General features: G+C 43.0%; 2 protein-coding genes and 1 pseudogene across 2 annotated transcripts in view; 2 read left to right on the forward strand and 1 right to left on the reverse strand.

The window, feature by feature from the left end:
• Positions 1–573: 573 nt before the first annotated feature.
• On the reverse strand, positions 574–84,042 carry LOC139375341 (tyrosine-protein kinase receptor-like). Its single transcript, XM_071117036.1, has 29 exons — positions 83,881–84,042; positions 63,345–63,434; positions 61,011–61,160; positions 58,824–59,052; positions 55,563–55,702; positions 55,308–55,442; positions 44,118–44,267; positions 40,645–40,745; positions 40,118–40,278; positions 39,791–39,885; positions 33,228–33,326; positions 32,813–32,987; positions 20,902–21,052; positions 20,268–20,387; positions 17,187–17,343; positions 16,536–16,718; positions 15,791–15,889; positions 15,024–15,176; positions 14,677–14,790; positions 12,303–12,489; positions 12,061–12,151; positions 5,536–5,600; positions 4,650–4,779; positions 4,458–4,555; positions 4,272–4,364; positions 3,924–4,025; positions 2,268–2,402; positions 2,035–2,125; positions 574–1,941 (listed from the first exon to the last, which is right to left on the reverse strand). The coding sequence occupies exons 1-29, from the start codon at positions 83,933–83,935 to the stop codon at positions 868–870; spliced, it is 4,623 nt and encodes a 1,540-aa protein (XP_070973137.1). The 5' UTR covers positions 83,936–84,042; the 3' UTR covers positions 574–867.
• Positions 84,043–132,433: 48,391 nt separating this feature from the next.
• On the forward strand, positions 132,434–136,563 carry LOC139374313 (transmembrane protein 151B-like; annotated as a pseudogene).
• Positions 136,564–139,222: 2,659 nt separating this feature from the next.
• The window catches only part of LOC139374314 (HEAT repeat containing 4), a 6,819-nt gene continuing 1,862 nt past the window's right edge, over positions 139,223–144,179 (forward strand). Inside the window, exons 1-10 of the mRNA XM_071115345.1 lie at positions 139,223–139,986; positions 140,183–140,370; positions 140,462–140,620; positions 140,693–140,896; positions 141,082–141,225; positions 142,959–143,135; positions 143,381–143,550; positions 143,703–143,807; positions 143,933–144,051; positions 144,138–144,179. The exon at positions 144,138–144,179 is cut by the window's right edge and continues 139 nt beyond it. Coding sequence (XP_070971446.1) covers positions 139,223–139,986; positions 140,183–140,370; positions 140,462–140,620; positions 140,693–140,896; positions 141,082–141,225; positions 142,959–143,135; positions 143,381–143,550; positions 143,703–143,807; positions 143,933–144,051; positions 144,138–144,179 — 2,072 coding nt within the window. The remainder of the gene's footprint in view (positions 139,987–140,182; positions 140,371–140,461; positions 140,621–140,692; positions 140,897–141,081; positions 141,226–142,958; positions 143,136–143,380; positions 143,551–143,702; positions 143,808–143,932; positions 144,052–144,137) is intronic.

Consider the following 144,179-nt stretch of genomic DNA (forward strand, 5'->3'; position numbering starts at 1 on the left):
CAGAGGGGCTTCTACTATCACATTCTCTGCTCTTGGTGTCTCTAAAACCCTCTTCAGTAAAGAGTGAGAACAGTCACTATAAGAAGAAATGCATTTAGAGAGGGTAAAGTATTAGTAGACAATGTGTATAATACGGTAGAACAGACTAAAGTATTAAGAAAATAAGTGTGGAATGACTAAATAAAATGTAAATGCTATCTACAAAATAACTATGACAATTCTAAACAAGAGATTCACTTTTGCTTATGAGCCAGATAGAGAACAGTAGATAGCACAAGTAATTATAATTGTGATCACAAGTTCATACACTCTCTCTGGTCTACTCAGTACCCATCACAGCACTTTCACACATACTTAACATCTCCTTTCTGCTTTGTCCATCACCTGCATAGGCAACCATAGCTTCCTATATGTTTTCACAGTATTGATTTAGCAGTCAATTCCAGTCATTCATTCCAGTGTATACCTAACAAGGTAATGTTATAAACAAAGAAAGGAATGGATTAACGAAAAATCCCCGAACCAGAGGAGACACTGCACATTTGAATGGATGCCAGACATTGCAGATAGAAATCCTCTGAGGCTTGGATGTGCTTTTGTGCCAGTGACGGCCTTCTTGGGCTGTGTCACATTCCACCTCAGGAATAGAACATGCTACCTGTCTCCTGGCAAAGCAGCATCTCTTTCTGTCTTTAACCTGTTGTGTTTTCTTGCTACTGTGGACTTTCATATAAATCTCTCACCGTCTACACTAACTACAAAGCATCATCAGTAATACCAAAACTACACAATAGTGTGTTCCTGTGCATGGCCAGTGAGGTGTGGGGTCTGTTCCAGTGTTCTGCTCCGCTCCCCCAGGGTCCAGGGTTAGACAGGGGTGACACTGAGGTCCTCAGACAGAGAGAAGCCTGAGTCTCTGTCCCGGGTGGGTTTCTCAGGCTTGGTGTGTCTCCTCACATCCTCGTGTCCGTAGCTGGCGTGGCGCTTCAGTAGCAGTTTGGGCATATAGGAAGAGGCCGCACCCAGGCCTGCCCCTGAGCAGGAGGAGAAGCAGGAGGAGAAAGAGGTGCTGGGAGCACAGCTGGTGCTGGCACTGGTGCTGGGGAATGGCTCTGGGCCTTTGGGCACCACCAGGGGCAGGCTCTCTGCCTCATAGCTCTGCTCATCGTAGGCATAGTTGACATTGCCACAGGGGAAGCTCTGCAGCTTAGCCAAGTCCATGCCCAGGGCCTGGCCCCCACTGGCTCCCCCTGCTTGGCCCTTCCGGGAGGACACCAGGCTGAGGCTGGGCGCACCCTGGGTCTGGGGAGCAGAGAGGGCCTGGCAGGCTGGGAAGGGGGACGAGGAGCACAGACTGCTGGGGACAGGGAGGCCGCTACTGCCATCGCACCCAGAGTCGGTGCAGTCAGAGGTACCTGCCTGGGGGGCGGAGTAGCTGCTGGACAGGGGCATGGACTTGGTATGAGATAGGGCTGCCTTCCCCCGTCCAAAGCTCTCCAGCACCCAGGAGCCATAGGTTGGGTTCCACAGGTTCTTTGTCTTGTTTTTTAGCCTCTGGCTGCCTGAGAAGGAGCTGTCCCTGGAGCAGGGCCAGTTGAGGGGCTCGGGGTGGAGCCAGGCTCCAGGGCAGACACCTGGACCCGGAGCAGGAACAGGCTCGGCCCAGCAGGGCTCCAGGGCCTCGCGGTAGGAGGCCACCTCCTGAGGCAGCTGCTGGGGCCGCAGCAGACAGGGATTGTGGGGCTGGGGCAGCGACGTGGGACCCATGCCCAGGCCCAGACCCAGACTGCTCATTTGAGGAGAGAACTCCTGGGAGGCAGTGTGACCCAGCAGCAGAGTGGTCAGACTGCCTGGGGTGTCAGGGCGGATCACAGTGCTCAACTCCTCCTCCACTGTAGGACCGTACTCCACAGGCAGGGGCGTGTTGATCACATCAGGGTCCTGGGCAAAAGAAAATAGAGAGAATAGAAAACAGTGAATATGTATGGTGAGTGTTGTGAAGAAATGCATTCCTGGCTGCCAGTGGGTCAGTACCTGAGTGCAGTAGTTGATCCTCTCCAGAATGGTCGAGAAATTGGGTCTGTGTTCAGGGCAGTGCTGCCAGCACTGAGTCATGATCCTGTACCTACAGAAGAGAGTTGGAGAAAAGCCAACTGAATCACGGATTTAAGTCTAAAACTGCATATTGGCCTTGCAACGGACCTAAATCCATTATAAACTCCCGTCAAGAGAATTAACTCTCCATTAGCTCAATCTGATCTACTCACACAGGCCCGGGACAGCTCTTAGGGGGGTTCATCCTCCCCCCACTTGTCACAAACTCCAGAACCTCCTGGTTGGTTTTGCAGGGATAAGGCATGTAGCCTAGAGAGAAAATCTCCCAGAGCAGTACACCAAACGACCTGCAGAGAGAGAGCAGAGGTCAGAAAAAATAGTTGATATGAGAAATCAGCTGCTTCAGAAACTATTGATACCCCTTGACTTATTCCACATATTGTTATGTTACAGCCTGAATAAAAGATGGATTACCCATAATGACAAAGTGAAAACATGTTTTTAGACATTTTTCCAAATCTATTGAAAATTAAATACAGAAATATCTCATTTACATAAGTATTCACATCCCGAGTCAATACTTTCTAGAAGCATCTTTGGCGGCAATTACAGCTTTGAGTCGTCTTGGGTATGTCTGCATTGGCTTTGCACATCTGGATTTGGGGATTTTTTTGAAGGGAGAGGGGAGTCTTTCAAAGATTTTCAATGGCACTGAAGTCTGGCCTTTGGCTGGGCCACTCAAGGTCTTTCACATTCTTGGTCTGAAGCCATTCCAGTGTTGCTTAGGATGTATGCTTGTGGTTATTATCCAGATGGAACCTAAATCATTGTTTTCACTCTGTATTTGCCCATATTTGTCTCCATGCATTGTTCCCTCTATCCTTACCAGTCTCCCGGTCCCTGCCTCTGAAAAGCATCCCCATAGCATGATGCTGCCACCACCATGCTTCACGGTAGGGATGGTGTTAGACCGGAAATAAGCTGTGCCTTGTTTTCGCCAGACAAAGCGCTTTGCATTCAGGCCAAAGAGTTAAATTTTTGTCTCATCAGAACACAGAATCTTTTGCCTTATGATCTCAGAGTCTTTCATGTGCCTTTTTGCAAACTCCAGGCGTGCTGTCATGTGCTTCCGTCTGGCCAGTCTCCCATAAAGCCCAGATTGGCGAAGTGCTGTAGAGACTGTTGTCCTTCTGGCAGGTTCTCTCATCTCAGCCAATGAACTCTGTAGTTCTGTCATAGTGGTCATTAGGTTCTTGGTTACCTCCCTGACCAAGGTCCTTCTTGCCCGGTTGCTCAGTTTGGTCAGACAGCCAGCTCTAGGCAGAGTCTGGGTACTTCTATATTTCTTCCATTTCCCAATGACGGAGACCACTCTTCTCTTGGAAACTTTCAACACTAGACATTGTTTTATACCCTTTCCCAGATATTACTCGTCACAATTATATCTCTGAGATCTGCAGACAGTTCTTGGACTTCATGGTATAGTTTCTGCTCTGACATGCACTGTCAACTGTGGGGCCTTATATAAACAGGTGTGTTTCTTTCTAAATCATGTTCAAACCATTTGAGTTGGCCACAGGAAACGGGATGCACCTGAGCACAATTTGGAGTGTCATTGCAAATGGTTGTTAATACTTATGTCAATGAGATATATCTGTATTTCATTTTCAATAAATGAGCAAAAATGTCTAAAAACCTGTTTTCACTGTCATTGTGTGTAGATGGCTAAATAAACAAATTCTGTCTGTAACACAACAAAATGTGGAATACTTCAAGGGGTATGAATACTTTCTGAAGGCACTGTATGTACTGCTACTGGTCATTCAACTACAGTTTGGATACATCATGTAATAGAGTGAACGGGTTACCAGGTGTCAGTCTTGCAGGTGAAGATGCCCTCCATGAAGGCCTCTGGAGGCATCCACTTGACGGGAAGCATGGCACGGCCACCCTTTCTGTAGTAGCTGGCCCTGTGGAGGAGAATGAGTCATGGTTAGTGTCTGAAACCCCTCTATAACTAAATGGGAATAGTACGCTCAAGTCTTCACTGCGTGGAGACTAGACTGGTCCAACAGATATGTTGAGATATCAGCTGGGAAAAACACAGAATGGAGAAATGAAACATTACAAGGTGTTAAGATCCTTTTGGGGGGATGCTGAACTGAAGCAACAAGCAGCATGGTACTGGGACAGAGAGAACTGGTGGTTAAGTATACCTGTATATGTCACGCGCCATTCCAAAGTCTCCTATCTTAGCCACTCGGTCTGGTCCAGGGCAGGTCAGCAAACAATTCCTGGCAGCTATATCTCTGAAACACATAACAAACAGCATTGAATACCTCTTTATGTAGTATGAATACTGTATACAAAAGGCTAATGGTTTGGTAGGAGGACATGGTAACCTGTGGATGAAGTGGTTCTCTTCTAGGTAGCGGCAGCCGAAGGCGATGTCTCTGGCCACATGTAGCAGCTCCAGCATGGTGAGGGAGGAGCTCTGACTCTGAAAAGATACCACACACACAAAACCATTACTACTAACAGACCCATAGGGCTGTTGAACACTTCAGGCAGCTGAGAGACACTCTGCTACCGACCGTTTTGGGTCGGTTCTGTCTCAGGAAGCTCTTCATATCGCCTCCAGTCATCAGCTCCAGGAGGATACAGCGGGGCAGGATCTGCAGACTCACCCCGATGCAGCGCACTATGTTCTGGTGGCTGAACTTACTGTGGACACACAAGAACAGTGGTGGTGAATACACTTCTGTACCTCAGGCTAGGAGAGTTGGCCAGACACCAGCTATAATGGCTTTAGGGTACAGGACTGTTTTTTACAAGTTGTGTGTGATATGGTGTGGTGGCATCAACATATTAATGAATGTGTCTGTGTTTATGTCTAGGCTGTGTCTAGTATTATTAAATCACCAGGAAACACTCCAGGGCCCAATTTACCCCAGGGTACTCATTATGTACTCTGTTGTGCCTGTCTTAGACCGACAGTGTCTGCTCGACAGAGATGCTTTTTAATGCTTTCAGCAGAGCTCCATTTGGAGGTGAGACAGATTTCTTCCTGCAACCAGCTGCTTGTTACCTCAACGGCGATGAATTACCTGACTCTCTATGATAAACAACAGCTGGTAAGCTTTTTACCAAAATAAGCAGTGAATGAGTCACAAAACAAAACATGGCATCAGATTAGACTGCCAAGCGCTAAGTGATGGTATGACAGTGTCTGGGTGTCGTCTGCTTCCCTCATACGTTACACTATGTTACTGTGTGTGTGTGTGTGTGTGTGTGTGTGTGTGTGTGTGTGTGTGTGTGAGAGAGAGAGAGAGAGAGAGCGAGTGAGAGAGTGTGTGAGAGTGAGAGAGTGTGTGAGAGTGAAAGTGTGTGTGAGAGTGAGAGTGTGTGAGAGTGAGAGTGAGAGAGGGTGAGTGAGAGAGTGGAAGTGGATGAGGCCCTGTGTGTTCCAGCCTAGTCCACCTCATAATCAGAGCCTCCATCAGGAAATCCATTTCGTCCTGTTCGGAGCAGATCTCCGGAAGAGTCTATGGAGCAGAAAGGTAATAACAGTCAGTCTATTCAGAACAGAACACATGCCGAGAGAGAGACACCCCATGGCATGCACTCATCAGATGATTCACCCAAGGAAATTACAGTGGATTTTCATAACAGACTTTTCTAGAGAAATCTATGAATGAATTAATATATGCAGCAGAAAGACTAAAGAAATGAATTGTGTTCTGTACAATGTTAATGTCTACAGTATGTATGTGCAGTGATGTTACATTTTAAACCTACTATTATATTATAATGTAATCAGTCATTATTTGAGTTGCATCTTGCATTTTTCCAAGCAGAAGTGATACAAACTGACATGTCGTGTCAGAGTGAAACACAGAAGGATCAGTGTTGGAGTCTTTTTAAAGGGCACCAGCGTGATCTCCTTTGTTAGGTTATAGGTCTGTACGTCACTATTACTTACAACACAGAGCTAGAGCCTTTCTTAAGGCAGGTGTAAATACAGTGCCTTGCGAAAGTATTCGGCCCCCTTGAACTTTGCGACCTTTTGCCACATTTCAGGCTTCAAACATAAAGATATAAAACTGTATTTTTTTGTGAAGAATCAACAACAAGTGGGACACAATCATGAAGTGGAACGACATTTATTGGATATTTCAAACTTTTTTAACAAATCAAAAACTGAAAAATTGGGCGTGCAAAATTATTCAGCCCCCTTAAGTTAATACTTTGTAGCGCCACCTTTTGCTGCGATTACAGCTGTAAGTCGCTTGGGGTATGTCTCTATCAGTTTTGCACATCGAGAGACTGACATTTTTTCCCATTCCTCCTTGCAAAACAGCTCGAGCTCAGTGAGGTTGGATGGAGAGCATTTGTGAACAGCAGTTTTCAGTTCTTTCCACAGATTCTCGATTGGATTCAGGTCTGGACTTTGACTTGGCCATTCTAACACCTGGATATGTTTATTTTTGAACCATTCCATTGTAGATTTTGCTTTATGTTTTGGATCATTGTCTTGTTGGAAGACAAATCTCTGTCCCAGTCTCAGGTCTTTTGCAGACTCCATCAGGTTTTCTTCCAGAATGGTCCTGTATTTGGCTCCATCCATCTTCCCATCAATTTTAACCATCTTCCCTGTCCCTGCTGAAGAAAAGCAGGCCCAAACCATGATGCTGCCACCACAATGTTTGACAGTGGGGATGGTGTGTTCAGGGTGTTGTTCAGCTGTGTTGCTTTTACGCCAAACATAACGTTTTGCATTGTTGCCAAAAAGTTCAATTTTGGTTTCATCTGACCAGAGCACCTTCTTCCACATGTTTGGTGTGTCTCCCAGGTGGCTTGTGGCAAACTTTAAACAACACTTTTTATGGATATCTTTAAGAAATGGCTTTCTTCTTGCCACTCTTCCATAAAGGCCAGATTTGTGCAATATACGACTGATTGTTGTCCTATGGACAGAGTCTCCCACCTCAGCTGTAGATCTCTGCAGTTCATCCAGAGTGATCATGGGCCTCTTGGCTGCATCTCTGATCAGTCTTCTCCTTGTATGAGCTGAAAGTTTAGAGGGACGGCCAGGTCTTGGTAGATTTGCAGTGGTCTGATACTCCTTCTATTTCAATATTATCGCTTGCACAGTGCTCCTTGGGATGTTTAAAGCTTGGGAAATCTTTTTGTATCCAAATCCGGCTTTAAACTTCTTCACAACAGTATCTCGGACCTGCCTGGTGTGTTCCTTGTTCTTCATGATGCTCTCTGCGCTTTTAACGGACCTCTGAGACTATCACAGTGCAGGTGCATTTATACGGAGACTTGATTACACACAGGTGGATTGTATTTATCATCATTAGTCATTTAGGTCAACATTGGATCATTCAGAGATCCTCACTGAACTTCTGGAGAGAGTTTGCTGCACTGAAAGTAAAGGGGCTGAATAATTTTGCACGCCCAATTTTTCAGTTTTTGATTTGTTAAAAAAGTTAGAAATATCCAATAAATGTCGTTCCACTTCATGATTGTGTCCCACTTGTTGTTGATTCTTCACAAAAAAATACAGTTTTATATCTTTATGTTTGAAGCCTGAAATGTGGCAAAAGGTCGCAAAGTTCAAGGGGGCCGAATACTTTCGCAAGGCACTGTACACCTGACCAGCAGTACACATTATGAGTGCAGAGGGAAACTGCCATAGAGGAGGAACACTCTTAGTTACTCTTAGCATTTTAGTCAAAAGGTTATCAATATTAGTTTTTCCCAATTGTTTACACAATAAAACTGGCCCATGAGGCACAATGACCCAAACTTGTAACTCATTTACAGGTTTGGGTCATTGTGCCAGACACCACATCTGCAATACTAGTGGCACATGTTTTGCTTTACACCAAGACTGCAATTTTATAACAAACATTTGGCAAAACACAACACACAATGCTCTACCTTTGGCACAACCTTCACAACTAAAATATATTGTGTGCAAATGAAAAGCAACTCAGTTCAACAAGCTAAGCTCAATTACCAATTGATCACTTTCTCTCTTCACATGTGCAAACACTAATTGCATAAATGTTCCCTTTGCAATCAGACCTTTGATATGGATACAAAGCCCACAGGTGAGAACTCCTGTGTTTGGAGAACAATGGAAGCAAACTTGGCAGAGAGAGGTGGAGGAGAGGTTGAGGTGGGGGTAGAGGTGGAGGTAGAGGTAGAGGTAGAGGTGGGGGTAGAGGTGGAGGTAGAGGTAGAGGTAGAGGTGGGGGTAGAGGTGGAGGTAGAGGTAGAGGTGGAGGTAGAGGTAGAGGTGGAGGTGGAGGTGGGGGTAGAGGTGGAGGTAGAGGTAGAGATAGAGGTGGAGGTGGAGATAGAGGTAGAGGTAGAGGTGGAGGTGGAGGTGGGGGTAGAGGTGGAGGTAGAGGTAGAGATAGAGGTGGAGGTAGAGGTAGAGATAGAGGTGGAGGTGGAGATAGAGGTGGAGGTAGAGGTGGGGGTAGAGGTAGAGATAGAGGTGGAGGTGGAGATAGAGGTGGAGGTAGAGGTGGGGGTAGAGGTAGAGATAGAGGTGGAGGTGGAGATAGAGGTGGGGGTAGAGGTAGAGATAGAGGTGGAGATAGAGGTTGAGGTGGAGGTGGAGGTGGGGGTAGAGGTGGAGGTAGAGGTGGGGGTAGAGGTAGAGGTAGAGATAGAGGTGGAGATAGAGGTAGAGGTGGAGGTGGAGGTGGGGGTAGAGGTGGAGGTAGAGGTAGAGATAGAGGTGGAGATAGAGGTGGAGGTAGAGGAATATGTTATTTGTCTTATGCAGCTGTATGACCCAGTGGGTGAATAAACTTAGTTTGAGCTTTACTAAGCATCCGTGAGTTTTACTCTTATTTAGAACCTTACAAAGGCGAAACAAGAAAATGTTTCATGTATTACTGTATGAAATTGGGAGCTATATTGCTTTGCAACATGTTTATCTTGTATACTGTATTACTGTAGTGTTTACTGTACTGCATGCTATTTTGTTTTTGTAGAACTGAAAGACGAACACCACGTACGTGGTGGTAAAACGCATCTATTTACAGACGAACAGGAGGCTGCCATTGTGCAAATGGTAGTTGAAAATAATGCCATAAGACTGCGGGAAATCGAACAACAGATTATTGAAAACCCTGGCATCTTCAATATCAGAGTGAGTTTATCATGAAAATCAGCCAAGACCTCAGAAAATCAGAATTGTAGACCTCCACAAGTCTTGTTCATCCTTGGGAGCAATTTCCAAATGCCTGAAGGTACCATGTTCATAGGTAGAAACAATAGTGCACAAGTATAAACACCATGTGACCACGCAGCCGCCATACCACTCAGGAAGGAGACGCGTTCTGTCTCCTAGAGATGAACGTACTTTGGTGCGAAAACTGCAAATCAGTCCCAGAACAACAGCAAAGGACCTTGTGAAGATGCTGGAGGAAACATGTACAAAAGTATCTACATCCACAGTAAAACAAGTCCTATATCGACATAACCTGAAAGGCTGCTCAGCAAGGAAGAAGCCACTGCTCCAAAACCACCATAAAAAATCCAGACTACGGTTTGTGACTGCACATGGGGACAAAGATGGTACTTTTTGGAGAAATGCCCTCTGGTCTGATGAAACAAAAATAGAACTGTTTGGCCATAATGACCATCGTTATGTTTGGGGGAAAAAGGGGGAGGCTTGCAAGCCAAAGAACTCCATCCCAACCATGAAGCACGGGGGTGGCAGTATCATGTTGTTGGGGTACTTTGCTGCAGGAGGGACTGGTGCACTTCACAAAATAGATGGCATCATGAGGCGGAAAATTATGTGGATATATTGAAGTAACATTTCAAGACATCAGTCAGGAAGTTAAAACCTGTTTGGGAAAGGCGTGCCGCTAGCGGGACACCTCGACAACATCCGATGAAATTGCAGAGTGCCAAATTCTAATTAAATTACTATAAATATTTAGCATTCATGAAAATACAAGTGTAATACATGAAAATAAAGCTTATCTTGTTGTTAATCCTGCCAAGGTGTCAGATTTCAAAAAGGCTTTACGGCGAAAGCAAACCATGCGATTATCTGAGGACAGCGCCCCACATACCAACACATGAAAAACATATTTCAACCAAACAGGTGCGACACAAAGTCAGAAATAGCAATATAAAAAACGCGTTACCTTTGATGATCTTCTTCTGTTGGCACTCCAAAAGGTCCCAGTTACATCACAAATGGTCATTTTCTTTGATAATGTTCTTCTTTATATCCATAAAACTCAATTTAGCTAGCGCGCTTCAGTCAATAGTCCATCCAGTTTCCCTCCATCAAAATGCATACAAAATAAATCCCAAACATTACAAATAAACTTTTCCAAGCAAGTCAAAAACATTTAGAATCAAACCTTAGGTATCCTAATACGCAAATAAATGATAAAATTGAAGTTCATTACTGGAGATAAATAAGAAAGAACACACTTTCCTCCACACACTTGGAAACACTACAGCCAAAATGGGAGCCACCTAGAAAAACTACAATATTTGGGTCATTTTTCCAAAAACCAGCCTGAAACTCTTTCTAAAGTCTGTTGACATCTAGTGGAAACCCTAGGAACTGCAATTTGGGAGGACTTGGGCTTATAATTACAGTACTAGCCATGAAAACAGTGGTAAGCTGAAAAAAAATCATTGGGATGGTTTGTCATCGGGGTTTCGCCTGCCATATCAGTTCTGTTATACTGACAGACATAATTTTAACAGTTTTAGAAACTTCAGAGTGTTTTCTATCACTTATATGCATATCCTAGCTTCTGGGCCTGAGTGACAGGCAGTTTACTTTGGGCACGCTTTTCATCCGGACGTGAAAATACTGCCCCCTCTCCCAAATGATTAATGCTTGGTTGCAAATGGGTTTTCCAAATGGACAATGACCCCAAGCATACTTCCAAAGTTGTGGCAAAAAGGCATAAGGACAACAAAGTCAAGGTATTGGAGTGGCCATCACAAAGCCTTGACCTCAATCCAACAGAAAATGTGTGGGCAGAACTGAAAAAGCATGTGCAAGCAAGGAGATCTACACACCTGACTCAGTTACACGAGCTGTGTCAGGAGGAATGGGCCAAAGTTAACCCAACTTATTGTGGAAAGCTTGTGGAAGGCTACCCAAAACGTTTGACCCAAGATAAACAATTTAAAGGCAATGCTACCAAATACTAATTGAGTGTATGTTAACTTCTGACCCACTGGGAATGTGATGAAAGAAATAAAAGCTGAAATAAATCATTTTCTCTACTATTATTCTGACCTGTCACATTCTTAAAATAAAGTGGTGATCCTAACTGACCTAAAACAGGGATTTTTTTACTGCGATTAAATGTCAGGAATTGTGAAAAACTGAGTTTAAATGTATTTGGCTAAGGTGTACGTAAACTTCCCGACTTCAACTGTATGTGTGCTTGCAGTATGCTGTTTGACATGTATTGAGTCATGTTGAAATATAAAACAAAAAATGTTGCATTTGTGTTCCTTTCTTGTTTGAGTACACACAAACAATATACAGTAAAACAACAACATCTTAGTCTTTACACTGAAATAGGTTCTGATAGTAGTGTTTTGAATTTGTCACATTGGTGTGATCTCTGTTGTCACTAAGTTTGATTAATTTGATTTGTGTGTGTGTCTCATTTGTATGCCGAGTTTAATTTTGAGCAGGGAGTACATGATTTTGATTGCTGTGTTTCATTCTGCAAGATGTCTGTGGGGTTTCGGGAAATTGGCTAACTGTTTTGTGTTTTGTGCTTACAATTTTGAGTACATGAGATGTAGTTTCAGCAAACGTGTGTTAACAACTGGGAAAAACTGTAAACATCATCTTCTACACTTGTTTTTGGCTATTCATGCATTTCATGCAATGGCCAAGAGGAATTATATAATTTAAACTGTTCTGTGCTGATATATTCTTAGTCATGGAGGAGCTATGGAGCCGAAAGAAGAGGAACTGACCTTTATGGCCACTTGCATGGCTGTGTTCTCTCCATTCATCCCTAGAACCTGGCCTTCATACACCTCCCCAAATGCTCCATGGCCCAATGCCCTGCAAACACACACCAAGCCAGACAGGTGACAAAGAGCTTCACTCCAGAGCTTCACTCCAGTGCTTCACCCCAGAGCTTCACTCCATCATGTAATGCACATTGTAGCTTATAGTTCAGTGCTCAGTCAGCTGTACTGTGTGTGTGGACTACCTGAGGAGGGTGATGTTCTTGCGCGGTACTTCATTCAGCTCACTCAGCGAAGCAGCCTTGCCAGCAAAGCAGTAGTTTGGGTTGTAATCTGTCATGATGGTGGATGATCGGATCTTACTCAGCTTGTATTCTGGGCTCTGGAGACGCAGCCTGACCGCGTGCAGCTGGTTCTTCTTACGGTAGTATACTGTAGGAGAGAGAGACCAGGAAGACAGTGTTGGTTACTGTTATACAGTCCTCGGCTTCAAACTGTTGCTATACTGTACCTATCAGAGACATAACAACACACTATCCCTGCATCAGACACACTACCCTAATGTCTGTCTGTCCTCTAACCTCTGGCCTCTGACCTCTGGCCCTGGTCCAGTCAGTGACTAGCTGTGAGTCTGTGAGTTGAGGACCGAGGACTCACCCTCCGTGGAGGCGGCCCGCGGCCCAGATGCAGGTTGGTAGTCTGCATGGGGGGCTGGGTGGGGGCCCTGGGGGGCGATGCGTGGTGGTGAGAGGTGCCCTCTGCCGTGACGTCGAGCTGCAGGTGCAGACAGACGCGACGCTCGGGGGGAGGAGTGGGGGGGCCGTGGACAGACTACCAACCTACTTGAGGGAGAGCTCAGGTGAAGAGACAATGTTAACTGTCTGAGGTCTGTCTCCACCTGGATGGGCCCTCACCATGGGCCACAGTGGGGCTGCTTGACCATCTGGCTTTTGGGTTGAGTTGAGTGTGTGTGTTGTATTGTGTTGTGTGTGTGTGTGTTGTGTTAAGTTGAGTGTGTGTATGTTGTGTTGTGTGTGTTATGCATGTTGTGTGTTAGGATATAGAGAAACTATATATTGATACTGTACAGTATGCCTTTTGAATTGACAGTGCTAGAGACAGGAAGCAGCTCTGATATCACTTCCTCTGAGGCTTATGGGAAAGTTCTGTGGTCTTACGCAAAGGGACTTTCACTCCACAGTGAAGCTTTGTGTTAATGACAGGTTTTAATGATTTAGCATTGGAGAAAAAAAACAGTTCCACTTCAGTCAGAGCACAGTGTGTTACAGTTAGTGCACAAGTTAAACTCTAAATATGAGGATCTCATACCGACAGAGGGAATGTTGACATTTGGTGATATCAGTTTGTCTGACATCATCAAGAAAAAAATTATACCATCCCACTGGGCACACACTGGTTGAACCAATGTGGAATAGATGTTGAATTGACATTCTGTCATGGTAAGACACTCCATGATTAGACACTCCTTAATCAGCACTGTCAGGAAAGTAAGAGTCCTACACTGCCAGAACCCCCCCCCCCCCCCCTCATACTGCAGCACACGGTCGTCAAAAAGGAGCAGTCAAAGAGAAGCTGAAAATTATCCCTCACTGTTAAACATTTCTGTCCCAAAAATGAAAAAGACAATCAGTCAATTTTTGGAGCATGAGCACACATAAAGTACACATATAACACAGTAGCAGCATTCATTATGATATGAATCATTGATCGCTCATTGGCAAGACGAGGTTAGTATAATAGATTATTATTCTTTCTTTCACTCCTCAATGTTTCCAAAGCAGAATAATCATAGGTACAACTTAAAAGTTAATAGCAGTCATTTCCCTCATTCCCTAATCATTCCTTTTAACAGGCTTATTGTGCAATCATTAGCATTAAGCGATTATACCATGTTTTACCTTGAATTAAAATAAATCCATGTGATTATAAAACAAGTATAGAAGGTAAGAATTGTTACTGGTGTGGCGATTTGTCCAATGTGCACTTTTAAGCATGACTAGATAAACAGTATATGTATTTTTATTGCACATACTTGGGACCATCAATCCCAATGTGCCAGACCACTAAATGAATACTTAGCCAGCCCCTTCACTCTGATAGAAACATCTTAGATTTTGTGGAAGTAAAGTGCAAGAGTGAAAGGTGGCTAGACAGTAATCCCTTCAGCCCCTCCTAAAGTATGTGTATCACAGTTCAAATCAGTTCAGTCTCTACCAGGCTTGATATCTGGAAGAAATATAATGCCCAAGGGCTGACAAGACAAACCCATTTTTGTCAATGTGGATTTCCCAAAAGAGGATTATAAGCAACAATTCCTAAAAGGCCACCTTTGGTACTATTTTCTACAAGTATCTTCCTGACTGTTAAATGCAGTGTTGAATCATGGACTTCCACCATTCACTCACATCCAGCGTCACATTTCCCTCAAAGAGAATACATTAAACCACAGCTTGGTTTACAATGCCAAGCTCCTGCCTTTTCATGATGCTTTCATTGTCAGAAAGTTAAATACAGTATCATTGGCATGGAAAGAAACAACTCACAGACGGTGAAAGGTGGAGGGCACAGAATCAACACAGAATTGGAAGAGGCTCTTACTGAGGGTGAGGCTGGCGCAGGTCAGGACGATGACCGTCACCACGATGGTTGCCACCACAGCTAGGATGAGGGACAAGGACAGCTGGCCTTCTGGAGCGAGGCCCTGATGGGCTGCTGGGGGGTCAGAGGTCAGGGTTAACAGAGAAAGATGGAGAACCACTCAGATCATAACAATGCATCAAAGACAATGGGATTACTCGAGAGGTAGTTCCTTCCGTAACATTTCTCAATTTCTCTCCTTTTATGAGTGTACCATTTCAAGAGAAACACAGTGGTAGACTTTTAAATTTAGCATATATGTTCTCAAAACACATCTAGTAAAATTAGGATTTTTACTTGACTGTTACCTGTGCAGGTGACGTTGTCACTGGCCAACACCTCCTCGTTGTGACAGAGGCAGATGATGAGTTGAGTGTCCTCGTCCCATTTGCAGCTCTGGGTCTGGCAGTGACCGCAGTTGAGCTGCACCTTGATCTCACATTCTCCATGGCTCTCCATGGCTGAGTGGGGAGAATGACAGAGGAAGTTCACCACATGAATCTCACAAGAAGAATGCTGTAGCAGAAGCACTGGTCAACTTAGCCATATCTATGGCTAAAAAGAGAAGCTGTTTTGCAATCAGTGTTCTTTCTCTTCATCATAACGTTGTCAAACACTGGACTTCAATTCTTAACTATGGTCAACTAAAACAAATCATGGTTTCACTGTAAAGTCGGTACTGCATGGCCATGGGTCAGTTAACTGTTTTAGTTTGTGTCTTTTTCTTGTCTGTCACTACACAGATAACTGCTTTGTATTCTATCCTGCATTGGCGGCACATGCATTGGACTCAAATGACATTGTCGTGCCGTAAAGAATTGAGGGGCTGTCTGTTCCTCTACATCATTGAAAAAAGAGAAGGTTGCCTGGCGCCAGGATCAACAGGATCCGTGAGGTCCTGAATTAGTTAACTAGTGTCTGAGGGATGAGGAGCCCATCCCTTCTTCTCCCACTGAATCAGAATCAGGTGGTAGAGACACACAAACCTCTGTGTTACGGCCTTGGCTCGCTCTCTGCTCTCCCCTTCCTCTCTTCTGGCCCCCAGTGACACTGATGAAGGAGGAGAAAGCCTTACCTGCCAGCGGATGGAGAAATATTTCCCCCGTGGGATTAACAAAGGAGATGCCATCCTGACCGCCCGCTGTGATGTCATCAATCAGCGCAGCATCGCCACCTTGATATAGATGAAACACGATATCAAAGATAAGTGAATGTAGAGAGATTGTAAAAGTCTATGTTTGAGTTAATAATAACAATGGTTTATTATTGCTTGCATAACATATGCTCACATTATAAATGGCAATCTTTATTTTGATCAAAGATGGTCTGGGTAGAGGGAGTATGTGTGGTATTTTAACGATGTTGAAAGAAATCGCGTTTTTCTCAGTCTGTACACATCTCCTCTCAGTGTGTGCCATGTTTTTCAGAGGAGCCAAACGGACCTCCAATCTTATCAGTCAATTAAGTAGAACTTTCTTCCCCAGACAACACAAAAAGCAGGGTCTTTCATGATCTCAGTATGAGTTTAACCTGTATCATAATGTCACAACATTCAGAGAGGGATGTTTATTCTGTCACCAATCCATGACTAGTAAATCATACCAGATAAAGGCAGAAAAGCAGTGAATGTTATCAGCCTTCCCCTTTCCTTGGGGCCAATGAAAATTCTCCAGCATAAATGTATTTGTCAGATTCATCACAGCTAGAAAAGAGCTGGAGGCTACAGAGGGAGGATCTTAAATCCTATAATAACACCCCTAGCAGTACAGTATGGCACATAGGAAAGCAGTAAATATTATTATGAATGTGTGTTAGATTACCTCTGTATCCGCCTCCTCCTCCTCCAGCAGTGCAGGCTCCCCCTCCCCCTCCAAACCCCCCGAAGGTGGCCCAGGACAGTTTGGATAAGGCTTGGGGGCAGGAAGAACCCCCCTCTGCTCCCTCCAGAAGAGACTTCCCTGCCCACAGGTGGCTGGAGGAGTCCTTCCAGCCTCCACCTCCCCCTGAAGCACACACACACACACACCTCATTTAGCCATCACTCTCTCTAAACACTTCTTCTATTGATGTTTGCATAAGATGTGTCGATAAATTCTCCATAAGAACTTGCTGGTCAAGGAGGATTTACAGGGAATGTTCCATGAGTCTTTTCCAAGTACATTAATACAGTATTGCCATATACACTATGTATTTTCTTCCTTTTCAATGGTTGCATAAGTCAAAAGGCTGCAACCAAGATTATAAGCAGACCCATAGGATAACCAGGGGTCAGGGCCAGCTTCTTGATATAAACACATGCACTCCTGCCCTTTCTCTGACACCTTCTACTGAAGACGCTCAAGTAGGAGCTTTAGCAGTCAGAGAAATGAAAGCCATGTGTTTTCAAGGAGCAGATAGCTAGCTCTGTGAAGAGAATCTCAGAGGGAAGGGAAAAGTGGAGGGGGTGAAGTGAGGGGGGAAACCCAACCAACCTGCTGCTCCAGTCTTGCCATTGGAGCTGGAGGCCACTGTGTCGTTCTCATACTGCTCCAGAGGGATCTGGTCCAAGCTGCTCTCTGGGTCCTCCAGGTAGGCCTTCCCTCCACCACCAGCCGCTATCAGTAGAGGTACCAGCACCCCACCCTCCATCTGGCAGGGGTCACAGTCAAACACAATAGCAGCTTAAAAGGTCCAATGCAGCCATTTTTATCTCAATGTCAAGTTATTTCTGCGTAACAATTAAGTATCTTACTGTGATTACTGTCAATGGTCAAAAATAAACAAAAATACATTCTTAGCAAAGAGCAGTTTCTTAAGCAATAATTTTGCTAGGACTGTCTGAAAGTGGTCTGAGTGAGTTATTGGCAGAGAGGATTGGAACTGTAATTTATCGCCCGGTGATGTCATTAGGCAGACAAAAACTCCATCCCACCAAAACAGTCTGAAAAAAAAAGCTTACACTAGGGGGCTTTATTTAAACAAACCTAACACAATGGTAAATCTAAGCGCAGGCGGTAGAGCTATAGTTTCAGGAGGGTGTCAGAAATATTTTTGCTATTGTCACTATCACAATTATCAGCACATTTGCTGGCGTTGGCGTGAAAGGGCTGAGTTTTGATGAATAAACAAGTTGTGGGTGTGTCTAGGCTTTGCCCCTCACTGGCCAATCAGAACGTGCTCCATAGTGAAATATTGTATGTGGTTGCTTCAAGTTGTGTATTTATGGTCTTTTATGTTCTGTCTTTGTATCAGTTCCAATGTTAGTCCATTACTCTTGGAACTACCCATCCCGGATCCGGGAGAATTGTCATCAACTACACTAATTAGCATAGCGCAACGGTCAAAAAATATAACTCGAAAATATTCATATTCATGAAATCACAAGTGAAATATAGTGAAACACAGCTTAGCCTTTTGTTAATCACCCTGTCATCTCAGCCAAAGCAAGACAAGCGTTTGTGTAAGTTTATCGATAGCCTACCATAGTATTATGTCCAGCTAGCAGCAGGAAACTTGGTCACGAAAATCAGAAAAGCAATCAAATTAACCGTTTACCTTTGATGAGCTTCGGATGTTTTCACTCACGAGACTCCCAGTTAGACAGCAAATGTTCCTTTTGTTCCATAAAGATAATTTTTATACCCAAAATACCTCCGTTTGTTGGTCACGTTATGTTGAGAAATCCACCGGAAATAGCGATCACGACAACGCCCCAAAAAAATCCAAATTAGCTCTATAATATCGACAGAAACATGGCAAACGTTTTTTATAATCAATCCTCAAGGTGTTTTTCAAATATCTATTCCATAATATATCAACCGGGACAATTGGCGTTTCAGTAGGAGCGAGAGGAAAAATGACTACCTCTGTCTTTTATGCAAGAATCACTCTGAGAGCCCTCAGCTGGCCACTTACGCAATGTAGTCGTTTACGCTCATTCTTCAACATAAAGGCGTGAAACTACGTCAAAATGCGGTAGACACCTTAGGGAATACGTAGAAAAGGAATCTGGTTGATATCCCTTTCAATGGCCAATAGGGGTGCATAGGAACACAATGGTTTCAAAACATGAGTCACTTCCTGATTGGATTTTTCTTAGGCTTTCGCCTGCAATATCAGTTCTGTTATACTCACAGACAATATCTTTACAGTTTTTGGAAACTTTAGAGTGTTTTCTATCCTAAGCTGTCAATTATATGCATATTCTAGCATCTGGTCCTGAGAAATAGGCCGTTTACTTTGGGCACGTTATTTTTCCAAAAATGAAAATAGTGCCCCCTAGCTTCCAAACCAAATTAAAATGTAGACCTATTTTTGATAAATACATTCACTTCAACCCATTTGCAGTCCATATTGTTCTAAGTAATTGCACGGCTTCAATAGCATTCTAGCAGGGTCTAGTCCTACTGTAAATTGCATTATGGCTTAGCATTGACATGTCAAACATTGTCAATAAGCAAGATTACATTTATTATTGATAAGGCCTAAAAAGAGAATGAATAATTCGAATCAAATTCTAAACAAAACAACAACTTATTTTAATATTAAAACAAAGCAGACCATGGAGGGTTTTACGCACATCCAAATCTTTTCACAGTAGCTGGACAAAGATCCTGAATAAATAGAAAGGGAGAATGTCCACTCACCGTTGTACTGCTCCCAAATAGGCCTATGTTTTATGAACATAGTCGGAACCATCTTAGAGATCAGATCGCCTTCACACATCTCTACAAGTAGCATTATAACTGTCCCATGTACATTGTCACCATAAAACCAGGAAGGTCAATCATTCTAATAAGTTTGGTTGTAATACAATTTTATGAAAAACAAGCAATCAGTTTTTTTTTAACAACAACAATAATAAATAAATGTAAAATGTAATGACATCATAAAATCTCCAGGATTAAAGACACTGTTGAACCAGCCTTCGTTGTAGTAGGCCCGATGGAGGGCTTTCAGAAATTAGCACATTGGATTATGTTTTTAAGGACACACCTTAAATATTTACAGCCACCCATCCGAGTGCAAGCAAAATGATATTAGACAGGTAAATAGCTGAACCTGGCGTTAGGGCTGGAACATGCCAGTTTTTAAATGATGAAACTAACGTGCATTTGACACTAGCGCCGCCTTAACACCAGCCAAAAATGGCATTATCATAATTTTCACAATTTCACATTATTGTTCCAACAGTGTGGAAATATATATAAAACACAGGAAAATCCCATTTTTGACTGCACTCAGCTTTTACGAGGACCACTCTACCCTCTGTCATAGTCCATAGTGCAACTGAGGGTCCAGTCCTGCGTTTCAAAGAGATAAAACCTCTAGATTAAAGGGTTCTTGTCATACAAACCAGTTAACATAAACTCTGTCCTCTACTGCTTGTAACACTACATCTGTAGATAAATACCATGATAAATAATATTTTAGAATGGCTTCAGAAGACCTTCTAAGCTCATCCATCGGTTCATATCTAACAGCTACATGTGCTTCCGATGGACACCATCATGGCTTTCATTTTGTGGAGATGAGCTAAAGGCAGAGAACAGTTGACTCAAGTTAGGTCTTACCTTGTAGATATAGGTGGCTCCTCCGCCTCCCCCTCCTCCTCCTGCCCACTCTTCATCAGTGAACTCATCTTCTATCACCGAGGATTCCCCCAGGCAGATCTTCTGTGTCAGGGGATTTCTCTACAGAGAACATTTGAATGTGGTTAGATCAGAGAGAGAGATTTTCTTTTCATACCATCAGGAGATAAATACTTCAGGATGGCACCCGAGATAGCAGAAAGTTGAAAGGAAAGTAAACGCTCACTAAAATGAATCGGACATATTTGAACAGCAGGTTATCCGGTAACACTTTATTTGGATAGTCCATCTGTAGACGCTCTATAGACTATTTACAGACTCAGTAACATGTCGACTAACTATCTACTAACCCCTAGCTCTAACTCTAACCTTAAACCTTATTCTAACCCTAAACTTAACCCTTACCCTAACCCTAACCCTAACTTTAAACTTTATCTTAACCTAACCCTAACCCTAACCGTAGCAATCAGTTGCTTCTCAACAGATAGTCTGTTGATAGTATGGCCATCTGTAGAGCATCTACAGATGAAAAATCCGGACTATCCAAATAAAGTGTGACTGTTTATCCACCCATAATGTCCCCCGAGGTAACCTAACTCTCCCCTCAACGACTCACCCCTGGACAGGCATCCTCCCCCTGATGTCCCACCAGTATATACATGATGTCTCCCTTCTCAAGAGGGAAGATGGCTGAGATGAAGACCCCGTGGGAGCGCTTGTTGTGGTTCTTTGCTCCTTTGCCACCTGCGGCTCCATAGGCTGAGATCCTAAAGATTGCACAGTAAACCATAGAAATTAAATTAATAGAAAGTGTGTCTTCATTCAAGTCAATGATGGCATAATGGGTGGACTGGCAGCCATTTTGAGTGCATCCATGCCAGGAAGTAAAAGCAGGAAGTGTACCCTTCAATCTGTGTTGTGATTTGTTGACATTACAAAAAACACATTCCATTGTTTGATCCACATAAGTTAGCATCATTTGAATGAACATTCTACATGACCATGGCAATCCAGCATCAGCTGATAGACCATTCCAAAATACAATGGAAATTAATTGCATCACAATAACAGGCAGCAATTGCGAGTGTACCTACGAGTTACCAGATTGCCAGGGTTAGACCTTCCAAGCCCATTCTATTCATTCTATTTCTATGCAGTAAACTATGGTGGCAAAATGACAAACTTTGTTATGTACATGCGCTGTATGAGCCTTAAAACCTGTACATTTCCACTGGCTGTTTCTCTCATGTAAGAAGAAGCCCGTGTTTTTCCTCTATTTTCTGAGCAACTTGGTCACTCGGCCAAAGACAAAGAGCCTCTGAGAGTGACCACAGGTTTTGGTCCATCCTGTTCTTTTCATATCTTTCAAAGGCACAGCTGTGTGGAGACATGAAGAGAACAGAGACTAGCTTGAGCAGCAGTGACAATTCTATCAGCAGAAAGGAGTGACAAACTGGCGTTATCACTTGTTTGTGTGCAATGTTCCCACCATGCTCTCACACACCTGCTAAACTGCCACGTAGACAGAGGTTGTATTTTCATATTAAGGCTCTTAACTCTGCTCTGTTGTTGAGTGGATTGTTAACCAGCTCCAGATGTGCAAATCTTCTAATAAAAAGTTGTTGTTTTGAAAAATCTGCCGTCTCTCTTCCTTTTGATTAGAATTTCCACAACAATTCTTGTCGATGAGGATGGGATGGCTAACTCCGTTCGCTGATCGCTCCTGGGACTCCAAGGTTAACTACACGCTCCAAGGTTAACCACACTCCGCCTGAGTGGAGCAGAAGGGACCCGCCTCGGACCCTCCAGGCAGCGTCAGTGGACAGATACGCCATTCCGAACAATAAAATTAAGGTTGAGACTGACGTCTCTAAAGTGCATGTTAAAATATAGATATTGTTATAGTCACAGAAGACTACTGTGTGTAGAGGAAAATTCACCGTGTGTGAGTTTCACTCTGTGTGAGTTTCACTGTGTGTGAAAAAAACCTTGTCTTAGTGACAAGGAGGGCTCTACTGTGTGTGGAAGAGAATTCATTGTGTGCGAGTTTCACTGTGTGTGGGTTTCACTGTGTGTGAAGAAAACCTTGTCTTAGTGACAAGGAGGGCTCTACTGTGTGTGGAGAAAACCCTGCTTTATAACACATTATTTGGCAAAGTACTAAATGAATATGAATTGATATGCCATGGTTTGTAATGGTCAGATGTAAATCCATGAGTTATGTGATTCCAGGACAGGGTCCTGAGATAGAAGTAAGAAACTATTCCTGCAGGTTAGCACATTATTTTGGAAGGAGCAATTTGACCAATGGAGCCGTAGGTGAATTGGTTATACTTGGGATAAAACACATACAACATTTTGTATAGGGGGAAATACTGTATGGGTACAGAATTCTAAATTACATAAAGAAATTACAAAATATTTTGATGGCGAAGAAACAACCCCTTTTGAGTTAACCCATATTTCATTTGAAGAAAGAATGAGGTCCCTAACTAAATATAGCTTGTTTTGTGTGTTTGTTTTTGAGTGTGTGTGTATAGATGGAGTTTCCAAATGGGAGCCAAGAGCAGCAGGGGAGAACCCTGTCGGCCCAACCCGCAGACTGGACCAGGTGAAGGTAATGGTGGATAAGTGGGGCAGGAACATTCGGGAACAGGTACCGCTCTGGCACAAGGTAGCAGAATTTCCCTTGAAAGGCACATTAAGCGAAATTTTGTTAGCAGAATGTAGAAAGAAGTTACAGGACTTTGAGAGATTAACCAAGAAAGGCAAGGCGAGTAGAATAGACTGGGATGATTTTAAGAAGTGGGAAAAAGAAGCAGAGAAGGGCAGATAAGAACATTAAAGGAATAATGGTAAATTATTAGAAAAGAAGGAGAAACAATGACTTTCCACCTCCCTATTATACCCTTGTATCCACTGCACCAGCACCTGCCCTTGTTGTCCAACAACGGTCTGCTCAGCCCCCTCTCCCGCCGCAGCTCTACCCCCAACAAGACCTGATAGGACTGCAGGACCATCAGACCCCTCAGAGGCAGCCCCAGAGCAGTAGGAACCATTCTACACACCACCTACAATGACTCCCGTTTCACTGGAGGACTACAGGCATAGATTGGAGAACTGTTTCCGCAAACACAGTGGCATCAGACTAGCAACCGATGACTACAACAGCCTCAACACCAGCATTCCTTGCTGAAAATGGCCACAAAGTTTCTAAGAAAAAAAAGCTTGAGCTTGTGTCTAAAACTGTTAAGTATCTAGGACATGATATTACACCAAATGGAGTCTCAATCCGTTAAGTATCTAGGACATGATATTACACCAAATGGAGTCTCAATCCGTTAAGTATCTAGGACATGATATTACACCAAATGGTGTCTCAATCCGTTAAGTATCTAGGACATGATATTACACCAAATGGTGTCTCAATCCGTTAAGTATCTAGGACATGATATTACACCAAATGGTGTCTCAATCCGTTAAGTATCTAGGACATGATATTACACTGTAGCAGGAAATTGGCTCTAGAGCGTGTGGCTGTGATTCTATCTGTACCACAGCCAGTACCACAGCCAGTTACAAAACGACATATGTTGACACTTGCAAATCTTCTATTGTCGAGCCTGGCTGCCTGAATATGCTGAGGTTGTACAGCCACTCTCTGACCACAAGGGGGCGATGAATGACAAGATAAAGTGGAATCCAGGGGGACTCAAGGAGAACCATTAGTGGTTTATGCAATGACTACGGTTGCCACTACTCTAGAGAGTGCTAAATTACCACCACATCTGTCAGCCCAAGCTGCATAACTGTTTGCGCTCACTAGAGGATGGATTTTGGCTTTCAAATTGAATTTAAGGGAACAAAATGTAATTCAAAATATGTCTGGAATTAGTTAACTGATTGATCTAAGTGCTGTTAAGAAATGTAACTGTTAAAGAACTAAACAAATAAGGAGGGTTATCCCATGAATTAATGTGTGGACGCACACAATAACAGAATGATTGTGTAATGATGAACTGTTTGAACTGTTTAACACATTTTTCTTGAGGACAGGTCAAATACCCGTCAAGTACGGCGCTGGAATGATAAGTTTCTATGCTCTGTGTTGCACTTAACAATACCCTGAAGTCTATTTTCCCCAGAATTGAAGCAGCTTTGCCTGAACCAAATGGAGGACAGCTCCACAAACTTCAACCAGGCGATTGGGTGGTCATCAAGGACCTCCGCAGAAAGATTTGGCACCAACAGCGCTGGACTGGTCCATTCCAGGTGCCCCACAATGAATCGTCGTAAGCGACCCGAGTAGGCACGGGAAGACCAGGACCAGACTCCGTGCATAATATTTGTTGCTTTGGTGGTCAGTCTTCTCATTGCAGCTGTTGTCTGGGCCCTGGGAGAAGTGGCCACAATGCAACTGAAGAGTACCAGCACAGTCCCACAGTGGGACTTAACTAACAGCTGCTCCAGCTCGAGCCAACGGCAGACTCAGGACGGGAGTCCAGCAGAAAATAGCCAGCCCATTGTTTAAGAAGTCGGAATCAATGCATCAGCGTGATGATTGTCCTCTTTGCACAGATGTAGAGTGTACTTCTGTATGACTGTTTGACTGTTGAAATTATTCCCTTAAGAATGTTTTGCACCATGTGAAGGTAAAGATCTCAGTGGCACAACAGAGGCCATTTACAAAGTCAACTTCTTATGGCTGGAAGGCACTGTTTCCACATTCGGATGAAAAGTGTGCCCAGAGTAAACTGCCTGCTACTCAGGCCCAGAAGCTAAGATATGCATATTATTAGTAGAAAACACTCTAAAACTGTTTGAATGATGTCTGTGAGTAAAACAGAACTCATACGGCAGGCAAAAACCTGAGAAAAATCCAACCAGGAAGTGAGAAATCTGAGGTTTGTAGATTTTTAGGATGTTTTTAGTATAAATATTCAATAATGTTTCAACCGGAGAATTCCTTTGTCTTTAGAAATGCAATGGAAAGCAGCTACCTCTCACGGGAGAGCGCGTGATCAGCTCATGGCCTTCTGGCAGACCTCTTACTCAATCAGCTCTTATTCTCTCCTCCTTCACAGTGGAAGCCTGAAACAAGGTTCTAAAGACTGTTGACATCTAGTGGAAGCCGTAGGAAGTGCAATTGGACCAAATTTACACTGTATCTTGGATAAGCAAAGAGTTGAAAAACTACAAACCTCAGATTTCCCACTTCCTGGTTGGAATTTTTCTCAGGTTTCCGCCTGCCACATGAGTTCTGTTATACTCACAGACATCATTCAAACCGTTTTAGAAACATCAGAGTGTTTTCTATCCAAATCTACTAATAATATGCATATATTAGCATCTGGGACAGAGTAGGAGGCAGTTCACTCTGGGCACGCTATTCATCCAATAGTGAAAATGCCGCACCCTATCCCAAAAAGGTTTTAACTCTGCACTGTTGTTGAGTGGTTTGTTAACCAGCTCCAGATTTTCAAATCTTATAAAAAGTTGTTGTTTTGAAGAATCTTCAGTCTCTCTTCCTTTTCATTAGAATTTCCATGACAAAACACATGAGGAGACCACTGAAGGCCATGTTTGGTGTCACGCCCTGTTCTGTTTCACCTGTCCTTGAGATTGTCTCCACCCCCTCCAGGTGTCACTGATTTTCCCCAGTGTATTTATCCCTGTGTTTCATGTCTCTCTGTGCCAGTTCGTCTTGTACGTTTTCCAAGTCAACCAGCATTTTTCCCGTTCTCCTGCTTTTTGCTATTCTCCTTTTTCTAGTCCTCCAGGTTTTGACCCTTGCCTGTTTCTGGACTCTGTACCCACCTGCCTGACCCTTCTGCCTGCCTTGATCATTAGCTTGTTTGCCACTCTGTACCTCCTCGACTCTGATCTGGTTTTAAGCCTTGATATTGTATTGTTGATAAGCTAAAAGCCTTGATATTATATTGTTGATAAGCTAAAAGCCTTGATATTGTATTGTTGATAAGCTAAAAGCCTTGATATTGTATTGTTGATAAGCTAAAAGCCTTGATATTGTATTGTTGATAAGCTAAAAGCCTTGATATTCATCAGTGCATGGAAAGACAAATTATCTATAAATGGAGAAAGTTCAGCACTGAGTAGCCACCCTGCAAAGATGACTGCAAGAGCACAGCGCAGAATGCTCAATGAGGTTAAGAAGAATCCTAGAATGTCAGACTTACAGAAATCTCTGGAACATGCTAACATCTCTGTTGACGAGTCTACGATGCGTAAAACACCAAACAACAATGGTGTTCATGGCAGGACACCACGGAAGAAGCCACTAATGTCCAAAAAAAACATTGCTGCATGTCTGAAGTTTGCAAATGTGCACCTGGATGTTCCACAGCGCTCCTGGCAAAATATTCTGTGGACAGATTAAACTACAGTTGAGTTGTTTGGAAGGAACACACAACACTACGTGTGGAAAAAAAAAGGCACAGCACACCAACATCAAAACCTCATCCCAACTGTGAAGTATGGTGGAGGGAGCATCATGGTTTGGGGCTGCTTTGCTGTCTCAGGGCCAGGACAGCTTGCTATCATAAACGGAAAAATGAATTACCAAATTTATCAAGACATTTTGCAGGAGAATGTTAGGCTATCTGTCCGCCAATTGAAGCTCAACAGAAGTTGGGTGGTGCATCAGGACAACGACCCAAAACACAACAGAATGAATGGGTTCAACTGAAGAAAATAAGCCTTCTGGAGTGGTCCAGTCCTGAGTCCTGACTTCAACCTGATTGAGATGCTGTGGCATGACCTCAAGAGAGCAGTTCACACCAGGAATCCCAAGAATATTGCTGAACTGAAACAATTTTACAAAACAAAATTACTCCTGACCATTGTGTAGGTCTGATATGCAACTACAGAAAACGTTTGGTTGAGGTTATTGCTGCAAAAGGAGGGTCAACCAGTTATTAAATCCAAGGTTTATGTACTTTTCCCACCCTGTACTGTGAATGTTTACACGGTGTGTTCAATAAAGACATTACATTTTTTGTTTTGTTTTACATTATGTAATTTGACAGCTAATTTCCTGTAATTTTTTAGATGGTTTATGACGTGTTCATATTCTGTCTGGGGAGGGGAGGGGGCACCAGAGAGATCTTAAATTATTAGAGGGCCTATGTCATAAACCCTCAACGTTCCAGAAAGGGGTGAAAATGGCAGTCATATTGGTGTCTAACTGCAATTAATGGCAGCCATAACCAGACTAATTGGAATTAATAGCATTAGGGGCATAATCCTGATTTTACTTATGCAGATAAATAAAACAAAGTCATGTGAAATATCATAAATGTTGTAATATAATTATTACCAACCTTAAATATTGTAATATAATCATAAATACTGTTTATACAGGTTTTATACAAATGTTCTGTATAATTAGCCTGGATCCCGAGCGGCACAGGCACTGCATCTCAGTGCAAGAGGCGTCACTATAGTACCTGGTTTGAATCCAGGTATCACATCCTGCCGTGATTGGGAGTCCCATAGGGCGGCGCACAATTGGCCCAGCAATGTCGGGGTTTGGCCTAAGTAGGCTGTCATTGTAAATAAGAATTTGTTCTTAACTGGCTTGCTAGTTAAATAAAGGTTCAATAAAAAATCTAATAAATATATGTAAACAGAGCATGAATGTCTAAACATTTTTGGGGGTGGAAGCTTAGAGTGATTTGTACTGATTTCAGCCAGTATATGGCTGTGGATTAACTGCATTGCTTTAAAGGAATGTTGGCATATTGCCAGTTAATTTAAAACATTTATGTAACCATTCCCCTAAAACTGTCTCGCTACTAGCTAACAAACATACATACAGTGCAGATAAATTCTTCAAAATAATTATTTAACACAATATCTTATCTGGCAAACCATAGTTGACCAATTCCCTGACCCAAATGGCTGACCTTTATCCCATTTTAAGAAAGTTCATGTCCATTCTAGTATTCTAATTCCTAATTCTATGGGGGCGAACTCCTAGGGTCCCCCAAGAGCCCCTGGGCCCCCAGCCTTGTGGGGGATGCGGCGGTGTATGGTAAGCCAGTGCTTTTAGCATCTAGTGTTGTAATAAGGCCGCGTGACTAGGACAGCAAACCAAAAAAATTAGTTCAAAGCCTTGGTTTGGCAGGGGCCAGATTAGGGAGAGAGAGTGAGCACAGATAGACTAATCTAAGTCTCTATCCGGTGAGTCATGCTTCTCACTCTGCCCCAGTCTTTCTATCTCTCACACACATGCACACACGCACACACGCACACACACACACACACACACACACACACACACACACACACACACACACACACACACACACACACACACACACACACACACACACACACACACACACACACACACACACACACACACACACACACACACACACACACACACAGTGCAGGAAGGCAGGCAGGCAGGGGCTGAGCCCCCGTCATACTCTTCCTCCCCTAACTTGGATGATGTGAAAATCAATCCTGATACTATATTGATCGGTCTAGCAGATCCGTGACACTTAGTAGTATAGAAACTGTATTTAATCAGTTGACTGATTTTTCAGGTTGTGCTGCTTCCTGCCAGCTGTCAATACTGATGTACAGATGCAATCATTGGTCAAGGGGCTTGTTTCAAGCATCTTCTGCACCGCTCCCGAGTATACTACTCGCCAATGTCCAACCTCTTGACACCAAGGTAAACAAAATTAGAGCAAGGGTTGCCTTCCAGAGAGACATCAGAGATTGTAACATTCTCTGTTTCACGAAAACATGGCTCACTGGGGATTTTTTATCAGAGTCGGTACAGCCAATCGGTTTCTTCACGCATCGCAGCGACAGAAACAAACATCTCTCTGGTAAGAATAAGGGCAGGGGGTGTGCCTTATGCTTAACGAGTTGTGGTGTGATCATTACATACAGGAACTCAAGTCCTTTTGTTCACCTGACCTAGAATTCCTTAAAATCAAATGCCAACCGCATTATCTACCAAGAGAATGATCTCCCCCCCCAAGCAGACACCTCGACGGCCCTGAAAGACCTTCACTGGACTCTATGTAAACTGGAAAACATTTATCCTGAGGCTGCATTTATTGTAGCTGGGGAGTTTAACAAAGCTAATCTGAAAACAAGGCTCCCTAAACTTTATCAGCATATCGAATGCATGACCCGGGCTGGCAGCACTCTGGATCATTGCTACTCTAACTTCCGTGACGCATACAAAGCCCTCCCTCGCCCTCCTTTCAGCAAATCTGACCACGATTCCATTTTGTGGCTCCCAGCCTATAGACAGAAACTAAAACAGGAAACGTCCAGGCTCAGGTCTGTTCAACCCTGGTCCGACCAATCGGATTCCACGCTTCAAGATTGCTTTGATCATGTTGACTGGGATATGTTCCAGGTAGCCTCAGACAACAACATTGATGTATACGCTGATTTGGTGAGTGAGTTTATTAGCAAATGCATCAGTGAGGTTGTACCCACGGTGACTATTAATACCTTCCCCAAACAGAAACCGTGGATTGATGGCAGTATTCGCGCAAAACTGAAAGCGCGAACCACTGCTTTTAATCATGGCAAGGCGACCGGAAACATGACCGAATACAAACAGTGTAGCTATTCCCTCTGCAAGGCGATCAAACAAGCTAAGCGTCAGTATAGAGACAAACTGGAGTCGCAATTCAACGGCACAGACACAAGACGAATGTGGCAGGGTCAACAGTCAATCATGGATTACAAAAATAAAACAAGCCCACATCACAGACACCGACGTCTTGCCCCCAGAAAAATTATACAACTTCTTTGCTTGCTTCGAGGACAATACAGTGCCACTGACACAGCCCGCTACTAAAACCTGCGGGCTCTCCTTCACCGCGGCCAACATGAGTAAAACATTTAAACATTTTAACCCTCGCAAGGCTGCAGGCCCAGACGGCATCCCAAGCCGCGTCCTCAGAGCATGCACAGACCAGCTGGCTGGTGTGTTTTCGGACATATTCAATCAATCCCTATCCCAGTCTGCTGTTCCCACAAGCTTCAAGAGGTCCACCATTGTTCTTGTTGCCAAGAAAGCTAAGGTAACTGAGCTAAACAGTTATTGCCCTGTAGCACTCACTTCCATCATCATGAAGTGCTTTGAGAGACTAGTCAAGGATCATATCACCTCCACCCTACCTGACACCCTAGACCCACTCGAATTTGCTTAGCGCCCCAATAGGCCACAGATGACGCAATCACAATCACACTGCACACTGCCCTAACCCATCTGGACAAGAGGAATACCTATGTAAGAAAGCTGTTCATCGATTACAGCTCAGCATTTAACACCATAGTACCCTCCAAACTCGTCATTAAGCTTGAGATCCTGGGTCTCAACCCTGCCCTGTGCAACTGGGTCTTGGACTTTCTGACGGGCCGCCCCTAGGTGGTGAGGGTAGGAAACAACATATCCACCCCGCTGATCCTCAACACTGGGGTTCCACAAGGGTGCATTCTCAGCCCTCTCCTGTACTCCCTGTTCACCCATGACTGCGTGGCCATGCATGCCTCCAACTCAATCATCAAGTTTGCAGACAACAATACAGTGGTAGGCTTGATTACCAACAATGAAGAGACGGCCTACAGGGAGGAGGTGAGGGCCCTCGGAGTGTGGTGTCAGGAAAATAACCTCATACTCAACATCAACAAAACAAAGGAGATGATTGTGGACTTCAGGAAACAGCAGAGGGAGCACCCCCCTTCCAACACTCTACTCAGCAAACTGGATGCAGTTTATCACAGTGCCATCCGTTTTGTCACTAAAGCACCTTATACCACCCACCACTGCGACTTGTATGCTCTAGTCGGCTGGCCCTCGCTACATATTCGTCGCCAGACCCACTGGCTCCAGGTCATCTACAAGTCCATGCTAGGTAAAGCTCCGCCTTATCTCAGTTCACTGGTCACGATGGCAACACCCATCCGTAAAACGCGCTCCAGCAGGTGTATCTCACTGATCATCCCTAAAGCCAACACCTCATTTGGCCACCTTTCGTTCCAGTTCTCTGCTGCCTGTGACTGGAACGAATTGCAAAAATCGCTGAAGTTTGAGACTTTTATCTCCCTCACCAACTTCAAACATCTGCTATCTGAGCAGTTAACCGATCGCTGCAGCTGTACATAGTCTATCGGTAAATAGCCCACCCATTTTTACCTACCTCATCCCCATACTGTTTTTATTTGTTTACTTTTCTGCTCTTTTGCACACCAATATAACCTGTACATGACCATCTGATCATTTATCACTCCAGTGTTATTAATCTGCAAAATTGTAATTATTTGCCTACCTCCTCATGCCTTTTGCACACAATGTACATAGACTCATCCTTTTTTTTCTACTGTGTTATTGACTTGTTAATTGTTTACTTACTCCATGTGTAACTTTGTTGTCTGTTCACACTGCTATGCTTTATCTTGGCCAGGTCGCAGTTGCAAATGAGAACTTGTTCTCAACTAGCCTACCTGGTTAAATAAAGGTGAAATAAATAAAAAAATAAAAATAAACATTGATGGGACAGTAGTGGAGAAGGTGGAAAGTTTAAGTTCCGTGGCGTACACATCACGGACAAACTGAAATGGTCCACCCACATAGACAGCGTGGTGAAGAAGCCGCAACAGCGCCTCTTCAACCTCAGGAGGCTGAAGAAATTTGCCTTCTCACCGAAAACAAACTTTTACAGATGCACAATCGAGAGCATCCTGTCAGGCTGTATCACCGCATGGTTCGGCAACTGCTCTGCCCACAACCGTAAGGCTCTCCAGAGGGTAGTGAGGTCTGCACAACGCATCACCGGAGGCAAACTACCTGCCCTCCAGGACACCTACAGCACCCGATGTCACAGGACGGCCAAAAACAACCACTCGAGCCACTGCCTGTTCACCCCGCTATCATCCAGAAGGCGAGGTCAGTACAGGTGCATCAAAGCTGGAACCGAGAGACTGAAAAACAGCTTCTATCTCAAGGCCATCAGACTGTTAAACAGCCATCACTAACATTGAGTGGCTGCTGCCAACATACTGACTCAGTCTCTAGCCACTTTAATAATTAAAAATTGGATGTAATAAATGTATCATTAGTCACTTTAAACAATGCCATTTTATATAATCTTTACATACCCTACATTACTCATCTCATATGTATATACTGTACTCTATACCATCTACTATGCCGCACGGCCATCGCTCATCCATATATTTATATGTACATGTTCTTATTCATTCCTTTACAATTGTGTGTATAAGGCAGTTGTTGTGAAATTGTTAGATTACTTGTTAGATATTACTGTACAGTCGGAACTAGAAGCACAAGCATTTCGCTACACTCGTATTAATATCTGCTAACCATGTTTATGTGAACAATACAATTTGATTAGATTTGATATGGTTTAGTCTAGTGCAAAAGTGCTCCGATTGCAGAAACAGTTGCTGCCTGTAGCGTTCATGTTTCTACAACATTAGAAGAACATATCAAAACTTGTACCCACATGTATCTGTTGGTGGCTGGTACCCTCCAGGTCTGCACTCCTTTGAACGGGCCGTCTTTACCAACAGTGACATTGAAGTTGGTGTTGCGGTACGCGCTGTCACACTGGGCCTGGGTGGGGCCTCGGGGGCCACTGGCCCCACAGGATGTGAACCACCAGGTCATCAGGGACACCTCTGAAGAGAGGAGACAGACACGTCAGTCAACAAACAAACTCCCTGTGTTGCACAGAAAGAAGACAGACAAACAGACATATGGTAGAACAGCTGCTGAGGAAATCAAAGGAAATTATGTTAATGGGAGCACCTTGTTTATTATGAAAAATGGCCAGGAAAAACCACTGTGAAAATCGAACAGCAAAGGCCATTAGTGATAGAAATGCTAAATATATTCCATTGGAACAGCTGGTAGTGTACCTGAGGCAGAGGGCTCTGGAAGGGGGCTGAGGAAATCTAGCTCACTGATGGAGTCCATTTCATGGAAGAATCTGTGTCCGAGCAGCAGGGAGTTGAGATCTGAGAGGAGGGAGACAGACACATTCATTGCTACAAAACATTCTCTTTCATACATTTTCCATTAATCATGGTCAAATCAAAGACAGAGACAGAGATAGAATTTAGAATGTAGATTTGGTTTAGTGAGCAGCTTAAGGTCCAAAGCTTAGTAGATAAAAAGACATACACTAAGAAAAAAAGGTTATATCTAGAGGCTAAAAGGGCACTTTGGCTGTCCCCATAGGAGAACTGTCACGACTTCCGCCAAAGTTGGCTCTCCTGCCTGTTCGGGCGGTGCTCGGCGGTCGTCGTCACCGTCCTACTAGCCACTACCGATCCCTTTTTCGTTTGTCTGTTGGTTTTGTCTTATTAGTTTCACCTGTGTGTATTTTAGTTTAATTAACGTCCTTATATGTAGACTCAGAAATATTTACAAAAGTCAAAAAGAAAACAAAGATGTGTACTTTCAAGAAGAGAGAGACAGGTGTGTGTGTTAGGTCTGTTTGAGTGGTAGGACGCGCCTGATTCCACCCACCTTGATAAAACGTGACAGAATCCCGCACCACCATGGAATCAGCAGGAGCAGCCTCGTCTCCTCTCCCATCGATGGAAGAGAGGGTCCTCCATCACACCAGCGTGCTTCACCGGATTGGTTCTGCCATGGACCAAATGATGGAGAGGATGGATTGATGGGAGAGGAGTGGCCTTCCCACCTCATCTCTAGCACCCCCTTCTCCAGCACCTCCTGTTCCTGCGACCACATCTGGCTCCGGGGCTCTTCGGCTGACACTCCCACGGGAGTATGACGGAACGGCGGCTGGGTGCCAGGGTTTCCTCCTTCAACTGGAACTATACCTGGCTACCGTGCGTCCTGCTCCCTCCGGAGAGGAGAGCGTGAGCGCCCTCGTCTCCTGCTTGACTGGGCGAGCCCTTGAGTGGGCCAACGCAGTGTGGAATGGTCCGGACTCGGCGAGGGATAATTACCCAGAGTTCACCCGCCGATTCCGAGCTGTTTTTGACCATCCACCAGAGGGTTGGGCGGCGGGTGAACGGCTGTTCCACCTGCGTCAGGAGACGAGGAGCGTACAGGACTTTGCTCTGGAGTTCAGGACCTTGGCCGCAGGAGCAGGATGGAACGACAGGGCCTTGATTGATCATTTCAGATGCAGTCTCAGGGAGGACGTCCGCAGGGAGCTGGCATGTCGGGACACCACATGCACCCTGGATGAACTCATTGACTTGGCTATCCGTCTCGACAACCTGCTGGCTGCCCGCGGGCGTTCGGATCAGGCCCTGTCGTTTCCACTTCCCAGCCCTCCTGCCCCTATCCCAATGGAATTAGGAGGGGCGGCTTCGAGGGGGACCGGAGGAGGAGTGTCCTCCTGCACCAGTTGTGGTCGACGAGGGCACACGTCCGACCGGTGCTGGAGGAACTCGTCTGGGAGTCGGGAGGACAGGCGAAGCACTGCTCGATCACCCCAGGTGAGTAAGCACCAGACTCACCCAGAGCTTCCTGTCGGTCATGTGTATGTATTGACTTCTTTCCCTGGTTTTTTTCCCTCTCTACAGCATAAGGCGCTAGTCGATTCAGGCGCAGCTGGGAATTTCATGGATCGTGGGCTTGCGTTAAGGCTAGGGATTCCCCTGGTGTCGTTAGACCTACCTTTCCCCGTGCACTCCTTAGATAGCCGACCATTAGGGTCAGGAGTAATTAGGGAGGCTACGGTGCCACTGGACATGGTAACACAGGGGGATCATAAGGAGCAGATTAGTCTGTTCCTTATAGATTCACCTGCGTTTCCAGTGGTGTTGGGGGTTCCCTGGTTAGCTCAACACAACCCGGTGATTTCCTGGCGACAGGGGGCTCTTAAGGGGTGGTCAGAGGAGTGTTCTGGTAGGTGTATAGGAGTTGCCGTTGGTGCGACTACGGTGGAGAGTCCAGACCAAGTTTCCACCGTGCGCATTCCCTCTGAATATGCCGATTTGGCTATCGCCTTCAGTAAAAAGAAGGCGACCCAATTACCACCTCATCGTCAAGAGGACTGCGTGATAAACCTTCTGGAGAACGCTGCACTTCCTAGGAGTCACGTGTATCCATTGTCCCAGAAGGAGACGGTAGCGATGGAAACATATGTTGCTGAATCGCTGGGACAGGGGTACATTCGGCCCTCCGCATCACCCGTCTCCTCAAGCTTCTTTTTTGTGAAGAAGAAGGATGGAGGTCTGCGTCCGTGCATTGATTATAGAGGTCTAAATTCCATTACAGTGGGGTTTAGTTACCCACTTCCTCTCATCGCTACGGCGGTGGAATCATTTCACGGGGCGCGCTTCTTCACAAAACTGGACCTGAGGAGCGCGTATAATCTGGTGCGTATCCGGGGAGGAGATGAGTGGAAAACCGCATTTAGTACTACATCTGGTCATTATGAGTACCGCGTCATGCCATACGGGTTGAAGAATGCTCCAGCCGTCTTCCAATCCTTCGTAGATGAGATTCTCCGAGACCTGCTCGGGCAGGGAGTGGTAGTGTACATCGATGACATCTTGATCTATTCTGCCACACGCGCGGCGCATGTGTCTCTGGTGCGTAAGGTACTTAGGCGACTGCTGGAGCATGACCTGTATTGCAAGGCGGAGAAATGTGAGTTTTTCAAACAGTCCGTTTCCTTCCTGGGATATCGTATTTACACCTCCGGGGTGGTGATGGAGGATGACCGCGTTACAGCCGTGCGTAATTGGCCGACTCCGACCACGGTGAAAGAGGTGCAGCGGTTTTTAGGGTTTGCCAATTACTACCGGAGGTAGGGGGTTTTCCGGGGTTTTGGTCAGGTGGCTGCTCCCATCACCTCACTGCTGAAGGGAGGACCGGTGCGCTTGCGCTGGTCAGCAGAGGCGGGCAGAGCCTTCAGTCGTTTGAAGGAGCTGTTCACCAATGCGCCCGTGTTGGCGCATCCGGACCCCTCTTTAGCATTCATAGTGGAGGTGGATGCGTCCGAGGCTGGGGTCGGAGCCGTGCTGTCCCAACGCTCGGGCGTGCCACCCAAGCTTCGCCCGTGTGCTTTCTTTTCGAGCAAGCTCAGCCCAGCGGAGCGAAACTATGATGTGGGGGACCGGGAGTTATTAGCTGTAGTCAAGGCTCTGAAGATGTGGAGACATTGGCTTGAGGGGGCTAAACACCCTTTTCTCATCTGGACCATCGTAATCTCGAGTACATCCGGGCAGCGAAGAGACTAAATCCACGTCAGGCTAGATGGGCCATGTTTTTTACCAGGTTCCGGTTTACCCTCTCATACCGGCCAGGCTCCCAAAACACCAAAGCCGACGCGCTGTCCCACCTCTATGATACCGAGGAGCGGTCCGTTGAGCCAACTCCCATCATTTCACCGTCATGTCTCGTGGCACCGGTGGTATGGGAGGTGGACGCGGAGATAGAGGAGGCCTCACGGTCAGAGCCGGCCCCCCCTAACTGTCCAGTGGGGACTCAGTACGTGCCGAGGGGGGTCCGGGACAAGCTGATCCGGTGGGCTCATACTCTCCCCTCCTCGGGTCATCCTGGCATCGAGAGGACAGTGCGGAGTCTGAGAGGGAGATACTGGTGGCCCACGCTGGCTAAAGACGTGAGATTTTATGTCTCCTCCTGCTCAGTGTGTGCTCAGAGCAAGGCTCCTCGGCACCTGCCTAGAGGGAAATTACAACCCCTCCCCGTTCCACAACGGCCGTGGACACACTTATCGGTGGACTTTCTTATCGACCTTCCCCCCCGTCCCAGGGAAGTACTACGATCCTGGTCGTTGTGGATCGGTTTTCTAAGTCCTGTCGTCTCATCCCGTTGCCCGGTCTCCCTACGGCCCTGCAGACTGCGGAGGCCTTGTTTACCCATGCCTTCCGGCACTATGGGGTGCCTGAGGACATCGTTTCTGATCGGGGTCCCCAATTCACGTCCAGAGTGTGGAGGGCGTTTATGGAGAGACTGGGGGTCTCGGTCAGTTTAACCTCAGGTTTTCACCCCGAGAGTAATGGGCAGGTGGAGCGCGTAAACCAGGATGTGGGCAGGTTTCTGCGGTCCTATTGCCGGGACCGGTCTGGTGAGTGGGCAAGGTATGTTCCCTGGGCTGGACTAGCTCAGAACTCCCTACGCCACTCCTCAACTAACTTGTCCCCTTTTGAGTGTGTGTTAGGTTACCAGCCGGTCCTGGCTCCATGGCATCAGAGCCAGCCCGAGGCTCCTGCGGTGGAGGAATGGGTACAGCGCTCCAAGGACACCTGGAAAGCCGTTCAGGACTCACTACGGTTAGCGGGAGAATGGCAGAAGAGGAGCGCTGACCAGCACCGCAGTGAGGCCCCCGTGTTTGCACCGGGGGACAGGGTCTGGCTCTCGACCCGAAACCTGTCCCTCCGCCTGCCCTGTCGGAAGCTGGGGCCGCAGTGTGTGTGGCCGTTCAAAGTCCTGAGGAGAATAAACGAGGTGTGTTACAGGTTACAACTTCCTAGGTATACGGTAGTATTACCCCCTCGTTTCATGTGTCTCTCCTCAGGCCGGTGGTGGCTGGTCCTCTGCAAGAAGGTGAGGTGCCTGAGGTCCCTCCACCCCCTCTGGACATCGAGGGGTCCCCGGCGTACACAGTTCGGGGCATTCTGGATTCGAGACGCCGGGTGGGGGGCCTACAGTACCTCGTGGACTGGGAGGGGTACGGTCCGGAGGAGAGATGCTGGGTTCCGGTGGGGGACATTTTGGACCCTTCTCTCCTGAGAGATTTCCACCGCCTCCACCCGGATCGCCTAGCACCTCGTCCTCCGGGTCGTCCTCGAGGATGGTGGAGGGGGCGTCCTATTAGCCACTACCGATACCTTTTTCGTTTGTCTGTTGGTTTTGTCTTATTAGTTTCACCTGTGTGTATTTTAGTTTAATTAACGTCCTTATATGTAGTAGGTTGTCCCGCCCTTGTTTTGTGCGGGATTGTTTTGTATTCATGTCATTTGGTGTAGTACTTGTGTTTTATTCTCCGGTCTATTTTTGATCCTGTGTTGGATTATTCACCCTGTATGTTGGGTTGACTGTGTTTTTGTGCGCCGGAGAATCAACTGTTGAATCACTGAAACCTGCTCTCTGCGCCTGATTCCACCCACCTTGATAAAACGTGACAAGAACCCTTTGAAGAACCCTTTTTGGTGCCAGGTAGAACCATTTTGGTTCCAGGTAGAATCATTTTGGGTTCCATGTAGAACCCTTTCCAAAGGGCTCTGTCTGGTACCAAAAATGGATCTGCCTGGGACCAAAAATGGATCTGCCTGGGACCAAAAATGGTTCTACCTGGCACCAAAAAGGGTTCTTCAAAGGGTTCTCCTATGGGGACAGCCAAAGAGCCATTTTAGCCTCTAGATATAACCTTTTTTTCTTAGTGTATGGCCATTCTCCACTGGCCATTCTCCACTGAATGTACTGTGTCCTAACTAGAATCTATTCAGTTCCTCCTACACAAACGTCATGGCATCACTCAGATGAATGGCGTGATTCAGTGATATAGGCCATGTGAGCTAATAGCCATCATCTAGTGGTCCTTTAAGGAATCTATTTCAAATCAAATCAAATTGTATTTGTCTCATGTGCCGAATACAACAGGTGTGCAGTGAAATGCTTACTTACAAGCCCTTAACCAACAATACAGTTTTAATAAAAATACCTAAAGAAAATAAATAAAGTAACAAATAATTAAAGAGCAGCAGTAAAATAACAATAGCCGGGCTATATACAGGGTAAACCGGTACAGAGTCAACGTGCAGGGGGCACCGGTTAGTCGGTTAGTCGAGGTAATTGAGGTAATATATACATATGGTAGAGTTATTAAAGTGACTTAAGCATAGATAATAACAGGAAGGGCGGGGGGGAGGGGGGGCAATGCAAGTAGTCAAGGCAGCCATTTGATTAAATGTTCAGGAGTCTTATGGCTTGGTGGTAGAAGCTGTTTAGAAGCCTCTTGGACCTAGACTTGGTACTCTAGTACCGCTTGCCGTGCGGTAGCAGATAGAGCAGTCTATGACTGGGGTGGCTGGAGTATTTGACCATTTTTAGGGCCTTCGTCTGACATCGCCTGGTATAGAGGTCCTGGATGGTAGGAAAATTGGCCCCAGTGATGTACTGGGCCATATGCACTACCCTCTGCAGTGCCTTGCAGTCGAAGGCCGAGCAGCTGCCATACCAGGCAGTGATGCAACCAGTCCTGAACCCCAGGCTGTAGTGACGCCTCAGCACTGTGATGCAGTGCCTTAGACTGCTGTGCTACTCAGGAGGCCGAAAGCGGCCCCTCTCAATCAGTAAATGTAATCTTAAAATATTTAGGGAGTTTTACCTGAGAAATTATTCAATGATGTGTTTGGAGCCCTCCAAATAGTCGCTCACTGTACTCGAGCCATACAGTATGTTATAGTATCTACATTGAGACCTGACTGTTTGTGTTGTGTACAGATTGTGTTGCATGGGGGGCTACCTGTGTCAAAGCATGCTGCCCCCAGGGTGATGTCATCTAGGGCGATGTCAGCCTTGGAGCCTGGTCCACACAGAGCCTTCACCTTGAGGTGGAACCTGGGGGAACACAGATCACAATGAATGGAGAGAAACACAGTATGGCATTAAATCTAGATTTAACATTAGTTTTTGTTTTATTAAAATACCCTAAATTCTTTCACATTCTTTCACAGCAATCATTTATCAAACTACAATCACTCAAGAAACTCTAACTCTGAACTTTATGTAATGTTATGTTATGTGTTGACACCTCAGGTCAGTAATTAAGCAGTACATTAGGGCACCATACCCACTGAGGAGGGCAGGTAGCTGTAGAGTGATGTCCTGCCAGTTATCTTTCCACTGTCCAGACCTCTCCCACACCAACCGGGACATGGTAGTACTATTTTCCTCTAGTGACAACAGCACGGTGCCATTAAACTCCCCATAGAGATACAGGGAGAAATGCAACTGCAGACAGAGACATCCAGAAAGGATGTGAATTAGTGAATTTCATGACATACTTTTTGAAAACTTTAACATGACTTAAAACTATATGAAGTTTGATATTCTGTGTGTAGTACCAGATGACGGCTCTCTGTTATGATAGACCAGCTGTCTGGGGGGGAAATCGGACTAATTACAAAAAATGCTAATCAATAGACAGGCCTTGGCTATGGCTAGCATCTCTTGAGGGTGGTTCTAAAACTCCCATAATGAAGATGTCTAGAACTCATCAGTGAGTCATCAGTGAACATGTTGTTGGAAGGGGAGATTGTCTCATCATTAAGGAAGCCATTGGGTGGCTGGATAGATATGCCCATTTACGCCTCTCACCTGACAGGCTGTGGTAGAGACCGGTTGTGGGAAGGAGTAACTCCGGACAGACACCTCATGACTGGAACTACTCCTTCTCACGGCCAGGAACAGGAAGTGCCCTGAGTGAAAAGACAATAACCACAACAAAGAGTGGAGCTGACACTGACGTAGTGCACCAGTCAACAGGGCATGACTGATAGAGCTCTGAAGAAAACAGTCTTTCAGTCCTCATCTCAAAGTCGATTTGGACTGAAACCAATTGGAGCTATAAACTGAAATGCAGAAAATGAATGGAAATCATCTCAGCAGCAATAGGACATGTTTTACATTACACAACATGCTGCTGGGCTTCATAATACTCAAGTGTTTTAAATAACTGATTGTAAATCATCGACAAACTGTCCAAAGGAATGTAATTCTATTCAGTGATAACCCAATAGGGCATTCCTCCTTTAGGCCAACAAAGCCTTTAGGTTCCAAATGTTTTGAAAACTTGAATTGGAATGAAAATCAAATCAAATTGTATTAGTCACATGCGCCGAATACAACAGGTATATAGACCTGCAAATAGTCTAGGTAGCCATTTGATTAGATGTGCAGGAGACTTATGGCTTGGGGGGTAGACGCTGTTTAAAAGCCTCTTGGACCTAGACTTGGCGCTGTGGTACCTCTTGCCATGTGGTATCATAGAGGAAAATGTCTATGACTAGGGTGGCTGGAGTCTTTGGCAATTTTTAGGGCCTTCTTCTGACACCGCCTGGTATAGAGGTCCTGGATGGCAGGAAGCTTGGCCCCAGTGATGTACTGGGCCGTACGCACTACCCTCTGAAGTGCCTTGGGGTCGGAGGCCGAGCAGTTGCCATACCAGGCAGTGATGCAACCAGTCAGGATGCTCTCGATGGTGCAGCTGTAGAACCTTTTAGAGATCTGAGGACCCATGACAAATCTTTTCAGTCTCCTGAGGGGGAATAGGTTTAGTCGTGCCCTCTTCACGACTGTCTTGGTGTGCTTGGACCATGTTAGTATGTTGGTGATGTGGACACCAAGGAACTTGAAGCTTTCAACATTGTCCACTACAGCCCTGTCGATGAGAATGGGGGCGTGCTAGGTCCTCTTTTTCCTGTAGTCCACAATCATCTCCTTTGTCTTGATCACGTTGAGGGAGAGGTTGTTGTCCTGGCACCACATGGCCAGGTCTCTGACCTCCTCCATATAGGCTGTCTCGTCGTTGTCAGTGATCAGACCTACCACTGTTGTGTCATCGGCAAACTTAATGATGGTGTTGTAGTTGTGCCTGGCTGTGCAGTCATGAGTGAACAGGGAGTACTGGACGGGACTGAGCACGTACCCCTGAGGGACCCCTGTGTTGAGGATCAGTATGGCGGATGTGTTGTTACCTACCCTTACCACCTGGGGGCGGCCCGTCAGGAAGTCCAGGATCCAGTCGCAGAGGGAGGTGTTTAGTCCCAGGGTCCTTAGCTTATTGATGAGCTTTGAGGGCACTATGGTGTTGAACGCTGAGCTGTAGTCAATGAATAGCATTCTCACATAGGTGTTTCTTTTGTCCAGGTGGGAAAGGGCAGTGTGGAGTGCGATGGAGATTGCATCATCTGTGGATCTGTTAGGGCGGTATGCAAAATGGAGTGGGTCTAGACATTCTGGGATAATGGTGTTGATGTGAGCATGACCAGTAGTCATTTAGGCAGGATACTTTAGTGTTCTTGGGCATAGGGACTATGGACTATGGTGGTCTGCTTAAAACATGTTGGTATACAGACACTGACAGGGAGAGGTTGAACATTTCAGTGAAGACACTTGCCATTTAGTCAGTGCATGCTCGCAGTACACGTCCTGGTAATCTGTCTGGCCCTGCGGCCTTGTGAATGTTGACCTGTTTAAAGGTCTTACTCACATTGGCTGCGGAGAGCGCAATCACACATTCTTCCAGAACAGTTGGTGCTCTCATGCATGTTTCAGTGTTACTTGCCTCGAAGCGAACATAGAAGTAGTTTAGCTTGTCTGGTAGGCTCACGTCACTGGGTAGCTCTCTACTGTGCTTCCCTTTGTAGTCTGTAATGGTTTGCAAGCACTGCCACATCCGAAGAGCGTCAGAGCCGGTGTAGTACGATTCGATCTTAGTCCTGTATTGATGCTTTGCCTGTTTGATGGTTTGTCAGATGGCGTAATGGGATTTCTTATAAGCTTTCGGGTTTGAGTCCCGCTCCTTGAAAGAGGCAGCTCTAGCCTTTAGCTCAGTGCGGATGTTGTCTGTAATCGATAGCTTCTGGTTGGCGTATGTACGTACGGTCACTGTGGGAACGACATCATCGATGCACTTATTGATGAAGCCAATGACTAATGTGGTGTATTCCTCTAAGGAATCCCGGAACATATTCCAGTCTGTGCTAGCAAAAAAGTCCTGTAACTTGAACGAGTCACTGGTGCTTCCTGATTTAATTTGAGCTTGTAAGCAGGAATCAAGAAGATAGAATTATGCTCAGATTTCCCAAATGGAGGGCGAGGGAGAGCTTTGTATGCGTCTCTGTGTGTGGAGTAAAGTTGGTCTAGAGTTTTTTCCCCTCTGGTTGCACATTTAACATGCTGATAGAAATTTGGTAAAACGGATTAAAGTTTCCCTACATTTAAGTCCCCGGCCACTAGGAGCGCCACCTCTGGGTGAACATTTTCCTGATTTCTTATGGTGGAATACAGCTCATTGAGTGCGGTTTTAGTGCCCGCATCAGTCTGTGGTGGTATGTAGACAGCTACGAAAAATACAAATGAAACCTTTCTAGGTAGATACTGTGGTCTACACCTTATCATGAGATACTCTGCTTCAGGCGAGCAAAACCTTGAGACTTCCTTAGATAACGTGCACCAGCTGTTATTTACAAAATTACACATCGGCGTCTTACCAGACGTATGTCATCCACGTCGGGCTCGTCGGACTCGTTAAAGGAAAAAAAGGATTCTGCCAGTCTGTGGTGATTAATCGCAGTTCTGATGTCCAGAAGTTATTTTCGGTCATAAGAGATGGTAGCAGCAACATTACGTATAAAATACGTTTCAAAAATAAGTTACAAACATCGCAAAGAAACAATAAAAAAAACACAATTAGTTAGGAACACGTAAAACGTCAGCCTTCTTCTCCGGCGCCATCTACAGACTTGAGTGCTACGGGCCGGTAGTCATATAGGCAGGTTACCTTAGTGTTCTTGGGCACAGGGACTATGGTGCAGGGACTATGGTGGTCTGCTTAAAACATGTTGGTATTACAGACTCGGACAGGGGGAGAATTAAAATCCCATTGGAGTCATAAAAACCCAAATGGATTTCCAGTCTCTGTGTAATATGAGAAAGAAACCTGAAGGATCATCTTTGCCTATACAGTGTTCTCATTCTGTAGTTCCCCTCTTAGCTCCAGGACCTGATAGAGAGGAGACTCAACAGCAACTGGTCACAATTGACCTGTTGTGTTTTGCACCATTTACCTTGTGTATTTTGCAGAGCTGTCCCCAGCATGTCTTCACTGTCTTCCAGTTCCTCCCCACTGACCCTCCTCCAAGAAGACAGCTCATTGGACGTTGACCAGCCACAGGACCCAGGCTCAAAGGAACAGTGGGCTCCATAGGGCAGAGAATCTCCATAGGGACACAGTGGACCAAAACATACTCACTTCACTGGCTCATTCAGTGATCTGTACACTTATAAATACTGATACAGCTTATAAAAATGAAAGCTTTTAGGAAAGTATGAAATAGGGCATGGTGACAAGATCTATTGATTACCCTTTTTAAAGAGCACCTTGTATTGTATACTAACTTGAGCACTCCAGCACATTATATTTTCTTCTCAAAATGTAGTGTCTTTTGAATGTGCAAAAGAAAGGCTATCCTATTGTGCTGAAGCCATGTCATCTCTCCAGGGTTCCACTATTCAATAGACATTATTCATGTCATTACTTACTGGAGGGATCAGTTTTATTCTCCATGTGGGAACTATTCTTTGCATTGAATGATGAATGTTTTGATTGAGTGTTGAGCAGGTTAGTGTTCTTCGTCATGAATCTTGTTCTGCAGGCAGCTCTGGAAGAGTGCTTAACCCTAACCTTTACCACACTGCTAATCCTAATGCCTAACCTTAAGCAAAAAAGCACATTTCTGTTTAAATTAATTTGTACAACATAGCAAATTTTGACTAAATATGAAACAGAATTAGCTCAGTTCTGCCTCCAGGACAAGACTGATGACAATACATGTCACCCTGTGAGTGTTGAGAAGGCTTGTATGACTAATGGTGTTGTTGTGAGCATTGATGCAAGGGCTGCAAGCACTGAGTGTACCTTCGTGTTTTCACTAATTGCTAAATTCACTGTATAATTTCACAAAGTTGCAGCTTAAAGGAGCATTTCAATTCAAATGACAGTTGAATAATGGTATTTCAGTTTCAAGGGGTGCCTCGGAGAAACAGTAACCTTAACAAACCCACAGATAATGGTCCAAAGAAACATATTAGCCTTAGTGGGAGGACTCTAGCTGGCACTTTTGTCTCTTAATGCAATGTCCATCTAGTGGTTGATATACTTTGCTCTTTGCGTAAGGGACTGAGACATAGAGAGGAGGAGAGCACTTACTGTTGGCTTACTGCTTCCAGTGAAAGGATTAACTACAGTGCCTTGCGAAAGTATTCGGCCCCCTTGAACTTTGCGACCTTTTGCCACATTTCAGGCTTCAAACATAAAGATAGAACTGAAAGAACTGAAAACTGCTGTTCACAAATGCTCTCCATCCAACCTCACTGAGCTCAAGCTATTTTGCAAGGAGGAATGGGAAAAAATTTTAGTCTCTCGATGTGCAAAACTAATAGAGACATACCTCAAGCGACTTACTGCTGTAATCGCAGCAATTGGTGGGGCTACAAAGTATTAACTTAAGGGGGCTGAATAATTTTGCACGCCCAATTTTTCAGTTTTTGATTTGTTAAAAAAGTTTGAAATATCCAATAAATGTTGTTCCACTTCATGATTGTGTCCCACTTGTTGTTGATTCTTCACAAACAAATACAGTTTTATATCTTTATGTTTGAAGCCTGAAATGTGGCAAAAGGTCGCAAAGTTCAAGGGGGCCGAATACTTTCGCAAGGCACTGTATTTATCGTAGTCATTAAACTTTAATATAGTTTATGCAAGCGGCATGCACCCTGCAAGTAGCACCGCACTCAACAAAAACAGTGTGATTTAAAGATGGGGAAACTCTTTTTCCCGGTGATGTTTCAAACATAATCTGATCCAACGTTATAAAACTTACTTTGAAATAATATTGTTTTTAGTGAGTAAAAAAATGTATCTAAGTGTAACAGTATAACTTTAGACCGTCCCCTCACCCATACCCGGGCGCGAACCAGGGACCCTCTGCACACATCAACAACAGTCACCCACGAAGCATCGTTACCCATCCCTCCACAAAAGCCACGGCCCTTGCAGAGCAAGGGGAACTACTACTTCAAGGTCTCAGAGCAAGTGACGTCACCGATTGAAACGCTATTTAGAGCGAACCGCTAACTAAGCTAGCCGTTTCACATCCGTTACACTAGCTAACAATGAATTATGGAGAAGGCCTATCCACGGAATAGTAGGGCCAAGTGTAATAAACGGCAATGTGTGGTGGCACTTGGTAAAACCAACATTTTTGCACGGATAGTACAATATTTAGAGAATAAAGTCAAAACGTTAGGCTACAGATATTTTTCTAAGCCATAATCACATGCGACTGCTGGCATCAGCACAGATCACAGTACACTAGACTGGCAGCCAGCCAGCCGGTACACAGGTGAGATGTTAATCTAGTTTGTTCATTACAGTGGCTTGGGTAAATGACATTACAAAAGGAAGCAAATAATTAGTAGAAATACATTTGTCGTAATTTCTATGTCGCCAGATTGACTTTAGATGCCGTATAATGTTAGCTAGCTAGATTGAGAGATCAGTGAATGATAGATAGCTAGCTAACATTAGCATTGATGGCTATTTTTATGAACTTTGTTTGCTAATGAAAACATTGTCACATCTAAAGTAAATTTGACAACTTAGTCACCTCTAGATATGCTAACATCTAACTATTTACATGACATATGTAGCTAGAGGTCTAGCTTCTTGAAGATGTCAATCATTAACAACTCGGATTTCCTGCACGACCGTGGGGTCGCAGAAGAATTCCTCTCAAAGTTGGAGGAGCAAAAGGTGTGTTCGCCATAGGGGAGTTCTGGAGGTAGTGCAGTGAGTGAATAGGGGGCGTAGAACCATACATAGGGGTAGCAGAATCACGCAGAGCTCTGCTCTCTGTCTGCATGAAGAATGTTGATCCTGACTTGATGCAATGTCACACCGTTGACAGCAAAATTCTTGAACCAGATTGATTACAGGTTCATAACTAGTCTACAGGTTATGGATCAGGTAACAGGCTAACACTTAAGACACACATGTCAATGATTAGGTGTTACATTGGTGTAGTATTTTTGCATTGACATGGCATACTCTCTAAACAATAATTCCAACAAATTGGCTACTAGGGTATGTCTGCAGTTGTTCGTCGACACCACTAGCAAACTCTACTGCTGCTACTACTGCTGTTACTACTGCTGTTACTACTGCTGCTACTACTGTTGTTACTACTGCTGCTACTACTGCTGTTACTACTGCTGTTACTAAGCTCTTACAATGATTACATTTCTCTAAAACAGGTTATAGGCTACATGTGCACCACCAAATCAAAGCAGTAGGCAAAATTAAGAGTGGAAAATAGACCAAATTATTAGGGTGAGGCACATGGGCTACTAACAGCTTACTACACAACATACATTTAGTATTACTTTCTTAGATACAGTATACATATCTCCCTGGCATATTACATAATTTATGCAGCAACATACAATACATTTTTGGACTCAACTTGTTGTGATGTGCTCACTTGAACAGGAAGGTGGCGCGGCAATCCTTTGTGGGAAAATTTTGTCACCAAACAATGTCATCAAAGTCTGGCATTCTCTGGATTTATGGTGCTTTCAAGACAACTGTGAACTCAAGGCTGAGTCATGATAACGTCAGTGATCTTCAGGTCGTAGCTCTAGAAAGAAGCCTGAGTTCCGGATTTACAATTCCGAGTTAGACAACCGTTCAAAACTTATTTTCCCAGTCAGAACTTGCTTTTTCCCCGAGTTCCCAGTTGTCTTGAACTCACAGAAGTCATATTTCGCAGCTCCGAGTTAACAGCTGTTTTGAGCTTGGCACAAATCATGGCCAACTTTGAATGTTTATCATTTTAAGCTTGGAAAAGACACATTTAATCCCAGACTTGGACCACACAGCCACTCCACTGAATAGCAGGCCAGTGATTGCTTTGCAATGCTTGCAGTTAGCCACTGATTTCTTCCAAACTACTCATTGTTGAATTTGCAATTTCCAACTTGTTGTGTAAGGTTTATGTCCAATGGCCGATGAGCAGTGAAATGTTTTATCTATGATTTCTCTTCATTATTTCTCTTCATATGATAAGGACTAAAAAGGATTTGCCAGTAGAAAGTCAACTTGATTCATGATAATGACTGCTAGCTAAGATTTAGAAAGTATAATGTTGACATGATCAGTCCAATAAAAGCTACTGTAGATTTGATATGTAGCCAATGAGCCTTCTTGGATGGGCACTTCTAATGTAACTCTATGGCAGCACCCAAGGGTTTTGAATTTTTGAGCTCTACTCTTAGACTTGTCGGTGACGTAGTGTCCCCATGAGAGACAGAACACTAAGCCAATCACACCGCAACTAGCGAACATTACCAACATCTACACTGGCTGCCCAACCACCACAGAAAGCATTGAGCTAGGCTGAAACACCTGCATTTTGGAGCTGCCTTACTCAAGAAAGCAAAAAAGAGACCATGTTTGTATGCAGCTTGTATGCAGCAATCATTTGAAATCTATGTGAAATCCATAGATTAGGGCCTAATGAATTTATATAAATTGACTGATTTTCTGATATGAACTGTAACTCAGTAAAATCGTTAAAATTGTGTGGCGTTTTATATTTTGGTTCTGTGTCTAATATAAGCATTTCGCTATACTGCCAACAGATGCTAAATATGTGTGTGACCAATAAAATTGAATTTGATATATACACATACACACACACAGTGGTGGAAAAAGTATTAAATTGTCATACTTGAGTTGGTGACAGAGCTGTTGTAACCGAGTCAGGATTATAGGCCTCCTTGCTCGCACACGCTTTTTCAGTTCTCACCATACATTTTCTATAGGATTGAGGTCAGAGATTTGTGATGGCCACTCCAATACCTTGACTTTGTTGTCCTTAAGCCATTTTGCCACAACTTCGGAAGTATGCTTTAGGTCATTGTCCATTTGGAAGAACCATTTGCGACCAAGCTATAACTTCCTGACTGATGTCTTGAGATGTTGCTTCAATATATCCACATAATTTTCCTGCCTCATGGTGCCATCTATTTTGTGAAGTGCACCAGTCCCTCCTGCAACAAAGCACCCCCACAACATGATGCTGCCACCCCCGTGCATCACGGTTGAGATGGTGTTCTTCAGCTTGAAAGCATCCCCGTTTTCCCCCAAACATAACAATGGTCATTATGGCCAAACAGTTTTATTTTTGTTTCATCAGACCAGAGGACATTTCTCCAAAAAGTACCATCTTTGTCCCCATATGCAGTTGCAAACCGTAGTCTGGCTTTTTTATGGCGGTTTTGGAGCAGTGGCTTCTTCCTTGCTGAGCAGCCTTTCAGGTTATGTCGATATAGGACTCGTTTGACTGTGGATATAGATACTTTTGTACCTGTTTCCTCCAGCATCTTCACAAGGTCCTTTGCTGTTGTTCTGGAATTGATTTGCACTTTTTGCATCAAAGTATGTTAATCTCCGAACGCTTCTCCTTCCTGAGCATTTGGAAATTGCTCCCAAGGATGAACAAGACTTGTGGAGGTCTATAATTTTTTTCTTTTTTTTTTCCTTTAGATTTTCCCATGATGTCAAGCAAAGAGGCACTGAGTTTGAAGGTAGGCCTTGAAATACATCCACAGGTACACCTCCAATTGACTCAAATTATGTCAATTAGCCTATCAGAAGCATCTAAAGCCATGACATCATTTTCTGGAATTTTCCAAGCTGTTTAAAGGCACAGTCAACTTCTGACCCAGTGGAATTGTGATACGTTGAATTATAAGTGAAATAATCTGTCTGTAAACAATTGTTGGAAAAATGACTTGTGTCATGAACAAAGTAGATGTCCTAACCAATTTGCCAAAACTATAGTTTGCTAACAAGAAATTTGTAGTGGTTGAAAAACAAGTTTTAATGACTCCAACCTAAATGTATGTAAACTTCCGACTGCAACTGTACAGTAAAAATGCAAACATACAGTAAATATATTTTTGCATATGCAAAGGAATAAAAAATAGGCCTATTTGTACTGTATGTTAGCTCAATTGTACGAAATAGATAAAGAAATCGCCAAAATACAGTCAAATCTAAATCATAAGTCAAGAAACAAATACTCCATTGCGGAAACAAAATCAATCAAATATGTTGTTTTTGTCCGGCCACAGATTTTCATCAACATCACAGGCGATATTCTCCTTGGCCAGACAGTGGAAAAATATCTTCTGGCATGACGCATCCACCCCTGAAAAGACTGGAATGTTACCATATGCCTCCTCCATTGCCTGGATTACGGCCATACGTTCATGGGGTTTGCGATCATACACCTTCATACACCTTGTGTCATGCACAAAGTAGATGTTGATCACATTGTAGGATTTTTTATGAATTTATTTGCAAATTATGGAGGAAAATAAGTATTTGGTCACCTACAAACAAGCAAGATTCCTGGCTCTCACAGACCCGTAACTTCTTCTTTAAGAGGCTCCTCTGTCCTCCACTCATTACCTGTATTAATGGCACCTGTTTGAACTTGTTATCAGTATAAAAGACACCTGTCCACAACCTCAAACAGTCCAAACTCCACTATGGCCAAGACCAAAGAGCTGTCAAAGGACACCAGAAACAAAATTGATGTGCTCTCGGTACCTAATGGAAGTCAGGCTACCTCTGGCGAGCACATGGAGGGCTGTGCGGCCCCCCAAAGAAATGCCACCCCACACCATGACTGACCCACCACCAAACCGGTCATGCTGGAGGATGTTGCAGGCAGCAGAACGTTCTCCACGGCATCACCAGACTGTCACGTCTGTCACATGTGCTCAGTGTGAACCTGCTTTCATCTGTGAAGAGCACAGGGCGCCAGTGGCGAATTTGCCAATCTTGGTGTTCTCTGGCAAATGCCAAACGTCCTGCACGGTGTTGGGTTCTAAGCACAACCCCCACCTTTGGACGTCGGGCCATCATACCACCCTCATGGAGTCTGTTTCTGACCGTTTGAGCAGACACATGCACATTTGTGGCCTGCTGGAGGTCATTTTGCAGGGCTCTGGCAGTGCTCCTCCTGCTCCTCCTTGCACAAAGGCGGAGGTAGCGGTCCTGCTGCTGGGTTGTTGCCCTCCTATGGCCTCCTCCACGTCTCCTGATGTACTGGCCTGTCTCCTGGTAGCGCCTCCATGCTCTGGACACTACGCTGACAGACACAGCAAACCTTCTTGCCACAGCTCACATTGATGTTCCATCCTGGATGAGCTGCACTACCTGAGCCACTTGTGTGGGTTGTAGACTCCGTCTCATGCTACCACTAGAGTGAAAGCACCGCCAGCATTCAAAAGTGACCAAAACATCAGCCAGGAAGCATAGGAACTGAGAAGTGGTCTGTAGTCACCACCTGCAGAACCACTCCTTTATTGGGGGTGTCTTGCTAATTGCCTATAATTTCCACCTGTTGTCTATTCCATTTGCACAACAGCATGTGAAATGTATTGTCAGTCAGTGTTGCTTCCTAAGTGGACAGTTTGATTTCACAGAAGTGGGATTGACTTGGAGTTACATTGTGTTGTTTCACATCTCGGAAAATATGTGTAATGTTGTACTTCTTGTTTGCGAAATTCGTGCTAATGTTGGGTTTTTGTGCTGGCGCCCAATAGACTCCCATTCACTGCTTGAAGGAGAGCGCTCCTTGTTCCAGAATCGCACACCAACACTCAGAGATCATTTACAAACGCAGGATTTGTGTTTAGTGAGTCTGCCAGATCAGAGGCAGTAGGAATGATTACCCGTTACATTGATAGGTGAGTGAATTTGACCATAATTCTGTCCCGCCTGAGCATTCTAAATGTAACAAGTACTTTTTGGTGTCAGGAAAAATGTATGGGAGTAAAAAGTTAATATTTTCTTTAGGAATGTAGTGGAGTAAAACAAAACAAAAATAGAAGTAGTAAAGTACAGGTACCCCAAGAAACGACGTAAGTAAAAATGCTTTAAAAAGTACTATTTAAGTACTTTACACCACTGTATAAAGTACCACTGTATAAAGTACTTAAGTGAATTTCATCATAATGAAGCATCTTATTTCTGAACAGCTATGTATAGTTATGACCCACCTAGCGGAGTGTTCTTGCCACAGCATTTTCTTGATAGGATTGTTCTGGACTTTTTTGTTGTTGTTGAATATTTAACTTATATTTGAAAAACAAGTGTCAGGGATAAAGATAACCACCATTGCACATTTTGAACAATTTGGAGGGATATATAGCTGCTCTAAGGATTCTTAATTATTAATTAATGTTATGCTAAAAACTGTATTGTCACCTCCTGCTGCATGATAATATTGCAGTCGACAGTCGATTTTGGTCAGTTTTTCTTGTCTGCTGAAATGACCTATGCCTTTGCTTTACTGTGTTGTGAGTATTTAAGCAAGTTTTATTTTCAAAAGCTGTTTTCTATGCAGTTATCCATATCAGGGCAATGTAATGAGGATAAAATAATGAAATGACAATGTACACTATTTCCAATAGTTTAGAATATTATATCATATTTCCTTTCCCCACAGATTGACAAATATGTTGTCCTGATCATGGATGATGCAGATATGGCCAGCTTCATTTCCTCATATGGAAATGTTGTGTTTTTGAAAAACTTGTGGAAAGCTGAAACTAAGCAAAGCAATGTGGAAGAAGAAGCCCACACCCCAGGAAGATCAGAGGAAGCAGACCAGAGGAAGACCAGAGGAAGATCAAGGACTCGTAGTATTGAAGTAGAGTGGATTCACACTGGTAACAAGGACACCAAACAAGTCAGAGCAAAGCAAGGAAGAGGCACCAGAAAGGTTGTTTTGGACTGCAGTGCAGGAGTTACTGAGATCCTGAAAGAGGGAAAGGATATTTTCTTCCGCACTGGACAATCCAGCAAAGGCCTTGAGACTGGCTTTGAGTTGTGGGACTTCAAACAGACTTCCAGGTGATTTTTCCACTGGTACAATATATGAGACAGTCAAGATACCCAAGTTGAGTTTCTATATTGTAACTAAGCCATTGCAAGAGACTTGAAGACACTTCCATCTCTGAGCCTTTGAGTGATGTGTCTCACGATGATGATGAATATGACAGCACTGAGTTCATTGTCTAGGAGGAAGACCAAGTATCAGAGGTCAGTCAGCATGGGCCAAGCATCACTGATTACACAGTCAGCACAGATATCCCCATCATCTTCAACCACCCAGTCATCAGAGCTGAACATTTCATCACTGATCGGCATTACCCTGAACTGAACTTATTAACATGGTAAGTTTAGGCCAAGGTCACTGCACAAGCTCACCAAGAATAAATAATATCACCAATTTAATGCAGATAATAAAAATAAGTGTTAAGGATAGCTGCTGGTGGGGTGTGTGTGATTGTTTCATCAGTAAGGTATAATAAACATAATTATTACCTGCACACGTTTAAGGAAGCAGAACTGTATCGGACTTCTATCCAGGAAGAGGTTTTGGAAGAGGTTCATCCAGAACTGCACACTTTGTTTTCTTAATATGCCCACCATGATTCAATTCACAAGTTTACAGTGCTACATCCATAAAGGAAACTTCAATCTTTGGCAAAACTGTCATTGTGGTTTCTGAGTAGAAACACCTGCATTTTTTCTACGAGCCCATTTTCGGTACCTCTTGTCAGTGCAGACCCTCTCTGGGCACGTTCCCAAATGCGTAACACATGTAATGAAGTAATCTGCTATTGCCTTTGGGTCATTGTTTGTGGTGTAAGCTTCCATCCACAAAACATAAAGGCTAAAGCCATCTATGAAGCCCTGTATTGCAATACCATATGGTTTCATTTTATCATATCCGTCCATATGCCATAGCACGTTGGGACCTTTGGTTGTGTACTCCACACCTTGACCTGGCGATCGATCATCTTGATTATCTGTCTTATAGTGTCTTGCGTTACTACAAAACCTCTCTGAATTGCACAAAGATGCAACCCTCTGTAGCCTTGCATTTGCCCATTAATGTTGATTTCACTGTACAACGGTCAATACCTCATCCAATTCCGTGTGGTTCCTCCTTCTGAAAAGACCCAATCTGCGGCACAAACTCCTTAAGGTCATAATACTTAAAATAATAAAGCCAATTCTAAATTATTGTCACACCCTGATCTGTTTCACCTGTCTTTGTGATTGTCTCCACCCCCCTCCAGGTGTCGCCCATCATCCCCATTATCCCCTGTATATTTATGTTCTCTGTTTGTCATTTGCCAATTCGTTTTGTTTCGTTTTGTTTCGTCAAGCGTTTTTCCCTCTGTTCCTGTCTCTCGATTGTTCCTGTTTTCTACTTTTCACGTTTTTTTACCTTTTCTGCCTGCCGTCCTGTACCTTTGCCCCACCTATCTGGATTAAGGACCTCTGCCTGCCCTTGACCTGTCTTTTGCCTGCTCCTGTTGGATTAATAAACTGTTGTTAATTTGATTTCGTCTGCATCTGGGTCTTACCTCAAATGTGATAATTATAGTTTTACCACGTTATCTAACTCCGGCCTTTCTATGGTGGAATGCACAGCAACAGGAAGCCAGGAATCATGCAATTAACCAAATCCCCTACTTTAAACTTGAAATATAACTGCCACATTATAATAATGGCACATTGTCTTCAATTTTTTCTTTCAAATTCATTCTTGAAATATTGACACTTTATTCTCGAAATATTGCCACCATATTCACAAAGCATTACACGTTATTCTTGTAATATTGCTACTTTATTTCTCAAAATTTAATTTTACATTTATTCTTGAAATATTGCCACTTTATTCACAAAATATTGCTACTTTATCCTCGTAATATTGTCACTTTATTCTTGAAATATTGCCACTTTTCACAAAATTTTATTTTGAATTTATTGTCGAAATATTGACACTTTATTATCGAAATATTGGCACTTAGAAAAAATATTCTCAGTGCAAAAAGAAATAAAAATAACTTTTTTTTTTTTATTAGTTTTTGTTTTCTCTCTTGAATTGGGCCTAATACTCTTCCGTACCTATCTGAAAGGTCAGAATATTACACAACTTAATCGTATTTCTCAAAGTATGAAGTTTAGATAAAATATAAACAACGTGTTTCTTGGAAAGATTAGATACAATGTACACATACAGTACACAGGGCCCAGAGTTTTTCCTGGCCCATGAGTAATGTAATGTAATGTTGTTGCACTGTTGATGCCCTCACAGACTCACCACAGATAAATCCCTCATCTTCCCCTAGGGGGCAGTCACTGTGGAAGTCACACACACTAGTCTTGTCAATGCAGCTGCCCAAGTCACAGTGGAAAGACTTGCTCTCGTCACAGTCTGTGCCTAGCTCTTGGTGACCTGGAACAAGAAAGAGCTCACATTTAACTTCTGGTTTAGTCCACCATAATACGCTAAAGTAAAAATAGCATTACATTTTGATGTTTCTATTGATGTTTGGATATGTAGTTCAGAACATACCCATGTCACAGTCTCTGAGGTCCAAGGAGTCGAGGGCCAGAGAAGCCCTTTCCTTCCCCAGGCAGGTGGAGTAGAGTAGGGTCACTTGGAAGGGCTCATCCACCTCTCCAATAACCACCTCCAGCACCTCCCACTGGGCCCTATTCCTAGCAAACAGAGGGTTAAGTGTGTGTGTCTGCAGTATGTATGTGTGTTTCTGCGTGTTTGTTTGTGTGTCTGGACGGCAAAATGTTGAAAGCACTTTCTGTTCAAATAAGTATCTAAACAGCCTTGTCTATTGTCCCAAACAGTGTTTGGCCATCTGTGCAGTAAGTAGATAAACAACTTTAGTTTAATGAGAGAAGTGTGTTGCATCTACACTACCGTTCAAAAGTTTGAGACTGGTTGAGACTGGTGTTTTTCATGTACAATTTAATGAAGCTGCCAGTTGAGGACTTGCGAGTAATTTGTTCTCAAACTAGACACTCTAAGTCCCTAAGAGCTTCGCACACCTGGATAGTACAATATTTGCACATTATTCTTTAAAAAACTCTTCAAGCTCTGTCAAGTTGGTTGTTGATCATTCAAGTCTTTCAAGTCTTGCCATAGATTTTCAAGCTGATTAATGTCAAAACTGTAACTAGGCCACTATGGAATATTCATTGTAGTCTTGGTAAGCAACTCCAGTGAATATTTGGCCTTATGTTTTACGTAATTATCCTGGTGAAAGGTGAATTTGTTACACAGTGTCTGAACCATGTTTTCCTCTATGATTTTGCCTGTGTTTAGCTCTATTCTGTTTATTTTTATCCTAAAAACTCCCTAGTCCTTGCCGATATCAAGCATACCCATAACATGATGCAGCCACCCCTATACTTGAAAATACTCAGTGATGTGTTGGACTTGCCCAAAACAGATTCAGGACAAAAAGTTAATTTCTTTGCCACATGTTTTACAGTGTTACTTTTGTGCCTTATTGCAAACCGGATGCATGTTTTAAAATATTTGTGGCCTCCCGAGTGGCGCAGTGGTCTAAGGCACTGCATTGCAATGTTAGCTGTGCCACTAGAGAATCTGGGTTCAAGTCCAGGCTCTGTCGCAGCCTGCAGTGACCGGGAGACCCATGGTGCAAGGTACAATAGACCCACTGTCGTCTTGGTTAGGGGAGGGTTTGGCCGGCAGGGATGTTCTTGTCCCATCGCGTACTAGTGACTCCTGTGGCTGGCCGTGCACAGGGCATGCTGACACGGTCGCCAGGTGTACAGTGTTTCCCCTGACACATTGGTGCGGCTGGCTTCCGGGTTAAGTGGGCATTGTGTCAAAGAAGCAGTGCGGCTTGGTTGTGTTTCGGAGGATGCACAGCTCAAGACCATCACCTCTCCCGAGTCTGCATGGGAGTTGCAGTGATGAGACAAGACTGTAACTACCAATTGGGGAGAAAAAGGGCAAAAAAATAAAATAAATATAATTAAAAAAATGTAAACAATTTATTTTCACTCTGTCAGTACAATGTTGTTGATTAATCTCTGCAACTGTTTCCTTCCTCTCCGGCAACTTAGTTAGGAAGGGCGCCTGTACCTTTGTAGTGACTGTGTGCAGTGAGTGTAATTAATAACTGCACCATGCTCAAAGGGATATTCAATTTCTGCTTTTTTTTTACCCATCTACCAATAGGTGCCCTTCTTTGCAAACCATTGGGGGAAAAAACTGGTCTTTGCAGTTGAATATGTGCTTGAAGCCCACTGGGCACACACTAGTTGAATTAATGTTGTTTCCACATCATTTCAATGAAATTATGTTGAACCAACGTGGAAAAGACATTGAATTGACATCTTTGCCCAGTGGGAATATTGATTTCACATTGGCTCTAATGCTGTTTCTGCTCCTGCAGTACCATACAATAACCATCTAACTGAGATTCCCTGAGCTCAACGACAACACAGGAGGTATGAGACCCCACTGCATGGCATCTTAAACCACTTTCATTTGGAACAGAGAAATCCAGTAATTCTCTAATCCTTTTATCTGAGACCTGTCAGATATGCATTAACATCGACAGGGCTGTAGTGGAGCAAGTCGAGAGTTTCAAGTTCCTTGGTGTCCACATCACCAACGATCTATCATAACATTTAAAAAATATATATATTTAACCTTTATTTAACTAAAAAATAAATTACATATAAATATAGGACAAAACACATCACGACAAGAGAGACAACACAACACTACATAAAGAAAGACCTAAGACAACAACATAGCAAGGCAGCAACATATGACAACACAACCTGGTAGCAACACAACATGGTAGAAGCACAAAACATGGTACAAACATTATTGGGCACAGACAACAGCATAAAGGGCAAGAAGGTAGAGACAACAATACATCATGCAAAAGCAGCCACAACTGTCAGTAAGAGTATCCATGTTTGAGTCTTTGAATGAAGAGAGTGAGATAAAACTGGTTGGGCAATGGGTCCCCAGATCCTCAAAACGTTATACAGCTGCACCACCGAGAGCATCCTAACAGGTTGCATCACAGCCTGGTATGGCAAGTGCTTGGCATTTGACTGTAAGGCGCTAGAGAGGGTAGTGCGTACGGACCAGTACATCACTGGGGCCAAGCTTCCTGCCATCCAGGATCTACAATAATAGGCGGTGTCAGAGGAAAGCACATAAAATTGTCAGAGACTCCAGTCACCCAAGTCATAGTCGGTTTTCTCTGCTAACGCACGGTAAGCGGTACCAGAGCGCCAAGTCTAGGACCAAAAGGCTCCTTAACAGCTTCTACCCCCAAGCCATAAGACTGCTGAAAAATTAATCAAAACGCCACCGGACTATTTGCATTAATCCCCCTATTTGTTTTGTACACTGCTGCTACTCGCTGTTTAATATCTACCCCCGCACACTGACTCGGTACCCCTTGTATATAGCCTCGTTATTGTTATTTTTATTTTGTTACTTTTTATTATTTTTTACTTTAGTTTATTTGGTAAATATTTTCTTAACTCTTCTTGAACTGCACTGTTGGTTAAGGGCTTGTAAGTAAGCATTTCACAGTAAGGTCTACACTTGTTGTATTCAGCGCATGTGACAAATAAAGTTTGATTTGATTTGCTACGAACTTACTCAAGATGCAAGGTAGAGTACCGCAAGTGAGATACACATGGTCGCACTAAAAATCTTGTTGAGCAAATGCTACTACTGTAAGAATACAAAAGAGAGATTGTTGAGAAGTTGTGTAGAATGTTAAAGTGAACAAACATAAAATCAAAACATGCTAACCTGGTGCTATCTTGGTCTCTGCCACTGAGAGCTGTTGTACTGATGACAGACGCTGATTCGACTGGTTTCACTAAGACTGAGAGGTTTCCAGCGGTGGGCCCCAGCTCAAAGCGGGCCAGCTGCAGATGGCACAGTGGGCCACTACTGTAGACCACTGGACTAGTGATGTAGTATTCACACTTCCTAGACGCCCTGGAGGAAGCGGAGGGACTCAAAAGCAGGAAGTGACCTGGAATGGGGGGGACAGACAATAATTTCCACAAAGTCAACTGAAGTGTTTGGACGAAAAACCCAACCCATAGCGAAATATTTGTATTGTTCTGACTGAAAGCAGTATTTTCAGTTAATTATGAAGCAAAACAACACATCAAAATGATTAGGGGAAAAATGCTGCATTATCCTACTGCACATAAACCTCCTTACAGTGTTACACACCGTAGCTCTGTTTCTCTTGGCCGGGTCCCCCCCAGCGCTCAACACACGTCACCATCTCTCTAACAATTCCATTACATCTCCCTGAATACAGCTGTCATGACGTGGACCTTTCTGGATATAGATTGTGCCTTCCCCCTCTCTCTCACTCTCTCCTAAACCCAGGTTCTGTTATCTCAGGCCGTAAATTCCTGGCGGAGACTCTCTCCCCCAGCCATGCAGTATAGAGAGAGAGAGAGTTTCACAGTAGAACAAAGGAACTTCTACTACATCACAGAACTGAACAATATCCATGTTTTGGAGAATGTGTAAACGGTCAGTGGAGAAGCCAGCTACGACCGGTCTGTTTTCTTTTTCATGTTTGTGACCAAATGAAAGACAATACAGCCACATTACATGACTCTGTTTATACAAGAGCCTCTGTTAGGAGGTTTGCATCTAATTATTGTATAAAATGAACGGGTAAAGATTAAACTATTTGTGAAATGATGTAATGTGATGTTAAACCTTTAATGTGAGAGTTTGCATTTCCTTTAAAGTTTAACTAAGTCATTGGCCCTCCCCCATGAGCACAGACACGATCCGGCGTCATGGAACAGCCCTTTCCTATTGTTACGAATAAAACCCCCTCCTGCGGAAATCCTCTTTAGACCATGCATACCTCGGTGTCAGCTGAGCTGGCACAGGTTAGAGTACCAAGACTGAGCAATCCCACAGCGTGAGCTGTGATTGCGAATAGTTATTGAATTCCTGACCATACCACGTGGAGCATTGGCTACACGGCTGGAAATGGTTCAACTCTGAGACTATCGAACCCTACCGAATAAGAGAAAATCTTAGATACTAATTACTAGTCTGCAGCTAGAAATTATGTAAACCTGGGATGTGAATACCGACAACCGCCGAAACATCTATCTATGAGAATATTTCTGAATGGTACCCTGAAGTATCCATCTAACCACGAAAGAATTTGATCTTCAGGGAAACAGAAAGAGAGAGAGAGACTTGGAATTCTCCAGCAGACGGACCGGACTCCAACAGAGAAGATCACGACACATGAGTGTAAATATATATTGATTGCAATTATTCCCGAATGAGTGAGCGTTCATGTGCAAAGGATTAGCATTTCAATGAATATAATTATCAACTGTGTGTAGTGATCCCTTTTTGTCTTTCCCGCTCTCTCTCAGTCCACACCCACTTCCCTTCGTCCACCAAGCCGTCATATCAGCTTAGCCCACTAGGGAATCTTCCCTATCATTTGTTAGTAACATATCTACTGTTTGTTTGTTTATGCATTTCTGTGATTATTTAGTTAGTAAATAAATGATTAAGCAAATTGGTGTATGGATGATTCATACTAAAGGCTGGGTTTTTACAGATAACCAACACTTTACGACGTTTGGAATGAGACTGACGGGAGGTAAAGAATAGTTAATTAATAGAAGACTAATTGATCAGATATTAAAATATCTTTGTACAAAATGTTAAAAAAATATATAACTTTGTAATCTGAAGATTTTCCATGGTGCCCGGACTTCCTAGTTAATTACATTTACATGATTAGTTGAATCACGTAATAAGAATTACAGAGAATTGATTTGATAAAATAACAGTCTTCACTTTTAATGATGCCAAAGACACGACACAGTATACTACACTATGCTCTCAGTGAGATGAAAGGAGTAGCACATTTAAAGGTGTGAGTGAAACACACATGGAGTATTCTCTTTGTGACTGTGCTTCCTCCCTTACCGTCAGAGTTCCCCTCCGAATGGTCGCTGACTGGCTTCATGGCCTGTGTGCTGGATCTTTGTTGCTGTGGTGACATGGCCCTCCAGTCATTTCTGACACTGTGATTGGAGAAGGTCCAAGAGCAAGGCGATTCAAAATCACAAGAGGTAGCTGCAGGAGTGAGGAAAAAGAGATCCATTATGTCTGAGACTGACTCTATGTTCCGTTCACACATTCTTGCTAAACATTGGCCACTGTATGATGTAATTTATATTGTACTGTGTTCAGTACTGTATTAATTCACATGGAAATCAAGAGGGAAACTGCACCTGATTGTAATTAAATTAGTTTAAATTAATTATACAAATGAATGACAGAAACGCATGGAACTAATGATCCTCATCTGATGCCAAATTAGGCCAACATTGCAGTCTGCTTCAGAAATATGATGAAATGAGGACATCACAATGCCTTAACTGTATACTCCACTCCACCAACAGCTCCTAACAGAAGTAAACACTCCAGATGCCCATGGGTGAAATTAGTAGAAGTGAACCAAATCTCAGGCCAATTATCATTTGAAACCATTATGGTTACAGTAAATTGGCTAAAATAGAAACAGTGTCCTTGTTACTGTTACCACAGTTAGAAGGCTTTACTGTTTCTACTGTCAACATATTCAGACAAGTGATGCAGAGTGATATACATAATTGGTAGCCTCACAGCAGTCACCAACACTTTTCACTTGTACCAAAGGAGCTTTCTGACATGGATATTTTGTATTTTATTTAACCAGGCAGGTCAGTTAAGAACAAGTTCTTATTTACAATAACGGCCTAGGAACAGTGGGTTAACTACCTTGTTCAGGGGTAGAACGACAGAATTTTACCTTGTCAGTTTAGGGATTCAATCTAGCAACTTTTCAGGTTACTGGCCCAACACTCTAACCACTAGGCTACCTGCTGCCCCATTACCTGAGAGCATATTTACCAGACTCAGACAGTGGCAATAAGTAGACCACTCTGACTATCTCCAAGAACAGCAGACGCCAAACCAGATACAGGCATACAGCATGATTAGTTGAAATTGTCTTTTTAGTTTAACATTGAAAACCCATTATAAAGCATATCAGAGCCTTAAAAGCCATCATTTAACATAATGCTACTAGACACACACACTCACGTTCAAATGACTCATGTCAGTACATATTCAGTACACTTTCTTCTCATCAACCAAGCTCGATTAAAATGACCTTAGAAACTCTGCTTAGTGTTCTGAGCTGTTTCAGACGGATTCCATTAGCGCTTTAACTTTCCCAAAGTTCAGTGCAAGAGATATGAGTCTCCAAATCGACACCGACAAGACAATTCAAAATTGCTTTATAATGCAGACTAAGAACGTTCCTTGGTGTCTGATGAAGCCTACTGTAGCACCAACTAGTGATTTGTGAATGATCAAACATACAAACAACTCCAATATAATCAGAGAAGAACAGGGAATGTCAGTCTGGAAAAGGAAAATATACATTTTTAAGGGCTCCATAATTGGCATGTTGAGTCTAACAATCCTAATCTAATCCAAGTGAATGTGGAGGAGTCATGTGATGTGTCCTGAAGGAGTGAAACCACTAATAAGACAACCACATCTCTTTCCTCTGGGACACAGAAATGCTAGAATGTAAGTGGTTAGGTGAAACATTTAAGACACGTTTTGGTCGTAAATAAAACATGCAGATGAGGATTTTTGTGTGAAGCTCAATTTCATCAGGGTCTTCATTTAATGCGCAAAGTCTCATTTAGAACACACGCGACTGCCAACGTGAGCTTTGAACACATTACAATGTTGTAACAGCTATGACAAACACTATTAGATTAGTGCTTTCTATAGTTTAAATTACATTGATTCCCTCTCTGCAGACCACACATAAGAGAAACGGCAGCCCTATAAGGCAACACATTTCTAGGTAACAGAAACCCGGAACCCCATTGTCCCTGACACACAATATCATTAATGAAACTAAACAGGTTGGGTTCCATACAGATGTAGGAACTTAATTTGAGCCAGTTTTCTACAGCAGGAAAATAATCTGCACAAACAGGAAATGTGAATTATTATGTGGATTATAATTCATGGCTATTTTTGTTGGGGTTGATACAACTCAAATACACTACAAGTTTGCATTTCCTGTGTAGGAAAATGATCAGCAACAAAGGGTGATTAAATTAAGATCTGTTGACACTGAATATTTCATACTAACGATATGGGGGAGAGTTCTATGTGATTGATTTACTAAGTAAATCATGCTTCTTCCCTAGGTCTCCAAATGACAAACAGCTTGGTGTGGATGATTCTTACCTTGGCTCTTGTCCTTAGGACTCAAGTGATGGGGAAACATGAAGCTCTCCTCCAGGGACATGTCCAGTAGAGCATGACTGGAGCTGCCAGCTGAAAGCGAGAGAGCGAAAGAGAGAGACAAGTGGTTACATGATTGTTTTTATTGACTGTGTGTCCCTAGTGTTTCCACACAACATGGTTGACAGCAGAGGACTATTAGACAGTGGGACACCAGGCTGTCCTTCCATTTTAAAGTTCAAATGAGAGATATTGTCTACGCTGGGGCCTGTATATCAACACAGCTGCATGAACAGCCAGTTCAATCAAGACAAGTAGATTACTGAAGACGCCACTGACGCAAATTAATATAATGACAAACAGATCCATCAAACTTAAGTATAGTTGGTTACGGCAGGTAGCCTAATGGTTGGAGAGTAGTGGCGGCAGGTTGCTAGTGGTTGGAGTGTAGGGTCGGCAGGTGGCCTAGTGGTTAGAGTGTTGGGCCAGTAACCGAAAGGTTGCTTGATTGAATCCCCGAGCTGACAAAGTAAAAATCTGTTGTTCTGCCCCTGAGCAAGGCAGTTAACCCACTGTTCCCCAGGTGCTGTGAACGTTGATTAAGGCAGCCCACCGCACCTCTGATTCAGAGGGGTTGGGTTAAATGCGGAAGACACATTTCAGATGAAGGTACTCAGTAGTACAACTGACTAGGTATCCCCCTTTCCCTTACTCAATGTTCTCTGACGAGGCCTTTAAATACAAGTCATTTTCATGGTACCCATTTATTGAATATCCCAATTTAGTTTTCATGAAAAACCGGGACAATAAGTTCCATACAAGGCAACCATAACACAACAGCTCATAACCTTCTCTCTGGATTGACATACAGCATATTAAGTCCTCTTGTTGACATAAATTAACAACGCAGATTAAACACAAAAGGTTTGGCATGTCTTTTAGACGTGGCAATAAAACCTTTAGCATATTTATAGAGGATGGGACATTAAGATCTTTCACTTATTCGTAGTAGTTAGGAATGCCTCCTCCCTGAATATGTCCTTACATTTCAATAGCCTCAGCTGAACTTAATTATTAAGTAAACCCTTGAGCTACAACTTGTCCACACTTACTCAGTTGAGGGTGGAGGGGATCATGCTGTCATCCTGGTCAGTGAGTTTTACATTGAAATAAACCACTTGGATAAACAAATTCTGGAAATCACATTTCACTGCCTGTTTATTTTATACCACAGGAGGCATCCAACGTAATCTGAGATCTCAAGGAAGCTTTCAGAATGTGTTAACAATAAAATATATATAAATAAAGTATTCAAAGAAGAGCCATAAACAAGACCAAACAGCAGAGAATATTGCAAGTGTGAGTGCTCTGTTTAACAGAGGCTTAGGGATTCTAAAGCATGAAACACATCTAGAATCTCTGCGGATTGGTACTTATCACAGTGGGAAACCTGTACGTAAATCCGAGACACTCCATTCAGTATGATACGGTGCCTTCAGAAAGTATTCATACCCCTTGACTTATTCCTCATTTTGGTGTTACAGCCTGAATAAAGAATGAATTAAATATATGTTTTTTTCTCACCCATCTATACACCATACTCTATAATACAAAGTCTCTAAGAGCTTAGCACACCTGGATTGTACAACATTTTAACATTATTATTTTAAGAATTCTTCAAGCTCTGTGAAATGTGTTGTTGATCACAGCCATTTTGAAGTCTTGCCATAGATTTTCAAACAGATTTAAGTCAAAACTGTAACTCGGCCACTCAGGAACATTCACTGTCTTCTTGGTAAGCAACTCCAGTGTAGATTTGCCCTTGTGTTCTAGGTTATTGTCCTGCTGAAAGGTGAATTCATCTTACAGTATCTGATGGAAAGCTGAATGTCACGTCCTGACCATATAGAATCCTTATTTTCTATGGTGGAGTAGGTCAGGGTGTGACTGGGGCGTTAGTCTAGTTTATTATTTCTATGTGGGTGTTCCAGTTTTCATGTTTCTATGTTGGTGATTTGTATGATTCCCAATTAGAGGCAGCTGGTTATCGTTGTCTCTAATTGGGGATCATATTTAAGTAGTGTTTGTTCCCACCTGTGTTTGTGGGATATTGTTTATGGGTAGTTGTATGTCAGCACTCCATTGTCGTCACGTCACGTTATTAGTTTATTGTTTTTGCTAAGTTTCACTATTAAAAGATTATGTAGAACTCAACATTCGCTGCGCCTTGGTCCGTTTCTACAAACGATCGTGACACTGAAACAGGTTTTTCTATAGGATTTTGCCTGTGCTTCGCTCCATTCTGTGTCTTTTTTATTCTGAAAAACTCCCCAGTTCTTAACGATTACAAGCATACCCATAACATGAAGCAGCCACCACTTGAGTGGTACTCAGAAATGTGTTGTATTGGATTTGACCCAAACATAACACTCTGTATTCAGGACAAAAAGTGAATTGCTTTGACACATTTTTTTACAGTATTACTTTAGTGCCTTGTTGCAAACAGGATGCATGTTTTGGAATATTTTTATTCTGTACACACTTACTTCTTTTCACTCTGTCAATTAGGTTAGTATTGTGGCGTAACTACAATGTCGTTGATCAATCATCAGTTCTATCCCATCACAGCCATTACACTCTGTAACTGTTTTAAAGTCACCATTGGCCTCATAGTGAAATCCCTGAGCAGTTTCATTCCTCTCCAGCTACTAAGTTAGGAAGGATGCCTGTATCTGTGTCGTGACTAAGTGTATTGATACACCATCCAAAGTGTAATTAATAACTTCACCAAGCTCAAAGGGATATTCAATGTACGCTTTTTAAAAATGTGTGATACCAATAGGTGCCCTTCTTTGCGAGGCATTGGAAAACCTCCCTGGTCTTTGTGGTTGAATCTGTGATTGAAATTCACTACTCGACTGACGGACCTTACACACAGAGTGAGTCCATGCAACTTATTAAGTGACTTGTTAAGCAACTTTTTACTCCTGAACGTATTTAGGCTTGCCATAACCTAGAGTTTGAATACTTACGGACTCAAGACATTTCAGCTTTTCTTTTTTAATTTATTTGTTATATATATGTTTAAAAAAAACATAATTCCACTTTGACATTATGGGGTATAGTGTGTAGGTGTAGTGATAAAAAAAATCTACATTTAATCCAGTTTAAATTCAGGCTATAACACAACAAAATGTGGAAAATACTTTCTGAAGGCAATGTATTTTACATTTTGTATGGTATGTATTAGTTTGTGGATGTCCATCATCCATTTTGTATGGTATGTTCCGAATTAAAATTCGTATGATAGGTTACGAATTTGCAAAACGTACGATATGTTGTGAATTTGCAAAACAAATGATGTGTTAACAATTCAAATTTGCTGTGGCTAAGGTTAACTAGGCTAGGGGTTAGGGTTTGAGGTTAAGGTTAGGAGTTAGGTTAAATGGTTAAGGTTAGTGGAAGAGTTAGCTAAAAGGGTTATGGATATGGTTAGGGGAAGGGTGATCTAAAATGCAAAGTAGTAAAAAAGCTGCTAATTAGTTCAAATGCTAAAGTTGTCCGTGAAGAGATTCGAACATGCAACCTTTGCATTGTTATACCTTCGCTTTATACGCGTGACCGACCACCCTCCTTACGTTTTGACTTAACCTTTTACTACAGTATGCTAAATCAGGGTCACACAGGCTGCTTCTTAGTAGTCTTAAACAAATATACTTGGAAACAAAATAATTTTAAAAAATGAAGACACCTGCACCATGTCAGATATACAGTATATTTGAAATGTATTAAATTTTGAGTTTGCATCCCAATATTACACTTTATATACAGTGCCAGAGGGGTTGGGTTAAGTGTGTAAGATACATTTCAGTTGAATGCATTCAGTTGACTAGGTAACTGACTAGGTATTCCCCTTTCACTTTCCATCCAAAAGTTTGGACACACCTACTCATTCAAGGGTTTTTCTTTATATTTACTAATTTCTACATTGTAGAATAATAGTGAAGACATCAAAACTATGAAATAACACATATGGAATCACGTAGTAACCAAAAAAAGTGTGAAACACTTAGGGCTATAACCAAATAGGGCTATCTTTTTTTAACAATCTTTAGTAATGATGAAATTATGAAAAATATGAATAACAAAGGGGGCGCTTTTGGTCATTGACTGCAGGAAAGGGAAGGAACCTTCTGTCTTATGTAACCATACCAAACGTAACATATCATACTACAACTTGACTTTTAGCCAATCAGAGAGCACGAACGTCCACATGGGGGAGCCAACAAAAAAATGAAAAAAATAAGGCATTTTCTCCATACATCCACGGATGAGCCAGTCACACGTCATATCTAATGTAAGCTATGGGATGGTAGCTAGCCAAGTGCACAGACGCAATTCACACAACACTAAATACTTCCTCTAAGCTTGCTAACCACTGTAGCTCGTATTGACATTATAATTCAATCACAATGGTTTAGCTAGTTTCCATGAAACAGCTGCCTGTGTTAGCTGCCGAGTTAGTTCAGTGTCCTTAACTAGCTTATTAGCTATATTGTGCTAGCTAGCGAATATGCTAAAGTTAACTAGCTAGCTAAACATTTGGCTATGGGCTGGCACTGTTAATATGGGATTATGGAGAGTGAATTAAACTGTTTCTTCATCATCTTGATAGGTAGTTATCTAGTTGTGGCCATATGGCTAGTATTAACAAGAGATTTCTATAAAATAGCAACATTATTACAGCTAGCTACTGCCACCTTCTGGCTTGGAGTATTTTAACAAGGCTAAGTGGCTGACGACTTCCAAGGTCTTCGTTTTAACACAAAGACCTCTATAAAACACTACTCATGTTTCCTGATCTCTCTGACTCAACCATTACGGAGAAAACACATGGATTTCACGTGATCACGTGATCTTATGTGAAATTAACGTGATAACATGAAATTACACATGTGAAAATGTGATCACATGAAATTTCATGTGAAATCACGTGATTTTCCACGTGCAATTATGTGGTTGTTCTGTGGGGGAAGGCTCCAGGCTACCGACACGCTTTACATATCTGACTCCCCAAACAAGAACTCAGCAGAAAGGACTGAAATAGATCAAATGTGAATAAACAGATTAATTATAGAAAGCAAGCCGAATTAGAAACAACCATCACCAAATTGTGACTACAACACAGTCACTCAAAAATAAACTGTACATGACAGTTTTAGCTCTATGGAGTGGAGGGCCGGAAACAGGACACAAGGCCAACAATCAGAGCCCTGGGGGTTAATGGAACAATCATGTGACACACCCCCACGGTCCAGTTTGGATCAATACACACTAACAGGGACAGGGGGTTTCACAGTGGGTCGGCATAACTCAACAGCACTGGACAAAAGAGACAATTAAGATAAGACTATACTAGTATTGTATGAAAAGCTCACATGACAATGGACAGTCTGTATGTTGCCAGATGCCCAATAAAAACATAAGAGACAAGGTCACATTGGCCATGCTTGAGAAATGGTGTTATTAAAAACAGTTCGCTAAATGAGGTCAGACTGTAAATACAGTATTTAGAGTAAGATGCCACAGCTTCACTGCAAACACCAATATATTTTCTCAGTTTATATGCCCATTTCACAGAGACCGCTTGGGATTCAAAAGCTATAAAAAGGCCCTTGGCTTCAGAATAAAGCAATTGTGGGTTCAAAAACATGCTGAAGAAAACACTAAAACTCATAAATGTATGTTTACTTTGGGTGTGTTGGCTTGTTGGCTAGCTACTGGCTACCAAATATGGCAAAGCATAAGGAATTGTTTGACTGTGTAGCCCTTTCCTGCAGTAAATTGAGCTAGTGGCCTCGTGTGGAATTGTATTAATATTTTTCAAAACAAAACAAAAACAGACGAAAATCAGATGTTTCTATGTCAAATGGTTTTGTTATATTTCAGTCTTCTGTAATGTATATAAAGTGTAATATTGGGATGCAAACTTAAGATTGAATACATTTCAACTCTATGGTACAGGTGTGTTCTTTTTTTAATCCCGTAACCAAAGATGGTACCTGGAATACGACTTTCCCAACGCGGATCCTTTGTCTGCACCGCCCAGGGCATTTGAACTGATTCCAGAGGCCGACCCAAAACAAAGCCGTCGGAGGAGAGGGTGCTGAAGCGGTCTTCTAGTGAGGCTTCAGATGTGCGCACACCACCCACCGCTTTCGTGTATATTACTCATTAAATGTCCAGTCCCTAGTTAACAAAGTTGACGAAATTAAGGCAAGAGTTCCTTTCCAAAGAGATATCCGGGATTGTAACATACTCTGTTTCACGGAGGCATGGCTAGCTGGGGACATGCTGTCGGAGTCCGTACAGCCAACAGGATTTTCAGTGCATCGCGCCGACAAGAGCAAACATCTCTCTGGTAAGAAGAAGGGCGGGGTGTATGTTTCATGATTATAACAACATACGAGAACTCAAGTCCATCACGGAACTTCACTGGACTTGATGCAAATTGGAAACCATATATCCTAAGGCTGCATTTATTGTAGCTGGGGATTTTAACAAAGCTAATCTGAGAACAAGGCTACCTAAATTCTATCAGCATATCTATTGCAGTACACGAGCGAGTAACACACTCAACCACTGCTACTCTAATTTCTGCGATGCATACAAGGCCCTCCCCCGCCTTCCTTTTGGCCAATCTGACCATGACTCCATCTTGTTGGTCCCCTTCTATAGGCAGAAACTAAAACAGGAAACGCCTGTGCTTAGGTCTATCCAATGCTGGTCTGACCAATGGGATTCCACGCTTCAAGATTGCTTCGATCAAATAGACTGGGATATGACGTATACGCTTACTTGGTGAGTGAGTTTATAAGGAAGTGTATAGGAGATGTTGTACCCACTGTGACAATTAAAACCTTCCCTAACCAGAAACCGTGGATTGATGGCAGCTTTTGCACAAAATTGAAAGCACGTACCACCACATTTAATCATGGCAAGGCGACTGGAAACATGACCGAATGCAAACAGTGTAGTTATTCTCTCCATAAGGCAATCAAACAAGCAAAGTGTCAGTATAGAGACAAAGAGGAGTCCCAATTCAACGGCTCAAACACGAGATGTATGTGGCAGGGTCTACAATCACGGATTACAAAAAGAAAACCAGCCCCGTCGCGGACATCGACGTCTTGCTCCCAAACAAATTAAACAACTTCTTTGCGCGCTTTGAGGACAATACAGTGCCACCGACACGGCCCGCTACCAAAGACTGTGGGCTCTCCTTCTCCGTGGCCGACGTGTGTAAAACATTTAAACGTGTTAACCCTCGCAAGGCTGCTGGCCCAGACGGCATCCCTAGCTGTGTCCGCAGAGCATGCGTAGACCAGCTGGCTGGTGTGTTTACGGACAAAATTTGATTTGATTTTGACTGTATTTCAGCTCCATCACATAAGCCTGGGTTCATAACCCCCTGCCGTGCTGCACATCTAGTCAAACTTCAAAGGTTATTCCTGGTGTACCAGGCACACACTACAAAAACCCCACACTTGGTAACAATGTGGAATGTCTACTCTTGATAAGAGCCTTTTGGGTACGATTGAGTGGTTTTAATTGTTTGCATGACTTAAATTTCACCTCACACCTTCCATGCTCTGACGAAGTCTGATAAACAGAAGTAACACCTACAGAAAAACATTTAAATTGCCACACAAAATGGACTTGAAAGATTTTCAGGGAAAACTGTAGCCCACAGTTCTCACACTGGAGTGTTTTCCTCATTATATTTTCAAAGTCCATTTTTCTTCCAAGGGTAACAGTACATACTGGGTTAGTTTCAAGTTTCAAGTTGTAATGTCACGTGCAGAAGTACAGTGAAATGCCTTTCTTGCAAGCTCCAAACCCAACAATGCCGTAATCAATATCAATGTAGTACTAAAAATAACACAAGGTAGAACAAAAACAAGCGTGAAATAGAAATAAGAAGAGCACGAGAATGTAAGTAAGTATTCTATATACAGGCTCAGTCAGTTCCAGTACCATATTTACAATGTGAAGGGATACTGGAGTGATAGAGGTACAGGGCCTTCAGGAAGTATTCACACCACTTGACCTTTTCCACATTTTGTTGTGTTACAGTCTGAATTTAAAATGTATCCGATTTTTTTTGTCACTACGCCTACACATAATACCCCATAATGTCTAAGTGGAATTACGTTTTTCAAAATGTTTACTCATTAATTAAAAATGAAAAGCTGAAATGTTTTGAGTCTATCAGTATTCAACCCCATTCTGATGGCAAGCCTAAATGAGTTCAGGAATAAAGATATGCTTTACAAGTCACATAATAAGTTCCATGGACTCAATCTGTGTGCAATAATAGTGTTTACTGACTACCTAATGTCTGTACCCCACACATACATCTGTGAGGTCCCTCAGTCAAGCAGTGAATTTCAAACACAGACTCAACTACAAAGACCAGGGAGGTTTTGGCTTAAATGTACTTGAACATTTATGGCAAGACCTGAAAATTGTTGTCTAGCAATGATCAACAAACAATTTGACAGAGCTTGAAGAATTGTGAAAAGAATAACAGACTATTGTTGCACAATCTGGTGTGGAAAACTCTTAGAGACTTACCTGGAAAGACGCACGCCGCAAAAGGTGCTTTTATACAAAGCATTGACTCAGGGCTGTAATCACTTACCTAATTCAAATATTTCTGTATTGAATTTTTATAAGTTTGCAAACATTTCCAAAACATGTCTTCACTTTGTGATTATGGGATGTTGTGTGTAAATGGGTGTGTAAAAAATATATGAATCCATTTTGAATTCCGGCTGTAACACAACAAAATGTGGAATAAGTCAAGGGGTGTGAATACTTTCTGACAGCACTGTAGATATGTAGAGGGGTAAGGTGACTAGGCATCAGGATATATGATAAACAGAATAGCAGCAGCATATATGATGATTGTATGTGAGTGGGTGTGAGTGTGTATAGAGTCAGTATAAATATATCTTCATATTATGTGTTTGACCAAATTAAGTGAGCGTTTGTGTGTGTTGGAGTGTCAGTGTGCATGAGTGTGTACAGCACTGTGAGTGTGTGTAGAGACTTGTAAAAAATGTTTTATTAATACAATGGTCAACTCAGATAGTCTGTGTAGCCATTTTGAGCTCGGCCACAGTGATGCATTGGCTGTCCACACCACCATCTGTAGCGCCATGCGATCGAGGGCAGTGCTATTTCCTCTCAATGGTACAACTGTATAACTTTTTGAGGATTTGAGGGCCCATGCCAAACCTTTTCAACCTCCTGAGGGGAAAGAGGCGTTGTAGTGTGTTCTTCATGACTGTGCGCCTGTGTGGACCATTTTAGAGATTTGAAGACCAAGGAACTTGATGCTCTCGACACGCTTGGTATTAAAGCTATACTGAGCTATTTCAGACTGTATTCTGACCAAAAGAGTGCCCAAAATGTATAATACTTTATCTCATCTGCAAGAAAATTAAGTCATTCACAGAAAAGATCTTTGGAAGGGAGCCATTTATTTCCAATCTTGTTTTAATGAAAACCATATCCAAATCCTGAGGCATGATTCGTTATAGAGACACATCAACAACAATCAGTGGTCTGCATAATTCCCAGCTGACACTAGTTTACACTGCAAACAATAATGAGTCGGTAAGACCACCCCGGGACATGGCAGAATGGTTGACTAACGTCATCAGGACAGCCTCTGTTTGCTGGGTTTATACTGTTTGAGTCATCCACTGTCTATTCATTCAGAAAAGGCTACACATATCACACATGTTGGTGTTAGAAGCTCTGCAGGATGTCAAGAAAGAATGGTGCTGTGCCCACTGAGAGGGGATGTCCAGAGGGATACACTAATAATGGAGCTTTGACAGTGCATGGGCAATTTACTGGAGCTAAAAGGCCTAGACCATGGTGCTGTTCTTCCAATGTACCATTAAATGCCTGTACAACTCACTCCTTTCCATCTTTCATAGGTCATTAGAAAATGAACAAAGCTTTAAAGTTCTTTACTGACTATAAACAACCGGATCTGAATAAGACTGGAAACTGAAAGCAGCACAACAAAAAACTCTCAAGACAGTCAATTTACTCTCAAGACAGTTACAGAAAGATCCCAGAATCATATCAAAATGTTCTGAGCATCAGTGTTATTACCTTTTATAGCCTTTTCCTATTAGCTGAAGGTCCAAGTAGTATAATCAATTTAACCAATGACTACTGTCAACAACACATGCTTTGATGAATGTAACAAGACCTGCCAAAAGGAATCATCATTATTCTTTATTCACAAAGGATTTTTTTGTGGTGATATGACCTGGACAATTTATCCTGACAAATGAGCTTGGTGCTGATCAAACCCACTACCTTCAAACACATTTAACCACAGGGGTATACTTTATCACCATTTGAAGAAAACATGGGAGAATAACACTCCCATGAGCTTAAAATAGAAGTAACTTATATTAACTTCCCTTGTCAAAGGAGATCAGGATTTTAGAATAAGTGCCTCTTTTTTATTTATTATTTAAAAAAAGTGAATTTTCTCATAGTTTGTGCGTCCGTCCATAGTGACTGTAAAATACAGCTTCAACATCCGTATAACACCTTGACAATATTATCTGACCCTGAGACATTAGTGAGTAAAGCAGTTGTGTTTGACCTTGAATAGAAACCAGATCTCTGCTCTCTGAGGCTAAGGAGTAAAGTACAGCCACATCCAAAATTATTGGCAACCTTGATGAACATGAGCAAAAAATGATGTATAAAATAAATAATACAAATACTGAGCTATAATGTAATACTTTCTGCACCCTCCCCTTGCGAGGATAACAACACAGCCTTTTTAATGTTTTATGATATTGGAGAACACATTGGTAGGGGTCTTAGACCATTACTCCATACAGAATCTTTCCCGGTCCTTGAGATCCTGCCCTCTTCAATTCAAACCACAGGTTTTCAATGGGGTTCATGTCCGGAGACTGAGATGACCATCGCAAAATGTTGATTTTTGGTCAATTAACCATTTCTTTGTAGATTTTGATTTGTGCTTGTGGTCATTGTCTTGGAAGATCAACTTGCGGCCAAGTTTCATCCACCTGGCTAGAGGCAACCAGATTTTTTGTTAAAATGTCCTGGTACTTGGTAGTTCATGATGCCGTTGACTTTAACAAGGGCCGCAGGACTAGTGGAAGCAAAACAGCCCCAGAACACTAAAGATCTACCACAATATTTTACAGTAGGTATGAGGTTATTTTCTGCATATGCATCCTTCTTACAAGGCCAAACCCACCACTGCTGTGTGTGGCCAAAGACCTCTATTTTCTTCTTATCTGACCATAGCACCCGGTTCCCATCCAAGTGCCAATGCATTTAACAAACTCCAGTCATTTACATTTGTTGGTTGACCTCAATAAACACTTTTTTTATGGCAACCCTTCCAAATAGTCTATTGGCATGGAGGTGGCATCTAACTGTAGATTTGGAGACTTAGTGACCCCAAGATGTGACCAAGTTCTGTAATTTCTTCAACTGTGGCCCTTGCACTCTTTGCCTCTCGAACGATCTTCCTTGCTGTGCGTGGGGACAAAATACACCTGTCCTCTACCAGGCGAGTTTACCACTGTTGCAGTGGTTTTAAACTTCTTATTTGTTGCCCTAATATTGATGTGGCATATTTGTTTTTTCATTGTTTTTTCATTGTCTCATTGGCTGATTAATGAAAGTCAACAATCATTTATCTCTTTTCATTTGTGAGTTCTTTGCCTCTCCCCATGTTTATTATTATTATTATTTTACCTTTATTTAACTAAGCATGTCGGTTTAGAACAAATTCTTATTTACAATGACGGCCTACCAAAGGGCAAAAGGCCTCCTGCGGCTACGGGGGCCTGGGATTAAACATAAATAATAATATTAATATAGGACAAAACACACATCACGACAAGAGAGACAACACAACACTACAAAAAGAGAGACTTAACACAACAACATAGCATGGCAGCAACACATGACAACACAGCATGGTGGCAACACAACATGACAACAACATGGCAGCAACACAACATGGTAGCAGCACAAAACATGGTACAAACATTATTGGGCACAGACAACAGCACAAAGGGCAAGAAGGTAGAGACAACAATGCATCACGCTAGTGTTCATGATTGAGTTTGAGTGTTTTTTGCAGCTCGTTCCAGTCGCTAGCTGCAGCGAACTAAAAAGAGGAGCGACCCAGGGATGTGTGGCTTTCGGGACCTTTAACAGAATGTGACTGACAGAATGGGTGTTGTATGTGGAGGGTGGGGGCTGCAGTAGATATCTCAGGTAGAGGGGAGTGAGGCCAAAGAGAGTTTTATAAATAAGCATAAACCAGTTGGTCTTGCGAAGTGTATACAGAGATTACCAGTTTACAGAGGAGTATAGAGTGCATTGATGTGTCCTATAAAGAGCATTGGAGGCAAATCTGATGGCCGAATGGTAAAGAACCTCTAGCTGCTCGAGAGCACCCTTACCTGCCGATCTATAAATTACATCTACCTAATCTAGCATGGGTAGGATGGTCATCTGAATCAGGGTTAGTTTGGCGGCTGGGGTGAAAGAGGCACGATTACGATAGAGGAAACCAAGTCTAGATTTAACCTTAGCCTGCAGCTTTGATATGTGCTGAGAGAAGGACAGTGTACCGTCTAGCCATACTCCCAAGTACTTGTATGAGTTGACTACCTCAAGCTCTAAAGCCTCAGAGGTAGTAATCACACCGGTGTGGAGAGGGGCATTCTTCTTACCAAACAACATGATCTTTGTTTTGGAGGTGCCAAAGACCCCTCAGAGACACCAATACTCATTAGCCAGCCTTCATGAATGGAATGGTCTACCGTATCAAAAGCTTTCGCCAAGTCAATAAAAATAGCAGCACAACATTGCTTAAACAAATCAAATCAAAGTTTATTTGTCACATGAGCCGAATACAACAGTGAAATGCTTACTTGCAGGCTCTAACCAATAGTGCAAAAAAGGTATTAGGTGAACAATAGGTAGGTAAAGAAATAAAACAATAGTAAAACGACAGGCTATATACAGTAGCGAGGCTATAAAAGAAGCAAGGCTACATACAGACACCGGTTAGTCAAGCTGATTGAGGTAGTATGTACATGTAGATATGGTTAAAGTGACTATGCATATATGATAAATAGAGAGTAGCAGTAGCGTAAAAGAGGGGTTGGCAGGTGGTGGGTGGCGGGACACAATGCAGATAGCCCGGTTAGCCAATGTGCGGGAGCACTGGTTGGTCAGCCCAATTGAGGTAGTATGTACATGAATGTATAGTTAAAGTGACTATGCATATATGATAAACAGAGAGGAGCAGCAGAGTAAAAAGAGGGGTTGGGGGGCACACAATGCAAACAGTCCGGGTGGCCATTTGTTTATCTGTTCAGGAGTCTTATGGCTTGGGGGTAAAAAATGTTGAGAAGCCTTTTGTCCTAGACTTGGCACTCCGGTATCGCTTGGCCATGCGGTAGTAGAGAGAACAGTCTATGACTGGGGTGGCTGGGGTCTTTGACAATTTCTCGGGCCTTCCTCTGACACCGCCTGGTGTAGAGGTCCTGGATGGCAGGCAGCTTTGCCCCAGTGATGTACTGGGCTGTACGCACTACCCTCTGTAGTGTCTTGCGGTCAGAGGCCGAGCAATTGTCGTACCAGGCAGTGATGCAACCGGTCAGGATGCTCTCGATGTTGCAGCTGTAGAACCTTTTGAGGATCTCAGGATCCATGCCAAATCTTTTTAGTTTCCTGAGGGGGAATAGGCTTTGTCGTGCCCTCTTCACGACTGTCTTGGTGTGTTTGGACCATTCTAGTTTGTTGGTGATGTGGACACCAAGGAACTTGAAGCTCTCAATCTGCTCCACTACAGCCCCGTCGATGAGAATGGGGGCGTGCTCGGTTCTCCTTTTCCCGTAGTCCACAATCATCTCCTTAGTCTTGGTTACATTGAGGGATAGTTTGTTTTTCTGGCACCATGCGGCCAGGTCTCTGACCTCCTCCCTATAGGCTGTCTCGTCGTTGTCGGTGATCAGGCCTACCACTGTTGTGTCGTCTGCAAACTTAATGATGGTGTTGGAGTTGTGCCTGGCCATGCAGTTGTGGTTGAACAGAGAGTACAGGAGGGGACTGAGCACGCACCCCTGGGGAGCTCCAGTGTTGAGGATCAGCGTGGCAGATGTGTTGCTGCCTACCCTCACCACCTGGGGGAGGCCCGTCAGGAAGTCCAGGATCCAGTTGCAGAAGGAGGTGTTTAGTCCCAGGATCCTTAGCTTAGTGATGAGCTTTGAGGGTACTATGGTGTTGAACGCTGAGCTGTAGTCAATGAATAGCATTCTCACATAAGTGTTCCTTTTGTCCAGCTGGGAAAGGGCAGTGTGGAGTGCAATTGAGATTGCATCATCTGTGGATCTGTTTGGGTGGTATGCAAATTGGATTGGGTCTAGGGTTTCTGGGATAATGGTGTTGATGCGAGCCAGTACCAACCGTTCAAAGCACTTCATGGCTACGGACATGAGAGCTACAGGTCTGTAGTCATTTAGGCAGGTTGCCTTTGTGTTCTTGGGCACAGGGACTATGGTGGTCTGCTTGAAACATGTTGATATTACAGACTCAATCAGGGACATGTTGAAAATGTCAGTGAAGACACCTGCCAGTTGGTCAGCACATGCCCGGAGCACATGTCCTGGTAATGCGTCTGGCCCAGCAGCCTTGTGTATGTTGACCTGTTTAAAGATCTTATTCACGTTGGCTACAGAGAGAGTAATCACACAGTCATCCGGAACAGCTGATGCTCTCATGCATGCCTCAGTTTTGCTTGCTTTGAAGCGAGCATAGAAGTGATTTAGCTCGTCTGGTAGGCTCATGTCACTGGGCAGCTCGCGGGTGTGCTTCCCTTTGTAGTCTATAATTGTTTGCAAGCCCTGCCACATAAGACAAGCGTTGGAGCCGGTGTGGTATGATTCAATCTTAGCCCTGTATTGACGCTTTGCCTGTTTGATGGTTTGTCTGAGGGCATAGCAGGATTTCTTGTAAGTAGTATTGGCGAGTAGTATTGGTGGTAACGGCAGCTTTCCCACTCGCCTTTTCCGGGTCCTGACCAGTCATCCGGCTCTTTGTCCTCTGTACCTGTGTAGCTTCCTCTTGTAAATAACAGGGATGTTGGCCATGTCGGGTGTTTGGAGAATGTCCTGTGCGTCTTGGTTGTTGCAGAAAAAATCTTTGTCTAATCCGAGTTGAGTGATCGCTGTCCTGATATCCAGAAGCTCTTTTTTTTGCCATAAGATACGGTTGCAGAAACATTATGTACAAAATAAGTTACAAATAACTTGAAAAAAAAAACACATAATAGCACAATTGCTTGGGCGCCTGTAAAACTGCTGCCATTTCTTTCGGCGCCACTTTACAGTAGAATCAAGGGAAATTGTGAAATTATTTAGGACCTTTAACCTTTTCATACATGAGTTCCAAATATCTCTAACGGTCACCCCAGCGTGAGTTTTTTGATGCACGTGATGTTAGAATGTTCTCTCCATTCCAGAATGTGATTGTTACGCAACAGTACATTTAATCCACGCTGCCCTCAAACCAAGGCACGCAGCCTGTTTATATTTATAGGCTGTTTTCAATTTGTCAATTTCAAATTATTTTCTAAGAACCGTTTGAATTGGGGTGTGTTCCGCCTCCTCATTCATTCACATAAAGTAGTTATTTTTACTTTTGAGGACAAAATAAATTTTTGGGGCATTTCTGACCCAGACAAAATTCCCCAAGCACTTCCCAATTGTTTGTGCAGTTCAAGGCTGCAGACATTTGAGCATCTCCCGTCAGAACAGGATCTGCACACAAGTGTTCACATTTTCCGTCTCTTGCCTGCATTGCAGTCATTTTTGTTTTCATTACCGATAATAACTTTGGAAATGTGTGCGTTTCTATCAAAGTAAGTGACTTATAATAGTTTCTGTATGTCATTTCTACTGTATCTCACTGTATTTATGGAGCATAATATATTTGTGTATATTCCTTATAACCGCAGACACGCGAGGTAACGTTATTAATTTCATAACCTTTATGGTGTTATATTCAATCGTGTTTATGTAGCTAGCTACATTCTTCTATTAGCGCTGTAAAACAATGCTAAATGCATCAGAGAAGTATTAGCTTGTGTTGTATTTTGAAGCTACCCTAGCCTTATGACTCCCAAGTGGCGCAGTAGTCTAATACACAGCATCTCAGGGTTAAAGGTGTCATTACAGACACCCTGGTTTGAATCCAGTCTGCGGTTCTATCAAAGTAAGTGCCTTACTATGGTATAATAGTTTCTGTATGTGAACTGTATGTCCAATTACAAAAAAATACCTTGTTCAGTAATCATCTCACCTGTTAGTTGGCGGGGAACTATGTTGCCATTGAGGGCAGCAGTGTCGATCAGATGGAAAAATATATTCTTATACTTGGTCATTTTCTGAGTGCATTCCACAAAGCTGTTTATCATGGCCGCCTTATCCAGTGCCCCCATTTTGAGGTTATAGTCAAGCACACAGTCTGGTCTGATTTATCTCTCTCCCGTCAGGTGGTCCACCTTCCCTGTGGCCGACATGGTTGCTGTCTGGGCAGTGGAGAGGACATGGACGTCTCGTTTGTCATGCCACCTTACTGCCAGCTGTTGACCATTCTCCTTGAACTCCACCTCCCCTCTCTGCATCTTCCTGCATCCGAATGCCGGCATCCCCTTCCTGTTCGAACTGACTGTGCCACATGCCCCTGTGCTTTTGGAGAGCAGATGCTGGAAGATTTCTTACTTTGTATAACGGGTCATTTAGGATGGCAGTAGCATTGTTGACGAAATGTAGGCATCGCAGCAGAACTAGGAAGCGATCTTGGGAAAAGAGGGTGGCAAAGAAGGGAGTTGAAAACATAGGATCTGTGCTCCAGTATTCTCTTAGGGAGTTCTTCTTTACTATTCCCATGAGAAGGACTGTCACCAGGAAGGGATACATTTCACTAATTGTGGTTGTCACCCGGTTAGAGAGTTTCCCCCTCACTCCTGGCTCACTCTTCTCCTGTAGCTCTAAGGCATAGCAATTGGTCTCGTCTACTATGTCTCCCACCAGCTCCACCTGTCAGAAACAACTTGAAGCACTCTGCCTCAGATGGAAATGGCAAGGAGCGTCGCACTCCAGACTGGGACTCATCAAAGCAAACAGCAGTCCTCAGATTCAGGGTTCTCAATGATTACAGGGTTGGGGGGCAGCTCCTCACTGTCAGAATCTGATTCCTGACTTTCATACTCAGACTCATTGTCAACATTTTTAAAATCTCCAGAATTTCTGCATTTGTGAGTTGTCTCCTTTTGAAAGACATTTCTAATGCTACACCTACATACTCTGTGTCTCACAAAGACACAGCGGTCGGAACCAAAAACCTCAAATTTGGACTCATCAGACCAAAGGACAGATTTCCACCAGTCTAATTTCCATTGCTTGTTTTGCTTGACCCAAGCAAGTCTCTCTTCTTATTGGTGTCACGTCCTGACCTTAGTTCCTTTTTTATGTCTCTGTTTTAGTTTGGTCAGGGTGTGAGTTGGGGTGGGCATTCTATGTTTTGTGTTCTATATTTTCTATTTCTATGTGTTTGGCCTGGTATGGTTCCCAATCAGAGGCAGCTGGCAATCGTTGTCTCTGATTGAGAACCATACTTAGGCAGCCTGTTTTCCCACTATGGGTTGTGGGTAGTTATTTTATGTTTAGTGTTTTTGTTGCACCTTACATAACTGTTAGATTGTTGTGTTTGTTCTGGTATTCATCTTCATTAAAAGTATTATGAATACGTACCACCCTGCACTTTGGTCCTCTTCTCCTTCTCCCGACGACAATCGTTACAATTGGTGTCCTTTAGTAGTGGTTTCTTTGCAGTTAATCGACCATGAAGGCTTTATTCATGCAGTCTCCTCTTAACAGTTGATGTTGAGATCTGTCTGTTACTTGAACTCTGTGAAACATTTATTTGGGCTGCAATCTGAGGCTCATAACTCTAATGAATATATCATCTGCAGCAGAGGTAAATCTGGGTCTTCCTTTCCTGTGGTTGTCCTCATGAGAGCCAGTTTCATCATAGCGCTTGATGGTTTTTGCGACTGGCCAAAGTTCTTAAAATGTTCAGAATTGACTGACCTTCATGTCTTAAAGTAATGATAGACTGTAGTTTCTCTTTGAACATTTGAGCGGCTCTTGCCATAATATGGACTTGGTCTTTTACCAAATAGAACTATCTTCTTTAAACCAGCTCTACCTTGGGGTGGTATACAGGGCCAGACGGAATACCAGGGCGTGTACTCAGCGCATGCGCTAACCAACTGGCAAGCGTCTTCACTGACATTTTCAACCAGTCCCTGACTGAGTCTGCAATACCAGAATGTTTCAAGCAGACCACCATAGCCCCTGTGCCCAAGAACACAAAAGAAACCTACCTAAAAGACTACCGACCCATAGCACTCACGTCTATAGCTATGAAGTGCTTTGAAAGGCTGGTCATGGCTCACATCAACACCATTACCCCAGAAACCCTAGACCCATTCCAACAGAGCCATAGATCTAAGGACCCTGGGACTAAACACCTCCCTCTGCAACTGGATCCTGGACTTCCTGTCGGGCCGCCCCCAGATGGTAAGGGTAGGTAACACCACATCTGCCACACTGATCCTCAACACAGGGGACCCTCAGGTGGTTGTGCTCAGTCCCATCCTGTGCTCCCTGTTCACTCATGACTGCACAGCCAGGCACGACTATGACACCATCATTATGTTTGCTGATGACACAACAGTGGTAGGCCTGATCACCGACAACGACAAGACAGCCTATAGGGAGGAGGTCAGAGACCTGGCCACGTGGTGCCAGGACAACAACCTCTCCCTCAATGTGATTGAGACAAAGGAGATGATTGTGGACTACAGGAAAAGGAGGAGCGAGCACACCCTCATTCTTATCGACAGGGCTGTAGTGGAGCAGATTGAGAGCTTCAAGTTCATTGGTGTCCATATCACCAACAAACTAGAATGGTCCAAACACACCAAGGCAGTCGTGAAGAGGGCACGACAAGCCCTATTCACCCACAGGAAACTAAACAGATTTGGCATGGGTCCTGAGATCCTCAAAAGGTTCTACAGCTGCCTGCTACGGCAACTGTTCGACCTCCGACCACAAGGCACTACAGAGGGTAGTGATTTATTTTGATTTGATGTGAAATACTTCAATGATCCTCATCTAGGGAAAATTCTGCCACAATATATAGCAATAACGATTTCATAAAACTATAAAGAAATAAGCCACTATAAAACAGAGCAAAACCGTCATACTATAATTTGGACACTTTTTTTATATAATTTATCATTTTTCTTCTTAAAAAGTAGAGATACAAGTACTTTATTTTTTTTGCCAAATGAAAACAACATTTACTAAATTATTCTGATTACACTTACAGTTGAACTTCATGAATCTTACATGAGTGTTTTCTTGTCATACTGACATAAAACTAATTGAGAAAACGCTGACTTGTTGCTCATGCTAAATCATAAGGCACAACGTGTGTGGTAGTGTGTGTACATTTACAGTGTGGCCATCTTCTAAAGAAGCCCTATATGCAGAAATGTTGGCTCCAGTTAAAACAGACATGTACCAGCAGGATCCCCCAGGAACTCTCTGATTGAGACATTACTGATTGTGGAGATTGAGAGGATTTGTATAATGTATGGCCAATAAAGGCTTATTCTAGTTTAGAAGGTTATACAAGTAAATCAAGGACATAACCTACAGTAGGAAAAAAGTATGAGGCACAGTTAAGTGGGCTACATATTGACAACATGGACATCTATCCATTTGGATATCGTGTTCTGATATAATCCAGCACCGTTCCAAACATGCAGGGTTTCAAACGTACAATAATCACGGTGTATGTCAAACAGCAATGTTCTAGAAGCAACTCAGTTGAAAATGACTCTAAGGGAGCAATTCAATCTGTCTCGGAAATTCAGCGTTACAGCATCATTTAAATGTAAAGGCGATGTTCCCGCGGAGGCTGCATTCACCGTAAACGCTGCTTAAATCAGATCAATCGGAAATTACCTTTACATTTCTAGCACGCAATCTGTAACACTTCAGTGATACAGATTTGATAGAACCTTAAATAACTTTATAGGTATGATTACCTTAATGAAATTCGTTCGGGAATGTGTAACAATTGCCCAATAAAGTGAATTGATGTATTTGCCTATCATAGGAGTAGACGAATCTCATGACCGTGAGGGGAACTGATGTTGAAACTTCGAATAAAGTTGACTCAGTTTAGTAATCCTACTACACCAAACTAAAGTGATGAAGAAAATATTACTGAAATTGATTTAATATAAGTGCCCAAATATAGCCAAGTAGATTATCAATGAATGACTAGCCAGTAGGTTACTTACCTATCAAAACACTGAGCGCAATATTAATACAAATGTGTCTTCCTATATAATCCATGGCTCTTTTTGGAAGGATCCTGGAAAGAGTTGTCTCTATTTTGCACTTTTGCCACTTTATTTATTCATGTAAACAAATGCTAAACTAAAAACACGTTTTAAAGATCACCAAGTCCCAAGGACGCGCAGCCTCTTTGCAAGTGGAGTTTCTTCACCCGCTTGCAGTAGTCTAATAATACATTCTGATGAAGATGCCGCAGCGATTGGGTCTGAACTCAAACTCTCTCATCCTCTCTCTCTCTCCCTCGTTCTCTTTGGGTTACTACCTCTGCCTAGTCAGAAACGTGGTCCTAACGCCAGCTGTTATTTTTTTACCGAGCAGTCATTGCACCATACTGTATACTGCCTTGCAGAGGGCTTGTATGTAGCGGTTTGCTTTAAGAAATCGTAACCTTCCAATGTTTTCAGATTTGTATGAAATATGACCAATAATTAATGACAATATGAGGGGGAAAAAAAATCCTTCCAAAAAATGTAATTAAGCATTTTACAAGCAGCTTCTCCGTGTTGGAATTGTATGGGTATACCCCAGAAACAGAATGGTGTGGGTATACCCCAGAAACAGAATGGTGTGGGTATACCCCAGAAACAGAATGGTGTGGGTATACCCCAGAAACAGAATGGTGTGGGTATACCCCAGAAACAGAATGGTGTGGGTATACCCCAGAAACAGAATGGTGTGGAAGTATACTGTCAATTCAAATATGAATGTAAGCAGACCACTGATTGGTCAGCTCAGCCAATTAGGCAAGATGATATCATTCTCTATGTGGAAATAACCAGTGTTGTTTTCTCAAATGTATGCCAAATACGAGTATAAAACAAGTCAACAACATTATTTAAGTATGAGTTAACAGAATATTAACTTTTAAATGCGATATTTTCACTGGACAGTTACTTTAAAGCAATATAAAATGAAAATAAAAAAGGAAAATATAGAGTATAAGTTGATTTGAAGACCTTTGGTCAGATTCCATTAAATATTGCATTGCAGAAATCAGAGGTTTTCTTTTTTTTACTTGGAAAATACTGGCTGTTACACATAATCTAAAGTTGAAGTCAGAAGTTTACATAAACCTTAGCCAAATACACTTAAACTTAGTTTTTCACAATTCCTGACATTTAATCTTAGTAAAAGTTCCCTGTCTTAGGTCAGTTAGGATAACCACTTTATTTTAAGAATGAGAAATGTCCGAATAATAGTAGAGAGAATGATTTATTTCAGACTTTTTTCTTTCATCACATTCCCAGTGGGTCAGAAGTTTACATACACTCAACTAGTATTTGGTAGCATTGCCTTTAAATTGTTTAACTTTGGTCAAACGTTTCAAGTAGCCTTCCACAAGCTTTGCACATAAGTTGGGTGAATGTTGTCCCATTCCTCCTGACAGAGCTGGTGTAACTGAGTCAGATTTGTAGGCCTCATTGCTCGCACATGCTTTTTCAGATCTGCCCACAAATGTTCTATGGGATTGAGGTCAGGGCTTTGTGATGGACACTCCAATACCTTGACTTTGTTGTCCTTACCTTGACTTTGTTGACATTTTGCCACAACTTTGGAAGTATGCTTGGGGTCATTGTCCATTTGGAAGACCCATTTGTGACCAAGTTTTAACTTCCTGACTGATTTCTAGAGATGTTGCTTCAATATATCCACATCATTTTCCCTTCCTCATGAAGCCATCTATTTTGTGAAGTGCACCAGTCCCTCCTGCAGCAAAGCACCCCCACAACATGATGCTGCCACCCCCATGCTTCACGGTGTGGATGCTGTTTTTTGGCTTGCAAGCATCCCCCTTTTTCCCCCAAACATAAAGATGGTCATTATGGCCAAACAGTTTTATTTTTGTTTCATCAGACCAGAGGACATTTCTCCAAAAAGTACGATCTTTGTCCCCATGTGCAGTTGCAAACCGTAGTCTGACTTTTTTATGGCGGTTTTGGAGCAGTGGCTTTTTCCTTGCTGAGTGGCCTTTCAGGTTATGTCGATATAGGACTTATTTTACTGTGGATATAGATACTTTTGTACCCGTTTCCTCCAGCATCTTCACAAGGATTGATTTGCACTTTTCACACCAAAGTACGTTCATCTCTAGGAGACAGAACGCGTCTCCTTCCTGAGCGGTATGACGGCTGCGTGGTCCCATGGTGTTTAAACTTGTGAACTATTGTTTGTACATGAGTTTGAAGGTAAGCCTTGAAATACATTCACAGGTACACCTCTAATTGCTTCTAAAGCCATGACATCCTTTTTGGGAATTTTCTAAGCTGTTTAAAGGCACAGTCAACTTAGTGTATGTAAACTTCTGACCCACTGGAATTATGATACAGTGAATTATAAGTGAAATAATCTGTCTGTAAACAATTGTTGGAAAAATAACTTGTGTCATGCACAAAGTAGATGTCCTAACCAACTTGCCAAAATGATAGTTTGTTTAACAAGAAATTTGCACAGTGGTTGAAAAACAAGTTTTTTTCAATTTAAAGTTTTATTAAGTTTTCTTGTTTTTCAATCAACCAACAAAACACATTCCACATTCACCAGAGTCTATCAAAATTGGGCTGTCTCTTGCAGAGGTCATAAGTGAGCTTTTCAAGAGAGAGAAAGTCAACAATCTGGTCAATCACACATTTTAAATGTAGGAGGGGTATTAGAGGCCCACAATAGAAGAATACATTTCTTAGCAAAGTATGTAATAGTCATAAGCAAATTTTCTCTGTCAGGATCAAGAACAAAGTCCTGCTGGGCATTAAGAAGATAGATACACAGGGTCATACCAAACTGGTCATCTAGTATTTTCTGTGCAGCAGTATGTATAGATTGCCAGATTCTGGCAATCTCTCTACAGTTCCAAAATACATGCATATAGGTTCCACTTTCAGAGGTAAGAAAAACAAGTTTTGATGACTCCAATCTAAGTGTATGTAAACTTCCGACTTCAACTGTACATGCTTTTTCCACAGTAGAGCTTTCCAATTGTACTTGTTTGTAGTATTAGTAGGAAACAGTGATGAGCCTACAGTATGTTACCTTGAATTTGTCTTACATTAGAGGCTCAGTATCTACTCAGCCAAAGGTGCCTAGTTATGCAATTAAAGGTTACAAGCACAAGAACTCACCGTTTCCCTTCTTATGTTTGGACTGAATGACAACCGACATATGATTCAGTATGACATAAATAAATAGGAAGTAATCCGTTAGGTCTCACAAGACCAAATGAATGTTTACTTGAAAAACATTGCACACCTGAAGTACAGTCTCTATTGCAAAGTGCAAAAGTTAATTATTCTAGTCCAGTGTTTCCCATACTTTTTATAGTCCCGTACCCTTCAAACATTCAACCTCCAGCTGCGTTCCCCCGTTAGCACTAGGGTCAGTGCACTATCAAATGTTGTTTTTTTGCCATCATTTTAAGCCTGTCACACACACACTATACAATGCATCTATTAAACATAAGAATTAGTGTGAGTTTCTGTTACAACCCGGCTCTTAGGAAGTGACAAAGAGCTGCTATAGGACCAGGACACAAATAATAATATAATAATAACCAATAATTTTTCTCTTTATTTAGCCAGCTTACATATAAAACTTTATTTGTTCATTGGAAATGGTGAATAACTCACCACAGGTTAATGAGAAGGGTGTGCTTGAAGGATGCACATAACTCTGTAATGTTGGGTTGTATTGGAGAGTCTCAGTCTTAAATCATTTTCCACACACAGTCTATGCCTGTATTTAGTTTTCATGCTAGTGAGGGCCGAGAATCCACTCTCACATGGGTACGTGGTTGCAAAGGGCATCAGTGACTTAACAGCGCGATTTTCCAAGGCAAGAAACTCTGAAATCTGGCAGTGGCTTCTGATTAAGTTCAATTTTCACAGAACCGCTTGTTGCAATTTCGATGAGGCTCTCTTGTTCAGATATTGGTAAGTGGACTGGAGGCAGGGCATGAAAGGGATAATGAATCCAGTTGTTTGTGTTATGCGTTTCAGGAAAGAACCTGTGTAATTATACACCAAACTCACTCAGGTGCTTTGCTATGTCACATCTGACATTGTCTGTAAGCTTGAGTTCATTTGCACACAAAAAATCATACAATGACAGAAAGACCTGTGTGTTGTCCTTGTTAATGCAGACCGAAAAGAGCTCCAACTTCTTGATCATAGCCTCAATTTTGTCCCGCACATTGAATATAGTTGCAAGAGAGTCCCTGTAATCCTAGATTCAGATCATTCAAGCGAGAAAAAACATCACCCAGATAGGCCAGTCATGTGAGAAACTCATCATTGTGCAAGAGGTCAAGTGACAATAATGGTCAGTAAAGAAAACTTTAAGCTTGTCTCTCATTTTTTTTTTAAATGTGTCAATACTTTGCCCCTTGATAACCAGCGAACTTCTGTATGTTGTAAAATCATTACATGGTCGCTGCCCATATCATTGCATAATGCAGAAAATACACGAGAGTTCAGGGGCCTTGTTTTAACAAAGTCAACCATTTTCACTGTAGTGTCCAAAACATATTTCAAGCTGTCAGGCATTCCCTTGGCAGCAAGAGCCTCTCGGTGGATGTTGTAGTGTACCCAAGTGGCGTCGGGAGCAACTGCTTGCACGCACCTTACCACTCCATTATGTCTCCCTGTCATGGCTTTGGTGCCATCAGTACAGATACCAACACATCTTGACCACCAAAGTCCATTTGATGTCAGAAATGCCAAGCAGTAATTGTTTCAAAACATCTTCTGCCATGTCACTGATGCGTCGTGAAACAGTGTTGTTTGATGAAGGTTTTGTCTGTATAGTTTTTTTGGCCTTTTCCCCCAGCATTGTCCCAGCCATATCCACGGCAGCAGGAAGAATGAATTCCTCCACAATAACAGGGGGCTTGCCTGTCCTAGCCACTCGGTAGCTCACCGTATAAGAAGTTTCTAGCCCCTTCTTATTAATGGTATCTATTGCTTTTATATATGTCTTACTACCCGAAAGTCCTCTTTATTCTTGCTCACAAAACTCCAGTGGCTTATTTTTCTAATTGTCATGTTTCGTTTCTAAATGTCTGTGCAAGAGTGAAGGTTTCCCGTGAGAGAGTAACGATTAATGTGATTGGATGTTAGTTGTTTGAATAGGCTACCTGTATTTGACATTGTGTTGTTATTTCGCTGAACACTAGATGGTTTAATTTTATTTTTGGCAGTGAAACAAGGCTACTTAGGCAACAACAAAAACACACCCAAATGAATAGCCCCATTGGAAAATATAAATGTACTGTTTGAAAATGTGAAGAAGAAAAAAAGTGTTGATGGAGACAAGCGAAGATTAAAAGCCAGAACTATATTAGATCCACACTTATAAGGGGTGCCCTTACAAAAAATGTCCTACAGGAATCCTGCAGGAATTCAACCTTCTGTGAAGGAATTGTGCAGGTATCCTGCAGGAATACTGTAGGATTGATAAAAGCCTACAGGAAAAGTCCCTGATGCTCCTGCAGGAGTATGAATTGTCCTGCAGAAATGTTGAAAATCCTGGACAAACGTGACAATTCCTGCAGGATTCCAAGTAATTCCAGGTTGAATTCTGCAGGACCAAAACCAATTCCTGCAGGAATCATGCAGGACTGAAACCTTCAGGTTTTTGATATTTGTACAGGAATCAAATCAAACTTTATTTGTCACATGCGCCAAATACAACAGGTGTAGAGATTACAAATCCTTAACCAACAATGCAGTTCAAGAAAGAGTTAAGAAAAAGTTTACGAAATAAAAGAAAGTAAAAAAACCTGCAGGATTTTGTTATTAAGTACAGGATAAGTTAAGCACAGGATTTGAGATACAGTATGTTGTGACAACAGAGAAAAGAGACTTAAAAAAAATAGTGCAATATCAGACATTTCAACTCAGCATTTGTAACGTAATCATTGACAATGTCCACGTGCAATAAATAATTTATATTTGATAGATACCAACACAGTTGATAATGGTTTCAGTAGGCCCACACTTCAGTGAATGTAATAATGATTTATATATCATGCTGTCATTTTAAGAAACACCTTCATTCATACATACTCAAAATAAATCAATACAATGTAAAAATAAAAGTTGTGTACAGTGAAGAGTCTACCTCCCATTTGTTGGGCTGTAAACAGATGTAGTTCCCTTGTACACCTGGGATGTCTTTCAGGTAAACACAGGTGGCACGGATGTCTGTGCATTTGATTAATTTAACCTCATTTGAAATGCCAATCTATTTAAGAATCCCAGAGGCAGAGCCTCCTGTCGCTAGGTCTGTGCATCTTGTTGTCATCACTGGGTCTATAAAAGTGTAGCCCACTTCACTGCCAACATCAACAAAAGACGTGACCATCCTCACCGACCCATGTTGGGTGACCACACCATGGTTCACTCGTTTTGACAAGGTACTTTCTGTTTTGGAATGAATGCGATTCCCATTACCGATCACTCTATGACGAAATGTACATGTTTTTTTAAAGTAATGCCTGACTCCTCAAGGAGAAAAGCCTGCCTTGATGTAGGGTTCCGTGTAACAGGACACCCTAGTAAAAATGCATTTGTTTGGTGAGTTTGTAGTGCCTTCACATTTCTTCAACAAACCTTTAGTTAGCTTGGTTTGATAAGTGTACGAAACAGAGCGATGTACAAAAGTGCATTAGCCGTCGTTATTTCTCTTCCAATAGACCAGGACCTACGATGGTATTTGGACTCAAACCACAGTGTAGTCATTCGCCGACACATGCCAAGTAAGATGCCGTGCATGTCATCAAAAGCAAACATTAAAGGAGATGGGCCCTTAACACCATGTATGATGTTCCCTGACTCTATCACCAAGGCAACCTCTCTGTGGTGTTTAGTGTGTGTGCATGGCTCTGGCTCACTCTATCACCAAGCCAACCTCTCTGCGGTGTTTAGTGTGTGTGCGTGGCTCTGGCTCACTCTATCACCAAGGCAACCTCTCTGCAGTGTTTAGTGTCTGTATGTGGCTCTGGCTCACTCTATCACCAAGGAAACCTCTCTGCCGTGTTTAATGTCTGTAGGTGGCTCTGGCTCACTCTATCACCAAGGCAACCTCTCTGCGGTGTTTTGTAGAAACATCTCAAGGATGATCAATGGAAACAGGATGCACCAGAGCTCAATTTCGAGTCTCATAGCAAAGGGTCTGAATACTTATATTAATAAAGAATCTGTTTATTATTTTTAATACATTTGCAAAAATGTATTAAACGTTTATTTTTCTCGCTATGTTTTCACGATAACACATTACAACGATACAGTACTCAACATGTGTCACCGTTACAGGACCTTATTGATATGTACAGTGATTGCACATTGTATATGAAAACAACTCAGCTGATGCATATAGAATGCAAAGGACAGATGGTTCATTTGCTGGCTGGTCAATTCTCTCTCCCTGTGGGATGATGTGTGAACAGCTTGTATTTTCGAATCTGTTCATGGGTCAGTGAATGCCAAAGAGATCAGGTTCCCCATCTTCACAAGGTGCATCTGAACTGACTGCGCTTAGACTACATTGGAGTTAGACCTATCAAATTTCCCAGCTGATTATACAACAGAGGAGTTCAAAGGACATGAATTCAGAAGTTGGATTGTTTCAGATAAATGAAAAAGCTGCACATTTCAATGTGTTGTTGGGATGATGATTTTGCTTCTACAAATGCTGCAGTTGCTCTTAATTTTTTGTTATATATATATATATATATATAACAAACAAAAAAAAAAAATATATATATATATATATATATATATAGACACGCAGAGATATATGAAAATAGTAAAAATTGTTGAGTTCTCCATATGCCTTATTTCAAACAACAATAAATTAAGTTAAGATTTGCTTTATCAGAACAAGCTATTACCCCTCAAATATGATCTAAATCCAAAAGAAGGAAAAGTTTTTCAACTTGAGATAGTGTTCTTCATGGGGAAATTATTTAGAAATATATGGCAAATGAAAATGACTGGATTTAATTTCATTCTGGCTACACACAGAACTTGTTTTGTTACACGCTAAAGTCTAACCTGAAGCAAATTCAGTGAAATGTAGTACTAAATCCAATCTTGTTAGATTGAAATATTACTTTGGAAAGATACCCCTTGAACAAAACACCAATGTAGGATATCTTTTTCCAAAAACCACGCCTCCAAACCAAAAGTAGTGTGATCATACAAGAGAGAGTAAGGGTGCCTAGGCCTTAGGGCAGTTAGAGGGAAAGTTGTTTTGGAGGACAGATAGTCTCTTGACAGTGATTGAAAGTACTGTGTCACTTATTTGGGCTTGGAGGGGTGCACAGTGCCTAAGGCAAGTCCATGCAGCAGCCCCCCCCCCAAACCCCGTCTCAAATTATCTTTGTTATTCAAGTCTGGTAGACTAGAGAGACAGACAGTAAGATAAAGGGTGAGTGTGTTCATGTGCAAAAACAGCCTTTGTGGCCACACAGACCACCAGAGCCAACCGATCATTCTGAATATTCCTTCTGGCCACAGCTTCCAGCCAGAGGGTAATATAACTGCTTGCTGTGAGGTGCAGATAAGATCTTGACACTGTAATTCAATATATATATATAAATATAACTCCAGCTACATTACTGCAGAAAAGCCAATGGAGAGCAAAGAAATGTCAAACCACAGCGCAGTACATATAGCTAATGCAAAATGCGAAAACACATTTTGTGATCTTTGAAAGAATATTGATCAATATAATTTGTTTACTGTCACACCCTGACCTGTTCCACATGTATTTGTGCTTGTCTCTACCCCCCACCAACTGTCTCCCATCTCCCCTCATTATCCCGTGTATTTATACCTGCGTTTTCTGTACTATCCGTACTATCCGCCTCCTGTGTCTGCATCTGGTCTTAGCCTGAGCCTTGATAATACAAACTGGCCCCCAATCGAACGGCCAGTAGAAGCGAGCCAATCAGGACCTAGATATGGCTATTCGTTGCCTCGTCTCCACCAGCCACACCACCTGAAGCCAGCAACTTGTGTGGGTGGAATATGCCCGTAACCCACTTCCCTGCTTGGCCACTGGTCTCTCACCCTTGGAGTGTTCCTTGGGATATCAGCCCCTGCTCTTCCCTGAGGAAGAAGTCAGCACCCCCTCTGCCAACATGTTTGTCTGCCACTGTTGGAAGAGAGCCCCGGCCGCTCTTCTGTATACCACATCCAGGTGTCGGCGACAGGCAGATCGCCACCCTGCTATCAGCTCAGACAAAGTGTATGGCTTTCCACTCGGGACCTGCCCGTCCGGATGGAGTCCTGTAAACTTAATTTGCCCTTTCCTCATCTCTAAAATCTTTAGCCCATCTGCAGTTCGTCTTTTGTTGCCCTGCACCCTCCACATACATCCCACTTTTCATATGTCTAGGATTAAACCTCTGTCTCACAGCCCTTTGTGTCCTGTGTCCTGTTTGTCTGTTGCCAGTTCGTCTTGTCCCGTCATCTTGTCCTGTCACTCCCTGACCTGTTCCACCTGTCTTTGTGCTTGTCTCCACCCCCCACCAGATGTCTCCTCATTATCCGTGTATTTATACCTGTGTTTTCTGTTGCCAGTTCGTCTTGTCCCGTCAAGTCCTACCAGCTTGTTCCCTTTGTGCTAGTTTGTTTTTCCTAGTCTTCCCAGTTTTGACCTTTCTGCCTGTCCTGATCCTGTCTGTTGTCCTGTACCTGACCAACTCTGATTTGGATTACAACTCTTTGCCTGCCTTGACTTACCTTTTGCCTGCCCCGTCTACTATAATGAACTCTGAGACTAGTACTATCCGCCTCCTGTGTCTGCATCTGGGTCTTAGCCATCCCTTAATATTTACTCGTATTCTAGTATATTAGCCACAGTCATCATTTGAAGTGTCTTTAACAAACCTTTCAAATTGTGTTATAAAAATATATATATTTATGCATTGCATCCTAAATAATTCTATATCAAGAGTGATGCACTTGTACTAGCTTCTAGTACAGCAAAGCTATGCAGTACTAAAGGAGCTGCCAAAGGTTGATGTCACTTTGTCTCCATTTCCATAAAACACTGAGTGGCAGCTTGGCAAAGCCATTCACAAAGATTGTAAATAATCCATCAATGAGAAACAGGAGAGTGTTGGGTGAAAGGACTGCATATTACCTGCTCTGGGCGGCGAGCCAGAAGGCTGAGGAGAGCGTATCAGCATGAGAAGGATGAAATGTCACCATGACAGTAGAAAGCCTGTTCGGGTCAAATATCCCTGTGCCCACACACAGGTTGGTATACATACACACACAGCATGCATATGCACAGACACAGACACAGCACACAGACACAGCACACAGACACAGCACACAGACACAGACACACACACAGACACAGCACACAAACACAGCACACAGACACAGCACACAGACACACACACACACACACACAGACACACACACACACACACACACACACACACACACACACACACACACACACACACACACACACACACACACACACACACACACACACACACACACACACACACACACACACACACACAGACAGACAACTAATAATTTCTACTGCATGAGGGAACGCTCATCGAAATGTTGCTTTCCAGTGATATTATTTTTGGAAAGCGCTTCAGCACTTAAGGTACATCACACTGGAAAACAGGCTCTTTGTGTCACTTTTGAAATATTGAAGAGATCTTGTTGAAGAAAAGCAGATTTCCTATACAAACACCAAGCCAATTTACCTGCAGCAGAGACATTCTGTCCTTTGAGTGCTTCTATCCACTGCCGTAATCTATCAACTGTAATTCAAGTCAACAAGTAAAGTCGTTAGATAAGTTCATATTTAATCACCAAAGAAAATAGGTAGTCAATGTAAAATAAACTGTAAAGACAATTGATTTGTTCTGGGCCTTACTCTAATGTAAGATATGGACATATTGCACGAGAGAGACTATATTAATATATTAAGAAACACTCCATGAGCATGAGCAGTAATAGATCATTATGTAGATAATTATGAACATTGAAGGTTACTGTACGTAAACATTAACCATAGCTTCCTCAGTAAGAAATCTAAAAACACTATATAATAGATAACATAAATAAAACCACAACAGCCATAAGGTAACAATGATATCAATAACAACAGTCCTGAAAAACATCACTGGAACAAAATGTTCTACTGTCTAATAAAGGAAAAATATTTACTCATGTCTCCTTTCCCTTCCCCATTAAAGTAATGTTCCCACTCCACCATAGACTTGCTGTTCCCACTCCACCATAGACTTGCTGTTCCCACTCCACCATAGACTTGCTGTTCCCACTCCACCATAGACTTGCTGTTCCCACTCCACCATAGACTTGCTGTTCCCACTCCACCATAGACTTGCTGTTCCCACTCCACCATAGACTTGCTGTTCCCACTCAGCCAAAGACTTGATGTTCCCACTCCACCATAGGCTTGCTGTTCCCACTCCACCATAGACTTGCTGTTCCCACTCCACCATAGACTTGCTGTTCCCACTCCACCATAGACTTGCTGTTCCCACTCAGCCATAGACTTGCTGTTCCCACTCAGCCATAGACTTGCTGTTCCCACTCAGCCATAGACTTGCTGTTCCCACTCCACCATAGACTTGCTGTTCCCACTCAGCCATAGACTTGCTGTTCCCACTCCACCATAGACTTGCTGTTCCCACTCCACCATAGACTTGCTGCTCCCACTCAGCCATAGACTTGCTGTTCCCACTCAGCCATTAACTTGCTGTTCCCACTCAGCCACAGACGTGGTGGACCATCATCCATAAAACATGACGGGTCCCCCTACCCTGCTAGAGCAGTCGGAATCCCATCCAAAGGCTTGGGAAATGGGCCAGAAGTGGGCGCAGATACATGGGCATTACAAAGAGACATGTTTTGGTCAATTACTACCAAATGCCCACATTTCTGACTGATGCAATTGGAGAGGGGAGTTTTTGTCACATTGTGGCGGTAACCAACGTGGTCTCAGGGCAATTCATATTATTCGGTATGTAAATCTGTGACACTTCATTTACTATGATATGTTTCACATGTCTTACTCGGACGTACGATAGCATACAAATTGGATGATGTAACTTGTCTTACGTCTTGGAGGACAGAGAGGCACCGGAGGGGTTTGTTTTTTCAATTTTTTTGTGACTCATTTTTGTACATAATGTTGCTGCTACCGTCTCTTATGACCGAAAAGGACATCAGAACAGCGATTACTGACCTTGAACTGAACGAAGATCTTTTCTTGAATGAGTCTGATGAAGAATATACTGCTTCCCGGAGACGAGGCCCTCATCCCTGTCATTCTCTTGAAGAAAAGATGGGAATACAGGGGGCAGAGGTCTGGATGCCTTGTGAGAATCGGCGAGTGAGTAAACCACCACTACCATCAGTATTATTGGCCAACGTGCAATCATTGGAAAACAAACAGGACAATCTACAATTAAGAATATCCTACCAAGGGGACATTCAAAACTGTAATATTTTATGTTTTATTTTATATTTTATGTAAATAAAGGTGAAATAAAATAAATAAAAATGTTTCAGAGACTTGGCTGAACGACGACATGGATTATATAGAGCTGTCTGGCTTCTCCGCTTCGGCAAGACAGAGCAGCCTATAGGGAGGAGGTTAGAGAACTGGCAGTGTGGTGCCAGGACAACAACTTCTCTCTCAATGTGCGCAAGACAAAGGAGCTGATTGTGGACTATAGATACCGATTAATCGGACAATTTTTTTAAATGTATTTGTAATAATGACAATTACAACGATACTGAATGAACACTTATTTTAACTTAATATAATACATCTAGCCATTTCACATCGGTTACACCAGCCTAATCTCAGGAGTTGATAGGCTTGAAGTCATAAACAGCTCAATGCTTGAAGCATTGCGAAGAGCTGCTGGTAAAACGCACAAAAGTGCTGTTTGAATGAATGCTTACAAGCCTGCTGCTGCCTACCATTGCTCAGTCTGCTCTATCAAATCATAGACTTAATTATAACATAATAACACACAGAAATACGAGCCTTTGGTCATTAATATGGTCAAATCCGGGAACTATCATTTCGAAAACAAAATGTTTATTCTTTCAGTGAAACACGGAACCGTTCCGTATTTTATCTAACGGGTGGCATCCCTAAGTCTAAATATTCCTGTTACATTGCACAACCTTCAATGTTATGTCATAATTACGTAAAATTCTGGCAAATTCGTTGGTAATGAGCCAGGCGGCCCAAACTGTTGCATATACCCTGACTCTGCGTGCAATGAACGCAAGAGAAGTGACACAATTTCACCTGGTTAATATTGCCTGCTAACCAGGATTTCTTTTAGCTAAATATGCAGGTTTAAAAATATATACTTCTGTGTATTGATTTTAAGAAAGGCATTGATGTTTATGGTTAGGTACAGTCGTGCAACGATTGTGCTTTTTTCGCAAATGCGCTTTTGTTAAATCATCCCCCGTTTGGCGAAGTTGGCTATCTTTGTTAGGAAAAAATAGTCTTCACACAGTTTGCAGGGAGCCAGGTGGCCCAAACTGCTGCATATACCCTGACTCTGTTGCAAGAGAAGTGACACAATTTCCCTAGTTAAAATAAATTAATGTTAGCAGGCAATATTAATTAACTAAATATGCAGGTTTACAAATATATACTTGTGTATTGATTTTAAGGAAGGCATTGATGTTTATGGTTAGGTACACGTTGGAGCAACGACAGTCCTTTTTCGCGAATGCGCACGTCATCGATTATATGCAACGCAGGACACGCTAGATAAACTAGTAATATCATCAACCATGTGTAGTTAACTTGTGATTATGATTGATTGTTTTTTATAAGATAAGTTTAATGCTAGCTAGCAACTTACCTTAGCTTCTTACTGCATTCGCGTAACAGGTAGGCTCCTCGTGGAGTGCAATGAGAAGCAGGTGGTTGGACGAGTTAACTGTAAGGTTGCAAGATTGAATCACCGAGCTGACAAGGTAAAACCCACCGTTCCTAGGCCGTTATTGAAAATAAGAATGTGTTCTTAACTGACTTGCCTAGTTAAATAAAGGTGTAAAAATAAAAAAATAAAAAAATCGGTGTCCAAAACTACCGATTTCCGATTGTTATGAAAACTTGAAATCGTCCCTAATTAATCGGCCATTCCGATTAATCGGTCAACCTCTAGTCCAAACACACCAAGACCATTGTGAAGAGAGCATGACATCACATTTTCCCCCTCAAGAGACTGAAAATATTTTGCAAGGGTCTACAGATCCTCAAACAGTTCTACAGCTGCACCATCGAGAGCATCCTGCATTACCGCCTGGTATGGAAACTGCTCAGCATCTGTCCGGATGGCGCTACAGAGGGTAGTGCATACGGCCCAGTATATCGATGGACCCAAGCTTCCTGACATCCAAGACCTACAGTTCCAGTCAAAAGTTTTTACACACCTACTCATTCAAGGTTTTTCTTTATTTGACTATTTTCTTCATTGTAGAATAATAGTGAATATATTAAAACTATGAAATAACACATATGGAATCATGTAGTAACCAAAAAAGTGTTAGACAAATCAAAATATTATATATTTGACACTCTTCAAAGTAGCCACCCTTTGCCTTGATGACAATTTTGCACACTTTTGGCATTCTCTCAACCAGCTTCATGAGGTAGTCACCTGGAATGCATTTCAATTAACAGGTGTGCCTTGCGTTTGAGCCAATCAGTTGTGTTGTGAAAAGGTAGGGGTGGTATACAGATAATAGCCCTATTTGGTAAAAGACCAAGTCCATGTCACAGCAAGAACAGCTCAAATAAGCAAAGAGAAATGACAGTCCATCAATACTTTAAGACATGAAGGTCAGCCAATCAGGAAAATTTGAAGAACTTTGAAAGTTTCTTCAAGTGCAGCTGCAAAAACAATCAAGCCCTATGATGAAACTAGCTCTCATGAGGACCGCCACAGGAAAGGAAGACCCAGAGTTACCTCTGGTGCAGAGGATAAGTTCATTACAGTTACCAGCCTCAGAAATAGCAGCCAAAATAAATGTTTCACAGAGTTCAAGAAACAGACACATCTGAAAATCAACTGTTCAAAGGAGACTGCGTGAATCCAGCCTTCATGGTCAAATTTCTGCAAAGAAATCACTACTAAAGAACATCAATAAGAGGAAGAGACTTGCTTGGGCCAAGAAACACAAGCAATGGACATTAAACCGGAGGAAATCTGGGTGACTACTTTGAAGAATCTCAAATATATTTAGATTTGTTTAACAGTTTTTTGGTTACTACATGATTCCAAATGTGTTATTTCATAGTTGAGTCCAAATTTGAGATTTTTAGTTCCAACTGCAGTGTCTTTGTGAGATGCAGAGTAGGTGAACAGATGATCTCTGCATGTGTGGTTCCCACTGTGAAGCATGGAGGAGGCGGTGTGATGGTGTGGGGGTGCTTTGCTGGTAACTCTGTCTGTGATTCATTTAGAATTCAAGGCACACTTAACCAGCATGGCTACCACAGCATTCTGCAGTGATACTCCATCCCATCTGGTTTGTGTTTAGTGGGATTATCATTTGATTTTCAACAGGACAATGACCCAACACACCTCCAGGCTGTGTAATGGCTATTTGTCCAAGAAGGAGAGTGATGGAGCGCTGCATCAGATGATCTGGCCTCCACGATCACCTGACTTCAACCTAATTGAGATGGTTTGGGATGAGTTGGACTACAGAGCGAAGGAAAAGCAGCCAACAAGTGCTCAGCATGTGGGAACTCCTTCAAGACTATTGGAAAAGCATTCCTCATGAAGCTGGTTAAGAGAATGCCAAGAGTGTGCAAAGCTATCATCAAGGCAAAGGGAGGCTACTTTGACGAATCTGAAATATATTTTGATTTGTTTAACAGTTTTTTGGTTACTACATGATTCCATATGTGTTATTTCATATTTTGATATCTTCACTATTAGTCTACAATGTATAAAATAGTTAAAAAAATAAAGAAAAACCCTTGAATGAGTATGAATGTCCAAACTTTTTACTGGTACTGTATATACTTGTGAAGACAGACACTGGGAGACAAGAAGCAAATATAGGGAGTGAAGATTTAATGGATAAACGGAAATATAACAAAACAAGAACAGTGTCTGGACAAGGGAATGGGAGCCTGATGAGTCGGCTGACGCGTGGGAGCCCGACAAGCCATCTGAGGCATGACGTGGAATGGGAACCTGCCAAGCCAACCGAGGCAAGAAAACCTCTTGAGCCAGCTAAGGCATGGAAGCCCGACGAGCCAGCTGAGGCAGCCCTGGTTACTTCGGCAGCTCCAGCTGACATCACCAAACCCAACAAAAAACAAAAATGCTCCCTGATGCTTCCAATATTGGTGCCAGCATTCTGTGAGGACAGACACTGGGAGACAAGAACCAAGTACAGGGAGTGAAGATTTAATGGATAAACGGACATATAAACAAAACAAGAACAGCGTCTGGACATGGCTGTGTGAAGTTGCTGGATATTTATGAACAAATGGAACAATCATACCATTGACAACTGGACAAATCCCAATGATGTTGGATCCACACAAGGTGTAGCCTTTATATGAAGCAAAATAAACCCCCAAAAAGTAGAATACTATGTTTTCCAAAATGAGGAAGCTTGACATCACAAATATAAGGATTGTAGATGTAAAGATTCATTTAGATTATAATTTAGATTGACAGTTTAGTTGTTTAGCATGGTAATTGACTTTTCCAGTTTATCATATTCTTAATAATAATTTCTTAGCTAAAGCCCTTTTCAACAATATTTACAGTTGAAGTCTGAAGTTTACATACACCTTAGCCAAATACATTTAAACTCAGACACAATTCCTGACATTTAATCCTCGTAAAAATCCACTGTTTTAGGCCAGTTAGGATCACCACTTTCTTTTCAGAATGTGAAATGTCAGAATAATAGTAGAGGGAATGATTTATTTCAGCTTTTCTTTCTTTCGTCATATTCCCAGTGGGTCAGAAGTTTACCCACACTGAATTAGTATTAGGTAGCGTTGCCTTAAAATTGTTTCAACTTGGGTCAAACGTTTCAGATTGCCTTCCCATAATAGCTTCCCACAATAAATTGGGTGAATTTTGTCCCATTCCTCCTGACAGAGCTGGTGTAACTGAGTCAGGTTTGTAGGCCTCCTTGCTGGCACCCGCTTTTTCAGTTCTGCCCACACATTTTTCTATAGGATTAAGGTCAGGGATTTGTGATGGTCACTCCAATACCTTAACTTTGTTGTCCTTAAGCCATTTTACCACAACTTTGGAAGTATGCTTGGGGTCATTGTCCATTTGGAAGACCCGTTTGTGACCAAGCTTTAACTTCCTGACTGATGTCTTGAGATGTTGCTTCAATATATCCACATAATTTCCCCAGCTCATGATGCCATCTATTTTGTGAAGTGCACCAATCCCTCCTGCAGCAGAGCACCTACACAGCATGATGCTGCCACCCCCATGCTTCACGGTTGGGATGGTGTTCTTCGGCTTGCAGGCCTCCCCCTTTTTCCTCTAAACATAACGATGGTCATTATGGCCAAACAGTTCTATTTTCGTTTCATCAGACCAGAGGACATGATCTTTGTCCCCATGTGCAGTTGCAAACCGTAGTCTGGCTTTTTTATGGCGGATTTGGAGCCGTGGCTTCTTCCTTGCTGAGTGGCCTTTTAGGTTATGTCGTTATAGGACTTGTTTTACTGTGGCTATAGATACTTTTGTACCTGTTTCCTCCAGCATCTTCACAAGGTCCTTTGCTGTTTACTGGGATTGATTTGCACTTTTCGCACCAAAGTACGACAGAACGCGTCTCCTTCCTGAGCGGTATGACGGCTGTGTGGTCCCATGGTGTTTATACTTGCATACTATTGTTTGTACAGATGAACATGGTACCTTCAGGTGTTTGGAAATTGCTCCCAAGGATGAACCAGACTTGTAGAAGTCTACAATTTTTTTTCTGAGGTCTTGGCTGATTTCTTTTGATTTTCCCATGATGTCAAGCAAAGAGGCACAGAGTTTGAAGGTAGCCCTTGAAATACATGCACAGGTACACCTCCAGTACATCCACAGGTACACCTCCAATTGACTCAAATTATGTCAATTATCAGAAGCTTCTAAAGCCATGTATTCATTTTCTGTAATTTTCCAAGCTGTTTAAAGGCACAGTCAACTTAGTGAATGTAAACTTCTGACCCACTGGAATTGTGATACAGTGAATTATAAGTGAAATAATCTGTCTGTAAACAATTGTTGGAAAAATTACCTATCATGCACAAAGTAGATGTCCTAACCGTCTTGCCAAAACTAATTTGTGGAGTGGTTGAATAACGAGTTTTAATGACTCCAACCTAAGTGTACGTAAACCTCCGACTTCAACTGTACATTTCAAAGCTTCAGAAAGTGTGAGATCTTAGGTCACTGCTTTATATATCATCCATCAAACATGCATAAGGTGGTTTACCCTGTTAACCTCTGTAACATCAGGAATATGTATGTAGGCAGCGCATTCCTGTTTTCTCAAACATGCCAATGAGAGGGATGAATCTACTTTTTCCTCACAAATGTGGTGAAGAATGTACTAGTCCATCTTTGTAATTTTCCTCTAATACTGATACAATAAAGGAGGTAGCTAGGGAGGAAGAGGGATTATCCAATAAAGAATTGGGACTTCCACAGAACCATCACATGTACATTTCTCCATTACTTGTCTTCTGGATCAAGTTTCAGCTCTGAGTCACTAAATTTTGTTTTAATGGCTACTTTAAAAGTAAAATATTTCCAGTGAAAACTAGTGAAATTTGACAATGAATTTATCAGTGATGGGAATCCACTAGTTAATAATGGTGGAGGTACATTCCAAACCTCCCCATATGTGTTGTTGCAGGTTGGAATGTTTTAAACTGAACTCCCAGGCATGTTAGTGCACTCCTGTGGTAGCACTCCTGGAGAAAAGCAGGTGTTTGCAGTGATTTAATTGAGTTAAAAAATACATAACCTTGGCTTCCCACAGAACGTGACAGACGCCAATGTTACAGTCTGTGTAAATTTATGGTCGTACATGTCTCTAATGTATTTCTCAATGTCCAGGGAAGGCTGAAAATAAATGCATAAAGAACATTACTTTCTCTGGAATAATGTAATACCCCCACTTCATTGTACACCTTTGACAATGCAATGTATGAATGTATAAGTAATGTGACTGTAGCATAAAGTAGGTCAGAAGGCTAAACTGAAAAACCGACCTCTGTCAAATAAAATGATGGCGGAGCCACAAAAGTACTTATTAACAGTACTGCCCCCAAAAGTATACATTATGGGACAGCTAAAACAATGCTGCACCATTAACAGCTCAATGAGAATGGTTCCCCCTTTGAACTGAGAGAGAGGCTCATTTTTTTAGGGGAAGCCCCTCCCATCAGAACATACCAAACTCATGAATTAAGCCATTACAAACATCAAAGCCTACATTTTCCACTCAGCTAAACACATTATGAATTATATTCATTGAACCTTTGTAATCGGTTTATCATAATAGAATATAGCACATTTACAAAATTCCATCACTCCTAATATGGTGTCTTCCAATACGCCCATTCACATGAACGCGCCATTCGGGACAGGCCCTACAAATCCACCCCCTGGAAGCTACGGGGAGAGAGGAACAGAAACAGACAAACAGCACTCATCCATAACATTGATAAGTACAATAAATGGAATTGTTAGTTAGATTACTTGTTATTACTGCATTGTCGGAACTAGAAGCACAAGCATTTCGCTACACTCGCATTAACATCTGCTAACCATGTGTATGTGACAAATAAAATTTGATTTGATTTGAAATGTCACTTAAATTAAACATGAAAGCTTGTCTGTGTATTCTTTATACCATGCCAAACTGTTACTGATGGGAGGTAAGAAATATGTGTGTAATGTATGAACTGAGATCGCTAAGTTAACTTGTGTCGAACAACATTGAAGCGACCAGGTTCAGGAGTCGGGATAGGAAGACATTTTCTTTTCCTGCCTTGTGATGGACACAGAACCGGAAGGGCTCGAGCTCCAGATACCACCTGGTAAGGAGAGAATACCAGTCCTTCATGGTCTGGATCCAGGTCAGGGCTCTGTTGTCCGTGTGCAGGTCAAATACTCTCCCAAAAAGGTAGTAACGGAGGCTATCTATTGCCCACTTTATAGTCAAACACTCCTTCTCGATGGTTGAATACTTGGTTTGCCTGGACAAGAGCTTCCGACTCAGTTATAGCACGGGGAGCTCTTCTCTTGGCTCCCTTTGGGCCAGTACAGCTCCTATTCCCACAGCCGAAGCATCCACCTGTACAAGGAACCTCTTCTGAAAATCAGGGGTCTGGAGAACGGAATGATCACAGGCATTTTTTCAGCATTATGAATGCTTCCTCGCACTCAGTCCACTTCATAGGGTTGTTGGTCACCTTTGAAGTGAGATTGGTCAGAGGAACCGCGATAGTTGAGAAATGGGGAATGAATCTCCGGTACCACCCTGCCAGACCTAGGAAGGACTAGGTTGGTTGGGTTGAGTTGGGTTGGTTCTGGGCTGAGGGCTGTTCCTGATGGACGCCACTTTGTCCACCTGAGGCCGAACTTCAACCTTACCCAGCTGGTAATCCAGGTACTTTGTCTCCTGTTTCGCCCACTCACACTTCAGGGGGTTAAGCGTGAGACCTGCATCATGGATCTTCCCAAGGACTCTGCTAAGATGCTGTATGTGCTCCTCCCAGGAGTGGCTGTAGATCACTACACTGTCTAAATAGGCAGTAAAGATGCAGAGATCCAATGTGGTGATGTAATGAGCTCTGCCTATTCTCTCCAGTAAGTCGTCAATGCGGGGCATGGGGTAGGCATAAAACTGAGAGATGGCATTAAACTTATGGAAGTCCATGTAGACACACGAAGACCCATCCTTCTTTGTGACAAGGACAATGGGGCTGCTCCATTTACTTGATGATGCCTCGACAACATACATTTCTATCATGGTGTGGAGCTCTTCCTTGAGCGCTACCACCAGCCTCTCAGACACACGGTAAGGATGCTGGCGCACAGGTTTCTGGTCAGGCTTCAAACAGATGATGTGTTCCAGGACCTTGGTTCTTCCTGGCTTCTGACTGAAGAGGGCTGGATACTTGCCAAACAGCTGCTTCAGCGCATCTTGCTTGCCTTCTTCCAGGTGAGCCATTATGACCTCAGCTCGTCCTTTCCATGCCTCTGTGACCCCCCTCCAACTCATACTCTTCTTCTGCTCTGCGGACCAGGAAGGACTTCCCCTTGGAGAGTTCCTCGCTCTCCTCCCAGGCCTTCAGGAGGCTCACATGGTAGGTTTGCTTCTCCTTACCCTTGTCCGGGTGCAGCACCTCGTAGGTCACCGGGCCCATCTTCCTCACGATTAGGTATGGTCCTTGCCACTGTGCAAGGAGCTTGCAGGTAGACGAGGGAAGGAGGAGCAGGACTTTGTCCTGGCTCGAACTCTCTGTGGCAAGCGTGCTGGTCATACCCTCTCTTCTGGGCCTTCTGAAGGTTCGCCCTAGCTTCCTTTCGGTACCTCTCCAACCTGTTCCGCATCTGGAGGATGTACTGGACAATCCCCAAGGTAGCTTCTGGTAGACCCTCCCAGCACTTCTTCAGCAGGTCCAGTGGTGCCTGCACTGGCCACTCATAGAGGAGTTTGAATGGCGAGAAACCTGTCGACGCCTGAGACACCTCCCTGTAAGTAAAATGAAGAAATGGTAACCACTTATCTGAGTCTTTGCCGGTGTCGGCCACAAACTTGTTCTTGAGCGTTTGATTGAATCTCTCTACGAGCCCATCCATTTAGGAATAGTAGGGAGTGGTCCTCAAGCATTTAATGTCCAGCTGTTGGTGGAGTTGAACCCCATGTCATGAGGTGAAGTTTGACCCTTGGTCCATCAGGATTTCATCTGGAATTCCTACACGAGAGAAGAGCTTAACAGGAGCACTGATTATTTTTGCAGTGGCTAAGGAACAGAGTGGGAAGGCTTCTGGGAACCGGTGGCAAAGTCAAAGATCACCAGGATGTACTCGTAACCTGCACTATTCTTCTCCAAGGGTGCAACTATGTCCTTTGCAATTATCTTGAATGGGGTAGAGATCACTAGCAGTGAACAGAGAGGAGCCCAGTCAGACCTATGGACAGCACTGGTTTTCTGGCATGTGGAGCATGTTTTGCAGTATGTTTGCACATGAGTATACATGGAGGGCCAAAAGAAACGGGAGCCTGAGGTAGGTCTTATGATGCACTAGATGGCCTGCCCATGGAACTGTATGTTCAAGGTTGAAACAAGTGGTCTACAATGAGACGGCACCACTAACTTCCTGCTATCTGCTTCTGACCCAAGGTAGAGTATGTGGTTGTCTACTGTGTAAGTTCCCCCACATGAAAATTGGCTGTCCCAAGCTAAAGCCTTGTCAAACAAAAGTTAATAAGGTTGCATCAGACTTCTGAAGTGTAGCAACATTTTGTGGAACATCCCATTGCACCTCTACCCCAGACACATCAGCAACAAGCACAGGGGTCCCCATATACTTCTCAAGATGCCATGACTTTCTGGGCCCTTTGGTTCCCCCTCACACAGACTATCACAAATCAGGCAGAGGTTGTAAACCAGCTTTGGCTTGGGTATGAGTGACAACTGAGCGTGACACATGAACATCAGACTGGCAAACTGACTGCTCATATAGCTGACCCCCACATTTCCCAACAGATTAGAGAGTGTTAGCTCAGCTGTGGGCTGTGACTGGTCACCATGGACACACTGGATCAGTGTCTGGTGACAATAATCAATTCCATTACCAGGTACATTACTTTTTCTGATCAAAGACAGGGAACTTCTGGTGTCAATCATTGCAGTAAGATTTTTACCATTACTTTTACAGGTACCAAGACTGACCCTTCCCCACTCTGCCTGTCCTGAACATCATTCCCCTCTCTGGGCACATAACAGTATCCTGAGAGCTTGGATTTATGTAGTGAACACATTGAAGCTTTGTGCCCTTGCTGCTGACAGTAAAAACAGGTCAATCCCCTCCCATCAGAGCGAACTGCATGATCCCTTACCGCCCTCCTCCCAGACACATACCCCCAGAGTTACCTCCACCATCTGATGTTCCTTGTGTCTCTGAAACTCCTTAGAGTAGGTGCTGCAGGTCGTGGTGGGCCCCATTTACGTGCATTAATGTACTGCAGTGCCAGCTTGGCTGCCATAAGCCCATCCTTGGGCTTGTGCTCTCGTCGGTAAAGGCCCTTGAGGCGGTGGTACATCTCCGTCGGCGACTCACCCGATGGCGTCAATGCACCTCTGTAGAGTTGATGGTAGGTCTCCAGGGAGATATCGAACTTCACCAGAAGTGCCTCCTTCAGGTCCTTGTAGACATTGGACAACCCCTCATTCATTGCTGTGTAGGCCTCTAAGGCCTTGCCCGTGAGCAATGGGACAAGCCTGCAGGCCCACTCTACCTCCGACCACGTCTTGGCCCTTCACTCAAACCTCAGCAGGTAGTTTTCAATGTCCTCCCCATGTTGGTATGAAGGCATCTTTGGCTCCTTTCTCAGGAATGCTGGAGGGTGGACGTTGGCACTGCTGGACTGGTCTCCTGGTGCTGGGGTTGAACTCAATCTTGGGTTCTCACTGACAAATTACGCTTGGTGAGGAGCTGTGAGGATAGATTGTCGTAGACCCCGGAACTCCTGCTTTAGGTCTTCGTCCCTCCTCTCAAGGCAGGTGAGAATTTGCTGGAAAATGGCTACCATGGTTGGGTGTGGTTCTGGTTCCCCAACTGCTCCTTCAGGCGGCTGATATTTTATGGCTGTATCTGGTGGTTCAATTGGCAGCTCAAGCAGTCCTGGTTGTGTTTGGTCCCTTGTTCGGGCTCCTAGTTTCTCATAATTGACCCCTTCTTCACCGGACAATTCAATGGTATTCCACCCCGTTTCAATTTTAGGTAAAGTTTCTGACAGTTGATGCTTCTGCTGAGAAGGCAACCCTGTACGCTTTCCTTTATGTCTCATTTTGGAATTCACTGATGTGTCCCAGGGATAAATACACATTTCCCCCATTCATTGAGGAGACTCTCCACGCAGACACACTTATTTTTGGTTGAGGCATTTTGTGGCTTGTTTGTTTTGGCACCTCTCAACACCCCTCATTATTACCATCTATGCACGCAATCACTCACATACACTACTGATTACTGACTACACACACCAGCTGTTAAAGATCGCTGAACACTACCAGGTTGAAATGAGTGATAAACATTTTTTTTTAAATGTTAGGTTGATAATCTGATGGAGAGTGGTGTACTTGTAGGTACCACTGGGGCATCTTCTGCTGAGGACTCACCACTTCCCCAGCTGTCTCCCCGTTTCGCTAACAATGGCCGCTCCATCTGTTAGCCCTAGTAGTTTCTTTTGAACAGCAGAAAGAATTGCTTCTGTTACAGCTAGAGCATGAAAAAGCTAACTGAGCATGATCGTGTTAAGTTTGGAGTATGCTAAAATCAAGCTGCAACAAGAGTGGCTTGACTTGGTTAGAGAAGGAAAGCTCTCGTTTGGAGAGTTTGCTTTGGGGAGGTGTCCCTGATTTACCTAGGGGTCATGCTTTGGACACATTTGATATTGTTGGAAATGTACGGCTGTTGCCAAAATTTAATGAGAAGGACCCTGAGACTTTATTTTCATTTGAGCGTGTTGCTGACTCTAGGAGTTGGCCTGATTCTGATAGCACTTTATTGTTGCAATGTGTTGACTGGTAAAGGGCAGGAAGCATATTCAGCTCAGTGTAGCTGACAGTGTCATCTATGATAAAGGTTAAAATGGATGTGTTACAGAGTTATGAATAGGTTCCTGAGGCTTACCGCCAACAATTTAGAACTTTAAAAAAGGCTGATAAACAGACTCATGTTGAGGTTGCGCGTGAGTTATCTTCACAGTTTAATTGCTGGACTTCCGCCAGGGGCTGTGTGATCTGATTATGCTAGAGCAATTTAAGGACACAAACCCTTATCGTATGGTCACATACATTAACAAACGAAAAGTGAAGGCTGTCTCTGAAGCTGCAGTTTTCGCGGATGAGTATGTTTTGACTCACAAAAGTGGCTTTGCAGAGCTCCGTATTCAGAGTGAGTGGGGGCGTTCAGAGAGATTTGGGCCTCGGCCACCGAGATGCTCTGGTTTACGGGCAGAGCTTCATTAATCTAGAGTTGAGCCTGGCTTCTGTTGTAAAGCTGACTTCAGTCAGTAGTGTCACTACTGTCAAGGTTCAGGTCATTGGAAAAATGAATGTCCTGTTTTCAGGGCTAAGGCTAAATTCAGTACTCATGCTAACGTTAAACCTAAGCCTACGTTATTTGCAATGCCGGTACAGCCTCCTTTCACTCCTGTCACTCCGTTTCATGCCTAGGGGCATTTGACAGTCCCAATTGAGCCAGATGATTTACCTTTCATTACGGAGGGTTTTGTGTCTGTTAGGAAATTACGACCCAGTGCCAGTGATGATCATGAGGGACACAGGTGCCCCTGAGTCATTTGTATTAGTCTGTGTTACCCTTCTCTGCTGAGACAAATTCGGGGAATCGGGTTGAACACTGTCAGTTCCATTGCATAAACTGATGTTGGATGCTGAACTGGTGAAAGGAGAGGTTGTATCCTTCATTGCCTATTGAGGGTATCAACGTTATTGCTGGGAATAATTTGTGATCGGGTATGGCTTGTCATGTTTCCATCTCTAGTGGTTTCCATTATGCTATCGGTTGTAGGGATTCCCCATGAGAGTACGCAGCGTTTCCCAGAGGTGTTCTCTGTGTGCACAGTGACGCTGTCCATGAGTCGTGGCGGCCTGGTCACTAAGCCGGTTAACGATGATGTTACAAAGAAATCCGTCACTACTTTCCTTGTGATCATGTTATCTGTGCCCCACTCTGATTTAATTAAGGTGCAACAGGCTAACCACACATCAGAAGAGTTGCATGACCAAATTGTGCCTGTGGAACAGTTGGAAGATGTCGCCCATGGCTATTTTCTCCAGGATGATGTCCTGATGAGAAAGTGGGTTCCTCATAGTAGTTTTGTGGGGAGTCTATTAGTCAGGATGTTGTGCCAGTTAAGTTTCGTGAGTTGGTGTTAAACTTCCCACGACAATGTTGCTGGACATCTGGGCATGAGGAAAACTTACAATCGCATACTGAAACATTTATTTTGGCCTAGGTTAAAGTGGGATGTTTCCGCGTTCATCAAAACCTGTCGCACCTGTCAATTAACAGGTAAACCAAATCTAGCAAATAAGCCGGTACCGCTGTTTCCTATTCTCGTACTCAGCCAGCCTTTGGATTATCTGATTATTGACTGTGTTGGCCCTCTGCATCACTCCAAGAATGGTAGTAGTTACCTGTTCACTGTAATGTGTTGGACCACTAGGTTTCCTGCTGCCTATCCTCTCCGGTCTATCACGACTAAGTCTGTGCTAAAAGCTTTGACTCAGTTTCTCTCTGTTTGTAATCCCTAAAGTTATTCAGAGTGACCAAGGCTCTAATTTCACCTCTAATCTGTTTGGTCAGGTTCTCAAACTATTAAACACAATTTGGCAAGCGCGCAGTCAAGGAGCGCTGGAACGTTTCCATCAAACACAAGTCTTTGTTGATAGCTTATTGTACGGAGATGGATAAGGATTGGGAGGAGGGGTTGCCTTGGGTACTGTTAGCCGCCAGGGAAGTTTTAACAGGAGGGCACAGGTTTCAGTCCAAATTACCTAGTGTTCAGACATAGTGTACGTGGGCTTCTAGCGGTGCTCCAGGATAAATGGAAGTCTCCCGAGCCACCTTAGTCCCTGTTATCTTATGTGTGATTTCCGGCGACGCCTATACGCCACTGGTGAGAATATTTGATCGGTGAGCTGAGCCTCGTCATTTTAGTCCAGGTGACCAGGTTCTTGCTCTGCTGCCAATTGTTGGTTCTCCTTTTCAAACCAAGTTAAGGTCCATATACGGTAAAAATAAAACGATCTAGTTGCCACTCCGGAATGGAAGAAAGCACACAAACTGTGCCATGTAAATCTGCTAAAACCCTATTATGCACGTTCCTCTGGGGCCTATTATTTTGGCCGGTACTGCTACATCACTGGGTTCTTTTTGTCATGCTAGGTCCATGCATGGTGAGGATGTCCCTGGTCCTGTCAATTGAGTACTGCAGGGTAGATTGAAAAATTCAGTCACTGGATGTTTTGGATTGCCTTCTCGCTCATCTACCTGTGAATAGGCGAGACAAGTTTGTTGGTCTAATTCGTTTTCAAGTTTTGTTTTCTAATACACCTACACGTATCAACTTAATAGAACACGATATTGATGTTGGGGATGTTGACCGCATCCGTCAGTGGTTCTATAGAGCTTCTTCTGAGAAACTCCATTGTCTGGATGCTGAGATTAGGTACATGCTGGAGTGAGCCTTCTTTCTTCAGCTGGGCTTCTTCCTGTATCTTGGTCAGTAAACCGGATGGGACAAACAGACTAAGGTAAACAGTGTCACTAAGCCAGATTCATCTCCTCTTACTCGGATGGAGGACTGCGTTGATCAGGTCGGAGCAGCAAAGTTTGGGAGCAATTTTTATCTGTTAAAGGGCTATTGGCAGGTGAAATCTCTGCCTTTATTACACCCTCCGGTCTATACTGGTATTCGGTTATGAGTTTCAGTCTGTAATGCACCTGCCACTTTTCAGCTCCTTATGAATAGGGTTGGCTCCAGTCTGGTCAGGTGCACTGTTTATCTGGATGATGTAGTGATTTATGCAGATACTTGGGAGGAGCATCTGTCCATTATTCAAGCCTTGTTAGTACCTACTGGCTGCGGGTCGCCTCACTATCAATTTGGCTGAATGCGAATTTGCTGGTTGGGCAGGGTGAAGTGCATCCTGTTTGGGCTAAAGTGGTAGCTATTGATGCTTTAACACCACCAACTACTAAAAAGGAACGGATGCGTTTCTTGAGAATGATTGGTTATTACTGTAGTTTCTGCAGGAACTTCTCTACCGTAGTTAACCCCTGACAGATTTCTGAAAGCTAAGGTGGTTTACATCTGGTCTCCTCTCTGTCAACAGGCTTTTGAGAATGCAAAGAGGTTGCTTACCTCAACTCCGGTGCTGGTTGCTCCGTCAGTGGATTTGTCATTCACCTTGCAGGTGGATGTAAGTCATGTGGGGGCAGGTGCAGTCCTGCTGCAAGCAGATGTGTCCGGTGTTGAGAGGCCTGTTCATTTATTTTACAAGAAGTTTAACCATTATAAGTTGAACTACTCCATGGTGGCAAAAGTAGTGCTAGCACTCATATGGGCGCTACAACACTTCGAGGTGTACGTCAGGTGTAGTACCTATTGCGGTCTACACTGACCATAACCCTCTTACCTTCTTGAGGTCTATGATGTTTCCTAATCAACACCCCTCATTATCACCATCTATGCACGCATCCACTCACTTACACCACTGACTACACACTCCATTGTTACTTAGTTAGTTTACTTTATTTAATAAATATATTTTTGTTATCTCCACATTATCTCCCTCTGTTACGGGCTACAAGCCAACTCCTGACAGTAATGGACATCTCAGGAGTTGAAACAATGTATGCTATGTAGAACAAATGCTTAACTTTGACATGAATTGAATCTCTGGCCAAGAAGACAATATGTACCTCTTATCTTCTTGTCCTTGGCTCACTGTGTGGAATCAAACTAGCTAGTTTGTGAATATTATCATAGTATTCAAATTGTCCAATCCACTAACTTCAGTCCAATCTAAGTTATCCTATTGGACATTTGAAAAGAGTACGCAGAGGACAGCATAGAAAACGAGAGATCACACAAAATATCACTTTGTATCGCATGTGATGCTCGGCCTTCCCAATTAACAATGCACTGTCACCTCAAACCCTATAAAGCAATAAATCATGCACAACACCTTTGATCTCTGTCCCTAAAATCCCCTACTGTACAATTAAACAATGGGATTTATACTGGTCCATCTAATGTCCTAGTGGACATCAGAGTGAACTCAATCATGCGTTGTGATATAAAGAATCCCAGTTCCCATGGGATGGTGCACAGGTGGAATTTCAAATGGTGCAGACATAAATAACCGGAAACAATGTGCCTTGAGCTGGCACCTAGGGAGAGGTTGCTGCTGATCTCCCAGCGTGGTTCAGCCGGGGAGCACACAGTGCTTCATTCTGTCATGTCGGTCTGCTCTCTCCCAGCTCAGCTTGCAGCTCAGTACTACAAATAAACTGTACAGCATGGGTGTAATGACCCAGCGAAGGGTCGTCCTGTTTGTTTAGATCTTGAGCAAAGGGCATTGGAGCAAATGGGACATCTGACAGAGCGCTAGAGGAAGGTGATGGGACTGCATTAACAAACTAAGGTAGCCAACAAGACAATGACCAGTAGCAAAAGGAAGATTTTCAGGAACATCAGTTGAAGGCCCATTTGTTTATCAGGATAAACATATTACAGTATTTACTTTTCCTAGGGTAGTGTGTTATATACAGTAAATTATTTGTCTTTCTGGACATTTCCATAGTCAGCTCTGTTCCAGACCAGGTCAGTGGTGATTACCACAGACACACAGGAGGCAGGTCAGTCAGTGATTACCACAGACACTCGGGTCTGTGTGTGCCAGGCCAGTCGGCAGACCTAATTGGGGCCCTCAGTCCTTCAATTCCAAAAGCATGATCTCCCCACAGCAGCCCTGATAAACAAAGCACACAGAGGATCAATGCATGTTGCCCAGGGGGGCTTCAACTGGCACAAACACTGCTCTTTACATCTCTCACTGCACTTTTCCCATTCATTAACCTAAATGATCTGCCTGCCTGGGGGGGGGGGGGGGGGGGGGGGGGGTGATGTTAAACAATTATCCAATAAGCAATCTTTTATCCCGAATGACCACTTGGGTATTGACTGGCTTAATGGCTTGATTGATATTTGTGCAGAGCGAAACAATGCAGGCACTGATTCATTAATTAATCGGAGTTTCCTGATACATCCTCTGTCACGTGTGATGGGGAAGTGAGATACTAATGTTGTCAGTCTAGGTTATCTAGTATCTGGTTGTTAATGTGCATTAATGCTTTAATTAGTCATTAGCCTGGGATTAGTGGTGTGATGTGTCTTTATAAAATCAATGCAATGGCCCATTTTATGGGCACAGCGGTCTAAGGCACTGCATCTCAGTGCAAGAGGCATCACCCTGGTTCGATTCCAGGCTGTATCACGGCCGTGATTGGGAGTCCCATAGGGCAGCGCACAATTGGCCCAGCGTCGTCCGGGTTTGACCGGGGTAGGCCGCCATTGTAAATAAGGATTTCTTCTGAACTGAACTGACTTGCCTAGATAAATAAATGAACTAAAAAAATGACGCTCCATGTCTCTCCTCGGTAACTTCAAGCCATGTGTGTTATGAACAGGTTGAGAACTAGGAAATACATGCATGAACACTAAACTATTTCAAAGATCTTAGTGTAAAAACTCCCAACTGTCAAAGTTAAATAATCTGTAGAAGGCTGAGGAGCCATCTTTCAAAGTCTTCTTAAAAAGCTTATGAAGGGATATACTCATTTCCACGGTGAGAGCTCGATCAAAACACCACCATGAAATGTGTTTTAAATCATTTTGTGGGTGGGAAGCCACCGAAGAACTTGTCATTTCCAAACATTAGGATATTTATGGATTGAAACAAAAGGGCTTGGTGTCGATGAATGACTGGGCTTCAATCAGGACAGACACTGCATACCTGAGGTATACGAGGACAGGTCTATTGTATCTCGAGGTGACCTAGAGTATGCCTTGTTTTGGCATTATTTCGTGCAGTAGCTTTATACAAGTGAAATAGCAATGCTAGAATTCAGAGAATTTGAGATGGCATCAACAGGGCCCCAGTGTTGGAGAATGGGAACCCATAGGCTGAATCACTGAATGCCGACAGACACAGAACAGCAGGGTAAGGTTAGCCTCTCTGTATGTGCTGCAGGTAGTTCCCACCATTCATTTGATTGAGGAGTAAGGTGGTAAAGGCTAAAATTCCATCTCTTATTATTGACTTGATTCTCCCCCAGTTGTTTGAAGTTGTAAACTGACACTAAAAACCCTTTCATGCCAAACTCGGGCTCCTCCACTCCCTCTCGCTCTCTCTCAGCCCTACTTGGAAAGTATAGTGCCTCGTTAGCTGGCTGATAAATAATTAACAAACCCCAAACTACAGAGAGAGAACTCTGTGGACTGACTATCATCATGGCATTAGGATTTTGCTGTCTGTCTGTCTGTCCGTCCGCTCGCTCGCTCTGGGTCCCGGGTCTTGCTAGTTCAGAGGCTTTAAAGACGTCAGCTAAGCTTTCATCCACACACCAGCCCAACCTATGCGGGCAGGAAACTTGCGTCATTAATGGTTTAAACATGACCCCGTGTTGTGCAGATGACGTAGTTGCGAAATTGACGGTTATTTGACCATAGCATACTCTTTTGAAATACCAGTTGGTCAAATATCACTTGCACAATGCCACATCTTTAAAGCATAAGGCAATAAAGTATGTATATACATCCTTAATGAACAGTTATAACTTTAAACAAATAAAAAACAATGTCTCTAGTAATTCTGTTTTCGTGCGTTTCTGCCTCAGTATCTGATTGTGTATAAAATCAATAGCTGAATTTTTTTACATTGCTGACCTTGACCATTTCTATTAGCCTGGGACAAAGTACTAAATAGCCCTGAAAAGGGAGGCCTTGCTTCCTTTCTCAGCTAGCAGATAATAATGATGACTTGATACGACTTGACCGCGATAATGATAATGACTGTGATAATGACCACAATAATGATAATGACTGTGATGATGATAATGACTATGATGATGATAATGTGAAGGAATAGCATTTTACGAGACTTAAAGGTCGAGCAGGTGTTAGCAACCTGTAATAGATGTTGCTCTCTAAGAATAATTTTATAGAGGTGCTATATTCCTCATATGCCAGAGGTAGAGAAGCGTGGTATACTGTCTCTCACCGCCTCTCTCTCAGTTGCGTGACAAGGCAAGTTATTGCTGGCCACTAACTGAATCACAGTGCTTGTCTCAATTTAATTCACTGTAAATGAGTAATCTACCTCAACAACAAGGAGATGGTTTACAGTCTCTGTGAGTTGAGTTCTCCTACCATGTCATCCTGAAAGTAAAAGAAAGAACAACATCGGCCACCGTCGACCTCAACCCCAGCACTAAACATGCATGTACACACACATCTACCCTTAAATTTCCCATATGTGGACAGGAATGCTCTATAGACCATGTTGGTGTATGACAATACCTGTTGTAGTAAGGTGCCATTTATATAGGAATAACAGTCAGACAGAAGCCTGCCTGTATTTGGCAAAAAGCATAGTAAAGGGAAGTATGCATTTTACCCTGTCTTTGTTTTTGTCTGTAACGAGAACAACTTGGACTCAATGTGGGCAGTGTTAAGAAACCACGTCATCGTCAGAGCATCATGTCCTCAAACTAATATAATCAGTCCCACTGAATGACATTAGGACCTGGTGATAGCAATTTAGTCCACTTATTCTGGGGCTTACTAGTCCTCTTGTAGGACCGGGTCAATCGGTCCAGTGTTCCTGCCACCTTAGGGAGTTCTCAGATGACCAAACAGCACCTCCTACTGGACAACATGAACTTTACAACAACGTGCCGCTTGAGGTTCAAATGCTATTCTGCCCATTGAAGATAATTCACTATAACAATCAGGTTTAAGAATCTTCACTCCATTGACCCAGTTTAGGCTTATGGATCTAAAAAAAATGGGGGAAAACCAGAGAGATGGATGAGACCAATGTTGTGTTCGTCATGAATATCAATCATCCAGGGGTCAAAGATCCATACATATCGGCCATAAGCTGTTACAGTTGCACTATCTAGAGACAGACCATATTTTACCCACTCCTGTTCGAAACACACTCTTAGACCAGAGATTATGCCTGTTGGAACACAGCCTGCTGCACATTGGCCAAAGGCTGCATCATCCCACTGACAGAGTTAGCTCTATCTGTCTGAAACAGCCGACATGCCCAGCAGCTATTCCAGATGGCACCCAGCCATGACAGGAGAGAAATATGACCCAGTCGTCACATATGTTACATGGTGTTACATATATCAGGCTTTTGTTTCAGTAGTCCCAGGTATCACGTCTGTACTCTTAGCTAAACCTATCCGGTGGGCGTTCTCTACATCTCGGACATTCAAGAACAAGGCAGTACAACTGAACGATCGCTTTAATCACAGTGAGACAGACACACACAAAGAGATGCATTATTACTGTACAGTTGTTTTGACTTTAGAACCCATCTTGGTTAATTACGTCTTCTTTCCACACATTACTCCAGGAAGTGTGTGGTTATTCCCTAGGATATTTTGCTTATCGAGATGGCTGAGACCTAAACTTCTGAGAAATAATTCTACTATGGCGCACTAAGTCATAACACAACACTCTTTGAAAAAGGTTAACTGAGTTGAATATAAGGTTGTTTGACAGAAACACACAAAATGACTCACAGGATACGAGACGTTTTTACATTGAAGTTTGCAGCTGAGTGACGGCGGACGCATGACAACTCCATGTAAATAATCATTATACTGTCTACAACTGTAGTGGAAGAATTCATATTTTCAATTTGCATGGAGCCCTCTTCATTCAATGGAAGTATGCCCTATTTTCCTACAGAAGCTACAGCAACTCTTAAGAATTGGTTTCTGCTCCATATCAACTGCGCACAAAATCATACAAGTTGCTGAGCATTTAAAAGCATTTGGAAGTTGGAAAAAACAATCTGCCTGTAGAAATAGGCCTAACGCCATCCCACCCCATTTCTGTCAACTTCTGAGTGGCCATCTGGAAAGTGCTGCAGATAGTTTAATGGGTCATATTCAAGCTTCAGGAGGAAACAGAGGAGATCAATCAGGTGAGGCTCCTTTCTGGAGGAATGTTACAACAGTGTGCTCAAGCTCTGTGTCTACAGAGACCTGTCTGTAGTCTGTCCCAGGGAACACTGTCAGACTCTCCTGAACAAAGTTATAGCAGCAGGAAGGAGAGAAAGAATAGTGTTTAAGAGAGAAAACATCTGTTATGTTATTTGAACCTAATTATCATAACATCCTTTGAGAGAGACACTTGTGATAGTCAATCTTCTGGACTTATTTAGGTGTTTTAATAATTTTAGCTAATACATTACAACATCTTTTATTTTACCTTTATTTAACTAGGCAAGTCAGTTCAGAACACATTTTTCTTTTCAATGACAGCCTTGGAACAGTGGGTTAACTGCCTTGTTCAGGGGCAGATTGACAGATCTGGGATTCAATCTTGTAACCCTTCGGTTACTGGTCCAAAGCTCTAACCACTAGGCTACCTGCCGCCCCAACATTGATTTCCCCAGAGACAAAAAAAGTAATTATAATAATAATCAGCTCTCCATTGTGCGTGGTAAATAGATGAGAAGGTCATGGAGAACACATACAGTATACCAGGCAGTTGACCAGGAAAACAAATCAGGTGTGACATTTTCTTTTGGAAAGTTAGGTCTTGGAAGCTATGTCATCAACACGTTTGTACCACAGCGTTGAACAGCCTACAATAATATAGCCATGATGATGAACCTGGCGCCATTTAATATTTATGTACTGTACATGGCCTGCTTTCATATGGGAACCGGTGTGAAACCTTAGGGAACCCTGCTTGAGTAACAATGCATACCAGATGTGGAGGGAACCATATGATCAGTATTAGACAAGCCCACAGGAGGGTCCATTGTCTTCCCATACTGGCAAACCACAAAGACAGCATTCCTGAGGAAGCTAACAAGAAAACTAACCAACCAATGACTGTTGTTTAGGGAAGAGTTAGTTACAAACAGAGAGAGCGAGAAAGAGCGAAAGAGAGAGAGTGAAATGGATGCTATTCACCAAGGCACCAGCCTGACATTCAACTTGTTGAGTGTGAAAACCTGCACTGTAAGCAATCAATGTCAAATAAAACTGTATGAATAATTGAAAGAAATTGACTGGAAAAGAAACAGAGATTCTCATAGACTGTTCATTGTGTGGTGTACAAAACACAGAAAAATACCCAAACTCTTTTGGGAAGGAATTTACTATTTATTTATTATTTTTATTGAACCCTTATTTTACTACATAAGTTGACTGAAAATACATTCTCATTTACAACAACAACCTAGGGAATAGTTATAGAAGAGAAGGGGGGAGGTGAATCAGCCAATTAGAAACTGGGGATGATAGGTGGCCATGATGGTATGAGGGCCAGATTGGGAATTTAGCCAGGACACCGGGGTTAACAACCCCACTCTTACGATAAGTGCCATAGGATATTTAGTGACCACAGAGAGTCAGGACACCCGTTTGACGTCCCATCTGAAAGACAGCACCCTACACAGAACAATGTTCCCAATCACAAGGTGAGGGGTGAGAGTGGCACATGGACACGTGTAGACTCCCGAGTGGCGCACGGTCTAAGGCACTGCAGCTCAGTGCTAGAGGCGTCACTACAGACCCTGGTTTGATTCCAGGCTGTATCACAACTGGATGTGATTGGGAGTCCCATAGGACGGCGCACAATTGGCCCAGCATGCCTAGTTCAATAAAGGTTCAATAAAAACTAGACAAATAAGAGAAAAGGACAGAAGGAAACCTTTTCATATCTTATGGAGCAGGCAAGTGGTCTTTGAAACCAAACTTTTATCTAACTAGCACAGCGGGGAAGAGACAAACATCACTTTGTTTGACATTCCTTGTGGGCACTTTACAAATTAGATTTTAGACAGGCACTAGTTAAGTAGCTTCAATGAAAAGTAACGGGGGCCACACTGGTAAAAGTTTGTGGGATTTTACATTTAGCATGATTTAAATTGGAGTGTAAGTGTTTCATTGTTTTTCGGGCTGACATGACATTTAAGTAGAACAGGAGCCAGCTTAATTATAATCTCATATTCAGTAACATATTTACATAATTTGACCCTAGTTTTGATTTGCAAAAGGCCACATTGAACATGACATGCTCTGCTGTGGCAGCGGATCAAAACCATTACTGCGTTACTGCGTTCATCTGTAAGTAGATCCATTTTTTTTCTTTTTAGTTTAATGCTGAATGACAACAAAGATTAAAGACAAATGTAATACTCCAACCGTGCTGAAGTTACATAAACATACTAAAGGATCTTTACTGATCATTTTGACAGACACATCCAGGCCCTTTTACAGCATGTCTTTATCCTCGCTCAGTGTTTTCAGTAAACCCTCCTGGAGCTTGGACCCTTGGCATGACCACAGACCTCAAATGAAAACCATGATTTGCCCCCCCTAATCTCTGTCCTCATTCACCCTTGCTTTCGCTAACCTCCTGGGTCCCTAGAACACTCTCCAGTCTGCATTGCCAGATGGGAGGCAGATGATCGTCAGTGACGAAGCCCAGCTCAGAGTCTTTCTGGGGCAGACTGAACAGCAGCAGGTGGCTCCTCAACACCTAATCCGGACAGGACAGATGTTAGGAAAGACCATCAGGGGAGAGGGGAGGAGTGGCAGGAGGATAAGAAGGCCCAGGGGAAGGTGAGAGGAGTGAATAGCTGGAAGGCCCAGGGGAAGGTGAGAGGAGTGAAGAGCTGGAAGGCCCAGGGGAAGGTGAGAGGAGTGAAGAGCTGGAAGGCCCAGGGGAAGGTGAGAGGAGTGAAGAGCTGGAAGGCCCAGGGGAAGGAGAGTGAGTACGAGTGTGTACCTCATCAGTCAGGTAGTAGTGAGTCTTCCTCAGGAGGCTGCGACGTGCTGTTTCAACCTACTGGAGAAGGGGGGGAAAGCCTTTCAGAGGGGCGTACAAAAGAGTTAATATCCAAAATACAGAGCGATTCTCAATTACCCTCAAATTGCCTAGCCCTGTTGAGCAGTATGACATTTCTAGGAACTGCAATGCAACACAGTCCAATCAATTGTCATCATGTGGGTCTGAGGTGGGACAGAGCCACCACGTAGAGCACACGACACCAGCACCGCCACAGTGTCCCCGTCACCAGCGCAAGGGAGTAGAGTATCAGTGGGAGAGAATCATCTGGGGGCGACGTGAACCTTTCCATAGGGATGGCCAGCTAGGAGGAACACAGAGAGGGGTTCATTTAGCCTATCTTTATGTCACATGATTTAGACACTTTGTCAAATCGCACAATTTTGCAGAAAGTGACAAGAACCCCAGTGCTCTATCTACTGGCCGTTTACACAGAAATGTACCCTGTACTCTCAATTACAAATTTCAGTCCAGCATGTTAACCAGCCTCCCTCTCACCTGTTCCAGTGTTACATCCAGGGAGCACAGCAGGCCCACATGCTCCACAAACACAGCCAACTTCATGGTGGCATTGAAGCATCTCTGCTGAAGTCGTCAAACAGGGGGTCCCCGACTGACACCGACTCAAACTGTCCAACCAGGGCAGAATAGAGGTCATTGAAGGAGGCCAGGCCTGGAGGAGGGGAGTTGAGGTCCAGAGCCCAGGTCAGCCTCTAGACAGTCCTCTCCATGAAGAAATTAATGGAGCACAGGAAGATACAAGCCAGACGAGCCAGCTTGGCTACAGGCAGCACCACCCTGAGAGCCTCCTCCCTCCAGACCTCCAGCAGCAGCAGCCACTGTAGGCAGTGTGTGACCGACTGCACTTCACCTGCAGGGAGCAACTCCACCTGCAGGCCCCCTCCGTCCGGTGTCTCTGCCCGCTCGTACAGGCTGACGAGTGGCAGGAAGGACCAATCGGACAGGATGGGGGGGCCGGAGAGTTCTGGGAGGAGCTAGGTATTGAGCCAGGAAGTTCGGCCCAGGTGGTGGTCCTCCTCTGGAGGAGAGGACAGAAGGCTCCATGTGGGCCAGGTGAGAGAGGTAGCAGGCCCGGACAGAGGGCAGCTGGACACAGGCTTCCCTTAGCAAAGGACCCAGTTCGGCCCAGGGTCTGGGGGGAGGGGAGGAGCTATACAACACTGAGTCCACATAAAATAGTGCCTTTTTAAGAAGACTAAGGCTGGTTGGTAGTGGCACCAGAGGAATTCCAGCTATAGAGCAGTGATCTAACTGAAAGTGAAAAGGTCAGGAGTTAGATTCCCCCCTCGGACGATCAAGATCGGTCAAGATATTAGGTCAAGATATTATCCCTAGAGTTGGGTTACTAGGATCTATTTCTTTAAATAATGGATGACAGTTTAGCTAATCAGGTAAAACAAATAGAAGGCCAGAGTTAGGGACCAGAACAGGTAGACATAGAAGTTGGAGATATACTAGCAGAACACATGAGAAGACTGTTTGTTAACCAAACCCGTATGTCCAAGATTTTGTGCCCAACAGGTGAATTACAGGAGAAGGTGATTCACTCAATCCAACCAGGAGACGGGGGGTAAATCCAGTCCCAGAGGAGAATAGACTGGAAGCAGCCCTGTTGGGAAGGCCCATACCAGGTTCTGTTAAACCACCGCCTTTGCCATTAGAATAGCTGAGAGAGTCACTTGGGTCCGCATTACCCACTGCAAAAGGGTATGTACACATATAAGCACTGCTGATCACACACAGAGTTAGGAGAAGAACCGAGTACCAACAGCATCCGGGGGTTACCTCCTTACACAAATAATTCCTATCCTGACCGTTCATCACTGTGGGTGATCCTAGAAGTGTGAGTATGGGGTGGTACCTAGCAGACCGACTAAGGGCAGGAGAGGGTTGGCGGTTTTTGGGAAGAGTAGGGGCTCTGAGCTGCATCATAGTCTTGGTAACCTTTCTGATACATCCAGATCCACCACCTTCCGGTACTAATTATATGACGCCATTGTCTTTGATAAGAAGTAAAAGATAAACTATATAATACACTGACCATCAAGGACGAGTGACTTACAGAATAAGGAGTCAAAGAAGATCAAGATGTAGGATTTAAGGTAAACATTAAACAATTCCCTAGGAAAGCAAATAACATTACAGGGATTGGGTTGGCCAGATTGAGGTACTCGGCCAACCCACCTCAGTACACTTTAACTCCTGATGAGTACCAGTGTTATAGATACAAGAATGGCACAGAGAACTTAGATGATTTTAATGGCTGAAAGGTAATCGTTAATGTGACTGACTTAGGTTTGGAAGTACAGGAGACAATTCTTAACCTCACAGAACCTATAACTGATGTAGGGTGGGCTCGTACCAGCAAAGGACGCATTCGACAGAAACTACCAGAAAGGGTGGTTAGGCACTTGCGCCCCGGGGTTATTGGTCCAACCAGTTCGAGTTAGTCATCAGAGGCCAGTTATAGGAGGCTAAAGTAGGCATAAGAGGAGTTTTGACCAGGATGGGAGTCTAGATGGATGCTATTGGCATCCTCAGGGAAGTTACCGATTAATTCAAAGCTATGAATCAAATAGGTGAAGACTTTACCACTACGTTTTTTTGGTGGTTGACAATAAATTAAAATGTGGATTGGATTAATGACATTTATTATAATCAACAGAGATTTGTGAATGATACTGGGGATGCAGTAAAGGGGTTCTCTGACCAATTATCCGCCACCTCCCTCATGACCTGGTAAAATAGACTGACTCTCGATATGTTAATTGGCAGAAAAGGGCGGGGTATGTAGAATGATTGGGGTTCATTGCTGTACGTTTGATTTTTAATAACATTGTCAATGCTGTACGTTGATTTTTTAATAACACAGCTCCAGACGGATCAGTGACCAGGTCCCTGGCTGGTTTAACCACATTAGCTGATTAGAATATTCCACCCTGAAACCATTGGATTATATGAAATTGATTAGAATCATGAGATTATTTTAATGATGTGTGTGTGTGGTTTCAGTCAGTAGAATTATATATCCGTGAGTGTAGTTTTAGGCAGAATTAGGGTATAACAATATATCTGTACAATATGTCCATTGTAGTATCTTAAAAACAGACTGTCTGAGCAAGATTCGGTGCCGACCTTGGCTGGGGGCCACTGAGAGTACTTCCCAGGGTCTCCCTATCTTGAGGGAGGACGGGGAGTGATTCTCACGGCCTCCCCTAATCTTTGTCGGCTGGGTAGCAGGACAGTATGTGTGTAGGATAGCTACTGTTTGTGTGGAAGTATGTGCATAGGATATCTACTGTTTGTGTGGAAGTATGTGAGCAGCTATAAAATGGATGTCTTTGTATTCTTGACTTTAGAACGTTCTCTGAATAAACTGTACTAACTTTTGTATAAGCTGAGTCTTTGACTAATTATTATTATACCCATGGTCTTACAAACCTCTGGGATTGGTCAGCTATTGATTGATTGTTATTATCATTGGGATTGAAAAGTCTCCTGACAACATTCAGCCAGGAACATTCCAAATCACATAGACAAGGCCCGTGAGAGAATTCTCTTTCAACAGTGAGAACCTGGAAGCATTGAGTACAAACAGCTCAGTCAAATATTGTGAAAATGATTATGGTCAACTATCCGTATCTGATATAATTAACAGGGGAAATTGCCAAGTATCCCAACAAGTGGAGACTTCACAGATGCACAGATTCACTACTTAACAAAGCCACCTGTCTGAGGAATACAGTGACTGAAGGACTAGATGAGCCTACTGTATAGGGAGATGAGACAGCCTGGCCCTGAATAACTCTATATGATGATGCTATATAGCCTAAGACTAGGGCTGTGGCGGTCAGCTGGTAATTATCATGCAACTGACTGCCGGTCCATTAATTAACATAAAGACCTTTAGCATCTCCAAGAAATCCATTTAATTTACACCACCACAATAAAGCCATAATTTATTTTATGCAGGTCTAAAAGAAACGTTATGTGAAGAAAGTGTATTTCAGAATGTCACGCCTGCTCCTGCTCCCTCCGGCGCTCTACGTCGCTGGTCTGCTAACACCGGCCCTGGCAACTATATTAGACACACCTGGTCATGATTTTCTCCTTGATTACTCCCCCTTTATTTAGCCCCCAGTAGTATCAGTCATTAGGTTGTATTATTTTATCTCACGTTCAGTACGCTTCTCATGTTTCGTCATCTGTATCGGTTCATTATTAAACTCACCTTCCGCACCTGCTTCCTGACTACACTTACAAAGAAGAACATAATGAATGGACTATTGTATGTGCCACACCATAGGCTGTAGTAGGCGTATTCATTTTGCACACAAGATATACTTAAAATTACATGATTTTATAGTAAGAAGAATATAATTGAGCTTTGCTGAATAAAATAGAAAGGATATATTTTCCATTCCGGAGCGATACTGGCATGAAGTGGCGATGTTGAGCGTAAAAGTGGATAATTTGAAACAGGTCCTTTGCGATAGATGTAGAGTTAATTGGCAACTATAGTTAATTATACAAATCTTAGAATGTCTTCGAAATGAAAACAAATATGGGCAGCATAATGCAACTATATATGCTAATAATGATTTGAGAAAGTCACAAAAAAGCTTGCGCTTGTTCCTTGACTCAGGCTGCTCACACTTGTCTCAAAGTGATCATATCAGATTATCAAAGTGATCACACGTCAGATTATTCTCATAGTAATCTGGTCTGTGCTAATATGTCAAATTTGCATCGATTTAGAATGGCCCATTATCAAATGGGCAGGAACAGGGGCAGGGGAAAAAATACATAATCTGTATGCACTCGAATAGCGAATGGAGGCTGCTTTCACTAGGTTTGTTTTTTAAACATGCCAGGTAGGCTACTCCGGTTTTCATAGCGGAGCATGTGCTTAATACTAGCAGCTGAGAAATAAATATAGTAGCAGCTGGGATCCTCTTCCTCTTCAAGCATCAAAACTCTGCTTTCACACGGAATTGCAAGCAGAAATGTCTGGGTTTATAAGAACATCTTCACTCCAGACGTCAACCACTGTTTGAGGAGCATGCTCTCGCTGCGCAACAGGTGATACTTCTTCCAAACTCTGTATGCCATGGGCTCTCCAACCTTATTCCTGCAGCTACCCAGTGAAATCTGTTTGAGAACATCGATAGTAACATATTTTCCCACCAAAACAGATTTAATTAAACTGTTAACAGCCCCTCTCTCTGCGAGCTCGAGAAAGGAATGGAGGAGAGAGAGAGGGGTCATGAGCAGATGAGCTCCTACATTTTCCAGCATGTTTTTAAAATATAGATTCTGAGTTAGATAAACTTTGATTTTTTGGCAAGGACATATACATAATACTACCCTACACAACAAAACCTTCACTCCAAATCTAAACTCCAAGCCTTCAACTTGACTTTGGACAAAATTACTTGGAAGGATTCCTACTACCAAAGCTATACAGTAAATGCTCTAGCAAACAAACAGAAACCTGAAAACACCATCCAACCTGGAACTGAGTGAGTCATGTTTAGTTTGAAGCTATTTTAAAAGCAGAGAAAAAATATATTAAAATTATATTATTTTACTTTATAAGGACTGAATGCTAAGTTAAGGCTACCAAGCTTGCTAAGAAAGAACATATCTGACAGCATCTTCAATTAGCACTGACATGTGAAGTGAGTGGTGTCAAAGCCCTTGAGCCCATCAATGGCAGGAGAGTCTCAAAGCCTACCCCACCCAAATGCAAAGGCCTTTGAAACCCTCTCCCGCTGTTCATAGGTAATTACAATACAATACCCTCTGCATGTAAAAAATGATAAGGCACGAAAATAATACAAAAAGAAGCTCCTTATGGAAAATCGAGACACTTTTTGCTGACTATTATAAAAGTGGGAACATTAGCAAATTAATCTTCCACACAGACCATCCCCTGGCTAGGTGCAGCACTATATTAACACACTACCCCTCTGTTAAGAGGGGGGATGGGTGGAATGGATGGGTGGAAACTCAGGATACTAGACAACGAGCCCGGCCCTCTTCAGTCAGAAGCAAGGAAGAACCAAAGTCCTGGAACACATCATCTGTTTGAAGCCTGACCAGAAACCAGAGGGCTCTGAGCCCATGCACAGCGGCATACATCAGACAGTGATGGGGGCATGAGGGAAGCCCTACAATATTATGTTTTTCTAAGTAGTGAGAAAAATAAATTTCGAAAAGTAATCTTTAAACATGTTGTACTTTTCTTGAATTCATTTTTGTAATTGACTAAAACAAGCAGACAATAAAATTGCGTTTGAGCCAATGGGTAACCTAGGTAACCACAGGTTGTTTTTCCCACAGTCAGGCGAGGCTGTTACGTTATATCCAATATCGACTAGAATATTTTTAAATCATTACTTATTGACGTTCAGGTCTCTCATCATCATCGAATCTCTGCTAACTAGCAGCATGCTGATGATTTGTTTAGCATAGCATTGTTGAATGAAAATAATGATTAGAATGAACGACTGGGTCAAAACATGAGAAAATAACTAACGGTAACAACTTCAGAATGCAACAGTTATTCGATGCGGGCCTATTGAGGTAAGGGAAATAACGGCTGTGAGTGTCCATCCGTGTGAGAGCTCACTCAATAGTTAGTTATTGGCTGAACAGAAAGCGTTGGAGTGCCATTTTAGCTGGCAACGATAAGAGTGGGACGTCTCATTCTCCGCCAAAGAAGAGACAAGCACTGACTGTCTGTCACCAACCAGCGCCTGGACCATGCACGGATAGTTCTTCCACCTGTGTGCCATCAACGGACACGTCACCATTAACATAACCAAGCTAATTGGTAAGCTCGGACTCGCCAACCATAGTTGTTGCCTATGTACTGTAGGCTTATTGGATATTTATTCAATCATTATTTATTGAAATTATTGTCTCGCATCATCATCATCGAATCTATGCTAGCTAGCTACATGCCAATTTGTTTAGCATAGCAACAACGAATGCATATAATTATTAGAATGAACAACAGCCCTTATGTAACAGTATAACTTCAGACCGTCCCCTCGCCCATACCCGGGCGCGAACCAGGGACCGTCTGCACACATCAACAACAGTCACCCTCGAAGCATCGTTACCCATCGCTCCACAAAAACCTCGGCCCTTGCAGTGCAAGGGGAACCACTACTTCAAGGTCTCAGAGCAAGCGACGTCACCGATTGAAACGCTATTTAGTGCGCACCACCGCTAACTAAGCTAGCCGTTTCACATCCGTTACACATAGTCAGGAGTTATCACAAATTATACCACAGCGTTGTTGAATATTCATTTCTCATTGGTTAGAAGTGCATTCTAGAATGGACATTAAAACCAGATAATGGGACAGTTTGCAATATGTGCCTACACATGCAGACCATACTTACTACAAAGTTAGAGAAAGCTAAACCAACAACCACACCAACCTAAATTGGATTCATTGTAAATGCAGGTCCAACGGATACTTATTTTTTGGGAGCATCTGATGACCTAATGTGGTAAGTGACGAATATGAATTTCTCTGGTCCCCATGTTGCAGTTATGACGCAAGTGTCGCTATGTTGTCAAATCCTCCCACATGTTTCTAGGTTGACCAGCTGTTTTCAGCAACTGGTATTTTTTAATTTGGTTGTAATAAGGGCAGGTTTGCTAGCAACAACCTATTTGTCTAGCTTAGTGTTTGATATTCAATGCGATCTCCTCGAAATGAACAGTTTTTCTGATCAGAAAGCAAACTTTTCTTAGGCATTAGGCATTCTAGACCGTGCATTATTTCCCTATAACGCATAGTATTACTTGCATGGTACAATTCAATGGCTATAGTTCATTCTATGTTTGAGCTGCCTTTGAAAGGAAACGTCGATTTTTGTTGTTGTTGCCATTGTTGAATTCGATCTTCATAATAGCAAGTTAGGACTGATCATTTGGTTAGCTAAAGTAGAAAGTCTGTTTGTTTGGTTACCAGGGCAACTTCTGTCACAACTTCTGCTAGCTACTTGTTGAACATATTTTTAGCAGCAAATGAACACATTTCTAGAAGAACATTTTAAATTATAGCCATGGTATATAACGGATACTCAACTCGTGGCTCTATGCGTTCTCTGGAAAAATTTTGGGATGTCCCTTGAGGGAATTTTACAGCGCTAGTACAACCACTATATAAAGTTTGGACTGCTTTATAAAAAAAATTGCTTTATATCAAAAAACGTATTGCTTTGAACATAAACCCATGTTCTACAGTGTCAAAAGCGTTATAAAAATCAACAAACATAAGAAAACTATCATCAAGGATGAGGTCATTATAGTCAGTCATATCTAAGATCAACCTAATGTTATTACTAATGTGTCGACCATGCATAAAACCAGATTGTTCTTCATCAATTATATGATGCACGCCTTGTTTCAACTTCTTAGCAAATACAAGGGCAAATAATTTCCCATAAGTATTCAACAGGCTAATGGGTCTCCAGTTGTCAATATAAAGACTATCCTTATTAGGTTTGGGAATCAAAGTAATTACACCTTGCTTTAAGGAAGCCTTAAGGAAGCCTTAAGCTTTAAGGAAGCCTTTTTCTTTTGATTCTTGGAACCTAGCAAGAATGAAAGGAATCAATTTATCATTGAATGCTTTATAAAACTCGCTTATTAAACCATAATTTCCAGGGGACCTATTGTCCTTAAGGCTTTTAATGCAGTCTTTTATCTCAATTTCAGATAACTATTCATCACAAAAATCCCTGAAATCATTACCTATCTTCTGAGCAATGTTTGCTACATTGTCTAAGAAAAGATCCATATTGGAAGTTGACTGGGGTGATGTATACAGATTCTGATAAAACTGGGCAACATGCTGAGAGATTTCTTTTGGATTTTCATTGGGAGTATTACTGATCATTAATTTACATATTTATTTTCTCCTGCCCTTGTTTCTAAATTAAATAAATATTTTGTATTTTTCTCTCCCTCTTCCATCCATTTTCATCTTGATCTTACAAACGCTCCCTGGGCCTTTTCCTCATAGATACAGTCTGACTGCATTTGCAATGATGATAGCTCCAATAATTCTTGATCAGTTAGTTCAGTTGTTTTAGTATAATCCATTATTCCCTTTATGATGTCATATTCTTTCTCTCTCTTGGCACAAGCAATTTGTCACGCCCTGACCATAGAGAGCATTGGTTCTCTATGGTGTTGAGGTCAGAGCGTGACTAAGGGGGTGTTCTAGTTTTCATATTTCTATGTTGGTGTGCTTGGTATGGTTCCCAATTAGAGGCAGCTGGTAATCGTTGCCTCTAATTGGGGATCATATTTAGGTAGCCTTTTTCCCACCTGTGTTTTGTGGGATATTATTTTGTGTATCACGTAGTCACATTTTGTTGTTTCGTTATTGTTTTGTTGTGTAGTTAACTTACTTTAAATAAATAAGATGTGGAACCCAGATCACTCGGCAAGTTGGTCCGAGTATGCTTCCAACGACGATCGCGACTGAATATCCCACCACAACAGGACCAAGCAGCGTGCCCAGGAGGAGAAGGTATCCTGGACTTGGGAGGAAATCCTGGCAGGACAGGATCGCCTTCTGTGTCATTTGTCCGGTGCCATGTGTGCCGGCTTTACGCACCAGGTCTCCTGCGCGCCTCCACAGCCCTGTACGTCCTGTGCCAGCTCCCCGCACTCGCCGTGCGAAGTGTGTCATTGTTCCGGTACAATTTGTGCCGGCTCCACGCACCAGGTCTCCAGTACACCTCCACAGCCCAGTACGTCCTGTGCCAGCTCCACGCATCAGGCCTCCAGTGCGCCTCTCCAGTATGTCCTGTGCCAGCTCCACGCATCAGGCCTCCATTGCGCCTCTCCAGTCCGGTATGTCCTGTACCGGCTCCACGCACCAGGCCTCCAGTGCATATTCACAGTATTCACAATATATGACCCTTAAAGTTGCCTTTTAAAATAGCGACACCTGCTGACCATTTAGTATCAAATGAAAACCAAATATCATTCCCCCATTGACACTTCCAAAACGCAGTATCTGTTATGAGTGGAATTCTGATCGGAAAAGGGTCCAAATGATTAGGGTGAGGCACATTGGCTACTAACAGCTTACTACACAACATACACTTAGTATTACTTTCTTAGTTAGTCTCCATGGCATATTACATAATTTATGCAACAGCATACAATACATTTTTGGACTTGTTGTGCTATGCTCACTTGAACAGGAAGGTTACGCAGCAGTCCTTCAGGGGCATATTTCATCACTAAACTTTGTTATCAAAGTCTGGCATTCTCTGGATTTATGGTGCTTTCAAGACTACTGGGAACTCTGAAAAAACAAGGTCGAATCATGATGACGTCAATGATCATCAGGTCGGAGCTCTAGAAAGAGGCCCGAGTTCCCTACTTCCAATTCGAGTTGGATGACCTTAAAAACCTATTTTCCCAGTTGGAGCTCATTTTTTTCAAGTTCCCAGTTTTGAAGTCACTAAAATCAGATTTCCCAGTTCTGAGTTAGTTGTTATGAGCGCGGCAGAAGTCATGCTGGATTGACAGCATGGCCAATGTTTATCCTTTTAAGCTCTTAAACCCATACTTGGGACACACCCACTCCACTGAATAGCAGGCTTGTGATTTCTTTGCAATGCTTGGCAGTTAGCCACTGATTCCTTCCAAACCACTCATTGTTGAATTTGCGATTTCCAACTTGTTGTGTAATGTTTATGTTCAATGGCTGATGAACACTGATACGTTTGATCTACAATTTCTCTTCATTATTTCTCTTCATATGACAAGGATTGAAAAGGATTTGCAAGTAGATTGTCAACTTGATTCATGATGACTGGTAGCTAAGATTTTGAAAGTATGATCAGTCCAATCAAAGCTACTGAAGATATTTAGTATGGGTGCATAATTTAGGAAAAATATCACTTTTTGGATCGAGGCTATCTGGCTGCAGACAACAAGTGGTGTCATGGATTGCTCAGCCTTATCTACAGTATTTCATGTAATGTAGTAATTGAACAGTCTCGTCTTCTTCTTTAATGGGCTACAGATGCTGATGCTGCACATAGCCTACACACAACATTGGTGCGCATCAATTATTTTGAAATGTAAAATTCTGTTATGCTTTTTCCTGCTTGTAAAAAGCGAAATGACATCACTTTCTCTGTGCACAGAAGCCTACATTAGGATGTTTTGCCATTCATTTTATATATCGGATCAGTGATCAGGCCATTTATTGTGCGCTCATGTGTGACAGCGTATCACTTTCATCACTTGTTTTGGTGTTTCACATTACGATTTCTGTTTGACTGTATTAGCAAAGCCTCTGCGATCGAATTGTCCCTGCCCGCCGGGTTCAAGCGATGGGAGCTCCTAAAGCGGGATCCCCATTTGCCTTGGCTCCAGCCCAGATGATCTGAAGCTCTGTTGAGGACCAGAAAGGAGAGGGGGCTTGGCTTTGATGCTATCATGTCCAGACAGCAGCATGTTCTCTCCCAATTTGGAAGTTGATACCACTGCGGAAGACACAGCGCCCAACACCCCCAATGATGGAGACGATGCACCGGCCAGCATTGATGTACTGGAAGAGGTGAGAGTTAATGCAACATTTTCATTCAAATGCAGAAGGCTAAGCGTTTAAATGCAGATTACATGATAGGAATGACAGCATCATCCTGAAAGCGCATAATGGTGTTGCCTTTTTTATGAATTAAAATGTCATGATAGATAGCCTTCTACACGCAGTCTCGTAATAAAAGGCACACACTCAATATCTGTGGGCCTATACATGTAGCCCATATCATATATTGATTGTTGCTATTCATGTCATGTCTATTTCAGTCCTCTGCTCAGATGGAAGGAATTCCATACTGAGTGCAATTGGTAACCACAACATCCTTTATCTGTTCACTGGAGTCTAATAATCACTATTAATTCACCAGCAAAATACTATTTCATTTAATAGTTTCTCTGTATGATGTCCATCCCTACCATCATATCTACATGAATGTAATTCTACATTCAAAAGTACTGTTATGTATAACTCATTAAACAATGTCATTTCCCAAAGAAATACAAGTCATAGAAGACAGAGCCTAGTAATGACATGTATGCAAGGCTCAATACAGTAATTCTGAGAACCTGGATTTTGTACCCTTTAATGATGTGTACTCGGAATGCGAGAGCTTTACCTCCAGTCTGTAATAACACTTATTCCATCTGGGGAATTGGTTGTGCAGCTTACCGTGAAATACAGCTTCTATGAGAGACCATAAAATTACAACAAGTTGTTTTTACCTCAAACCGACAGTATGTGCATGACCCAGAGGTCTTGACCTATGATGCTGTGTTGCCCTGTACCAGGATGCTCTAAAAAGGTCAATGCTATTCTGGATGTTTTGCTTGTGTTGTCGATGCCTGATTGCATGTCCCGTCTGAGTCAGCCCTTTCTGTCTGGTCTGATTAGTTTGGTTCATAACCTTCATGTGAAACACTTTACCAGTAACACATTATTTTCTGTTACTGTACCACAAACTGAATTTTGATCTGCCCAGAGTACCCCAGAAGTACTGTGCCACCTCATGTGCATTTTACTAGTAGGCCCTATGGTCTCATGAGTCTTAAGTACCCCTTGTGGATAAACGAAGTACCCCTAGGGGTCCTAGTACCCCTGGTTGGGAACCACTGTTATTGGAACCAAGTTGACTGATGATTGACTCATGAGTCATTGCTGACTGAGCTCTCCTTTGAGCACATATCAGTTAATGAGACGTTTCTTGCATGAAGCAACACTTATTCTGAGAGCTGAAAAGACCACAATGACACTTCCACTATGTTGTCAATGGATCTTCATGGGTGAATGGCTATAGATACCTGAAGGGCTGTAATTAGCTGAATACAACAAGACAAAGTATAACTAAGTTAACCCTGCCTATTTGTAATGTTCTGGCCTGTAGCCTTAGGTCTGACTCAATGTACTGGAACAAAATAGAGAAACTTGGTGAGAATGCCCCTGCTGAAAAGGAGACATTTCGTTGGCAGTCAGAATTGCAAATGTGAGCACTTTCAAAGATGGGTTGCTGCACTGAACTGTTCACTTGACACTCAGCAGAAATGGGGCACACAGAATGTGTGATCCGATGACTTGTGTGTTTGATTCTGTTGTGGTCAAGTTTCGTATAGAAAGTCAACGTTCATTTTAGCAGCCGTCTGAGGTCATAGATTATTTAACGAGTCACTGGGGGATTGAGGATACACATGCCTTGTTGGACATGGTGCATGCTTTCTGTAACCCATGCAAATATGCTTGAAACGTTAGCAGAAACATAGGGGGACTGAAAATACAGTTGAGGGAGGATTTTGGGACAAATGTTAGTTGTACATTGAGCTAATGTGATCAGCAGCTGTTCCCATTGCAGCATAGCCTAATTAAATTACATTCACGTGACCTACATGCTATCGCTCCAACCTCATTTACTGCATTCTGAGTTTGGAAAAGCTCAGCACATTACAGCCCTGTCATGTTCATTTGCCCACAGCAAAATTGGATCAGTGCCATTTTTTAGGCTCATTGGCATGTGGACTCCCTTTTCATCATGTTTTACCATTCTCTTTCATGTGGTACTGTAGATCTATTATTCATGTGACACTGTTGCTTTCTGCCCCGTTAAAAACCTTTCAACCTGTATAGGTAAATATCAAATAGACTACATTGTGATCCAGCGAGCCTTAAACACAGCCATATCATCGAACTGATTCATCAGACAGTGTCACAGGAAAGAAGAAATGTAAATAAACTGTTGTACTTTTATTAGATTCCCTGGTGAATTCTGTAAGTTCTTCAAACCACGTTCTCCTTTTAATCACACTGCTAAAAGTTATTTAAATGCAGCCTTTTGCCATACAATACTCTAACTTTGAAAAGATTGTACGTAAACTTTTTTCTCACACTGTTTCTCTTTTTCCTCTCTTTTTCTGCATCAGCGGCCTGTGAAGCAGTCCTTGAGTGCCTGTATGTGTCCAGAGTCCCACTGTCGGTGCCTTCTGCTCTCCCTGCTAATGTAAAGTTGCCTGGGCGCTGTGGCTTAGTGCCAGCTCACCCGAGTCACCAAGCTCAGCTTTGACTCATCCGTCACCTCCTGACCTCCATTTCCTCAATCAAGGAGGTTGGCATGGGAGGAGGCGCTATGATTTACCATGACAGCCCCTGCTCTGACGGCTATGTGTACATCCCTCTTGCCTTCCTGTTCATGCTCTATGTTGTCTACCTGGTAGAGTGTTGGCACTGCTGGGCTCGCAGTCAGCTACATTGTAAGGCTGATGTGGATAGCGTGTATGAGTGCCTATTGAGGATGCGACAATCCCGTCCGTGTGTTTGGTGGAAGGCCATAAGTTACCATTTTGTTCAGAGGACCAGACAGGTGACCTGCTACCAGATCGGGAAAGCCTACACCACCACCCAGGTCTACCATGAGCGGGTCAACACACGCATCCCGTGAGACGTCCCACATACCACAGCGACTGTATTCAAACTCTCCCTCACCCTCGTGTGTGTTGACCCGCTCATGGTACACCTGGGTGGTGGTGTAGGCTTTCCCGATCTGGTAGCAGGTCACCTGTCTACGTGGACTGGAGAGCCATCCGGCAACAAAGCTTTGTTTCAACAAGTGCTTCAGTTTTGCTGGGGCTGGACCAGAAAATAATTACCTCAACCAACGTGCCAGGTTCTTCTCAGAGATTGAGGGTTTAAATGACTACATGGAGGCTCGAGAAGGGTTGCAACTGAAAAATGTGAACTTTACAGAGCATTTGATAGCCTACTTGGAACCTTACCGGTTTCCCTGGTATACTTCTCAGGTGTCGTTCTGGTTCACTGCTCTTCTCATTCTTTCCTGGCCCCTGAGAGTGCTTATAGAGTACCGTACAGCCTTTGTGCACTACCATGTTGAGAAGCTCTTTGGGCTGGAGGACAGCCACAACAGCCCCTCTCCAATAGAGGAGGTTTCCATCAGGAGAGTTCTCCCTTGGGTAGATACAGTGGATAGCACTGAGCTGGAGTGGCACATCCTCTCTGAGGAGAGTTCTCGCTCGGGTAGATACAGTGGATAGCCCTGAGTTGGAGTGACACATCCTTTCCAACTGCCAGTTGAACCCCAGCTACTCAGAGGCCATGCTGATTAACCTGGCGTCTTCAGACTCTGGTACAGCTGAAGATACCAGGTCCTCCAACTACTTCCTGCTGGACAGCCACCCAGCCCAGAGCTATAGCATGCTGGTGCAGGACTGTGAGCACTGCTGCCAGCTTCAGAGCGAGGTTGGACAGAGGCGGGCCACCACCAGCTCCAGCTGTTCCTCCGTCTTCTCCCGTCATGTCTTGTTCTATCCCTGGACAACTCACGCTTCTCACTGTGCCGCATGTACAGCTCTCTGCACACCGTGGGCCTGTGGAGGAGCCTCAAGCCAGCTGGCTCTCAATGAGAGACCGCCCACATTCCGAGACGCACGCTTCTTCCCCATCCTCACCGGCCCGAGTGCTGCTGTAGTGGTGACTCCACCACAGAGGTGCGGCGCTACTTTGTCGGCCAGGGATCCACCTGCCTGGAAACCTCACTCTGAGGGGCCAAGAGACATTTGACTGATTCGGTTACAATATATTCCAAATAAGGAGGTTGTGAGTAAAGGTTGACCGATTAATCGGAATGGCGGATTAATTAGGGTCCATTTCAAGTTTTCATAACAATCGGAAATCTGTATTTTTGGACACCGATTGGGCCGATTTTTTATTTTTGTTACACCTTTATTTAACGAGGCAAGTCAGTTAAGAACACATTCTTATTTTCAATGACTGCCTAGGAACAGTGGGTTCACTGCCTTGTTCAGGGGCAGAACGACATATTTTTACCGTGTCAGCTCGGGGATTCAATCTTCCAACCTTACTGTTAACTAGTCCAACGCTCTAACCACCTGCCTTACATTGCACTCCACGAGGAGCCTGCCTGTTACGCGAATGCAGTAAGGTAAGTTGCTAGCTAGCATTAAACTTATCTTAGAAAAAAACAATCAATCAATCATCACTAGTTATCACGTCCTGACCTTAGATCCTTTTTTAGGTCTCTATTTTGGTTTGGTCAGGGCGTGAGTTGAGGTGGGCATTCTATTGTTTTGTTCTGTGCTGTATTTCGACGTGTTTGGCCTGGTATGGTTCCCAATCAGAGGCAGCTGTCAATCGTTGTCTCTGATTGAGAACCATAAATAGGTAGCCTTTTGTGTCTTCACCTTACAGAACTGTTTTGTTTCGTTCACTCTCTCTCTTTGTTGTTTTTTGGTTATTGCAGTGTTCAGTTTATTTATTAAAATTAACATGGACACTTACCACGCTGCGTTTTGGTCTGATCCTTCCTATTCCTCATCCGAGGAGGACAACGATCGGTACACTAGTTAACTACACATGGTTGATATTACTAGTTTATCTAGCGTGTCCTGCTCGGAGATTCCAAACCAGTGCCAGAATCAATACACAAGTATATATTTTAAACCTGCATATTTAGTTAATATTGCCTGCTAACATGAATTTATTTTAACTAGGGAAATTGTGTCACTTCTCTCGCAACAGAGTCAGGGTATATGCAACAGTTTGGGCCGCCTGGCTCATTGCGAACTAATTTGCCAGAATTTTATGTAATTATGACATAACATTGAAGGCTGTGCAATGTAACAGGAATATTTAGACCTAGGGTGCCACCCGTTAGATAAAATACGGAACGGTATTTATTCATTGAAAGAACAAACGTTTTGTTTTCGAAATTATAGTTTCTGGATTCGACCATATTAATGACCAAAGGCTCGTATTTCTGTATGTTATAATTGAGTCTATGATTTGATAGAGCAGTCTGACTGAGCAATGGTAGGCAGCAGCAGGCTCGTACGCATTCATTCAAACAGCACTTGTGCGTTTTGCCAGCAGCTCTTCGCAATGCTTCAAGCATCGAACTGTTTATGACTTCAAGCCTATCAACTCCCGAGACTAGGCTGGTGTAACCAATGTGAAATGGCTAGCTAGTTAGTGGGGTGCACGCTAATAGCGTTTCAAACGTCACTCGCTCTGAGACTTGGAGTAGCTCTTCCCCTTGCACTGCAAGGGCCACGGTTTTTGTGGAGCGATGGGTAACGATGCTTTGAGGGTGGCTGTCGATGTGTTCCTGGTTCGAGCCCAGGTAGGGGCGAGGAGAGGGACGGTAGCTATACTGTTACACTAGCAATACTAAAGTGCCTATAAGAACATCCAATTGTCAAAGGTATATGTAATACAAATGGTATAGAGAGAAATAGTCCTATAAAACTTCTTACCTGGGAATATTGAAGACTCATGTTAAAAGGAACCACCAGCTTTCATATGTTCTCATATTCTGAGCAAGGATCTTAAACGTTAGCTTTTTTACATGGCACATATTGCACTTTTACTTTCTTCTCCAACACTTTGTTTTTGCATTATTTAAACCAAATTGAACATGTTTCCTTATTTATTTGAGGCTAAATTGATTTTAATGATGTATTATATTAAGTTAAAATAAGTGTTCATTCAGTATTGTTGTAATTGTCATTATTACAAATAAAAAATAATAATCGGCCGATTAATCGGTATCGGCAATTTTTTGGTCCTCCAATAATCGGTATCGGCTTTTTTTGGTCCTCCAATAATCGGTATCGGCGTTGAAAAATAATCGGTCGACCACTAGTTGTGAGAGTGCAAGAGTGCAATAAAATGCAAATTAATTACTTAAAAATCATACAATGTGATTTTCTGGATTTTTGTTTTAGATTCCGTCTCTCACAGTTGAAGTGTACCTATGATAAAAACTACAGACCTCTACACGCTTTGTAAGTAGGAAACACTGACGATTTTGCAGGTTATCAAATACTTGTTCTCCCCACTATATATATATATATCTTTTTTAGACCTAGTATTTTGTTTACTACAACAGGTATACGGACAGACAACAAAATATGCAGGTAAAAGTGTTTAGGCTTTTTATGGTTTGAAATGTTATGGTTTGAAACATGCATCTTATACTTATAATTTAAGTGGGCTGATTAGCAGGCTCAAGATGCGATTTACATTATTCCTTAAAGAGATTTTATGCATCTTTTTATGGTATTTTATCCACTCAGCAACATATGAACCTAGCAATGTGAGGCTTCTTGAATTTCACACAATTTATTTATGTAAAAAAAAAATGATGAATGGTTTGTTCCCCAAGAGGATACATTAAGCAACATGGATTTGGTAAAATGCACCAAATCAAAGGTGGGCTGTCTACAAAATCTGAAAGGCCAGCAGCTCTACAGACAACTCCTCAACAATGCCACCTGCGGTCTCACCTTCTCCAAAGAGGTTATATGGGAGATGGGGTCAGACAGTATACCTTACAGTCAAGCTGACTTCCACTGGCTTTTCAATGCCTCTGGACCTCTGGCACCAAGTCCCAAGCCGACGAGCACAGGGATAAAATCAATGAAAGGTATCCCCCTTCATCCTTCACCTCAGGATCCTGCCAAGAACAGAGGCTTCAGAGACCCTCCCTCTATGCTCCCTGAATTACAAATATCCCATCTTGCGCCATTGACTGCCAAAGACTCCTTTACACTCCCTAGTCACCAGGGGGGGCTCTTGGATTCCTTTAAAAGGACAGGACTACGAGGAGTTTCTAATGTTTACAACTGTCTCAAGGAAGCATCTACAGGAGGCAGGGAGGACCGTTTAAAGAGCTGCCACTGGGATGAGTTTGTGCTAAAGAAGCTGACCAAGACCACAGCCCAGTGGATAGTGAGTCAACAGATTCCAAACCAGTGCCAGAATAAGACTCGGCTGCAGTCACTGCTGAGGAGTCAGTATGGTTCAGCCAGCGCCACAGATCTAGTCAATGAGGAGCCCATGTGTGAGGAGGATTTCTGCAGTTACCAAGATCTCCACACGCAGACTGAGAAGCAGCAGGCTCTTCAGAGCCGCAAGGCTGAGACACCTCTTCCAGTATACTACAGGCAAGGAGACAAAACCTACCGTAATATTTAATGTTGACTTATTGAGTCCCCAGTCAGTTTTACGCCTCAAACAAATAGTGTCTAATGCACTAAAGTTGATGTTTTATGTGAGTTTCTATAATGTGTAGATCATCAGAATTTGTATTCACAGTTTTATATCACTGATCTCTATTTTCACTTGACATACCTGCTGCAGGGTGCAGGGCTACTCTCTTCCCCCTGCATGTTCTGATGAGCCTGGGGGTATGAACCAGACTGCCAACACTGTAGCAGTCAAGCACATTGAAACCCCTCAACCTCCTCGTCTTCAGGATAGCCTCAACCCCCGTGCTGGAAGCCATGTCTTGCACACAGAGAATAACTTTGAACAGGAGATATTTTCTGGTACAACTTCTCAATACACATGCAACTGAAATAGTATTTTCTATATTGGTTATTGATCTACATCACATTTCCTTGACTTTGCATGTTGCAGGAATAGCCAAACAGGTACATCAGCGAGATCCACGGAACCACGATCGCATCATCATGGACAACAATTCAGAGTACCAAAAGAAGCTTCAAGACTTTTTCCCCTGTGGTCCAGATAAGTGGACAAAGGCTTCAGCAGAAACCATGCACAATGAGACACAAGGTTGGGGCTTTAACCAAATAAATGCAACCCCTGTTAAAGCACGATTTTACTCATTAAAATTCCATTGGGTAGGAATGCGACGGGTGGAGAAAGGTACTCGGCGGTGGGTGGACCTGCCTACCACTGCTGACTATGCCACAGAGTTGGGTCTGAGACCGCCTGACTACAGCGGGAAGGACACAGAGGCGCCCAGACAGCAACCCCACTACAACCCTATGGCCGAGCTCTCCTCCTTACGTTACGCAGTGGAGGGATGGAGGAGTGCCTGGAAGATCAGTAGGTCTTCTTGTCATTCAATATTGATGTTCTCTAAGCATTTGTCTATCACTGTGCTGTTAAGCCTAATTTATTTCACACCGTTACACTACAGCATGCCCGGATATACTCAAGTTACTGTATATTGTTACTTCATTAACTACTTCAGTTTGTCTTTAACCTGAGGCTGTTCCTTCCTGTTCTAGAGATCACCTGGCAGAGTGTGACTATTGAAGGGTTAAAGAGGGCCCTTAAAGACCTGCACTACCACGTTCGCCTGTCAGCCATAGCCACTTGTGCATCAGGGGCAGTGAACAGACCGAGGGAAAAGCAACATCCCACAGATGCAGGTGACATGTAATAGATTGCGTCATCTCTCAACTCATCTTTTTTCATTTGTTTTGGTAATTGTGTGTGAGTACAGTTGAAGTCGGAAGTTTACATACACCGTAGCCAAATACATTTAAACTCAGTTTTTCACAATTCCTGACATTTAATCCTAGTAAAAATCCCCTGTTTTAGGCCAGTTAGGATCACCACTTTATTTTAAGAATGTGAAATGTCAGAATAATAGTAGAGAGAATTATTTATTTCAGCTTTTATTTCTTTCATCACATTGCCAGTGGGTCAGAAGTTTACATACACTCAATGAGTATTTGGTAGCATTGCCTTTAAATTGTTTAACTTTTGTTCAAACGTTTCAGGTAGTCTTCCACAAGCTTCCCACAATAAATTGGGTGAATTTTGGCCCATTCCTCCTGACAGAGCTGGTGTAACTGAGTCAGGTTTGCAGGCCTCCTTGCTCACACACACTTTTTCAGTTCTGCCCACAAATTGTCTATGGGTTTGAGGTGATGGCCACTCCAATACCTTGACTTTGTTGTCCTTAAGCCATTTTGCCACAACTTTGGAAGTATGCTTGGGGGTCATTGTCCATTTGGAAGAACCATTTGCGACCAAGCTTTTAACTTCCTGACTGATGTCTTGCGATGTTGCTTCAATATATCCACATAATTTTCCTCCTCATGATGTTCTGTGAAGTGCACCAGTCCCTCCTGCAGAAAAGCACCCCCACAACCTGATGATGCCATCCCCGTGCTTCACGGTTGGGATGGTGTTCTTCATCTTGCAAGCCTCACCCTTTTTCCTCCAAACATAACAGTGGTCATTATGGCCAAACAGTTTTTTTCCAAAAAAGTATGATCTTTGTCCCCATGTGCAGTTGCAAACCGTAGTCTGGCTTTTTTATGGCGATTTTGGAGCAGTGGCTTCTTCCTTGCTGAGCGGCCTTTCAGGTTATGTCGATATAGGACTCGTTTTACTGTGGATATAGATACTTTTGTACCCGTTTCCCCCAGCATCTTCACAAGGTTCTTTGCTGTTCTGGTATTGATTTGCACTTTTCGCACCAAAGTACGTTCATCTCTAGGAGACAGAATGCATCTCCTTCCTGAGCGGTATGACGGCTGCGTGGTCCCGTGGTGTTTATACTTGCGTACTATTGTTTGTACAGATGAACGTGGTACCTTCAGGCTTTTGGAAATTGCTCCCAAGGATGAACCACACTTGTGGAGGTCTACAATTTTTTTTTCTGAGGTCTTGGCTGATTTCTTTTCATTTTCCCATGATGTCAAGCAAAGAGGCACTGGGTTTGAAGGTAGGCCTTGAAATACATCCACAGGTACACCTCCAATTGACTCAAATTATGTCAATTAGCCTACCAGAAGCTTCTAAAGCCATGACATCATTTTCTGGAATTTTCCAAGCTGTTTAAAGGCACAGTCAACTTAGTGTATGTAAACTTCTGACCCACTGGAATTGTGATACAGTGAATTATAAGTGAAGTAATCTGTCTGTAAACAATTGTTTGAAAAAAATACTTGTCATGCACAAAGTAGATGTCCTAACCGACTTGCCAAAACTATAGTTTGTTAATTAACAAGACATTTGTGGAGTGGTTGAAACACTTAGGTTGGAGTCATTAAAACTAGTTTATGTAAACTTCTGACTTCAACGTTATGTGCACATATAGTGGACAAGGACAAAACATACATAGCACTTGTTTTTGGGAAACTCCCCCCAGGTCAGTATGGCCGTGTGCGGGACATCCAGCCAGTTCCTCAGGAGCTCCAGCCTCTTCTTCTCCTAGCTCTGGACGACCCTGTGAAGAGAGTTCAGATGGCAGCAGCAGTGTGCCAGTACGCCATGGGGACGCCAGACTCCCGAGCCCGTGTAATCCTCTGCAATGCACTACATCAAGGTTAGGTCAGGTTGTATTGATTTTGGAGTACATTGTAACGACATATACCTTAGGGAAAAACATGAGGTGCAACTACGTTCTAACACCAAGACCCATACTGTCTGTGTGAATACTTACATCTGAATGGAATATAAACCGTAAATGTAACACCAATACTTTAAATAAATAACTTATGTATGGGTTTATTATTCAGGATGAATTGCATTTCACTGACATCAAATGAAGAGTGTAGTGTTTTGTGTCAGACTCTGCAGGTGTAGGTGCAGACAGCTGGGTGGCAGCACAGTGCCTGGCCGTGGAGGGGGATTACAGTCGGCCAGTCATTCAGAGACTTCTCTCCCAGCACTTCGTCAGTGAGGTTCACACAGATAATAAACAGTCAGCCGCTCTACTTGCCAGCATCAGTAGCAAGACGGTGCGTAACTCAAATTTGTTCCCCTTAAATTGCTTCAACTAAATGATATACCCAGTCATTGGGGCAAGCACTATTAGCCTGTGTTCTTCTGTTTAATCACAAATCCATGATATCTGAAATGTCCTTTTTCTGGGCTTAACATTTTTCTTTAGACTCTAGTTCGCTCTCTGCTGGCTGAGGAGTTGAATTGTGCCAACTGGAGGACCAGACTCTTGGCTTGCAACACTATCTCCCAATTGAAAGGACCAATTAATAAGGTGTCTCTTGCAATCTCATAGATTTCTTGAGTCCCTAATTCTGTGATTTATTTGGTGTCTCAAATCAAACCTAAATTATGATATTGATATGTGATTATGTACTCATTAGAAATTATATTTTGTAGGACCTTGCAAACAAGTTGATCTACCTGATGTGGAATGACTGGAGTGGTAACGTGAAGCAGGCTGCAGCCCAGGCCCTGGGGAAACTAGGAATGGGAAGAGATGTGCACAACGAGCTGAGGTACCAGACTGGCATTTGGTGATCACTAATGAGCTGATTAGAGAGCATCTCACTCTTCCTAAAACCTCACCCATTGGCTGTTTTAGAATGAAGCTTGAGGAAGGTCCTGCCTCCTGGAGGGTGGAGGC

The sequence above is a fragment of the Oncorhynchus clarkii genome, chromosome 19 (assembly GCF_045791955.1).
Source record: "Oncorhynchus clarkii lewisi isolate Uvic-CL-2024 chromosome 19, UVic_Ocla_1.0, whole genome shotgun sequence".
NCBI classification, from domain to species: domain Eukaryota; kingdom Metazoa; phylum Chordata; class Actinopteri; order Salmoniformes; family Salmonidae; genus Oncorhynchus; species Oncorhynchus clarkii.

Coding starts and splice junctions, on each gene's coding strand:
- LOC139375341 (XM_071117036.1), bottom strand. CDS start 83,935: ATGGATTATATAGGAAGACACATTTGTATTAATATTGCGCTCAGTGTT. Junction 63,435..83,880: donor TGCGCTCAGTGTTTTGATAG/GTAAGTAACCTA, acceptor TCTCGCTTTCAG/CTGGCAGCTCCAGTCATGCT. Junction 21,053..32,812: donor CCAGCCACCAACAGATACAT/GTGGGTACAAGT, acceptor TGCAATCTTTAG/GATCTCAGCCTATGGAGCCG.